Source organism: Uloborus diversus, chromosome 9, assembly GCF_026930045.1.
Source record: "Uloborus diversus isolate 005 chromosome 9, Udiv.v.3.1, whole genome shotgun sequence".
Taxonomy (NCBI): Eukaryota; Metazoa; Arthropoda; class Arachnida; order Araneae; family Uloboridae; genus Uloborus; species Uloborus diversus.
In genome coordinates, this window is record NC_072739.1 from 114080491 (window position 1) to 114224484 (window position 143994).

General features: G+C 33.3%; 1 protein-coding gene across 1 annotated transcript; it reads left to right on the forward strand.

Annotated features, from left to right (window-relative positions):
• Positions 1-22266: 22266 nt before the first annotated feature.
• Positions 22267-110846, forward strand: LOC129230447 (transient receptor potential cation channel subfamily M member-like 2). The gene is given in 30 exon segments (XM_054864846.1): positions 22267-22461; positions 23943-23951; positions 23953-24123; positions 25172-25387; positions 28753-28945; positions 30121-30316; positions 41492-41648; positions 41905-41998; positions 61135-61262; positions 62406-62597; positions 65570-65898; positions 68965-69217; positions 69746-69839; positions 70225-70285; positions 72435-72648; positions 72721-72864; positions 74215-74445; positions 84629-84803; positions 85088-85150; positions 85282-85390; positions 86080-86269; positions 96411-96556; positions 96704-96846; positions 102285-102489; positions 103951-104112; positions 104811-104897; positions 106521-106599; positions 107651-107752; positions 107913-108092; positions 110720-110846. Coding segments are annotated over 30 exon segments (4629 nt in total). The 3' UTR covers positions 110831-110846.
• Positions 110847-143994: the final 33148 nt, after the last annotated feature.

The following is a 143994-nucleotide window of genomic DNA, read 5'->3' on the forward strand; positions in this document are numbered from 1 at the left end:
TATTTTTCCTTTTTTCGAATATTTTTTGTTTCTGTTTATCTTATTTCATGGTTTTCCATTCTGCTTTTCCTTTCTTGCGGTTCACGGTTACTGACAATTTCTTTTCTTTTTGTTTAAGCTTCGGCTTAATCCTTGTCCAATCGAATTCTTTCTTTCTGGGTTCGTACCTAAGCGAAAGCTCCTGACCTTTGCTTGCATTCCTATTGGTTCCTGATCGGTTTATAACTTTGTCATTGGTGTTTGGCTAATCCGCTGTTTTTATCTTTTAAGCTGCTTGCTTATCTGCTCTTGGCTTTTGTCGGATGTCTTTTCATCCATAAGCTCATTATTTTTGCATTGAAAAAGGCGTTCCCTGTAACGCCGAAACACGTGTCTGCTGTAATTTACAAATTTGTGCTTCTACTTACGTTGTTTGGTCTGACTTTACGAAATTACTAAGTCTGTTTATTTTTTTTTTTTTTTTAACACAGAAATCTAAATATAAATCGTGATGAAACATTTCCATTCCAAATCAACAATTCATTCTACTACAGGTTCTCGCACATAATGCATGAGCAGTTTTATGGAGCTTTTTCCCCCTCGAATGGATGTTAAATATTCCCTGCGTAAACAAATTCGTCCACTTTGGCAGTAGTTGTTTCAGGTTGTTGTATAGACATGGAAAAATCAAAAGGATCGAATTATTTAGAGGGGCAGTGATGAGAAACAGAGATATACATGTTGGTTTATTTATTTATTTTTTAAGGCGTAAAAATCCTCCCTGATATTTTTTCAAAGTACAAAAATAAATAATAGGGAAATTCATTGTGGAGGAGTGAGATATACGATAACACTCTCACTAAATATTATGACAGAGAGTAATCCCCATAGAATAAACTAATATAACGTTGTATGGATGAAATAGGTAGGTCTGTCATTTTGAATTTTTCTGGGGGGGGGGGGGGGGATGCAAAAGGAATGTACTCAATTTTAATTAACCAAAAAACAGCATAAACCACGCCCACTTAAAGGTGAATATTTAGATTTCCCAAAGTCCCCCCCCCCCCCCCCCGTTTCACTGACCTTCCAAAATGACTGTCCTGCAAATGGGTAGGGAAAGAGGAAATGTATACTATTTTGACTTTTTAAGTTTAGAATGTTTGGCATTTTGTATTTAAAAAAATAATAAATCATTCAAGTTTGTACTTAGATTATCTCGTTTTACTCGGGGGTTAAGTTCTACTAAAATGCCGCATAAATCAAAACGGGGTAAATTTAAACTTAATATGGGGGTTAGGTTCAATTGATAAAAAAATACTTCATTCTAATGATAAATAAATACACAATAAGTTTAGCGTTTAATTATTTCGACACATATGGACATCGTGTATTAAGAAAACATGAATAAGCTTTGTGTTGATAAAAAGAGCTGTTTATGATAGTCTTTTAGCAGTCATTAATTATTTTCCTTCTAGTTCTTTTTTAGGCATTAACTCATTTGTGATCACTCGGGTCATTTCAATGGAGGGATCTTCATTCACGAACAACTCAGAAAAATAATTTTACATTGTCAAGGAATGGCTCAAAACTTTCAATATAAAATTTGTTGATTGCGTCTCATCGATGTCGGTATCCTCGTTGGTTTGGTTCTCCTTTGTCACTTCTGAAATCTCTTCCAGCAGTGAGCTTTGAAATGTGAGAATTTAATAACTTTGCTTGTGAGAAAAAGCTCTGGAGTCAATCTTTAAAAAATGTCTCCAGTGGCTCAAGCTCGCTTATTAGCACGCCAAAATGCAGTTCATTGCATGTTGTCTCGTCTGCACTCTCAGGAGCTTGACTTTTAAAGAGGAGAAAAATTTAACTGTCTGCGATGGTTCAAAATTGCAATGTGAGGAAAAATAAATTAGCTCTTAAATCTTTATGGGGAAAGAAATAAAATATATTTCAAGTAATTATTTTCGTCCATTTAAATTCCTATGCACTCAAAACAAAGTAATTAAATCCTCAGTTTCAGTTTATATTATCTATTTTCCTACCTTTTCCACTATTTTTGTGCAAAATATTCCGGAAAGGGAATATAAGAGAAGAAAACACAAATAATCAAAACCAAACATTGCTTTTATTCTTTTATTTGTAGCTAGACCAGTGGTTCTCAACCTTTTCACTACTGAGGACCACTTGGTACTTTTCCGAATCCTAAGGAGGCCACATACGATAGAAATAATACTTTCGCAGCAGTTATAAAAAGTGAAATGAGATGAATCCAAAAGTTTTCTTTAGTAAATTTAGTTACAACTATAAAAATGGTACAGATGAATTTTCACCAGCTCTTCGCGGAACATATGAAAATTTATTCAGATTTTCATTGAGAATTACTGGACTAGTATACTGCTGTAATATTTCTACTTCCGATAAACAATATCATTTGCTTTTTAATGTTTTTATTGTAAATAGAAATTTAGGTATTGAAGCTATTTTTTTCTTTATTTTTTTTTCCTTTTTCCTTTGCTTCTTTTTCTTCTTTTGATTACCTCCCTTTTTTTCTTTCTTTCCTTTTTTTTTTTTTGAAAAAAGAAGTACGTAACTGAAACATTCTGTATATAAAAGAATTGGTATTTCTTTTCCTCACATAATTCAGACGAGGTTTTACACTTTATTTTACAAAAAAAAAAAAAAAGTGAAGAATACAGACGAAAGGAGGGAGCAAGAATAGGAAAAAATGTTTTCCTTCAACTAAACCAAAAGTTGTCCTCTATCATGAACAAAGCTATATCATTATAAAATTTTCATTCATGTTTCGTGAGCTCAACATAACGGATCCGCTAATTTACCTGTGTGATTTTGCAACAGGGAGAAAAAAAAAAGCGACATTACTACTCCTTGACACCATTATCTTTCCCTTCATTTCTAACACCTTGTGTCTCTTGCACCCTCCCACTTTTTTTCTTTGCTCGTTCACAGAAAAAAATATCATTATTTTTACCATTATCAATCCACTGTTGGTGGAAGGTCTTTTATGACTTCTTCCAGGTATTGCAATTTGATGCTTTAATTTCAAGTTTTACTTCTGTTTATTTCAGGCTATCTTGCCTGCGGACATAGGAAATTTCCAAGACTTTCAATTACGAAATCAAAACCATTCCATGATCGCAGAGATTTACTCTTTATTTCATTCTTCAAGCCAAATGACGCCACGAAATGAGGGGGCGCCGCAAAGCGTCCATCATTTCATGTAACATAGTATTTTCCTGCGTGTAATCCACGGATTATCTGTTTAAAAAGTGAAAAGTTAATGAGGTGCGGATTATACGCTGCCGCGGATTATCCGTGTTTTATTTTTCTCAACACCAACGCATTGAACCTCAATATTTACAGTAGGATTCACCGATAGAGACCTGACTGAATGTTGTTTATTTTACATAGCTTGAATGTTATTTCACTGCCTGTATGTTGCTTATTTTTCATTGCTTGAATGTTCTTCTTACCCGATTCAGGCCATGTAAAATAAACAACAATACAGTTAAGGAGGAAGCCTCCTTCATTTGCACAAGAGTAGATCGTATGCTCCTTTGTCTTGACTATTTGTTGTTCAAGTAATTAGCGTACTATAATCATGATTTCAAGAAGAAATCATTATTTTTTAAGATTATATTTCAGATTAATTTTGATCATACCTTCAAAGTAATTATTTTTTTTCACGTTTAAGTTTAGTTTAGTTGCTGAATTAGTATGTTAAATCCAAACTTTTTTTTACATCGTATTATCAGCGGATTATACGCCGATTCGGATTATACGCAGGAAAAAATACGTAGATGCACTGTCATAGACACACAAAATAGAGGATCATTGCAAAGATTCTCAACTTTTTCCAAGTGCACGAAAATGCTTCTATCTCCCAATCTCCAAAACATTCGTTTCTTTTGTATCATTGAAGCAGATACAAATTCTGAGAATATAACTTTAGAATCCTCCTTTGCTTAGTTCCCACCAAATATCTTGGAATTCTTCTCTGACGTAACCAGAAAAAAGTTTTACGGGGGGCACATTGAAAAAAAAAAAAAAAAAATTTGATCTGAAGAAAAGGGAGGTCCAGTCAAAATTTTAAAACTTTTAGTTTTAAAAACGCAATTTCAGACTTTCTTTGCAGATGCTACGGCAGAAAAAGGTATAGGGATTTCAGTAGAAAATTCTAGAAATTGAAGCCCTAAAAACGCAATTATAGGCCATGTTTATAGAAGCTAGGTAAAGGATGGAGCTCCAGGGACTGCCACTGATCGATTTTTTTTTTTAAATAGATTGAATAGATTGAAATCAATTCCTCCTCCCCCATGCAAGTTTTTGAAATTGGAGTTTCAAAAACGCAATTTTAGACAAACTTAAAAGATTTGAGGAAAGGAGGATCAGAAGCCCTTCCCTGGAAAATTTTCCAAAACTATGGTCCAAAAAACTTAAGCAATGTTTCATGCTATTCCACTTAAATGTTAAGTGTCATTTAAAAAACCCATTGCTTGTGATATTAAAGAAAGGTGTATGGGGACCCTTGCCCGAACATTTTCAGAAACGAAAGTCTTAAAAATACAACTGTAAAGCCATATTTTGTAATATTAGAGCCAGTAATTTTTCGAAATTAAAGCTCCAAAATTTCAATTCTAAGCAATTTTCGATGTTGTTGAGTATTTGGGTGGTTTTTCCTTGAAACTTACAAAAATTTGATACAAAAAAATGACATCTTTGTTTTTAACCTATATGAAAGTTGGTATTAAGATGTTACAAGTAAAACCAAAATCCTCTTGAAAAGAATTATTGAATGAGCCCAGATCGAAATGTAATTTTGATGTAATTTACTTCGATAAAAACATTTTCTATTTATAATCAACAAATTATTTAATCGTGCTCTTAGTGTGATCAATATGAGTAACTAATTCAGTTTTAATCATTTGTTTTTATGTTGTGGGGTAACATTTTACAAGATAAATATTTTGATATTTAACATTTTCATTTTTCAAAAAGTTTTTGGAGTATTAATGTATAATAAATATTAAAAACAGTGTTTTCATTTGTATTATCCGTAGCCTTCTGATTGTTTTGTTCATTAAGATTTAACTGATGTTATATCTAACTTGATTTTTCTGTGTGTAGGCGGGAGGGGGGGGGGTTAGTGCCAGGAAACTTTCGCCGTCAGCTCTTCGGAAGGCCCTGCATCACATATGTTTTCATAAAATATGCTTATAAAAACAGCAGACAAATGACAAGAGGAGGGAAGGGGGTAAGGTGAAGTGTGACACTTTGGGACAAAGATGGGGAAGGAGGTCAAATTTGTTGGGAAAAAAATGTTACATCATAAATTGTGTAAGTCTTTTCTGCATTAAAAAAATAAAAAAATAAAATAAAATAAAAAATAAAACGTGTTTAGTTGAAATTTCAACAACGATGAGAAATTCACCACTTTTTTGCCTACTTTGAACTTTCTTTCAAAAGTTTTTAAAAAAAAACACATGAAAAATTAAGATATAAAAAAGCTTAAAGTATTGTAAAAATTGCTAAAAATAAATAAATAAATAAAATAATAAATAAATGTACAGGTTTTTTATTTAAAAAAAAAAGTAGGATATTGAGATGGTTTAAAATGTGTTTGTCGGTTTATCTGCGTTTGAACCAATAACTTTTGACGGAGTTCGAGAAAACCTTTTTTTGATCGAAATATCCGAAACACCCTAATAATGAAAAATATGGCTCTCCTTTCTTGGGGTTAAAATTTAAAATTCTGGCTGCGCTAGTGGCAGAGCATAGAGACTCTCTTGTAGCTCATATTCGAGTAGAAGTCACTCTCTCGGTTTTCCCCCTTCTATTTATTTATTTATTTTCGTCAAATTCCTTTTAACTCGAAAGTGGCTTCCAAAAGAACCTTTTAAAACTAACTAAGATCTCCACTGCATCAAGACCTCATTTTTGCTTTTATTCTCTTTTATGGAGAGCGAATTTTATCTTTTTATTACTCATAAAAGCGGAAAACGTTCCTAGAAATTTCGTGGACAAATGCCAGACGTTCTTACTTCGCCCATCGCCCTCGTATCTAAATAAAGCCCCATGACCATCGTCTTTTTTCTGCTGTTTTCTCCGGATATCAGTTCGCGTTGCCCGGAAGTTTCGCAATTCGATTGTTCTTTTTTTTTCTACTACACCCTCTTTTTCTGAGGTCACAGATGCTCCTGGTGGCCTTCGAATGTTTTTCACATTATTTCAAGATCATGGTACGAAAAAAGCAGCTAACAAAGGATGTGTTTGTTACAGAGGTTGCTAAATTCATGTGAAAATCATCCTACAGAGGCGGGTCCGATAATTTTCCATGTTTTTATTGGTGTTTCTATTCGACAGAAGTCGATGAATAACTTTTACCTTTGAAAGAATTTTTGGAAGGGCAAAAATTCTCAATTTGCCGAATGGAACTTTAAATTTTGTCGCTCGATAAAATTCGAGTATGCGCACATAACAGCATATGAAATGTATTCAATAAATTACCGCCCTATAGCCAGGGCTAAGGCAGAAATACATGAAATACAAGCAGTTGAGTGCTAATAAGCACGAAACTGCAGTCCTCGGCTGGAGGGACTGAGCTGGTGGTGTATTTCAAGCATATGGAATGGACATTCGAGTATTGCTATTATGTCCCCAAATTTGCCGAATCGTCTGAAAAATTTTGACGAGTAAAGAAAATTTCTGGGAGGTCACAGTGAGCTCCTGTGACAGCCCGTCGGAGCGCTCTTGATTATTTCTCTCATTTAGCGTATGATCTGGAAGTTTAATTGATCTCTAGTATAATTTGCAACTTAACAGCCCCCCCCCCTCCCCAGGTTTTTGTGCACCTGTCGTCTATTAATACATAACTAAAATTACTAATATAATTTTATGAGAAACTCCTTCCTTTTTAAAGCATTCCAGAAATGTGCAACATATGTAAATTATTTAACCTGTGGGAGTGAGATAAGATTCAAGATAAGAATCTGACTTCTATAAATTGAAGTTTTATCTAAGAGAGAGACCATTTTCTTATCTCCATAATTACTTTACGTGTGATTGATCGCGTGAAGTGTCTGAATATAATAGGTTTTCCATCAAGAAGATCCGTTCCATTATTTCTTCAATTGATAAATTCTTGTTAAAAAGAATTCTTTATTGACATTTCATTCTTTCTTACTAGTATTGTGCATTAACATTTCACTAAGAGATTGATTTAATTCATTGCTTTGAAAAGGGATTCCTCCCAAGTTTGAGTTTTTGAAATGTCAACGGAAAAATAAAATAATTTATTGCACTTAAAAATTTACCTGAATGTAGCATCATAAACTTTGTAATGGATCATCTGTTTAATAAGTTAGAAAGAGAGAGGGGGAGGGGGGGCGTCATGCAGAACTTGATCACTGCAAGAGCAACAGGCGAAAATGTCCCCAACTGTGTAAAATGTTCAGTTAGTTTGTATTTTTTTTGTGTAAAATTTGTTCGATAACACTGATTAGTAATAAAATAAAAAAGAAAGAAATCTGAAAAATATTATGATTTGTTAATCACAGTAAGATTACTTGTTTTAGCCAACATTTGAACCGAAAGTAAGTGTTAGACCAGAAAAATAAGGAGAAACTCGTTTTCTAGTTATTAGGAAAAGACTTGCTTGTTTTATTCTACTTCACAGTATTCAGAATTATCAAATACAAATACAAATGTGACGACCAGCAACATGCTCTTGGCCCAACTAGGCCGGTCCTAGTCAATTTATTAGTCCCCAATGAAGATCAATGGCCCTCTTAAAGCTATCCACCCCCTTGCTCTTTTACCACCTCTTCCGATAAGCTGTTCCAAGTGCCCACAACCCTACTAAAGTAGTAGTTTTTCTTTATTTCCAGGTTAGCCTGAGATTTGAATAGCTTAAAACAGTGACCCCTCGTCCTGCTTTCGGTGCAAAAAATTAATCCATTAACATCATTCATTTTGACAAATTTAAACAACTGAATCATGTCCCCTCTGATCCTCCTTTGCTCCAGGCTATACATATTATAAGCCTATTAAGTCTGGTATCATAATCTAAATCTGAAAGTCCCTTTACTAGTCTAGTTACTCTTCTTTGAACCCTTTCCAATACACAAATATCTTTCCTCAGATAAGGTGACCAAAACTGCACAGCATACTCCAAATGGGGTCTTACTAAACTTATATATAAAGCCAGAAGAACCTTCTTAGATTTGTTTGAAATAGATCTATTGATAAACCCAAGCATTCTGTTGGCTTTGTTACTTGCAATGCTGCACTGTTGACTAAACTTGAAGTCCTGATTTATTAATGTACCTAGATCAATAGCATTTTCTACCTGACTAATGATTGAACACTGTAAACGATAACTCGTACGCTTATTACCATTACCTAAGTGTAGCACTTGACATTTCCTTACATTAACTGCCATACGCCACCTATCCGCCCACTTAGTAATATAATCTAAATCCTTTTGAAGCTGTTTTATCTGTTCTTCATTTTCTACAATCCCTAATTTTTTACATCATCAGCAAAACAATTCATGCTTCCAGAAATATTCTCATTGATGTCATTCATAAAAATAATAAACAAGAGAGGCCCTAAAACTGAATTCTGAGGAACCCCGCTTAAAACATCACTCGATGTATAATTATTTCCTCTCACAACTACTCTTTGTTTCCTTCCAGTCAGCCAATTTCTAGCCCAAAGTAAAGTTCTTCCTCCTATATTCCTATATCAGCTAATTTGCTGAGAAGAGCAACATACGGTACCTTATCAAAAGCTTTTTGAAAATCAATATACACACATACTTTTTGTTATCTAAAACAAAGGTAACCTTTTGCTGTAGAATTGCAATAAATTAGTAGCACACGATTTACCTTTCCTGAAACCATACTGCAAACTAGTCAACAGACTATTAGTCCCTAAGAAATTCATTATATTAATTTTTATCAAAGTTTCGAAAATCTTACAAACCACTGAAGTCAGACTTACAGTTCTATAATTCCCAGCATTATCTTTAGACCCTTTCTTGAAGAGCGGCGTTTGTTAGCCAGTTTCCAGTCCTTTGGCACTGTCTTTGAGATATTTGCCAGGGCCGATCCTAGCAGGTGTGCAGAGTATGCGCCGCGCAAGGGCGGCCAAAGCAAGGGGCGGCCGCAGGCCGTATCATATAGTTCTTATAATCAAGCAAAATTCCTCAAGAATTCCTCACAAGATAACTTATAATAAGTAGAATAAATATGCTGATTTTTAAATGTTCAATTGTCAAAGTATTTGTCGATTTCTCGACAGCATAGCATAGTTTCAGGAAAATAGAATGTTAGGGAACATTGCGTTGGTACATTGTCCATTAATATATACTCTTATAACACACATTGCTTCATTTGGTTGCGAAGTTTGTGACAGAACCGGTAATCAGGCATGGACACAGGGGAGGAGAAAGGCCCCCTTCTGAAGCATGAAATGGTGCCGTCTAAAAGGAGCACCGAGGGCAGCCACTAATGTTTACCCCCCAAGCTTTTATAGATCTAAACAACAAAGACATATTTTATTTATTAAAAGAAAGCTATACTGTATAGATACTCTCGCAAGCATTTCAAACAACTAACTATAACAAACTCTGTGTTGAACAAGAACAATCGTGGATGCGTGGATAGAAAGTGGAAAATTGCGACTCCCTTGAGAGTAACATATATGAATGACGAAATAAAATGTTGTACTTTTCCCCCTTTACGACAATTTTTCTGAGTAAAATCCTGAATGAACTGCCCGGTTTCAGATTAGGTAGGAGGACAGGACTACCCCGGGAAGCAAATTTAAATGTCGCTCCAAAACGAAGATCCAAAAGGATGCCATGACCTCCTTGACGAAACTAAAGAAGGCTCAAAATTGCGTTTCTAGGACTTGACTTTCGGAAAATTTCGCTGTTTGAACCATCGATCTTGGACCCAATTAAGTCTCTGATTCAACTCCTCCACCTTAAGTAACTTAATCAAACATAGTCTAAAAATGTTGGCTCCAAAATCCAAAACTTGTTTTCAGACGACAGCCCTTCTTATCAAACGTCATATAAAATTGCTTTGGCATTTTTCAAAATTTTTTGCAGTGGAGGACCCCGAAATCCATTCGCAAACATTACTACCAAAGACAGTCTCAATTAGCGTCTTTAAAGAAGCCCCTAATTCCACCCCCTCTCACTTAACGTATTGAAAAACAAACTAAAATTGCGTTTTTCAAACATCAGTTTCAAGAGCTTTTGGGGAAAGACCCCGAATCCCTCTTTTCTCAAACGCAATCACTATAAATGAAAATTTCGTTTTCAGACGGTTCCGTGGAGCCACAGCTTCCTGCCTAAACTAGCCTGAAATTGACTTCAGTTTCAAAAACACAGTTCGTGAGGGCACACTGAACCCCCGCCCGCTCTTGGTCCCATCGTTATCAAACAATGCTTAAAATACGATTTTGGGACTTATATTTCTTAATGTTGAAAAATATCCGAAAGATCCGTAAAAACATCCTAGTTTTGTTAACGTCACCAAAGATAAAATAAAATTGCGATTTTAGAAATATCCGCTTAAAAGAGCCCCAAAATCCATCCTTCCCAAAAATAGCAATGGATTTCAATTCCGAAAAATATTTTGGTTCGGAATATTTTCACGTTTCCCCTATTGTTTTCAAATCTTGCCAAAAACGGGTTTTTGAAAAAATAGTGCCGAGAAATTACCGGAGGATAGCGCCAGATCCCCTACCGTCACCAAAGACGGCCTAAATATGCGTTTTAAACTAATATTTCGAAATCTTTCGATGGGAGACGATTGAATCTCCCTCCCTCTTGCAACGTCAACAAAGCTAACCCAAAATTGCGGGTTTAAAATTTCAGTTTCGGAGATTCTTCGGGAAGAACGTCGATCCTTCCTAAGCTACGGTCTTAAAAAATAGCTTCAAATGGATTTCAATTTTGAAAGAATTTTAGTAAAAAATTGCAACATTACTTTAACCTAAAGTCTCGAAAAAGTTCTTAAAATTGCGATATTTGATGTCAATTTCGAAAATTTCTCCATGCACCTTGAATATACTTGACTCATTTGTGCTTGCAACCAAACACAACTAAAGATTAACTAAAAATATTTTTCATACGCCAATTTCGATAATTTTCTTGGAGCAATGCTCCTCCCCTGAACCCCTGACACCTCCCCCCACGCTTCCCCTTCCTCTGTCCCTTCTCTCACCGAAGAAAGACTAAAAAATGCGTTTTTACGACTAGTAAATTTTGGTATCTATTACTTTCTTCAAAGATATAAATTGTACCTAAAGAGTTTCTTATTATAGAAAATTTCTTCCTTTTTTATAAGATCATTCTTCTGTCCCCCCCCCCCCCACTTTTTTAAAATTCGAACTTGGCATATAAATTTAAAGAAAGATTTATATGGACGTTAAAAATAGTCAAAATATGCAAATTACTCTTGAGGGGCGGCACATTAGGTCTTTGCACACGGGCGGCCGACACCCCAAGATCGGCCCTGATATTTGCACAATCAGGGACATGCCTGATTGTGCAAATATCTCAGGGACCACAATCAGGGATCTGCCAAGATATTTGCGCAGCACTTTCATAATTGAATTTTGTGTTACTTTCATCAGAGGTTCCCCCAACAGCAATAGCCATTCAAACTCCACAATAACCCTCCAAGAAATAGAGCCCCCCCCCCCAAATAAAAAGAGAAAATACCTCTAAAAACACCCCATAAGTATTTCAGTGGTCCAGTCTGCGCCATGGCCCTCCGGGGTGGAGCCCTGCTTTCATTTAGTGCATAAGGGTATCCAGGACCCATGCTATGATAATCGGGACCTGGTCACATGAACTTTTCCTGTGGTAGGGCACTTAAAAGAAAACACATCATAGGAACTGTGCATTCATTCATGTCATTTTCTTAAAAATTACTCTCAATATATTTTTGTTGCATTCAGGGCCGTCGCTAGGTCTGAAAAAGGAGCGGGGGGGGGGGGGGTACGCTTGGTACTCATTTGATCACCCATCACCCCTTAATTCTTTCAAACGCAAGTCCCAATATGCAGAGAGAGAAAGAAGATTTTTAGCTTCCGGTTTCGCAGGGATCCAGGGCCGCCGAGAGACAAGGCGTGCATGTTTTGTCGCTGGTCCTCCCTCCTGCTATTTTACTCCGTGCTAATTTTACTCTATGCACAATACTTTACTTTGAACTGGGCCCGTAGTTTCCGACTAGACAGACATACCCACTATGCGGCCTAATGAACAGTTTACTAAATACTTTTTTTTTTTTTGCTTTAAAAAAATATTTGAAGCGCACATTTTTTGCCGCGGCCCTAATCTTAATAAAAGAGAATCATGAATGTTCCTATATTGTCGATTACATTTTCCTTTCAAATTTTACAGAAGAAATACTTTTTATCATTTATTTCAATTGTTCACTTATATTTACTAATAGTGGTACCCGCACGGCTTTGCCCGTAATAGAAAATTAAAAGGTCTTTTGGTTCGACTTTATATTTACAAATAATGGTGAATTTTCTCGCCAATTGGCTTGTGCCCATGTTACGGTTCCACGTTATGATAATTTCGTAATTTACTCGTCCATCTCATGAAAATTTTTGTTCTTAAAATTGGAATAGAAAAAGAACCACATAGAATTTTCGAAAAATCGCTTTGAGGTGCACACCCCATGCTACAAACTAACTTTCTGCCAAATTTCATGAAAATCGGCCGAACGGTCTAGGCCAGCGATTCCCAACCCATTGGCCGCGGCCCAGAAGTGGGCCGCGAACAGCATGTTACTGGGCCGTGGACACTGGTCAAGAATCTAAACCAAGATAAAACTTGGGGTATTAATTTCAAAATTTTTTCGAAAATTCTCTAATTAGATATACCGTCACTCAGAAACTCTCCCTTGCTCATCACAATAAGGAACTTCGGGATTAAGGATTTTCATATTTTCTAGAAACTTTCCCCTATAATTGAAGGTGAGATCTAATGAATCAGAAACTTCTTTTATGAAAATTGCCAAATAAACTAGTATTAGCTTCAAGTTAAAAATGCCTCTCCTTTGCTGAACTGCATAACTAACTATTGAATCGAGGCACTTCAGGGGCTTTTCGACAACCTACCTACTTGAATGAGACTTGTCATTGCAGTTAAAACGAACTGATGTGTGCATCACATGACTTCCTTTTACTCCAAATTAATGTCTTTTTCCCATTATTGGCAGTTTTAATATGATTCAATAGTTTACTCTCTAAATATCACCAACGGTGGCCAAATCGAAACCAGATTTAAAAATAAATAAATAAATAAATAAAATCGCCAAATTGTCGTCAAGTTGGCGACAAAACTTGGCGACCAAAAACTGGCGATATATCGCCAAGTGTCGACAAATTATAACACCACTTGAGTTTAAATCGAAATTAACAATGATTCCCCCCCCCCCAAAGGGACAAAAGATCCCCCTTTTGAGCATCCGAATGCAACCAAAAAGGAAGGTGCACAACTAGACCCCACTAGAAGTCTATGTACCAAATTTCAACTTTCTAGGACATTCCGTTCTTTAGTTATGCGACATACATACACACGTACACACATACACACATACGCACACATGCACATACATACGTACATACAGACGTCACGAGAAAACTGGTTGTAATTAACTCGGGGATCGTCAAAATGGAGATTTCGGGTGTCTGTACGTTCCTGGGCACATACCCACGTGTGGTCGGGCTATAAAAAAATTCAATATTCATCTGGGGGTGAGCAAAATGGAAATTAAGGCCGATTTTTTGGGTGAATTTCTTTTCGCGAATACAATACTTCCTTTTTACTTTCTTCTATATCTAATATATAGAAGAAAGTATTGGATTCGTGCAAATTTTCGAATTTCGAATTTTGACAAATTCGAACGTTTTGAGGTGTGCTGAGTCCATTTCGACTATTTTTGAAAAATGTCTGTCTGTCTGTGTGTGTGTATGTATGTATGTGTGTGTGTATGTATGTATGTGTGTGTGTGTGTCACGTCTGTGTGTGACCAGTTTTTTGTGGCCGCTCTACAGCAAAAACTATCGCATGAAATTGAACGAAATTTGGTACACATATGTGACCCTATGTGAACTTGTGCCCATTGGTTTTTAGCGCGAATTCCTCCAAGGGGGGTGGAGCAATGGGACGTTTTTTGAGTTATGCGTGATTGCTATTCCTCAGGAAGTAACTGGCGGAATCGAACAAAATTTGGTCCATATGTTGCCCCTAACTGGAGCAGGTGCTGATTCAATTTTGGTGTCAATAGCTCAAACGGGGGTTGAGTTATAGAACGTTTTTTGTCGTGAATTGTGACTGCTGTATCTCAAGAAATAACGAACGGAATCAAACAAAAATTTTTTGACAAGTAGCCCTTAGTGGGTATAAGAGCTGATTTTATTTTGGTGTCAACAGCTAAAAAGGGGGTAGCGCAATCGCCCGTTCTTTTTTTCCATTGTGAGTGCCCTATCTCAAGAAGTAATGCTACGTTCTGTTTGAAATTTGGAATATATGTGAATCCATACGTAAACAGGCTTTGGTTCAATTTTGACTCCAATCGCTCCAAGAGGTGTTGATTTTTTTTTTTTTTTTGCGAATAAAAATAGTTTTATTAATGCAACAATAAGAAAGATAAATCGTAATAGATTGTCGTCTGCGTATTTCTCGTGATTTTAATTGTATGGAAATGATCGGAAATATTATTTCAATGAATTAAAATTTTTAACTGTTGCCATCCTATGTTTTTTAATAAATAAAATATTTGTAATTAATTCAAGTAAGGCTTTCAAAGTAACTTTCAATTTTCGCTCCTTGCTTTGCTTTTACAATAATTCAGACATTGGGATGGTCGTCAAGTTTTTGCATGTGTCATTTTGTTTTTGTTAGGAATATTGCTTCCTCGTCAAGCATGGGGAGGGATCAGAAAAAGGAAAAATATAGAAGAAAGTTTCGTGATGGCCACAACATACTAGTTTGTAAAATGAAGTAAAAATAATAATAATGTAGAAATGCATTGAATGTTGCGAATTATTTGTGACTAAAACTATCTAGTTTCAATCCAGATATCAAAGTCATTCTGAAAATTGTTCTTGTACAATATAGTTATATCTGTGGTGTGACATAAGGGGAGAAGCGGATTAACGTGTCCAGAACTCTTTTTTCAACTCACTTTCAGTCCTAATACGGTATATTATTTACATTTAAGGACAGTTATGAACAGCCCCCCCCCCCCACGCACCACAGAAAGTTTTGGCTGTGCAAGTAATGTACAGTAGTTAGTGGGCCTCAATGGCGTTTTCTACGAAACTGGTGGGTCGCACAATCAAAAAGGTTGGGAACCGCTGGTCTAGGCGCTATGCGCGTCACAGAGATCCTGACAGACAGAGAGACTTTCAGTTTTATTATTAGTAAAGAAAGATTTTATTTTTTAAAACAAAGAAGAGTTTCCCTTTCTCTTCGTTTGTTGCATTGCTAGAAGGAAATTAACGGCTCCACTTGTGAAAAACAGGGGGAGGGTAGCAGACTCTCCCCCCCCCCTAATTTTATGCGTCGGCCCTGATTTCATTCTTTGAAAAATGTTTCCCTTTATTTGCGGGCCCGTCATTCCGAATATTTCTAGAACACGCGGGGGGGGGGGGGGTGAGGGGGCGAAGGGTATAATAATTACAGTAAATTATGCCAAAAGATAGCAAAAACGAAACAAAAAAAAACTCGCCAACTTACTTAAAAATACATTCATTTCTCAAACCCGGGGGAGGGGCTTTCCTCCCCTGCACCCCTCCTCCTGAATAATGATGAGACTGCGAGTTTTTTTTTTTTTTTGTAATTTTTGGTTTATGAAAACATTTTGCAACACGTTTCCATATTGGCAACTGCCAAGAGTGATGGCGCATCCTCATCTTTAAATGTTTATCCGAGCAGTATTCCAGGGGGTCCTCCCAAAAGAGAGAATATATATCTGACCCTTAAAATTCCCTCTCTAAAAAAATTTCCATATGTTGGCGTAGCTTATGTTGTGTGCCACATGCCATGATCCAGTTTTCTTGTGGATCCCTCTCCCCGCTCCCAAATTAAAATTTTCAATATTTTTACAGGATAATGAAACAAAAGTCAAAAAAAAAAAAAAAAAAAAAAAAAAAAAAAAAAAAAAAAAAAAACGCACCAATAAAATTTAATGTAAAATTTTAATTTTTATATTTGAACCAGCAAAAAATTGAAATATTTTCTACGAAATTTTTTCAAAAGAGAACATTACGAAGTAATACTTATTCAGAAGGAATCAAAAGAAGAAAACTTCGTTCTGTTTTCAACAACACTTATTCTCTTTTATCATTTTATTCCTGTTCTGACATCTTTTCTTTTGCAACTTGTGAAAAGTTTAATTTTGAGATCGTCCCTGAATAACTGCGACATTGTGATTGGCTATCAGCTTTCGCGTAAGAAATTGAAAATGTTCTTCCGGTTCTTCCGGTGCATTCATTATTCATTGTTCAGAAGAATCGAAGAGTGATGGAGCGATGGAAGAATTAACTTGTTGATTCGTTCAGCTATCTGTTTACATTTTTAGCTTTGTTTACAACTCGACATTCCGCGTGAATTTTTTTCATTTGTAGAATGACAATGTTTTGAAGATGAATGATATTTTCGCACAAAAGATGTTTCAGTTGCTTAATATTTGTTTTTTGTGAAAGTAAATAGTTGAACTGCGAATTGTACGCGTGACAGTGAATTTCCATTGTTATGGTTGCAAATTTTTCTAATATCCTATTAATTTAAAAATGGGACGACATCGTAGAAACTATGACGAACATAGAGGATTCGGATATAATTTGTTTCGAAGATTCCGACGTTTTCAAGCAGTTGATGAAATTGACGATGACGTAACTATACCTTATTTCTTTTGTATATTTTTAATTGCTTAACACTTTTTATGTAAAATCGAACAAGCTAAGACCTTTGAGTATAAATGTGATGGTTTGTTTTATCAACATGATAGTTTTTCAAAAGACTCTTATATTTTCAATTACACTTTCAGCTTTACTTTTTCCCTGAGGTTATACAGTTAATAGTATATTAGTTTACACAGTTTGTGTAATGCAGGTCTTTTTATGTCGATTTTTTGCATCTGTATCAATTTATTTTGCACGAAATTCTTGATGTTATCTGGCATCTAACTGTTTTTGAAATAAATATTTGCTTTTGTACATTTTAGCATTAAATGAAAGCATCTAAATTGCAGGAGAATTTTATGTGGTACTGCATACAGTCGACTCCCTCTACAATGCGATCCAACTTACGCAAAATGGCTATAACGTGAGTTTTTCAGGAGCGAGGAATTTTAGAGCTAAAGCGAATTTATCGCTGTCGATACAAAAATATTTGGAAAGGAATCGTGATGCTAAGTTTCGACTTTGTTATTGACTACTAAACATTGAATGTACTTTCATCCTTTTAGCATCACTGACTGCGCAAATTCTCACACACCGCACTATAAGCATAGCATTGTTAGTGTGTAATCACCCCTTCTCATTTTTCATTTATTTATTCTAAATATGTAACGTGATGAAATATTTTGGCACCTAGGAATGTTGTTTCATCTAAAGTTTGAAGATGGAAACAAAAAGCAAAAGTTTACGTCAATTTTTAAAAAGGTAAAGATTCTTGATACGCTTAAACAACTAGAAAGTATGTTGAAGGTAGCAGGCCATTAGGTATGAGTAAGTCTTTAATACACACAATTAAAAGTCAAGAGAAGGCAATCCATCCAGACCTTAGTTTTTATATGAAGCTTGCAGAGTAGTGTTTAAGCAAAATGCAAACAGTATGAAAATGGAATCTGCTCTTGTATTGTAGATTATAGAGATCATGAAAGAGGGGTGTTACCATAGATGTAAATGTTAAAAAAGTAAATGCAAAGCTACTGTATTTAAAAATATATTAGAATAACGATCAGAGATAGTGGAGCATAAACCATCTTCAATTTTTAAGTAATAATGTAACTTATTGTATGCACTCTATAATACTCTTAAAGTGCATTGCTTTAGTATTCAGGTGTCTGTCCAGGATTTTTCACAGGGTCTGTTTTTTGTGAAAAATCAATTATTTTTGTGAAAAATCAAATAATTTTGCAAAAAAAAATTTTTTTTTTGTAAAAACGTAAGTTTAGACGTTTGAGATGATGGAAACTGAATCATTGACACTAAAAAGTTGAGTGTTTTCTCTCTTTTCTTTTATAGGGATTTTGTGAAAGGTCCGTTTTGGTTGATCGGATTTTTGTGAAAGGTCCGTTAACGGACCCAAATTTGCTCTGGCCAGACCCCTGGTATTACAACATACTGTACTGTTTTTTGTTTTTATGTCTCTCTCTCCCCTTGATCTTTGATTTTGTGCATCATAGCAGTATTTTATTATGTTGAATAATGCAGCTTTTTTAAAAAATAAGATAAAAAGTCAGTTCTTTATGTAAGAAATGATGATATACAGTCGTCCCTCGCTACTTCGCTCTTCGACTTTCGCGGCTTCACCACATCGCGTTTTTTTTTTTTTAATATAGTAATTAGACTTTTTTATGCACTCGTATAAACTTTTTCCTATAAAAGAGTAACAAAGTATTTCTTTCAAGTAAGGTAAGCTCTTCTGAGGGGCTGTAGTTGTACTGGTTGAGGGAGCGGAGGTATAAAATCGCCAAAGAAAGTGTAGCGAATCACTATTTCATTTTAACTGTTAAACACTATAACTGGAAAGTTATAAATCGCTAGAGGGATAAATAAATCTGTAAATGGTGTTCAACAGTGTACTAGCTTTTTAAGTTGTATGCGCAATACCTTTTATGAGGATAAATGTAGAAGAACGAGTTCACATACGGTCCACTAACTGGCAATTAAAATCTTCATTGAACAAGTTGAGCTATTTTCATAGATTAATAGTAGTGTGTAAGAAATGCATGTGTGTATGTACTTTTATTTCCCAATAATAACTACGTGATATCTATTACGTCTAAATATATCTCATTTTCTCATATTTTGTGTAATATATTAAGTAATGCAAATGCAAATGGTGGGCTAAGGGTGCTGTTTCATATCTAGAGGGATCAAACTATGTTAAAAAGCCTATTTAAATTGTCCTAAGTAAGTTTTATGCGCTTTAGTTAGGAAACTATTCGGTTTATAAATACAGAATTCTACAGTTATCTCGGTAAAGGCCTGGAACGAATTAACCGCGATAAACGAGGGTTGACTGTATGTGGTTAAAACATGGTCTAAAAACAGTTTAAAAAGGCGTTTAAAAATGTTTTAAAAATGATTGGGTATGTGAATAAAAGAAAACATATAGACAACCACTTTTCCACAACGCGAAATTTCGACTTACACGAGTGGTCTCGGAACGCATCCCTCACTTAAGTTGGGGATTCGGACTGTAACTATAATGCAACCCATAGAGGCCATTATAATATCTCTAGATCAAAAAACTATGTAATATGTGTAATAAATGTTAAATTCTCTATGTTAAGCAAGTAATATATTTTACTAATGATTCATAATTTAGGAAATCCATGAGATTTAGTATTTTTTACTGATAAAAAAAACTCTTAATCCTTTATTTTGATGTTGTTTTCATAACGGCAATAGAGTTCAATGATTTTGGGTGAGAGGTTGTAAAATATGAAACTGCTGAAAGGGGTCCCACACCTGGTTTCTGGGGACTCGTAAATACTTAGTTTCCTAGCTATTTTAACTTGGCAAAATAGAATTTAGGGATAAAATGATGTAAGATTCCTTTTGTGTTTTTGTGTCAACTGTAACTTTATCATCAGTTTCATTTCAATTTCTTTTGTTTTTCTAAATTGTAAGTTTGAAAATTTTTGAAGTGAAATTTTGAAAAAATGATGGAAGTACACCCAATTTTTGGTACTACCAATAAATCAGATATTATGACAAATTTGTGAAAAATAAGAACTTGCACTTAACTTTTTTATCCGACTCTGATTTTTAAAAAGAATTTGGTAATCCCTCCTGGAATACTCACGTTTTTAAATCGAACAAAATGTCAGTCATGTAGAAAACTTTCTTCATTTTTGGTTTATTTGTTTTACTGAACTCAGTGGGCGGATCAACAGGGGGTTGGGGCGATGCCCCCCCCCCAAAAGTTTTGTAAATTTGAAAATTTTCCGGGTGAAAGGCTTCCAAACTCTCCCCCCCCCCCCAAACACATCACAAAAAAAATCACCTGCAGCTGTTTTTTTTTACGACTTTAAATCCAAAATATTTCCACGGAAGAGTCCCCTGAATCCCCCTCTCCAATGTCCAGAGAAAATCGTCAAAAATTTTCGAATTTTTAGAGCTTCAATTTCGAAAAAAATTCTAGGGGAGAGCCCCTGACCTCGAGCCCTTCCCCTTACATCAATGAAGATCCCACTAACATTGCGTTTTTGAAGCTTTAAGATCGAAAAGTTAAGGAATAGCTCCTGGACCCAACCCAACGCTACCAAAGATAGTCCAACCATCGTATTTCAAACGCTCCAATTTCGAACAATTTCTGATATAGAAAGTTCCGATCTCTGCTCCTTCCCTACGTCCATAAAAGGTGGCTTATAACGTATAAAAGGTGGCTTTCAAGACTTCAATTTCGAAAAATTCAGAATCATTCCAAAGATCATCCAAAACTGCAGTTTTGGAACTTCTACATCAAAACATTTCTGGGGAAAAAAATTCTGAACCCCATGTCTTTTGCTACGTCATCGAAGGTGGCCTACAATTATGTTTTTTAGGGACTTCAATTCCGGGGGAAAGCCCCCCGAACCCCGTTTTTTTAGCATCACTAAAGGTATCTAAAAATTGTGTTTTTGAAGCTCTAATATCAAAAAAATGGACTGGGGAAAATTCCATGAATCTCATCCTTTCCCTTCAAGCCACCAAAGATAGCAAAATAATTGTGCTTTTGAAAAATATACCCTTAAATTTTAAAAAATTTCCAGAGAGAAACCTTGAAGCCCCCCTTTCTCCTATTAATCACCCAAAGAGTCTAAAAATGCGTTCCCTAACAAAAATTTTCAGGGGAGACACCATAAACACTCTTACTTAATCGCGAATTTTGAACTGCTCAATCAACAAAACAAATCCATAACTATCTTCACATTTAATTTAGAAATGCAATTTTTGTATTTCATTATGCTCGGTAACAAAAAACTGGTAAAAAAGGATGTCATCTCTTGATGCTGCAACCTTTCTTTTAGGAAAAAAGTACAATTGAGGACCTAAAATGGCTACTAAGGTGGGATAGCCCTCCATACTTCCACTTTAGAAAACATAATGGGGACTCTGTTGTCATGTTTTAACAGGACATAAACGTTTGATTAATCTAATTTCATCAATTAGAGATTAGAGAGGTGTTAGAGCTTGATTAACTTTAATATTGAAAATTATTTTTTCTTCCAAAATGCATGAACAAATCAGAGGAGCTACTGAACTCAAAATAACTTCAAGATATGAAGTAAAAAATATACGTTGTATTAATTTAAAAAATTAAATATAACATTTTTTACGCATTGTTTTTTTTTTTTATAAATTAAAATTCAAAGCGTACTGTTTTTCTACGTTATTTGTCTACAAAAACCTCATTTTCAAGTATTAACTATATTTTCGTCGAAAAACCCCCAGCATAAAGATGCTCAAAAAAAACATATGCCACGATGGCGCGGATCAAACTTGGCGCAGGCCTGCGCAAGAGTGCCCTTTTTTTTTGCAAAATTAGAAGATTTTTTTATATGCTGATCCCTCTAATGAACTTTAAAAAAAAGTTCCAAAAAATTATCGTTTTTCTACACGGAAAATATGCGTTATTTTGATTTGAGATTTGCTCTTTCATAAACAATTTGAAAGATTCATTTTGTTTGTCAGAATTTTGTGAAGGGTCCGTTTTGGGTTGATCGAGATTTTTGTGAAACGGTCCGTTTTGGTTGATTGGATTTTTTGTGAAGGGTCCCATTAACAGGACTCAAATTTCCTCTGGCCTGTAAATATTTTAAGTGTTTGAAAAAATGCAATAATTTAATATTTGTTGTGAAGCATGATTTAAATAAGAAATTAATTGTTGATAGTTTTCTGTTACATCAGCTATTACACATTACATGCCATTGATAATTATATAATTATGTTGCAATGTGTGTGCGCATTAAAAAGTTTGTAATAATTTTTTTGAAAAAAAATTTCAGAAAGCTGATGATGAGGGTTACTCCTTTAGATGATATAGCAACAGAAGGTAAAGGTGATGCATTTCAAGAGAATGAAAAAGGCTGTTCGGCGACAACAAAGTTTTTGCTGTGTCAGAAAACCTTTGGGGAAGATGTTTTCAAGACGTTTTCTATACTTCCGAAGGAGTTTTATGCTTTTGGAAAAAATTTCGCCTATGAAGAACAGGTAATTAAGGTTGCATTAATCATGCATGTTGAGAAAAGGAATTTTAAAAAAAAAATGAGCACTAGCTTTCCCCGAATTTTTTAATCAATAGCAAGTATTTTGCATAAGCACACTACATAATTTGCATAACTAATAAATAGTACATTTTTTTAGCAAGTTATAAGTACTTGTTGCCGAATATTTACCAATATTTAATGATATTAAGTAGTTAAAAATTATAAGAGCCAGAATGGCTTTTTATCAGTTACTGACAGCTTTTTCTAAGCTAAAGCACTTTTTGTTGCATTCTTATGTTGAGAGCAAATTTAACCCGTGAACCTTAAAAAACATCCATTGGACCAGCAAAATGTAAATTTTAGTGGTTCCTTGGGACCAGTGACGTTTTGTTCCTGTAAGTCCTGCTTTGCAAGAAAAGGTTTTGTTAGAAATTTCTACAGCAATTACATATAGATATTGTTATGGCCACCCTATTTTCTTTGTCCCAGAGCAACAACAAAGACAAAATTTGGTTCACTAAATTCCTTAACCAGAAGTTTTGTCTTACAGAAAAATGCCTTGCTGCCTCTTGCGCTTGCCCAGTCCACTCAGACCTCGTCCGTTAAGCATGTTTTTAAACTTGGTTTACAATGTCAATTATTTTATATACAGTAATAACTCTGATTTTAACGACTGTCAAGGGGACTGGAAATGTGTATCTTTAAATTAATCGTTTAAATTGAGGAACATGGGACCATTCAATGCAGTCAAATTATATCATTAAATCGAATGTGACCAGTGAAATGTATCATTAAATTGAGCAAATCATTAAATTGAAGTTATGCTGTATTTTTGACTTTCTCTTTGTTTCTTTTAAACCAGGCCAATGAGAATTTATTTATTTCTCAAATGCCGGCTCAATTGACCATTGAGTCCCAGAGAATAAACCACTGAAAGTGTGTAGGGGACCAGTGACCTTTTATAATTATTGGTACATTGGACCAGTGGCTTATTTTTCTCAATACCCTTCCAGTCATGTGATGTATGAAAGTTTTTATTTTCATCCATTTACACTTAAAGTGTAAAAATATTCTTAGCACCTACACATTTAGAAGAAACAATCACATGCTAAAATAGATTTGTTTATAAACAATTACATGCTCATTTCAGAGAAATGAGCATATTCTTTAGTGAAAAAAAAGAAAAAAAAAATGTTTGGGGACAGAAAAGTTGAGAAAATAACAAAGTAGGATAAAACCAATTAAAGTACTCCATTTCTTTGCGATGAACGTAAGTCAACATTTTCATTGAAATTTTTCCATTGTTGCATTGTTTTTTTCTTCATACTGTGCTTAGCACAAAACTAATCATTTCAATTTTCATGTTATATTATGCTTATTATAAAATGCTTAATGGCTACTTTTTTACATAGCAATTCATTTTGATTAAATTCCCATGATTTTTTGATTTCCATTAATCAATTTTGTATACTTTATTTCTTTTAGGGACATCCATTTTTTACGTACTTCTCATGATGCAAGCATGGAAAATATTGCTAATGTTATTCATAGGGAATGGAAAGTCAAGAGTCCGAAAATTGTCCTGGTTGTTGTGTCAAACATTGGGCCCTTGAGTACCTGGACCAATAAAAGACAGCTAGAACATTTCCAAGCTGGCCTTATAAAAGTAACATATTGCTCTGCATTACTTGAACATTTACTGGAAAGTTTTGATTGATTAAAAATGATAATAAAATAATTTTGCAAAAAATATTTTCAAAGTATTGATTTTAGAAGCAATATATATTTAATTATCTTATAATTGAAATTTTCATTCCTTTACACTGATTATCAGACAAAAAGTGAATGCATTTTAAAATGAAAAAGAAATCAATATCAAATTCATTTTATTTTGAGATTTGCCATTTGTTGAGAAAAGCAATCTATTCATAAGTCTTAAGCAATCTCATTTGAAAGAATCATTACTTTTTAAAAGTTATTCTTTTTTTTTAAATATTTTTTCTATCAGAGCTTGATTTAACAGCGGTATGCCTGGAGGAACCAGAAAAACTATCATGTTTAATTTTAAAAAATTAAAATGGCATTAACAATAATATAAAAAAAATCATTGCAATTTAACATTTAAATCTTGCTTATTTTTGGTTTGAAGTGTCTTCATTCCTTTTCTTCAGTAACTGACAGATTAGAATGTGTTAGTGTCAAGGACGAGCACAGAAATTTTGGGGCCCGTCACAGATGACTTTTACGCCCCCCCCCCTCCATGTTAACTCTACGTTCCTACATATGTTTAACCCTCATTAAAAAAAATTTGGGCCCCTTTCAGGTTCAGGGCCCAGGTTAACAGGTGTCCCTCCCCCCACCCCTACGTGCATGCCCATGGTTAGTCTACTCTTTGTAGCCTTTTTTTTTTTTTTTTTTGCAGTAGGCATGTTGGTAACAAACGAAGATGATATTTTTGCTTGCCATCAAATTTCTTTGCAAGTTTATGCTAAAAAAAATTCTGGAAAATTAGCTGTAATGTTTCATGTATCATACACTTTTGGAGCTTATTTAAAACATTATTATTGTTTAAATACTTGATATATATATATATATATATATATATATATATATATATATATATATATATATATATATATATATATATATATATATATATATATATATATATATATATATATATATTTAAATTACCACTTTAAATATTTTCGCAGGCTGCAAATACTACAGAAATGTGGATTTTTACTCATGGAACAAATATTGGTATTGCCAGAACCATCGGAGATGCGGTTCATGATGAACTGTTAAGACGCCAGGCGCTCTTGTGTCACAAACATCCAAACACCTCAGGACCTTCTTTACCTCCTTTAACATTAGTTGGTGTCACTAGAGAAGATATGATTGTTTATGGAGATATGCTTGATGGTCGAGTAAGTTTCACCAGCATACTATATAATAATAAAATACAGTAGAGTGTCTTGAAAATTCAAGGTTCTGTATACGAAATTCAAACCTTCTACTACTAATTGTTTTTGTGTTATGTAAGATCCTTGCAGGCACATGCACTTACATAGATACAAAACTCACTGAAATGGATTCGGGCGCAGTCACCAATGCATGTTTTGGTTACCTACAATTGTGCACAGATGCATATACGCACGGACATCGTAAAAAACTAAAGTCAAAATTAGTTCAGATGTAATTAAAAGAGAAATTTATGTTGAAACATAAGCGATAAATTTTGTGAAGACAATGTTTCCTTTTCATTGTGCAGGAAAATAAAAGGTGCTCCTGATAATGTGCTCCGAACAGTGTCAACTTTTAATCTGGAAAAATTTTCTGGATAATCCGAAATTTTAGTAACCCTAGGTGACATAAGCCCCAGTTAACTCTGATTTTCAAGACTACTCTATCGTTAGAGTGAAAAGTGAAGTGAAAAGGGGGCGCTTGAAACTAGCGCGAGCACTGAGACCTCAGGTCTATTGTACTGTTACTGTATCGTTAGATTTTCTTTTTCTTTTCCTCATAACTGGGCAGTTGTATTTTAGAATTATAATTTCTTTTTTCTCAAACTGCCCAAAACCACACCTGCCCACACTTCTAGGTATAACCCTTTAGTTCGGGTTTAAAATTAAATGCAATTTTCTTGAAAACTATATACAGGGTTAGCATAAAAGAATATCTCAGTTTTAAAAATTTATATTTCATAAACTATTACACTTAGCACTATAAATGATACATAAAAATAAAGATAAACTGTGAAAGTTTTTTTCACTCACAAATATTCAATGTGTGCGCATTTCGTAATGCAACACACATCAATAACCTACCTTTTAGAGTGTTTCACTGTCCATTTTTCGTAATGCTACACATACGCGATCTTTCAGTTTTTGCAATGTTGTAGGCAATGGTGGTGTATAAACACTGTCTTTGGCGAAACCTCATTAAAAAATCACATGGGGTTAGGTTTGGGGATCTGGCTGGCCAACGCTTAAAGGATAAATCATCATAACTTGCATGGCCAATCTAGCGATGCGGAATGTTAGTGGCGCAGCTAAGTGGAGGGTTTGGGAGTAACAGTAATCCCTCTTCCCTCCCACCCAGTGGTCTTGGTTTAAACATTGTTTCCAATCCTAATACAGTAGTTAATATTTGTTTTAGGACTTTTGTGACCAAAAAACCCCTTCCAAAAGGAATTTCTGACTGCGCTAGTGCGGAACGTGCACATTTAAGTAGTTACACACTTAAAAAAAACTTGCACTGTCTATCTTTCTTTTTATGTATTATTTATAGTGGTAAATGCAATAGTTTATAAAATATAAATTTTCAAAATCGGGATATTCTTTTATGCTAACTGTTGGGAAATGTGTCTTTACCTTAAGTTCATAGAACTAAATAAAAGGTTTACAGAACCCCAACATCAAAAAGCCGTGCAGTCTGCCAGTAAGAAATAAAACATACTCAAAGTAATTTTAAATAAATAACATTTATTAAAATATCACAGTATACAACAATAAACATTTGTTAAATACCAAAAATAATTTAGAGTGTACAAAACCCCCCAATAATCACAGAAATTTCAAAGTTAAATTATTAAATAAACACTTTTAGAAAAAACGCGAAACATTTTAGAAAAAATTGTAAAATGTCACCTTCCTGCGCTAATGCGCATGTTTACATTGCTGAAGACTTCTTGATCAAGTGTAATCGAAGAAAACTGTTCCATCATGCACCGGCCGATATGCTTGCTTAGTTCTAGAAGAACCTTTTCAAATACCGGAAAACAAACTTGTGCACCCACAGGAATCACACCGGAACCTTCTGGAACTCTGGTAGGAACGTCTAGGAAATCCAATCATGAAGGTCACTCTGAAGGACATCGATGATTTCAAACTGATGACAGTCCCACACCACCACAGGAGCACCGGTAAATCAATCCAGGTATTGGCCAAGTTTAAGTGTTAGGCCTAATTGCAATGAACTTCATCTCCTGCAAACCTCTTCAGCAATGTTGACATTTTTCCCTCCATAAACAGGAGTAATTTAGAACATTCTTAAACAACAATTAACACTGAATAAAACTTATGTCAAGCCCAGCTTGAATTCAAAAACGTTGCATCATCAACGGCTCGAGCGCGCTGCAACTTCCATCAACAACCTAGCATGGTTGCCGAACCTTCAAAGACCAATCCCTGATTGGTCAACAAAAAATGGCAAGATGCCAATGGGGAGTAAACACAAACAAAAAGTGAGCACTGAAAATATTTCGATCAATCTATTTATACGTTCTATGACCGCGATACGTCATCCCATGACACACCCTACTTTGCATTGGAGATATACATCTCAACTATTCCTGATTGAGTGATTTAACAATCTTTCTATTCGTTTTTTCGGCTCAAAGTAGCCAAAAACATCTCAACCATCGGGTGTTACGTCATAGGATGATTCCGATGTTGCACGATCATGCCCGAATCAATTTCAGTTATCCGCCGCTGGGACACAAGACGCGGAGTGGCAAAAACATATCGGAGGTAAGTTTCAAAAAAATACTTTAACATTTGTAATTAAATTAAAAGCGCTCCAAGATACTGAATAAAGGCTTTTAAGCCCAACACTAACCCTGTATATTATTACATGGTAAGATGATTTAGGAAAAGTCAAAGAAGGATTAAAGTTTATGAAAATACAAGGGACAAAGAAAGTTTGCTCGGGGTCAAAATGACACCCTCCTGTAATTCTAGTGTTAACTAATATTTTGCTCCTCAGTAACAGTCTTTTGAGATTGGTCTGTTGAAACAATGAAATAAGAATCTAATATATTTTGAGTCTTTATTGGATGTTTTGTGCTACAGTTGATGCTTCAGTTGCCATAGAATTGCCCAAATGTGTTGTATTGATAAAGAGATATCTATTGTCTTTTTGCTTTAGAATAAAAATGAGCTAGTATGTAGTTAAACAGTGGCTAAAATTACTAAGATTTTGCATAAAATATGATAGTAGGGGAATGTGGGGCATGAGTTATGAAGTGATTTTCTAAAACTATTATTTTTTTCAAAAGAAAATGTTTAATGTGTAAGGTGTGTTTTACAGTTAGACAAATCCATCTTGATCTCCTCTTTCTTTTTCTATTTAGAGGTATGACCAGCCAAATATCAAAAAGTGAAATAACTTTTTAAACTTTTGTTTCACTTTCTTCTTTACTAGAGGCTATACACAGTTATAGATTGTTATAAACCAGAATTCTGTTTTATTAAAATTGATGTATATATTTAATTGAGTTTTTGTTTATTAGGCACAAAGAGTGGAGATAGAAAATGAAGGGAACCTGCCAGAAGAGCGTAAATATGAGCTTAATGCTGATCACTCACATTTCATCATAGTAAGAGATAGTACAATAAATAAGACTGGTCTAAATCACTTTTTACTTAAATTTGAACAATATTTAGCATCAGCTGATTCCGTTCATTGTGATATAGATGCAACAAGTAAGTTGTGATTGTTCATTCCTTCTTACAGTTAGTTTAAAAAAAACTCATTTTACAAGTTGATTTTAAATTTGAAAAATATTTTTTTTAAGTTTTATTAAGATTTAGTGTCTTTTTTAAATATATTTGAATTATAAATTTATAACCTGATGATAATTTCATTTTCTTGAAATCAGGGGGACTGTATTGGTCTTATTCTCCTGATAAATATTTTGTCTTATTTTGTCCAGATTTTTAATTTTTTGTCCTCATATTCCCAATATTTTGAAAATTATTTATTGTATTGGGTAATTAAATAAGTTCTCACCGTTTTCCAACAGTTGGTGTTGCCAACAGAGCTGCTTGCTCTAGTTTATTATTTTGCGAAAGTGCAAACAACTTTATTTCAAATACTTAATACTAAGACTTGAAATAAGACTTGAATATGTCAAATTTCGTGCCAAAGGAAGAGTATTATTTTACTACATTATTTCATTCAAATAATCTTCAGTTGAAGCTTACAGAATTCTTGTGGAGACTACAGCGATCATGTTCTGCCTGAAACAACTTGTAGATTTTGGTTTAGAAGCTTTAAAAATATTGATTTTTATCTTGAAAATAAAGAAAGCTCTGGCTCACCGAAAAAATTTGAAGACAGATAATTAGAAGCATTACTTTATGATGACTCATGTCAAACATTGTTAAGGTAACACAACGTGGAATAAGTGTTTACTATTGTTATTGTTCTGTTCACAAAGGAGTTTACATACCTGCCAACTCTACTGGTTTTTCCAGGAGATTCCTGGATTTTGATCATTTCTCTTGATTGTGTATATGATGTAAGGAACATTTGGTTACCCTAAGAAGGATGATAAGAAATCTCTGTTCATCCCTAAATAACAATGAAAAATCTGTCATAATCATCCACTAGATTTTTTAAACATCTACTGGATTTTTTCCCAGTAGATGTTGGCAGGTATGAATTTATCCATTATCATCAATGGAGATCTAAGTCAAATGTAAACTTTTAGATGCATTACCAGAAAATAAATTCTCTTTGATTTTTTTCTCCTTTCGATATGAAATTTTCTGTCAACTTCAAATCATTTTGGAACCATTTATTTATTTTTGCAATTATTGTAATATCAGTTAATTTTTGTCACTGAAAGTCACTAATTTTGTCACTTTTCTTTCAGCTCCTAGGAGGCATCCAGATGTGTGTCCTTTATCAGCCAATGAAATTCCTGTTGTAGCTTTGTTAATTCAAGGAGGTTATGATTGTGCTCGTATGATTTTAGAGCACCTGAAAAAACATCTTCCTGTTGTTGTTGTGCGAGGTAGTGGTGGATTAGCTGATTTATTAGCTTATGCTTATTTTGAGGTATCTGAAAGGTAAAGTTGGAATTTTTTGATTTTTGAATTTTGTTGCTATGTTTAGTATGTCCCTCAGCATTTAAAAGAAATAATGTTTTCTCTGTGGTGGACATTTATTTTTCATAAATGTTTGCCACAAGGAAAGTCTTTTGCATTTGGTTGTGCAATCATACAACTATATGCATACATGTACAGTCATACAGTTTGCATGTACTTTTGTAAGGTTTTTTTCCCCTGTCAGGTAATTTTCATGACTAAATTGCTGATTTTGTGCAACTTAGTAGCAGTTTTAAAACCACTGTCAAAAGTTTTAGGTTTTTTTAATCATTTACTTAAGTTTTTTATTTCACTTTATGCTTGAACTTATAGTCCCCCGCCCCCACCAAATTTTTGGGTGCCACAGCCTGTCCCCCCTTCCCCCCACTTCCTTTTGAGGTTACCTCCATAAAATACAATGTTAAGCACATTGCAGTTTACTTTTATTATGATTAGGAGTCTTATTTCTGGAAGAAAAATTTGTAAATCAGGAAGAGCTTTTTCCTTTCTGTTTAGGCAATAAAACATTTGTACTTATGATTCTTTAAACTGTAATATTTTCTGTTAGACAAACGCTTTAACATTCAAATAACAAATTTATATATATCTCATCTGTTCCTGCAAATTGGCTAGCTTTGCCTTTTTACCTTATTTCTCCTTGACCTTTGGGCAATCAGCCTTTACAACATTTTTTTAAAGCAAGCATTTTGCATATGACACCTAAAGCGTTAAATTAATGCAGCTGGAAAGCTTCTCGTGTTTTTAAGTCAAGTGCACAACACCTAAAATTTCATTCGGCATTTAAGTAAACACTGGTAAGATTCACTGGTTTAATTTATAGTGGACTGTATTTTTAAAAAGGTAAATTGATAAAACGTAGGTAGAACATTTTTTATTAAGTAACTAAAACATACTGTTTAAACAAATCTCGGTGTACCTGCACCGAGAGTCTTCAGGTAACTACTGCCGAAGCAGAAGGTGCAAGCTTTTAACAACTGCGAAGGCGCCACATGCGCATTACTTCTAGAGTTGAGATGTAACATGCCGCCCGCGTTGAAAGGTTCAACTTTCAAAAACCAATCATACATAACATACATTTCAAAAACAATCAAAATTTATCACAGGATCTGAACATAGTGACATAACAAGCTACTTCAAAATTATATATAAGAGGTAAACATGTAAAGAAGTTTAAAAAATTGTAAATAGCAAATTTTAATACCCAAAAATAACTTTTACTGAGTTGGTAAAATACAAATTTTAGAAATAGATCGAGTGAAAATACCATTAGGAGTTCTAATTTTTACGACTCTTATTTTGTGATCTGAACCCTTTACAGTTTCCACAATACGACCAAGTGGCCACTGTAACGGGGGTAAGTTGGGTTCCTTTAAAAGTACCATAGTACCAACTTCAACATTATCCTTAGCAAATTGCCACTTGTTACGCTGCTGTAAGTGATTCAAATAATCAGTCTGCCATCGTTTCCAAATTACTTGCACATAATTTGTTAATTTTTGCCACTTAGACAATTTACTTTCTGGAATGTCCTTTAAATTTGGCTCTGGAAGTGCAAGTAGTGGGCGGCCAATTAAAAAATGACCAGGGGTCAAAACTTCATACTCGTTCACATCGGTTGATAAAGGAGTAAGTGGACGGGAATTCAGAATTGCTTCTATCTGAACCATTACAGTGGTAAATTCCTCGAAACTTAATTTATTGTTACCTACGGTCCGTTTCAAATGATGCTTAAAGGATTTCACACCTGATTCCCATAGCCCTCCAAAGTGAGGAGAACGAGGGGGAATGTTTTTCCAAACAATTTCTTCAGACAATAAATAGTTATTTAACGTTGAGGTAGGCGTGTCTGCTTGTGCCAGTAATTTCTTAATTTCAGAATTCGCGCCTTTAAAATTGGTTGCGTTATCACTGATAATGCTTGAAATTTTTCCCCGCCTAGAGATAAACCTCTTCAGAGAAGCAATAAATGCCTCCGAGGTTAAATCGGAAACAATCTCCAAGTGAATGGCCTTTGTAGAAAGACATATGAAAATTGAAACGTATACATTAACAATTTTTGCCTTTCGAAGGTTACTTACGCGAATTTGAAATGGTCCACAAAAATCGACACCACTATTGACAAAGGGGGCAACTGGGTTTACTCGTTCAGAAGGCAATTCTCCCATTAACTGCAATGGCGAACTTGGGTTATTTTTGAAACAAACATTACAGTTATGCACAACCTTTCTTGCAATGCTTTTGCCATTAATAGGCCAAAATTGCAGCCTCACAAAATAAAGCAATCCCTGGGCACCAATATGAAAGTATCTTTTATGAAAACTTTCAAAAATTAAATAAGTTAATTTGCTATGTTGAGGAAGGATTAACTGATGCTTGGCATCAAACTCTATTTGAGCTTTAGTAAGGCGTCCTCCTACTCTTAAATTATCATTTGAATCCACAAAGGGATTTAGGGACGAAATTTTACTTGAGCCTGAAATACCTTTTCCATTCTTTAAGGCCGCAAGTTCAGGCCCAAACTGCCTTGCTTGCACCTTATTAACAAGAATGGCTCTAGCTCTTTGCAAGTCATCCAAAGATTGACTTCTTTCTTCCTTTCTACACTTCCGAGAAAATACGAGAATAAACCTTAAAATTCTCAATAATTTAAAATAATCATTAGTTACATTTAACAAATATTCAAAAAATTCATCATTTTCTGAAATAAGAAATGTATTAATATTAAAGTTCTTGAGTTCTAGTTCATAAGCAGGATCACCAGAAAAATCACAATTCTCAGTTGATGGCAATTCACCTTGTAAAAACTCCGGACCATTCCACCAAAGTTCATTCGAAACGAGGTCCTTGACTGTGGTACCTCTCGAGATCAAATCAGCCGGGTTATTTTCCGAACTCACCCACCGCCAACTGCAATTACCGGTTAAGTTCACAATCTCCGCCACCCGATTGGCGACGTAAGTCTTGAGATTTGTCACGGGAGTGTTGATCCACCATAACACAACACTGGAATCCGTCCAGCAAAAAGTTTTAGATATTGGCAGCTCCAGAATAAGAGAAATCTTATTCACCAATCGCGCCAGCAGCAGAGCTCCACAAAGTTCAAGTCTGGGAATGGTTAACATCTTTAAAGGGCATATTCTAGATTTGCTGCACAAAAGTCTGGTTGTGAAATTTCCAGACGTATCAGCACAACGCAAATAAATTACTGCTCCATATGCACGTTGAGATGCATCCGAAAATGCATGAATTTCAAACTCATCGGTGTTATCGGCAATCACTGGTCGTTTTACACTAATTTGATCAACTTGCCGTAGCTGAGCGAGAAACGAAGTCCATTCTTGCATCACATCCTTCGGCAACGACTCATCCCAGTTCAACTTCAGTGTCCATAGACTTTGCATTATAAGCTTCGCCTTGGTGAGAACTGGACCTACTAGTCCAAGGGGATCAAAGAGTTTAGAGATAGTAGATAAGACTTCTCGTTTGGTGAACATGTCCTTAATTTCATACGTGATGTCAAAAGTGAAATTATCGGTATCACGTCTCCATAACATTCCCAAAGTTTTCACAGGTTGAAAAAAGTCAAACGATAATTTGGCATTTTCTTCATCAGCCATAATACTTGTGGAGTTTGATATAATTTTATGTAATTCGAACCCTCCTCTCTTTAAAAGATTACGCAATGATATTAATGACTGTTTTGCGGCATCTACAGACGCTGCACCTGTTAAGATGTCGTCAACATATGTGTCATTACGCAAAATATTTGAAGTGATAGGAAAATCCGATTTTTCATCATCCGCTAAAGCCTGCAACACACGGGTCGCGAGAAAAGGGGCCGAGCAAATACCGTAGGATACAGTAGTAAGCCTGTATATTTTTACAGGGGCCTGACAGCTATCCTTCCAGAGAATTCTTTGCAAATCTCTTTGCGACTCATGCACTAGTATCTGACGGTACATTTTACGAATATCCCCACAAATGGCAATTTTATGCTTACGAAATCTTAGCACAATCGAAAACAAATCTTGCTGAATAGTTCCCCCGAATAGAAGAATGGAATTCAAAGAATATCCTGATGAGGTTTTTTCGGAAGCATTAAAGACTACCCGCAGAGGTGTAGATTTATTTTCCGGTTTAAATATTGGGTGATGTGGGATATAATATACCCTACCCGGTTTTTCATCAGCTTCGACATCCTCCACTTCTTCCATATGACCCAACGATAAATATTCAGCCAAAAAATCACGGTACAAGTTTTTCATAGTATTGTTTTTATTCAATTTGGCCCAAATACTATTCAATCGTTTTTCTGCAGTAAGTTTTGAAAAGCCTAATAACGATTCCGCGTTCTCTCTCATTGGATATTTTACGATATATCTACCTGTACTATCTTTAGAGTGAGTTCTAACAAAATGTTCCTCACAAAATTTTTCGTCTTCCGTTTTAGTCGGTTCAATATTATCTCCGGGAAAAGACTCCATTTTAAAGAAATTCTCCAAAGTAGTATCTAACTTAGAATTTTCCGTAAGATAACAGTTAATTAAATCTGTTTCCTGTAATGTGCTGCTAGTACACAGGTACCCGAAAACACTGTCCTGAAATATTAATTTCTTATCCTCAGAATAGTTTTTCCGGTCGCAGAATTTCAAAAAACAAGCTACTATTTAACAACAATTTTATGTCCGTACTCTTAAAGAAATTTGGACAAGCCAACACAATGTGACTAGGAATTTGACATTCGTTTATAGTAAAAGACTTAGACGGAATTTTTGCCGCGATTTGCGGGACAAGAAAACACTCAATCTGTTTTTCAAAAGTTCTATCTGCATTGCTAATGCAGCAAATGACCTTGTACTTTATTGGTACAGCATGGTCACCAATTCCACTTAAAGACAAATTCTTGACTAGCAATTTCTTAAGTCCCAAGAAATCTGCTAATTTTTCCGTCATGAGATTTATATCAGAGCATGAATCACTTAACGAAGTCACTTCCACGCGATTGTTGCCCTTTCCTAAAACAAACACATTTAATTTTGTCATCAAATTACCTATTTGTTGTGTGCGAGATACTAAAGTCGCACTTGTTTTGCTGTTAAATTTACTTTGCTGACCTACAGAAACATTAGAACTTTCTTGCGAGGAGTCCGAAAGGTTACGTAAATTGCGACCTTCTGAGTCAGAAACAATTGCGGTATGATAAACTTCACCTAAACAATCATGCAACAAGGTATTATGTTTGCCTTTGCAAACAGAGCACACATATTTCGATTTGCAGATCCCCACATGAGCATTAAGGCAATTTTTACAAAGTCCTTTTTGCTCTACAAATTTCAATTTTTCAGATGCACTCATGTCATGAAATCCAACGCACCAAAATAATGTGTGGTTGTTTTTACACAAAACACATACCCTCGGTTTATTATTTTTATTTTGAACTACAAACACCTTGCTTTTTTGGGACGAAGGGCCAAGGTTTTTAAGAGGTTGTTTAGTTTGAGCATTTTTACTCACGGTTTCTAATATTGACACCCTAGTTTCAAAAAAGTCTAGCAATTGATCGAAGCGTTCAACATCTTTACCTTTAAGAGACATTTGATACTGTTTAGAAGATTCTTTATCAACCTTTTGTAAAAATAAATGAGACAAAAGTATTTCTGATAGGTTATTTTGATCAAATTCTAGCACCTTTAAAGCGCGTAGATTTTTTTTGAAATTATCTATTAAATTTCGTAATTCTTTTGGAGATTCATTGTTTATTTTTTCTAGGTTGAATAAATTTTGAATATGGGCATTAACAACAAGTCTTTTATTTTCAAAACGGGAAGTTAAGGCATTCATTTAAGAATCGTAAGTGTCTTCCGAGGTTTGCAAAGATTGAGCTTGACCTTTTAACGCAGATTTAAGGTAAAATAGCTTTTGCGTGTCATTTAATTGGTCGTTTTCATGGATTAAGGCTTTGAATTGCGTAGTGAAATTTTGAAATTCCTCATATTTGCCGGTAAAAATGGGTAAGGGAATTTCTGGCAGTTTATATTTAGCTTTAGCGATAGGTACATGCTGCGTAGCCGATACATTAGTACTAATCTGAGAATTGGCGTTTTTATGAATTTGAGAGAGGAGAGCTCGGATTCTTACCTCTGTATTCTCAATCGAAATTTCAATTTCTTCAAATGCCTGAAGGTTTTCCGTTATGTCAACGTTATCCTGTAACCCAAGTACCTCTGTTTGAAGGGTCTTCAAATCTCTTAGAATTTCTTTTAGGGCTTCTAATTTAATTGTCAGTTGAACTTCCGTTTCTTCTTCCAACTCAACGGTATTTAGGAAATTTTCAATTCTTGTAACTCTTCCTTTGAGAATTCCTCTTTGACGGTTTATCACAGTTGGAACTCTTTCTATGACAGTTACCATATTTTCGGTATTTCTATGCGGCTAGGCGGACCACTTTGGTAAGATTCACTGGTTTAATTTATAGTGGACTGTATTTTTAAAAAGGTAAATTGATAAAACGTAGGTATAACATTTTTTATTAAGTAACTAAAACATACTGTATAAACAAATCTCGGTGTACCTGCACCGAGAGTCTTCAGGTAACTACTGCCGAAGCAGAAGGTGCAAGCTTTTAACAACTGCGATGGCGCCACATGCGCATTACTTCTAGAGTTGAGATGTATTAAACACAGTTGTGAAAATATGCATCTTTATTACTTTGTAAGTTATTAAGTCCAATAATTTTTCACCTGTTAATTTTTACATGTGGTGTTTTAACATTTTATTTTGTGGGGCGATAAATGTAGAGCATGCTTAGTACGGGTCAGCTAGTATTTATTATTAATCCATCTTCAGGCACATATCTTTTTGCTTTAAATAAACAGATGGACATTATTTTTGTTAAAATAAGAGGGAAGGGACAGGGCTCCCACTACCGACTAAAAAAAGGACTATTGGGACTATTTTGAAGAGTTGCCGACTATGACGACTATTTTAGCCTAAATTAAGTCAAAAATGACTATTTTGTAAAAAAAAAACTGCTTCTATTTCAGCCTAAAAGCGAATAAAATGCAAAAAGTATGACGGATGTATAAAAAAAATTAAATAAAAAAAAAAAAAGCTTCATCCTCAAGTATCATCAGTTGAAATTTTCTTATTTTGAACTGCCAAATTATGCAAAAAGTCACCAAATGAGTTAGGCCTAATTTATCGCCAGATAAGTAAAACAGTCCATTTTTGTTTTGTTTTTCTCTCCTAACGTCATCAGGCACAAGATGCATATTTCTTGCTAACAATAATAACCTCCTGAAGGGAAATATTAGTTTCATTTCTTGCAGTTGGCAATAACGACCTCCTACCTTGACCTCCTACCTTTGCGGAAGGAAGTAGTTTGGATTTCTCAAACAATTTTATTTCACAGACTTTTTTATGTATAAATTTCACTTCAAAAAATGCTGATTCAATAACGAATCAAAGTTTAAAGGGGGCAAAGGTGACCTTTTTTTGGATCTTTTAGGTTACTCTGGATTATTAACTTCTTGCAACCCTGCCAATTTTTCTCAGCTCGATGATCTCTGCAAGTGTAATATTCAGACAATGTTTTTTAATGAACATAGAGCATTCAGCCTTTTTTTTATTATTTAAAATTTTCTGTAAATTTAAGTAAAACTTAAATGTGTTCTTGCAAATAAAAGCTTTTGATTGCTTTTTAAGTGATTGGCAAGTTAATAACTGTTGGTTGGTGATTTTTCTTAAATTTAAAAGTCTGTTGTACCTTATAAAATAACTAATGTGTGTTTATAATGCTTTGAAGCATAAAAGTGTTTACCTGCAGTTGACATATATACAAATACAAATACAAATACAAAAGTGACGACCAGCAACAGGCTCTGGGCCCAGCTAGACTGGTCCTAGTCAATTTACAATCCCCTGTGAAGATCAATGGCCCTCTTAAAACTGTCTACTCCTTTGCTCGTTACCACCTCTTCCGATAAGCTGTTCCAAGGTTCGACTACCCTGCTAAAATAATAATTTTTTCTAATATCCATGTTAGCCTGAGATTTAAATAGCTTAAAACAATGACCCCTTGTCCTGTTTTCAGTGCTAAACTTTAGCCCCGTAACATCTTTCGTTTTAATAAATTTAAACAGCTGAATCATGTCCCCTCGGTCTCTTCTTTGCTCAAGACTGTACATTTTTAGCCTTCTAAGCCTGGAATCATAGTCTAAGTGAGAAAGTCCACTTATTAGCCTTGTAGCCCGCCTTTGAACCCTTTCCAATACATTAATGTCTTTCTTAAGATAAGGAGACCAAAACTGAACAGCATACTCCAAATGGGGTCTTACCAAACTTCTATATAAGGGCAGAAGAACTTCTTTAGATTTATTTGAAATAGATCTATTGATAAACCCAAGCATCTTATTGGCTTTGTTGCTAGCAATGCTGCACTGTTGGCTAAACTTTAAATCCTGACTTATTAGGACCCCCAGATCAGTAACTTTGTCTGCCTGACTAATGACTGAACCTTGCAAATAATAACTTGTACACTTATTTCCATGCCCTAAATGTAGCACTTGACATTTCCCAACATTAACAGCCATACCCCATTTATCAGCCCACTCCGTAATATGATCTAGATCCTCTTGCAGCTGATTTGCTTGTTCTTCATTTTCTACAGTCCCCATAACTTTGACATCATCAGCAAAACAATTCATGTTCCCAGAAATATTTTTGTGAATATCGTTCATAAAGACAATGAACAAAACAGGCCCTAACACTGATCCTTGAGGAACCCCGCTTAAGACCTCACTCCAATTAGAATAATTTCCCCTTACAACTACTCTTTGTTTCCTTCCGGTCAGCCAATTTTTTACCCAAATGAAAGTTTTCCCTCCTATTCCTATATCAGCTAATTTGCTAAGTAGAGCAACATGCGGTACCTTATCGAAAGCTTTTTGAAAATCAATGTAAACAACATCTACAGGCTTCTTATTGTCCAAAGCCATGGTAACTTTGTCATAGAAATGTAATAAATTAGTTGCACAAGATTTACCTTTCCTAAAACCGTACTGAAAACTAGTCAATAGATTATTAGTCTCTAGAAAATTTACTATCTTAATTTTCATCAATGTTTCAAAAATTTTGCAAACCACCGAAGTTAGACTCACAGGTCTATAATTTCCCGCACTCCCTTTAGACCCTTTCTTGAAGAGCGGTGTAATGTTAGCCAGCTTCCAGTCCTCTGGCACTGTCCCCGAATTATAAGAAGCATTGAAAATATTTGCGATTACATCTGCTAATTCCTCTGCACATTCAACTAAAATTTTCGGATAAATATTATCTGGCCCCGGAGCCTTAGTCTCTTTAATTTTTTTCAAATGAAGTAAAACGTCATCCCTGGAAAATACAAAGTCCTCAAGCTGTACTATAGCTTGTGTCTTGTTGGTGTCAACTGTTGAGATACAGTTATCGTTAAAAACACTCAAAAAAAAGTTATTAAGAACATTAGCAATATCACTATCGTCCTGAATTAAAATTCCGTGGTCATCTACCAGTGGCCCAATATGACTATTTCGAACTTTCCCCGAATTAGCGTATGCAAAAAACCTCTTGGGATTCCTGTTTATGTTATCTGCCAGTCTTTGCTCCAACTCTCTTTTCTGAATCCGTACCAAATACTTAAATTTACGCCTTGCCTTACAATATTGTAGCCTATCTGCACTGTGACCTGTTTCTCTAAACCTATGAAAAGCAGCTTGCTTGTAATTTAGAGCGTCTTTAGTTTCCCTGGAGAACCACATTGGCCAAATTTTAGTGTTGACACCCTTTCTCCTAAAAGGAACATGATCCCTAACCGTATTCGCTAGATTTTCCTTAAACTCTGCCCACTGAAGATTCACATCGCTATTGTCCAAACCAGAAGAAAAAACTGCTTTCAAACTCTGCCAAAGTGCCACAAAGTCAGTGGTAGAGAGCAGATGTTTTTTAAACAGACTATTGGGTTATCCATAATACCATGTACTGAAAAATTTCAAAATTTTTTGCTTTGTTGGGTATGCAGAATAGTAGGGATGTTCCTGTTCCTATAATTCATTTAAGACAGAAAAGTGTCTAAATAGTACTTTTTCTTTAACTGTTATGTTTTTAGGAATTTCAAAAAAGTAATTGCTGGCTGTAATGTTTTCATTGTTTCATAAAGATCTCTAATATATGCACAGCTTTCACATTATTATCATTGAAATATGATTGATATGAAACGATGTCAGGAACACTGTTTGTGTGTAGTTGGAGAGAGTTTCGCTTGTCCCAGGTGATCCGGCTTATATACCATGCAGCTGAGGTATGCCTATTCATCAAGTATATGCAGTACGATTTATATTCAATAGTATTTAAAAAATAATGGAAGAATATTTTAGATATTAGTTTCTTTATTTGGCGACTATTTTGCATTTAAGAAGCTAATAAAATGACTATTTTTAGGATCATAACTCAGTGGCAGCCCTGAAGGGACAAGCATCTTTTATTTAACAGTCAAAATTTATTCATAGTCAAAATTATTTTCATCATTGCAAGCTAACTATTATACCAAGTTTTGTTAGTTTCAGTGCTTGTTTGCACAAGTAACGTTTTTGTTCGCTGAAAACAGGTTGTTTTCTCCTTATGAAACCAGCTTACATTGCAATGCATTTTTAACTGCCTAAGTTCTTAGTTACTACAAAATTAAAAGATAGATCACTATTTCTATCTCCCTTTGTATCAGTAAAAAATTAATAAAACATACAAAAGGGTAAATTTAATCTATATGTAAATCAGGGTTTCGCCCCCCCCCCCCCCCAAATATTGCAAATACCCCTCAAAAGCAAGAGCCCCACAATAAATGAGAAAAATACCCCTCAAAACTTAATATTTCAATGGCACAGTCTGTGCCATGACCCACCCCGCCAGGTGGGCACCCCTTGTGTAAATGAAGCAGATTTTTGGTCAATGAATAATTTATCTTTTTATTAAAACTTGTTTTAATACTTAACAGACTGTTTGTTTTTTAATTATCCGAATGCTTTTCTAACTACTGAAGCAATTTATTTATATGCTGCAAAATATCCTTTTTTGCTTAACTTGTTCATAATTTTAAGCTGTTCATTTCAGGCCTAGGGGTATTCAAGATGCCGAGTTTGTAGAAAATTTCTTGAAACCTGAACTTGCTAACAAGATTGCTCACAATTTTTCTCGATTTCGAGAAAATAGCTTGGCCCGAAATATCTTTCGAGACCGAATAATGGAATGTGTTCGACATGCTCATCAGGTACACAAATCTTATCATTTGAAAATTTTGTTGCACTGATTATTTCACAACAATTCTACTGATTCTTGTCCGTTAATAAAAATGTTTCCCTAATGTTTGTAAAAAGATTTTTACAAACTTTTTTTTCTTCATAAATGCTTTTTGTTAACACTAAATGTTGCGTGTTATATCCTAAGAAAACTTTAAATTCTTTGTAATTTAATTATTGTTTATATATATATTTATTTATTTATTTTATTATTTATTCTTATTTCAGAATGGTCTAGATTACTTAACAGTTCTGAATCTACACAGTCATGCATGCAATTTAGAAAATTTAGATGAACATCTTTTGCGGGCACTGTTTAAAGGTAAGTTGTACCCGGAGCAGTTAGATTTTTATTTTGTAACTCGCCGCCTGCGGCGACCAGCTGGTTCGCCTTTTTACGCAATTTGCCTTTCTATGCAAGCAGCCACCTATGGCGGCTGTTTGGCTAACTTGTCATTTACCTTTTCATTTCAAGTTTGCCGCCTTCGGCGGCTGTTAAAATAAATTTGGCAGCAGTATTAATCAATCTATCTCTATCTTTTTTTGTGCCATTCACATTTTTACGCCAAGATTGCCTCTTTTGGCGGCTATCTACCTTTACGATCTATCTCTAAATTTTCTTATCCATCTCTATTTATTTAACCTCTCCGGCCATTTCCTAATAAAAACAAAAAGATCACTCAAAAACCGCTTTTATTTAAGTAGAGCAAAAAAAAATAAAAGTTATCTCCAAAATTCCCTGTAGTGTGCAAGTAGCGTTTGACAAAGAAAAAAAAATCTCGCTGTTTTTTATTGAATTAAATGTGCACAACTATGAAATGTAACGTAATATAGATACAGCAAAGCGTCCAGCTGGGGGGGGGGAATGGAAAAAGAAATAAATGCAATCGACAAATAAAACAATAAAAAGGAACGAAAAAAAATCAAGCGCTGCCTGAAACACACGTGGTCAACACATCATAAAATGTAGAAGTAAGCTATATAGTAAAAAAAAAAGATTAACATTGTTTGCGATTAAGATTCCATCGTAAATATCGAATCAAAATCCAAGTAGTGACGTCAGAGGCATAAAAGATTGAAGAACGCTTTCTTTGACCGATGCGTGGAAAGACATAATGTGTTCAGCATTAAAAAAATTGTAAAAAAAAAAACTATTGCGTATTTTTAAGAACTTTTTTCTTCTAAAGAGGGCAAAATGCTTTTACTATTACCAACTTAAATTTCAGATATGAGGCTTTGATACTTCTCGCAGGATGATATTAGAAAAAAATAAAACCCAGGAAAAATTGCAAATTAAAGGTTTTTCAAAAATTCATAAAAAATACAAAAATTGCTCTATCTTCAAACTTTTTTCATTCATCATATTTAAAATTAAATTTCCTATACTATGGTAGGAAACTTATTCGTGTGGAGTGATTGGTTCAGGGTCTGTAAGGTAAAAAGTACTAAAAAGTGCAAAAAAACACATAAAATATTAAATAACTTTTTTTCTAATTAAAATATCAAAAATCGAAGCCCGAGGTGCACATCTTCGGCAAAAACTGCACCTGTATACCAAATTTCATCTTTCTAGGCCTTACCGTTTTCCCGGGAAGCGCGCCACACACACACACACACACAAACATCTTATTTTATTATATGTATAGATAAGGTAAATAACTAATATTTATTCAAATTCACTCAGAACAAGATAAATAAAATGTATACTCAATGTTGTAAGGAAAGGTTGGCTTACCTTTTCTTATCCCGATAGGCAGCGGTGTGATAGTTGAGTTTTCTGAACGCATGAAGAACAGTCAATAGATGAGTAGACGAACAACACATAAAGATTTAATTAGGAATGACTAAAAACTAAATGTACACATATTATAAAATATATTTCATACGGCACAAAAACAGATACAACACACAACATCTAGAGAACAAAAAAACAACAAACTATTGAAGGGGGAAGAAGGGAATTGTGGGAAGGATAAGTATGACGTCAGAGTGACCTTGGTCTTTCAAGATTGCATTATTTTGCTGAAATGATTTATCTATTTGAATATATGATTAGAGTACAACATTTCCCCCCTTAATCGTACATTCAAATTACAAAAACTAAATTTAACTTATTTCTAAAGTCAATAAACTTGGGCTTAGGCAAAGGTTTAGTAAAAATATCTGCAATCATACAGTTAGTGTTACAATAGGTTATCTTAATTATTTTATTGTCTTCCATTTCCCCTCAAAAAGAAATATTTCACGTTAAGATGCTTTAACCTAGTATTCATTTTCCCATGTTGAATTAAAGAAATTGTTGCTTTGTTATCCTCAAACACTTTAACAGGCAATTTTTGAATTAGGCCAAAATCTTTAAGTAGATCTAATATCCATTTCAGCTCTTGAGCAGCAGTGGCTGCAGAAATGAGCTCAGACTCGGTTGAAGATAATGAAACACAATTTTGTCTCTTAGTGGATCAAAATATAGGATTGTTCCCTGAGAAAAATACAGTATCCCCTGTTGATTTTCTAGTAGCAAGGTCAGATGCGAAATCAGCATCAGTGTAACAAGTAAGAGTTGGTGGGCTGCTAGAGTCAATTTGCAAATAAATGTCCTTCGTCGAGTCCAAATATTCAATGACTCTTAGAACTGCTTTCCAATCCTTTTCATTGGGAGATTCATTCTTCCTGCTTAATATGTTCACAGTGAAGGTAATGTCCGGTCTGGTTACTGTAGCTATATAAAGTAAAGCTCCAATTGCTTACCTGTATTGCGTGTTGTCAACTTGTGGGAGAGAGGAATCCTCTTCTTTTGGATAAGATGTGTCCATTGGTGTATAAGAAGGCTTTTTGATATCTGGACTAAATTTCTTTTTCGATTTTTGGTTTAGTAGAAATTTTTCTCCATCTCGTTCAGTGTTGATTCCCAAGTAATTTCTTACTTCTCCTAAATCTTTCAGTTCGAAGAATTTGTTCAGTTGTTTGATTAATTTCGCAATTTTATCTTCATTTTTACACAGTGGCGTAGCTAGACCCGACTTTCGGGGGGGGGGGGGGTTACTTCTTTTATATATATATATATATATATATATATATATATATATATATATATATATATATATATATATATATATATATATATATTTATTTATTTATTTATTTAGTATTAAAAAAATAAGAGGGAGGGGAATCTTACATACTTTGGAATGGGGTGCCCCAATTCAGATACTTGTGTCAAACAAAACAAAAGCAAAGATTTTTTTTTTAATGTTATGGAAAATTCAACTTTTTTTCCTTTTCCCTCCATTTAATTTAAAGTGAAATTTTCTAGCAACGTCTTGTCAAAAGCAGTCTATCCAAATCAGTGGGAAATCACATATCTGATGAGCGTGTTCCGTTCATTTCAGTGTGACTGCTTAATTTAGAGGCTAACACACATCTACAAAATCTGGCATCCTTGAAAGCTAATAGGTACTTCCATTTCCGCCTGTAAACTGGATGTTTGACTTTCAATATCATCGGTGGTCAGACTATAAAGACTATTTTTACCAACTTGGTTTGCACTAAAAGTATGAAATAAAATAAAAAAAGACTTCTTGGATTATAACCCGCAAAAAATGAAAATGCTTTTCATATCGTTATATTTATATGTTGCTTTTTATGTATTTACATTTATGCTAATTCTAAAGCAGTTAAGAAAATTTGAATAAAGAAAGTTAGGGAAGAAATATAGGCGGTAAAAAGTTATTTGCTCAAATGCATACCATCTGTTCTCCTCACAAGTCTTTATTTTTAATTTTATTGGCTGCTTTAGAATTTACAAAAATATCTATTTGAGAGAGCAACAGCAATTTTCGAGTATTATAAACAGAAGTCTTTTTTATTTTCTACTTTTTAATGCGAACCAAGCTAACAGAAATATTATAGATTCATTTTGTTTTTAAACATTTTATTCATGTAATGCTATGCAGTTTTTCTTTTGAATTAAAATAAAATTACCTTCAGAAGGGTCCGATGGGACTAATGCTGCTTTGCAGACTGTACTTCGTTTTCTTCAGACGACGTTAACTTTCTCTTTTTAGAGCAATCCTTTTCGTCATTTTATTTTTTTTTTCTTTGGGTTTAAAAAAGCTTGTTATCGGTTTTGCTCGCTTCATTATGCAACAACTTTCACTTAGAATGTACTATTTTAAACAGACTGCACGTTTACAAAAGAATATGCTGTAAATACTGGCTGAAAAATCAATGTGATTGCAATGGATACTCTGGTTAGCAAAGGTTGTTTTGACTATGACCTATGACACACACGAGACCAGACCAACAAAAACTCTATCGTCTTGAATTCCGGTTATGCTATCATTTTCGGATTCAAGGCCCAATGATCTTAAAGAAGCAAACAAAAACATTTTCTTCAACTCAGAAACAGAGCAATTGTCTTCCAAGAGCTGAGGAGGCAGTGGAAAAGAGGGAGAAATGCGTTCCACGAATAGGCTTTCCAGGAAGATTAACCGAAGGACAGTCGTTTTGCGCACTTTCTTGGAAGAAAAGTAAAGGGGTGAAATTCACAGGTTTGACATGCAAGATGAACATTTCAAGTTTATGGTTAAAGGTCATTCCAGTTAAAAGCCATTTCGCTCTTTTATCTGGATTAGTACTGTTCTTTGGTTGCTCTCTTTCTTAAAATTGTGACTCCTTAGAAACCCGAAATGATAGGAGTGAAAAGAAAGTATAAGTTTTTTTTTCAAGTGATGAAAAAAGGAAAACCTTAGAATACTGGCCAAGTTAGATTTGCAGCAATTGCTAACCTCAAGAGGATAAGTAATGAATCAAAAAAAAAAAAATAATCAGGGACTAAAAAGCAATAAAAGACTTTTTCTTGAAAAAGATATGCTTAAAGTTCCTTTTACTGTCAAAATGATTTCTTAAACTCGCAATAAAGCACTTAATAATGTAATAATAGAATGAATACCTAACAAAACTAATAAAGAGGAATTTTAATCAAGAGCTCAATATCGTCTTTAGTATCAATTTCAAATTTTCACCATCAAATTTCAAATTTCCACCATCAAATTTCAAATTTCCATAAAAAATTTCTTGCCCCCGTATCTCAAAACCTCTTTATCTCGATTTTTTTCTTTAATGTGAAATTCGAAATATACAGATTCGACTGCATGCAATATTCCCACTGCACGGCTCATAAAATCAAACATATTTAACAATTTGCAGAATGTATGACAAAGAAAGGCTGCATATACGTGGATTTAACAAATCAATCTCATTTCTAAAGCGAAGTGTCAAGTTTCACTCAATTATCAAAAAATTGTCGCAGCAGAGGGAGGCGTCTTTATGCTTGAGGGTCAACATGGAGCAGATTTTCAATGGCATTGGGGGGGGGGGGGGAAGCGAAGTGGATTTTTGACCTTTGTTAGTCAGAAAAAAAATCGCTTGGAATTTTTTCTTTTTCTTCTTTTTTTTTCTTTCTCTTCTCTCTTTTTCTCTTTTTTTTTGAGACTAACGTTTCGGGGGGGGGGGGGGTTGTCCCCAAACCCCCCCTTAGCTACACCCCTGTTTTTACATGCTATAAGTATATCGTCGACGTAGATTATGATCACAGGCATCGCAGCGTTCCTATATTCCTATATTTTCCTATATTTCTGAAAAAGTTCCTATAATTCCTATAATTCCTATATTTTCCTATATTTTCAGTTTCCGATTCCTTTTTTTTTTTTTTTTTTTTACTTTTCCCCTCGACTTTTGGCTACCGCCTTTTCCGCGATCCACGTGCAGCCGCCATTTTATCTTTCCTACTGTGCAGGGCTCCCAAATGGTTCGCTTTTTCCCGCCAAAGTCCGTGTTTTATGGTAAAGTCCGCTTTAGACTTTTGACATTATGGTCTGATTAGTTCGCTTTTATATTGTTTTTACTTAAATATCAGATTTTAAAAGTTTTTCATTTCGTTTAAAGTTACTGTTCTCCCAAGCACGCCGCCGCAGCGCGTGTTAAACAAAGTTCGTACGCCCATGAAAAACCTTGAAAAGTTCTTGGGGGGGGGGGAAAAAAGGTCACACACACACATTTTCTAGTGTTTGAAAACCTTGAAAAAGTATAAAAAGTTTCTTTATTGCTTGAATTTATTTATTGTTTGGATTGTGCTTGTAATTCTTTTAAAAATATTTCATTAGTGCAATTTTCTGAACATATATATTCGATATGATTTATCGCGAAAAATTGCTTTCGTGTTTGAGGTTTCAATCCTTTTGCATCTTGTTAATATTTTGATTCTTTTTACAATCCAAAGTGATTTTGACATGTGCTTACCTTAGCTTAGCTTATTTTTCGTTTAATTTCAATAATTAATGAAGGAATTATTTTGGAAACCATGGCAACATTGAACTTACTCGGCTCGGACGCGGAAAAATGCTTCTCGCTTTTGAAATTTCAATCCTTTTGCATCTTGTAAATATGTTGATGTTTTCCACAATTAGAAGTTATTTTAGTATATGCTACTTTAGTTTAGCTTATTTTTCGTTTGATTTTAATAACTAACGAAGGAAATATTTTGGAAACCATAACAATAACATTGAGCTTATTCGGACTTCGCTGAAAATTGCATCTCGCGTTTGAAATTTCAATCCTTTTGCATCTTGTGAACATTTTGATGTTTTTGGCAATTTGAAGTTATTTTGACGTATGTTTCTATAGATTGGCTTATTTTTCGTTTTATTTCAATAGTTAACCAATGAAATATTTTGGAAACCATAACAATAACATTGAGCTTATTCGGACTTCGCGGAAAATTGCATCTCGCGTTTGAAATTTCAATCCTTTTGCATCTTGTGAACATTTTGATGTTTTGACAATTGGAAGTTATTTTGACATATGTTTTTATAGATTAGCTTATTTTTCGTTTAATTTCAATAATTAATGAAGGAATTATTTTGGAAGCCAGGGCAACATTGAACTTACTCGGATTTCGCGGAAAAATGCTTCTCGCGTTGGAAATTTCAATCCTTTTGCATCTTGTAAATATTTTGATGTTTTCCACAATTGGAAGTTATTTTGACATATGCTACCTTAGTTTAGCTTATTTTTCGTTTAATTTCAATAATTAACGAAGGAAATATTTTGAAAACCATAACAACATTGAGCTTATTCGGAATTCGCGGAAAATAGTTTCAATCCTTTTGCACCTTGTAAACATTTTGATGTTTTTGACAATTAGGAGTTATTTTGACATATGCTACTATAGATTAGCTTATTTTTCGTTTAATTTCAATAATTAACGAAGGAATTATTTTGGAAGCCATGGCAACATTGAACTTAATCGGATTTCGCGGAAAAATGCTTCTCGCGTTGGAAATTTCAATCCTTTTGCATCTTGTAAATATTTTGATGTTTTCCACAATTGGAAGTTATTTTGACATATGCTACCTTAGTTTAGCTTATTTTTCGTTCAATTTCAATAATTAACGAAGGAAATATTTTGAAAATAATAACAACATTGAGCTTATTCGGACTTCGCGGAAAATAATTTCAATCCTTTTGCATCTTGTAAACATTTAGATGTTTTTGACAATTGGAAGTTATTTTGACATATACTACTTTAGATTAGCTTATTTTTCATTTAATTTCAATAATTAACGTAGGAATTATTTTGGAAACCATGGTAACATTGAACTTACTCGGACTTCGCGGAAAATTGCTTTTAATGTTTGAAATTTCAATCTTTTTGAATCATGTAAATATTAAAATATTTTGCCCAATCGAATGTTATTTTCCCATATTCCAACTTAGATTAGCATGTTTTAGGTTTAATTTAGTAGAAAATAAATAAATTTATTTTATAGGAAGCATGCCAACATTGAACTTGGTTCGTGAAAATTTGCTTCTCTGAGCTTTCAATCGTTTTGCATCTTATAAATATTTTTATATTTATGGCAATTAGAAGTTATTTTGACATGCTACGTCAGATTAACTCGATTAAATTTTTACTTAAATAACTAAAAAATTAATATTTTTTGTGTTGTTTAATTCAAGCTTATTTAGTTTTCCAAACATAATTTTGATTATCATTAGCTTATTTTTGGTTATTACTGTTTTTTTGTGTGGGAGGGGGAGGGGTATTAAATTTAAACAATTGAGCACATAACATTTTAAAGTAGCGTCTGTATATGAAACAAAGTTGAATTATGTAATTATATGAAGTTGAATTTGTACATCATTTCATTGTCATGATGCCTGCTGCTGTTGTTGTCGTGTGCCAAGTAGGCTGGCAATTTGAGGTGCACTGCTTCACTTTTCCAACTGTAGAGTAATTTGGTGTGAAGTCCGACTTCTACAGTACACACATGCCATAAGGACCCGTTTATGGGGGACAAGGACAGGAGAGAGAAAGTACGTCCATGCCCGAGCCGGGATTCGAACCCGGACCTTCCTATCGCAGTCACACTTCTCTGACCACTAGACAAGGCAGGCGGCATGATGCCTGCTAAAGGGGGGAATTTGTTCCCCCCCCCATAAAAGTTCAAAGCACTCATGGCCCTGCAATCATGGATTTTTTTTTTTAATGTAAGCTTTATGATTCTTGAAAATATACTTTGAATATGAAAATTGCAAAACTATGCCTCATGTGATCTGCTTCTCTTTGTGATTGAGAATTTCAGACATTTTTAGGGAAACTTTCAATACAGTAGATCTGTTTGGTGTGTGATGGATTCATATCGGTGGAGAAGGGATATAAATGCTATTAAAGAAGCATTACAATACAGAAAAACACAAAAATAATTTTAAACTATAGAAAGATGAAGCACAGCTTCATCTATCCTTCAGTGAGACTACCAGCATCCCTGATTCAATTCAAAATGTATCATTACGCCCATTTAGTTCTATGGAGGCTGCCTTAAGTGCTGCGCTAAGTGCCTCCCCCCCCCTCCCATCCAAATGTTTGTGTAAATAATATTATTCAATGGATAAAAAGATCAGTTGTGCAGAAGGTGATAAAGGAATTGTATCATTAAAAATCAGTAATATGGTTAATTAACAAATTATTTTCAGGGATTTAGCAGCAGGCAGCTAATTTGCCTTTTGATGCTTCCTTGTGTTTAAATGAATGGTCCTCTCAAGATCCTCTTTTTAATCCTAACTGGTCCTCTTTAGTCCTCTTTTTGATTGAAATTGGTCCTCTTTTACCCTTTTCTAAAACTAAAATGTGTTGGGAGCCCTGCATTAGTTTTTAGAAAAGTGAAATTTTATCTGCACAATTGCATTCGATCCTCATTGATTTGGAGGCTTTGGTATGAACTTAAAGAAACGGTTTTGATTACTAAAATGCAGTTTCCTAACGACTTCTCATTTATTTATTTTGAAGTAATTTAAAAACCTATTTTAACTTAAATTTTCCAAAATGCATGTTTTTGTAAACAAGTGCAAGGTTCTATTTATTAATTTTTTTTATGAAAGTAGTAAAAACTAACCCCCTCCCCCTCACTTTTTGTACTTTAAAACTTTGGGACAGTGGTGGCCACCAAGTTTTTTAGGTCTGGATTATTTTGCTTTAATGACCAAATATTTCTAAATCAAATATATATTTTACTGGGTGTCCTTCAAAGTCATGGGAAATCGTGGATTTCAACTATGATCGAATTTGGTACTGAAAAGTCAGGATTTTCAGGGGGGAAAAATGGTCAAAAAGTATCATATCAGAGATTTTTCTGAAAAAAAAAACACAGTATACATTTAAATTTTTAATTTCCATACATTTAAATTTTTACCTGAACACTTTTTTCTAGAAAAGAAAAGGAAATTCACAATAATTTCTTTTTCACAAAAATAAAGAAAATTCACAAAAAATATTTTGCTTTTTCGCATAACGGGGACTTAAAAAATGAAACCTGGATTGACCCCTGATATTACTGTGACATGTGACTTTGATTTCAGCATAGCACATGTTTCAACAACTTATAAAACTTTAAGTTTGGCTTTTACTGCATTGTCAAGTGATAACATAAATTAGAACAGAACTTCAAGAATTTCATTCTACTGTACAGCTTGCCCATCGCAGTATCGGATCATGCAAAATCTTTCATTAAAAATTAGATTAGTGACACAACTATTTTAAGAAAGATTTGTGTTCATCTACAAAAAGTTTGGTCTATTTTTTTTTATTTTTAAAGAAGTATGCCTTAATATGTTTAGTACAAATTACAGTTTTACGCTCTTTTACTGTTTGTAAAATTGATTTTGTGTGTATTTTTAGACTTATTTATGCGTATGTATTGCACTTATGTCAGGTAGTGTAATTACATGTTTTTAATCGAATAGTAGTATTGCATTTTGAAAAAAAATGTCGAACTGGCGAGCTTTGTTATCGAAATTCCTGTATATCCTTTTTTTTTTTCAAAATATTCCTATATTATTTCAAAAAATTCCTATATTGTTTGCAGAAAATTCCTATATTTTCCATCGAATTCCTATATTTTTTTCAGAAAATTCCTATATTTTCCTATATTTTTGTTGGCAAATGTCACTTCTATCCCTGTGATCATTATTCTGTCGTTTCCATCATTTTTTAGAAATAGACATGGATCTGCAATACTTTGAGAAAAATCTTCATTCTTTAGAATTTCTTCAATTCTTTTATTCCAAGCTCTAGCTGCTTGTTTCAATCCATATATTGCTTTCTTCAATTTGCAAACCTTATCCTTATGCTTTGGATCGACATAACCTTCCGGTTGTTTCATGTACAAGTCTTCTTCTAAATCGCCATGAAGGAATGCAGTGGTAAAGTCAGCGTGTCTCACTTGCATTTTTTCGTATGCTGCGACTGCTAGAAAGGTTCTGATTGTTGTATATTTCACTGTTGGGGCAAAAGTGTGTTCATAATCAATTCCAAATTTTTCACTATAACCTTTTACAACAAGGCGCGCTTTGCAATGTGTTACTATACCGTTTTCATTCTTCTTCAGCTTAAATACCCATCGATTTCCAGTGGCTTTCTTTCCAGGTGGAAGATCAACCAACTCCCAAGTTTTATTCCGGGACATGGATTCGATTTCTTCATTTATTGCTTGAAGCCAATTTTCTTTTTCTGCTGGATTCATTTTAACTACATCTTCGAAATTTTCAGGAACATTTTTAATTTCATCGGCAAGAAATCCTAAGCGATCTTGTGGTTTCCCTTTGGTTTTTCTTTTTGATCGCCTAGGCTTCTCTTTGGGTATTCGCTCTTTTTCAGATGTCATTTCAATTCATCCACAGATTTATCATCATATTCTTCATTTTCGAGTGAATCTTCGACTGGTGGAGGAGATGAAATTTCAACGCTATCAGTTATCGAGCAGTCTTCGATAAATTTTACGCTTCTACTGTCAATTATACGATTTCCACCGGTATATATTCTGTATCCTTTAGAACGTTGATCATAACCAACGAAAGTTCCTTCAACTGCTTTCTCATCCAACTTTCTTCTGTTTTCCTTGTGTACGTAAGCATAGGCTGTGCAACCGAATTGTTTCATATGAGCTAAATTAGGCCTTCTTTCCCTCCAAAATTCATATGGCGTCTTCTTGCAAGCTCTAGTTGAAAGTCTGTTCTGAATGTAATTTTTTAGTAATAATAGCTTCACCCCAAAATTGATTTGGTAGTTTTCACTGGGACAGCAGGCATCTAGTCATCTCTGTAAGACTTCTGTTCTTTCGCTCACTAACTCCGTTTTGAGCTGGTGAAAACGGAACGCCGAGTTGATGTTTGATACCGTTACTAGATAAAAAATCTTCATTTCACTATTTATGTATTCACCGCCGTTATCAGTTCGGAGAGTTTGTATAGTTCTTCCAAGCCTGCATAGTCCTTTAATTTACAAAGAACTTCACTCTTTTTAGCAAGTAAATATATGACGGTGTATCTAGTATATTCATCGATAAATGTGACAAAATAATGCTTTCCACCAATACTGGGAGTGGGCATAGAGCAAACGTCACTGTGTATAAGTTCCAGTGCTTTACTTGCGCGCGCATTAGAAACTTTTGGATATGGAAGTTGCTGCATTTTATTTTTAATACATTCTGGACAATTGTTACTATGACAACAATTATCCAATTTAATTCCATCAGCAAGATCTTCGCATACGAGTTGCTTGATTGCGTCATAACTCCTATGACCTAATCTTGAATGCCATACTCGGATACAGTTTTTATTTTTTCATTCAACTGCAATATTAGCGTTTTCTGAGTGTCTATTTAAAACAATTTTGTATAAACTGTCATTATCGGAATGCGCATGCATAATTATCTCATTATTCTTTTTCACGAAACAGTGTTGTTTTTCGAAAAGTACAGAGAATCCTTTGCTTGTTATCTTTTTCACGGATATTAAATTACTTTTTAATTCTGGAACAAAATAAACATTGGTCAAACTGATATTTTGCAGACCATATTCATCATTCAAATCGAGATTTACAGTTCCAATGGCCTTTGACTTCAAAATTCTTCCATCCGCTAGAACTATATCAGCCAAAGATTTGTTATAATTTAATTCCGAAAATAACACCTCATCAGAAAACATATGGGAGCTCGAACCAGAGTCCATATAAAGAACAATTTCATATGTTTTTTGTTCAGAATAATGAATCGGATTCGCAATAAAGTTTCTTTCGGTTAACCTTGAGAGATTTTGATCAGGGCTGTGGAGTCGGAGTCGAAGAGTCGGAGTCGGACTGATTTTGGGATAAAAGAGTTAGAGTCGGAGTCGTTAGAAAACATGCCGACTCCGACTCCGGGCTTCTTTTTTTCTTTCCTTTTCACTGACTCTCCTTGCATTTTTTAAAAACTGATTACCAATTGGTTCGATTACATGTATAAAAAGATACTAATGAGAAAATAACTGCCATTATGGCAATTAGCTAGCTTGAATACTTACCGAACTTTCTGTAGCCGTCCCCTAGTTTGCTTGCTTTTTAACTTAACTAATAGCAACTGTCAGCAAACGGTTTTGTTGCCTAACATTTTCAAGTAATCACTTTCAAATAAAAATGAAATATAGTGTTTTGTTCGATCTCACTTAAAAAATAGTAAAAGAAACGTAACAAATTAGTAAGTCGACACCCGTAGCTAAGGTTGAAACGTTTAAGTGTGATCGGCAAATTCAAAGAAGTTCTGGCGCGAAAGCACGAATCCAAAAGATTCGATGAAATAATCTAATGATTTTTTCTTTATTAAGACTATTTCTGTAAGCTTGGTTCTCACTAAAAAGTATGGAACAAAATAAGTAAATGATTTCTTGATTACAACACTCAAGAATTGCAGTTAATCTTAAAATCTTCATATTTAGGTTGATTCTAAAGCAGCCAATAAAATTTAAATTAAAAATTTAGCAAAGAAGAAATATAGGTATAGTAAAAGTTATTCGTACAAATTTGTATACCGCCGCGTTTTATGTAAAATTAGCTCCTGACGTATATGTGCCCTATTTTCGTTGAAATTTTTTTGATGAAATATAATTTAAAATATATTCGTGAAAATTTTCAGAATTAAAGTATTAATATTTTTTTATAAACTCTGAAATTAACTTTGGGTGTCATCGACCAGATGGGTGTCACCCGTGGCAAACCACCCCCTCTCAAGAACTTGGATTTAGAAAAAAAGGTTTTTTTTTTCTCTCAAGTTACAGCTTTCAAAAATTGAAAGCACACGATTTGATCAATATCTATTTGTTAAACATTAAAGGTGGGAAAATTACAGATAATCCTTTTTAAAAATTTTAAAAGGGATTTTTAAGTCATCTCACTTTTTAACTCGTAACTATTGGAAAGTTTGATTTTTAAATTGAATTTCTAACGTTGTATGGCGTCTTGGGTTTACAATAAAAAAAAAAAATGCGAAATTTTCATAAAAAGGAATTAATATTTCAATCTGTGTTAAGAGGTTTTCCCCCTTCCCTTGAATGGAGAGAGGGAGTTGAAAAAATACAATTAAAAAAATCAAAAAAAAATCGGAGTCGGAGTTGGAGTCGGAGTCGGGCGTTTCAAAATCCAGGAGTCGGGGTCGGAGTCGGCCATTTTCTTTCCGACTCCGCAGCCCTGATTTTGATCTACTGGCGCCGCAAGAGGGGGGGAAGATCTTCGTGTGATTTACGAGATTTTGTAGAGTCGGCGATCATGCAATGTTGAGCAGGTTTTCCGCCATTTTTGGTTCCATGAAATTCCGATTTCTTATTATTGGAATCGACTTTATTTTTGTTTTGCAATTTAAAACATCGATCGTGTGCGTGACTGTAACTCTTGCAAAAGCTACACAATGTATTCGAATTCTTATTATTATAATTTCTTGCATTAATTGCAGTTTTAAAAGCAAATGAAGCGTTAGGATTTCTATCCGCTTGTTACTCTATTCTTCGATTATATTCATCTGTTAGTTTCGTTTTTACTAAATCCGATGTTATAAGTGCTTCATCTCTTGCTTCTAAAGCGGTGATGAGATTGTTGTAAGATTCGGGAATCGAAACTAATAAAAGAGCTGCTACATGTTGATCTGGGATATTTTCACCGATAGCTTTTACAGGGTGGCGACAGATCAGGGAGATCATGGAAAAGTCAGGGAACTTTATTAATCAGGGAAAAGTCAGGGGAAAATCAGGGAATTTCGAAAAAATAACAAAAAATCGGGGAAAATTGATTTTATGAAAAAAAAATTTCTTGCTTTGCAAAATTAAATATCCTAGTTCTCTATACATTTTCTGCCAATTATCTGTTCAAAAAAAAAAAGTTAAAATTAATGTGGTGCGATTATACACTGCTGCATATTTGTGCATCTTTTTTCCTCAACGTCAAAGTATTGCATCTTACTTATTAAACACAGGATGACCTTCCTAAGATTGCTTCTGTGTCTGTAAAGTAGTTTATTTTACCTAGCTCTAAGTTTGCTTTCACGCTTTCAATACTACGTAAAATAAACAACCCTACAGGCAAAGAGGAAACCGTCATTAATGCCTTAGCTCCTTTGCCTTTATTCCATTGTCTCGAAGTAATAAGCGTATCGTAATCAAGATTTCAAGAAGAAATCTTTGTTTTGTGAATTAATACTGATAAAAGCTTAAAAGTTATTACTTCTTCCCGTTTTTTATGTAATTGCTGAAATTGAACTTTGAATCAAAAAAACTTTGTTTTTTGCCGTTATACTATTTGCTGTCACCGCAGATTAGAAAGGTTTTCTTTTTTTCAGGCTTAAATGATTCTTTTATTTTAAAACCAAGTTGTATTCTTTTATATATTTTGAAATTAACCAATTGTTTTTTCCCCCTTGCATTTTAAAGCTGTTTGTTACAAAAGCAACCTAAGATTTTTTGCGATACATACTGAAATCATTTGAAATAGAGTTAACTTGTGCACTTAAGTAAATATCTTTATTTTTTTTATTGTTAAAATGCTGTAATCATTCATAAAAACCTATGTTCTTGATTAGAGAAAAGCTCCCTATGAATGGATTGCATAAATATGTCAATTAGTTATATAAGAATAACTACATTGCTTCTATTATTTCGCTATTACTTGTTTTTTTTTTTTTTTTTTTTTTTTTTTTTTGCAACAATTATTATACTGTTTGAAAATTTAGTTCAAAATAATTTCAATTACTTTTTAGTTCTATCATAAATACACATATGTTTTTTAAGAGTGATTTTAATAGTTTCTTAAAATTCTTATGCTAAGTGGTTACTGGAAGTAAAGTATTTTTTAAAAATTTTATATAATTTTCTATATAGAAAAATTTAATATCTTGTTTTGTAGGGTGTTTTTCCAAAAAAATTGACTTGATATGTTTTTTTTAACACTTTATGAAAAAAAAACAGCATCTTTTTAAAATTATATCTTTAGTTCAACAACTTTACATAACTTAAAACGTTTAAAATACTGCATTTTATACAAACATAGAATGGATTTCAAGCAGAGCAGCAAAGAAAGGAAACCATTATCATTGGTAATGTAAATCAGGGAAATTTGATAAACCTAATCAGGGAAAAGTCAGGGAACTTTTTTCACAGTTTCTGTCGCCACCCTGTTTTAGTCTTTCGACTAAATCTGTCATGTGAGTTATGTGTTCGATCATATCAGCATGTTCAGGCATCTTTATAAAATATAATTTTCGCAACAGATATAGTTTACTGCTTAAATTGGATCGTTCGTGTATCGTTTTTAATTTTTGCCATGTGCCGGCAGTTGTTGTTTCATCTTTTACGTGAATAATTTGTGAGTCGTCTATACATAAATTAATTATAGCTCGCGCTTGTTTATCTTTCTTTAAAAATTCAGCATTAGGTTCAGCGGGCGGGGGCGTATCAAGAAGATCATCCAGCCTGTCATGCATTAAGAGCATTTGAATCTTGAATTTCCAAGTGGCATAGTTGTCGGAATTCAGTTTCGTTATTTGAGTGGAATCTTTAAAATTTGCTTGAGCCATATTTAGTATTTTCTTATTAAACATAGTTCAATAGAAAATTATATATACAGTCCTAACTTTGTTCAGAACTTCAACATATACACTGTTAAAGAATATCAGTCTCATAATCAATGTTGTAAGGAAAGGTTGGCTTACCTTTTCTTATCCCGATAGGCAGCGGTGTGATAGTTGAGTTTTCTGAATGCATTAAGAACAGTCAATAGACGAGTAGACGAAAACACGTAAAGATATAATTAGGAATGACTAAAAACTAAATGTACACATATTATAAAATATATTCCATACGGCACAAAAACAGATACACACACAACATCTAGAGAACAAAAAACAACAAACTATTGAAGGGGGAAGAATGGAATTGTGGGAAGGATAAGTATGACGTCAGAGTGACCTTGGTCTTTCGAGATTGCATTATGCTGAAATGATTTATCTATTTGAATATATGATTAGAGTACAACAGTTTTTTATCAGATATTTTTGATTTTACGCTGTTGTGAATGACGATTCCAAATGGATGAATCACGCAAATAAAAAAAAATATACCTAACAAACTGCTTGTTTTGCCCAATATGGTACACATGGAGCACAATGTTTAACCTTTTTCAGCAATTTTGTAAATCACCTCAAGGTAGCGATTGGAGCTCTGGAGTAGCGAATTCAATATAATCTCATTGTTCCCAGGGGTGCCAAAGCTTTAATTTTTCTCAAGGTCTTCGATTTTCAGTAGAGATCTTGAGCTCTTAGGATTTTGTTGGAAATTATTAGGTTTTGAGCTTTATTCATTAAGCTATTTAGTGAATATTTTAAAAAGCTATCGTAACATATTTGCCAATTTTACAGATTTAGCATAAAATTTAGGCATTTTAGCTGATTGTTACTCTTTTACACACTTTTCCTGATTCTTTTGTGCTCCCAATTTTGTCGCGCCTACTCGAAACTTTCTATCCAGTTGCATTGAAATCAGGGTTTGAAAAAGCCCTGCCCACCTGGGTTTTAGATATATACCCGGGTTTTTGATGAAAACCACAGACTTTTTTTGGGTTTTTCAAGAATTATTTTTAACATTGCAACAAACTACTGCTTTGCTACTTTTACTTTTCATGAAGCTGTATGTAATTTTAAACCATACACCTATTTTACTCAATATATTGTAACAAATGTCAAAAGTAAAGGAAAAAAAATATATGACTTAGAAAACAGTTTGATATTTATATGGAATATAATCAAAATTATTTTTTCTATGACATGACTATTTAGAAGGGAACATTTTCTCCTATTCAGAAACAAATTGAGACCCTAAACCTTGGGAGAACATTGGACTTGTGTTCAGTCAGTCCATGCCTTAATCAGAGCCTGCTATTAATAACACATAATATTTTTGCTGAAATACAATTTTTTTGCTAAGCAATCTAAAGTGGACGTTTTTTTCATGCACAGGCTATGAAAAGATTATGGTGAAAAGGGGGTTAAAAAAGAAGCTTTTCCATACTAGCCTTAGGCATAATTTTTCTTATTATGTCTTAAATCTTTCCTGTTTATCTGTATTGTAGTCCCACATCTATTCATAACATAGGCATATATAGCAAATTTATGGCAATAGTATAACTTTCAATTCCCCTTCATGTTTTATTGTATATTTTTTAACTTTTTATAACAAAATTATTGCTATCCCAAATTTTTTATGTGGTCCTTTCAACTTTGTAACACATGGGCAAAACTGCATCTGTATAATTGCATCCGGACATTATTTTTGGTTTATTTGTTTTATATCTTCACAAATAATAATTTCAACTGATGATTGCTGAATTATAGGCGCACCAAACATTTGCTTTTAACAGTCGAACCTTGATATCTCGAACCTCTTTATCTCAAAACCCTCGATGTCTCGAAAAACATTTTCCCCCTGCATTTTCTATAAAAACCCCTATGTATTTTCCATAGTTATCTCAAAATTTATTTTTAGAAACCCTTGATAAGTCGAAATTTTTGCACAGAAGCAATTTTCAGTTTTTGTTTTTCTTTGGCAATTTTTGTAGTAAAACCAGTTCCAGGGACCAGTTTTCATCTCTCTTCTTGAAAACTTTGTGATTAGGGGATTGAAGCAAGATAATAGTGGATGTTGGTATGAAAGTGGTGCTGTGTTTTCCCCAGAGTTTAGAATCTTTGCATTTCTCTCGAACATGTTGCTGTCCACTTTGAGGAAAGGGGTTGCCAGTCAGTTTTCAAGTGGAAACGGAAAATACGTTCCTCATTTTCATCGTTCTGATTTTTTAACTCCTACAAAATGGCTGTTGAAAGCTTTTTGAATATGGGCAGCTACTAGTTAAAGATAAGAATTTAAAATTTTTAGGTTAAAAACCATGTTGAAATTGTTGTCCATTTCAAAATCTCTTCCTGTGCACTTTCAACAATTATAAAATTTCAAATCTAGTAAAATATTGAAAACTACTTTATTGATCATAATTCAAAGCGGTCTGTCTCATAGTACATATATAAACGCATATAGCGTACGTGTGTAATTTTGAGAGTTTCTAGTGTAATTTTTTTAAAACCTTAATAACTCAAAAACTCGATATCTCGAATTTTTTTCCCGTCCCGAGAGATTGGAGATATTGAGGTTGTAATGTATTTGGATTAAAAAGAGTTCCAACTCCTGCATAGATTGCAATATATTATAGTAATCTAACAAACATATTTGCGTACTTTGCATGTTGATCTGACACCGTTGCAACTAAACTATAAATGATAAAGGGTTTGTTTAAAACAAAATCTTATAATTTTGATACTAAGTATTGTTTTTGACTGTAATAAAAGGTAAGTCTGCTTATTTAAGAATTTATTTTGCTTATTACTTGGATTATCCGGGTTTTGCTTTATCCAGATTGCCTTTGATTCCAGTTAGTCTGGATAAACAAGCTTGTGTTGTATTTTCCAAATAAATATCAAAATAAATAATGCACATTAAAAATAAATAAATAATTAAATTTTGCTTAATCTTTCAATTTAAAATTTTTTATTAAATTTCCAGCTCAGAGGGCAGACAACACCAATTGGCATGCTCAGATGCAAAAAGATCTTCATCTAACATTAGATTGGAACAGTCCACATGTCGCTATGTCTGAAGTTTTCCTAAAAGATACGTCTGATAAGTTTAAAGTAAGCGAGACCTTTTGTTTTCTGTTCAGAACTTAGTATTTTTGTCACTTATGTTTTCGTTAATGGCAGGTGTTCTAAGCTTGGGGGGGGGGGGGCTAGAGGACGTAGAAGAACGTCAAGAAAGTCATTAATGCATCACCAAAATAAAGTTGAAAAGTAAAGCTAACTATAAGTTACTTAAGAACCTTCATTCATAAAAACTTTTACCTGGAGAATGTGATCCAGCTAGAAAGTTAAAAAAAAGTGTTTATAATTATAAAAAGAATAGTATGTTCAAGTACCTCTTTTGAACATTTGACATTTGCCACCCTCAGACACCCCTGTACCTACCAATTGCTAGGTTTATCCGTTTTAACCCTTTTCAAACAGAAAATGTTGGGGGGGGGGAGGGGAGGAATGGAAGAGATTTATAATGTACAAAATATTAAATCTGGGTCTTTTTAAGTGTCCCCTTTATCTCTGATGCTCCAGGCAGTGACCCCACCTTGCCTGCCCTTATCGCTGGTCCTCCAATCAACATCCAATTTTGACACTGAATTTTCTTCTTAGTAGCTGAAGACGCAAAATTAATGAAAATCCATTGATATGATGAAGTTGTGACTGCTAAAAATTTACTATTGCTAATTACATATGTTATTAATAACTCCAATTGCGAAAAGTGGTTTCATTCTGTAATGTATTTATTTTGTCTGTGTCGCTCCAATCTATTATCTTCACTAATTTTGATGTGATTTCTATTATCTGAATTTTCCATCATCAATCTAGTTTAATTACATAAAATAATCAAGGTTTAACTTCACTTCATTACATTGCTTCTTTGCCGAGAGAGTTGGCAAAGGGTATAATTTATATTTTAAAAATATATATAATTGACTGTTTAGTATAACGTGCTGGCAGGAGATTGGCAGTGAAAGTATTGACTGTGGATGAAATTCTTAGAAGGGAAAATTTAAAAAAAAAAAAAAAACTTTTTTTACTTACAGATTTGTAATTTTTCTAAATTATTTTTTTATCATTTATATTTTCCTAATGTAACCAAATTAATTTTTACATTACTTTGCTAGTTATTTAATTTATGCTTTAGTTTTTTCATTAAATGTTATAAAGTTGTAAAACTTTTTTTTTTTTTTTTGTTTCTCATAGATTGACAAAAGTGTTTTTGAAGAAGCTCTAACCAGACGGGATCGAGAAGATTTTATTGATCTCTTCCTAAATCAAAAGTTTCAAATTCACAAGTATCTGACACCTAGGAGACTGAGAGTGTTATTTGCCAAATCTAGGAAACAGGAGTTTTTTAAAACTGTGTGCTGGGAAGGAGTTCTAGGACATGGGTTGGTGCGTATGCAGGGTGAGGGGATAATGTGTTATAAAATATCTTTAAATTCTGGTTGATTAAAGAGCATTTTTATGCATAATGTATTTTATTCTTTCCAAAGTTGTTTTTCTTTAGTGTGGAACATTGCTTCACAGTGATACATAACTTAAAGCAACATTTTCTTTTCTTTCTTTCTTTTTTTACAAATAATTTGTAGAGAAATTCACTGTTTTTGGATTATTAAAATTTTTTTCATAGAATAAGGTCAAGTTTTGATATCTGCACTGCTGGCCCTACAAAATACAACATGAAGGAGTAGTTGGAATGAAACAAAATTTTACACACCTGATGACAACATTGATATTCAAAAGTTATTACAATATCAAAGCAAAGTGCTCATTTATTACTGGAATAATTAATTAAACCCGAATTAATATAAGTTTAAGTACCCTGTTGAGCCACCTATAGCATGCCTATTCCTTCTTGGTGTTGTATTTTGTGTGACCAGCAGTTTATATATATTGCATAATCTAATAGTTTGATATTCGGTGTTTAGCATCGAAATATACTATTTGTGTTTAGGTATATCAAAACCAGGGTTGCGGAGTCAGAGAGAAAGAAACCGGCTCCTACCCTGGAAATTTTTGAGCCTTCAACACTGACTGCTTTACCCCAAAATCATTGACTCTGACTCCGCAAGCACAGGCAGATTTAAGGACTTAGAGGGAGAAATGGCCGACTCCTACTCTTAAAACTTGAAACCTTGTACCCCTTTACCCCAAACATCAGTATGACTCCGACTATGCAGTCATGAACAAAACAATCATTTTGCTATGTAACATCAATGTTTTTTCAAATTTATTAAAGTCCAACAAAGTTTTACAGAGCTAATTAAAATTTTCTATAGTGCTCTAATGAACAATTTAATCTTCTTTACTGCTCCTTTTTTTCCCCTAGCAATATTTTAAATAAAAAAGAAACTTTTTTTTTCATTTAAAGTGCTTACTGTGTAGAAATGTCCCCCCCCCCCCCACACCAGTTTTTTTTTTTTTTTTTTGGCATAAAATCAAGATTGGCATAAAATTAATTTTAAGATTGTTGCTTTTTTTATATCCTCTTTTTCTATTAGTCCTTGACAAAGAAAACACTAACATTTATAGATTGCTTCCATTTTTGCTAGTATTGAAGCATTCTACCATGGGAAAGTAAAAGGCAGTATCTGCAGAAGTGAGTTTTTGAGACATTTTAAGAAACATGTTTTGGATTCAATACCAACAGTAGAGAAATGTTGGAATTAAGACTTATTTTTTGCACTTTTTTCAGAGGAAACAAAATAAGTAAGCTTGTACTAGATTGAGTTGAAAGTTTTTTCATATTTTCACTTACAAAAATACTTGACGGCACCTGCTCACGAGCCCCAGTTAGTGGAGGTGTCAATTGATGGTACTTTGGGAAGTACCAAGTTCTGCGGATCATGCTCGGGTGCTAGAACTGGGCTAGTGTTAGATAGCTTCCAGCAAAACTTCATTATTGACAACAGATGGCCGTCCAGATCTTGGTTTCTCTTCAAGGGCCGTATTACCTTCCCTGAAACGCAAAAAACAATTTTGAGCAGTGCACTCATTTACAGAACCTGGGCCCTCAACATCATTATTTTCTTTTGCTGCTGCCCGTTACGTTAAGACCTTTTTTCCAGAGGAAACGCAAAATAACACGAATTGCTAGCTTATCATCCGCCATTTCAAGAGACTACAACGATGACACAGGTGCGAGAAATCACAGCAACTGATAAGGATTATCTAGGTCAAACTCCGCTCGACCATTTTAGATCAGCTGCGCATTAACTGTAATTTGTATATGTTACATTCAGACCTGCCAATCCAGGACAAGGAAAATAAAAAAAAACTTTTGACTCAACCTGGTACAATAAAGCTAAAGAACAATAAATGACAAAAATGCAAAAAAAAAAAAAAAAGAAATTTGCTGTTACTGCCCTTTTTTTTTTGTCTACAGAAGCATTAATATCTGTATAAAAAAATTAAAATTTAATAAATGAAATTAAGTATGATTAATTATTTTTTATGTTAAAGATTTTAATTTTATTAGATTTAGACATCTATTCTGAACCCAATTCATGTAAGCAAAGTAATATATCTTCTAACATTCAAAAAAAGTCACGAATTTTTGTCGTTTTGGAAAGGAGAATTGTAAATACTCAATACTAGTTAAACCTAAAAATGACAAAATTTGTTTCATTATATTTCATGGTATCAGAGCAAAAGTAAGACATCCAAACCTGAAAACAACAGTAAGATATGCTACTGTTGCTTTGAGGCAACAATTTATTCTTTATTTGTTTTTGACTCCAACATTTAATTTGAAATTGAAATCCTGCATAATTTTCTCATTATTAAGAAGTCAGTCTTAAAAAATAAATTATTTTATGCAGTTCATTTTCATATGTATTTTGCTTTTGTCTTCATGTTTTAAGCTGCAAATCTTATCTATAGATCAGACTGGATTGATACCAAAAGGGATGATAGTTAAAAAGTAATAAATAATCTGTAAATAAGTGAAGCCTGCAGAAAGTTCAGATAAATTAGCTTTTTATTTATTTTGTTTTATGTGATCATATTTAAGGGAAAACTACTCATTACCTCATGATTAAAAAATAAATTACTCTTAAATAACAAAAATAGAGGGAGATTGTTTATTTATTTCTTTAGCAATCATCTAATTTTTCAGTGTTTTTTTTTTAATAGTTTTCATAAAAAATAAGTTTTTTTTTAAAATCTTTTTATATGTTTCTTTCTTTATGCAATCCTTTTATTAACTTAAAAACTAACTTTAAAACTTTGGGATCCCCCCCCCCCCCTTTTTTTTAACGATTTCTGTCTTGAGAATTTTTGCAACTTTCACCGCTGTATGTATCACTACAAGAAAGTTTAATATTTTGTATGAAGCTTATGATCATATTTACTTTTTGTTGCAGGCAATGAAGTTTGGAAAAAGTTTCATTGAATCTGATTTAAACTTGTTGATTGAAATATGCACGGGTTTCCATAACTTCATTAATACGCAAGAAATGTCTGTCAATGCTATGGGAATGTATACAGGAGATCCTTCTTCAGCAGAGCGTAAATCGTTGAGCATATTAATTCTCTGGGCAGTCTTTACCAATAAGCCAAAACTTGTCAAACTGCTATGGAGGCATTCTGAGCAACCCATACATGTTGCATTGATTGTGTCAATGATCTATGAGAATCTAGAACGCTTTGTGAATGATCAAAACTTGCGCCAAGAGCTTTCTTCTCTTAGCAGGTTTGTTTGGAATTTTTCATACTGTTAATTTTATTTTTGGTTTTTTAATGATCATTTTTTTCTTCTTATTCAAATATTCCTTGGAAGTTTGAGGTTTCTGAATGAGTCATAAAAGTGGAACCCTATTTTTGCGTTGTCCGTTTTTTATGTTATCCCGCTTCCCATGTCATTTTCTGCTGGTCCCTAAAAAAGGATATTATGTTAAAATATTTCAGATTTTATGTTACTCTTTTTCAGAAAGTATGCTTAATAAATTTTTCTACAAACGAATCAAAATAATTTTTTATCTTCAAGACTTAAGACTTTCTTTCAAGATAAATTTGTTCATAGCTGTGAGAAGCTGCCCGGAAAATCTTTTTGTTCTGTCTTATTGTCCTGTGTCAGGACAATGAGATTGTGTCTTATTGTCTGTCTGTCAGTCTTCCTTTGCAATAATTGAGGACCAAAGCTGCTAATACTCTTCTTCTTGAAAATCTTCTAGAAGTCAATGACTCGTGTATTATTTCATCACATCACAATTTTCTTCAATACTAGCCGACCCAGCAAACATTGTTCTGCTGTATAAATATTTTCTAGTGAATATTTTGGTTGTTAATCAAAAATAACCAAGGTATTGTACGTTTGTGGGGATGAGATCATTGACAGAAAGACGAATGGAGCACTGCATACGATGATTACCGATTTAAAAAATATGTTCATTTTCTCAATACAGTAATACATACGCACACACACACACACACAGAGACAAAATGTTTGTATCGTTCAAAATTTGGCACGCACTGCTTTTTACACAAATGCAGAACAAAATGTTAACGAGGCTCCGGCAAAACATCTGAAAACTCTCAATGATTAAAAAAAGATTTGTTGCCATCTTCTATTTGTCTACAAATAAAATGTTTGTAATTAATTTATGCAAGGCTTTAACAATGATTTTTAACAATAGTTTTTAAAATGATTTTCGACAATTGTTTTTAGAATGAGTTTCAACAATGGTTTTTTCAATGATTTTCAAAAAAAAAGTTCTGGATAGGGCACCTTGATTACCTAGTGGTATGATATATACTTTACAACCTATTCTCGTACCTACCAAATACACATAAAAAGTTTCATAAAAATCTGTCTAGGCCATTTCAGAGGAGTTCAAACATTAACACCACGACAGGAGATTTTTATATATTAGATTTGAAAATTTTTGTTGCCATCTTTGGTTTGTCTACGAATGAAATGTTTAATTAATTGGCTTTTACAATGATTTTCAACAATAGCTTTTACAATGATTTTCAACAATGTTTTTTTCAATCATTTTCAACAATGGTTTTTACAATGATTTTCAACAATGGTTTTTACAATGATTTAAAAAAAACATTCTGGATAGGGAAACCCTGATTACCTAGCAATATCAAATATTATTTATGTCCTTTTCTCATACCTACCAAATACACATAAAAAATTATATGAAAATTGGTCGAGCCGTTTTGGAAGAGTTCAAACACTAACACAGAGTGACAGGTGATTTTTATATATTAGATTTAACACCTGCTTCTGATGATATGAAGACAAAGAAAAAATAATGGATGATGTCCCCACAGCTGATCAAGTCATTCAAAGTATAAAAAGTCTAGAATAATTTTTATTTGCAAATGTCATCCAAGAAGCAAATTTGCAACCAAACCAAGAAGTAAATTTACAAAAACTGTTAGTATAAAATTAACTGCAAATGAAATTGTCTAAAAATAAAAAGTAATTATTGCAAATTTTGTCCATTAATTCATTGACCCTGTGGCACGACAGCACGTGAGGCCCAAGGCCTACTGTGCTCAACTCAGTTACCCTGACCAGGGGCTCTGGGGTGCAAGGCAGATGTTCCGGTTAGGTGGTCAGCTTAACGCGGAGCCCTCAGTGTTTGTTTCCCAAGTACACTTGGTACTCATTTTATTGACCCACTGAAGGGATGAACGGCTGAGTCAACCATGCCCAACCCGGGAATAAAACCCGGGCCTATAGAGTGGGAGCGCTAAGCTCTACCACTGAGCCACTGGGCTTCATTAATTCATTGGCTTAGAGTAAATTTTGATGCAATATGCTTGGTTTTTAGTCCTACCCCCAATTTTACGTTTTACCGCTTGGTAAACTTTTTATCACTGGTCTGACAGAAATGTAAAATCAGGGTTCCACTGTAGCTCAATAACAATTAGATCTGTCTTTTTTACTTATTTTTTTCATTTTTGAGGGAGCTTGTGATGGATTTAAGTTTTTCTTTCTAAAGTAAACAAAGATGATATGAACATTTAAGTGACTTATATTATTTCAATCATTAGTTTTTTAACTTTTAAATGCCTCAAAGTTACTATAAGATATCCAAACCTGGGAATTACAGTAAGATATCCTACTGTTACTTTGTGGTGACAGTCTTCTCTATTTCGACAACGTTTTTGCAAAAAAGAGAGACATTTGATAATACAGTGAAGTTCTATTTATCTGGCCCTTGGTTGCGTGGGTTAAATTGTAAATTCTTTTTTAAAAATGTATATTCACATAAAATTCAACTTTTGATTATGATAAGTATGCCAAACATTCGCTTTTAATATTGATTTATTGTTCTGCTCCTCCACAGATTGAGCAATACAATATAGTAAAAACCTGAACTATTAATGGTTAAGGGTTTGCGTGGCCATATTTCATTTAAAAGCCAATGTGTTTGCAATAAAAGACTGGAGTGACGAAAAGAAGATAAAAATTCTTTGCCAAGAAATGATGCAAAAAATTATTTTTTAATTTTTTGATGCAATGTAAACAATTCTATGCAATGTTGTTTTTAGTCGCAGTAAATGGAAAGTATACCAACTTAAGAATTTGTTTTGCATACGCCTTACTAACTATATTATCCGGTTTTTCGATAATCCAGATTGCCTTTGTTCCCAGTTAGTCTGGATAAACGAGATTGTACTGTACATCTTTTCAAAAGGTTTTCCATAAATATGCTTGTCATTGAGTTTGTTATTAGTCTTTCTCATGTATAATGTCTTTTTGAAAAGGTTATACATGTATACCTTTTTTTTTCCCCAGGGAATTTTCAGAAATGGCTGCAGGGGTGTTAGATGCTAGTAATCAAGATTCATCCTGTAGAGCTTATGACGTGTTAAGTGAAGAAAGTTCGGATTGGTCATACAAAACTGCTGTCGACATAGCTGCAAATGCCAAAAATCGTACCTTTTTATCCCATCCTTGTTGTCAAAAATGGCTCTCCAATTTGTTCTTGGGTAATATAAGGATTCGTGATGTGACTTGGGGCGTAGTTACATTTCCCCAATGGCTAAAGGTATTATATTTCATCCTATATATAGAAACAAAACATTCAAGTAAATACCCAGTGTTAGAACTACCAGGAATTTTAATACCATTCAAGTTTTTGAAATGATGTGTTGCAAGTGTGTTTTACAGAAGTACCCAATATTTATGTTTTTTATATTACTGCTAGATATATTCGCACGGAGATGCCCATGTTAAGAATTTTTAAAGGAAGTCCTTTGAGTTCATAAAAATCTCCTCCCTAAATTAAAAGAAATCCTTTTGTTTGACAGAAATGCACACATCTTTTAAACTAACTTAAACTATGATATCATGTCTTGTAATTCAATCATGTTAATTTTTTTTTTTTATTGTGTGAGGGAAAAGTTAATATCATCACCTCAGAACAACAGTAGGATATCTTAGTGTTGATTCCAGGCTCTGATGTCTTACTGCTGCTCTGAGACAAGGATGTGCTGTATATGGTCACAAAGTGCAACTATGATATTTTACTCCATAATTTTCCTATATACCTGATTTTCTTTTTATTTATTTTTAGGTCATTCTATGTGCTTTTCTAATATTTCCTATGTATATCTGGATACGATTTAAAACAGAGCCTATGCAATCTTGGGATTTGAATATTGCTTCAGGTAATAGAATAATTCACTCTAAAGTTGTTTCAAGAATTCCTTCACTGCTATACTCAAATAGCCAAAAAAACTTAAGCTCTTTTAGCTAAGACTTTAGCATTGAAGAAGGTACTTTTGTGCTGGTGACAAAGGTGCTGGTTTCAACCTTTGAAAAAAAAAATTTTTTTTTTCTTGCATGCAAAATTTTATTTGTGCACTATTACCCTTGTTAATTTTGTTCTATATTTGATTCTTGCATATATTTCTAATTGATCAATAATCCAGGAGGTTGACTCTTGGGTATTTAATTGAGCAGTGTAAAATATTTTCTGGAAAAAGTTTAACTTTTAGTAACTTTTATTGAACTTTTGATGTGTGAAATGCATTAGTTGTTCATCAATTGCAGATGCAGAGTCTGATGATGAGAAAGATGTAACAGATGGGGATGAAGATGCATTGATTAATGAGCAAATGTATGAGAAGGATAGTGAAACTGTTCAGTGAGTATATAAATGTTCCCATTGATGCAAATATTACTCTAAATCAGGCCCCTCTATTCAACTTTAGCCGGGGAGGGGGGATGCAAAAACATACTCAATGCATATTTTATAATCATTTTTTTAATCCACTTTTTAGAAGGATTAATCTCTCGAAGCCTGGAGGCCATTGGCCCCTTTTTAGCCTTCTAAATAATTTGGCCTGCTCTAAACATAAGATTATGCTTTCAATAAATTATTTTTTTTTACTGTTTTTGAGTATTGTATTGTGTACATAGGCGTGTGCACGGGGATCACCAGGGGTACCGTGGCACATAGAAATGAAAGTAATACGAAAGTGGTTAAAATTTTATTTTTATGTTCATTAATTTCTTACCTCATACGCTTGAAAAACATGTTTTTACTCACAATATTTGAAAATTTTTCTCAAGCGAGCAAATATGGGAGCCTTTCCAAACGCAATTTCAACCTCCTGGTACAGTGGTACCATGGGCACCCATATGCAAAATTGTAAGGGAGGGCTCAGATATTTTAACCATGGTTTAGCATGATATTTTCCCCTATGAAAACCAATTTCAGGACAGATTGGAGTCGTTAAAATTGGACATTGTTAATTACTTATTTGTTAATGGCTGGAGAAGAAATTTTTACATTTTTGCAAAGAAAAAAAATACTAAAAACAAGAAAGTTCTAATTTCTAAGAGGGGGCTCGAGCCCCCCCCCCTTGCCCCCCTATATGAGCGCTCTTGATGGTACCTCCATTTCTGAAGCCCTGAGCACGCCTATGAGTGTGTAATATGTTAGTTTTAAAATTTTGTTGAAATATAAGTTATGAAAGAGGGGGTGGGGGAGCCTGTGTCATCAATTTCTAAACTTTTTTACAGTGACATAGCTATGAAGAAGTAAGAAAGCCATATGTCCAATCCCACCTTTTTTTTTTTTTTTGAGTCAAAGTTTTCTACCACTTTTATTATGAAAGATGTTTTTCATACATCAGGAAAGCTCAGGAATATATAAATATTATCTATTATAAAAGTTTATAGAAAAAAGTCTTGCTTAAAAGTGTAATATCCAGGTCTGAGACATGAACTGGTATATATTACCCCTTAAATTCTTAAACATGTTTTTAATGCAATACTATTTTGTATATAAGTCTAATTTTGGTTAATGTTCTTCAACCAGTGGTGAAATATGCTAGAAAAGTAGATATTTTATCATTCATGGAATATCTTAAACCAATTATGCTACATGGTCTAATTGTTATTTTATACTGCTAATGTAATGTTTTTTCGTAACCAATACTTTTGTTACTGTGTTCTTGTTTTGTTGTACTATTGCTTTCTTGTCTTCAAATAAAGTGAAAAACCAAAGAAGAAAGAATTAATGATATAATCATTAATTTTTTCTTCTTTGGTGTGCAAGAATAATGTTAGGAGCTATTTTAAGTGCTCTGATATTTAACTCATTGTATGAGAATAAGTGATATAATAATAAATATATAAGAATCAAACAAATTTTTAAAAAACATTTAAGCTTACATTTTTTATTCCTGGTTCAGTAGTTTATGTTGACTTTAAATTGAAATCTTCAGCATCATTTTTTATGTAATTGGTTTTTACCACCAGTGCTGTAATTGCACCTTTTCAACCATCATTTAAATACAAATGAGGCAGCGAGAAGCAAAGGGATGTAAGTGGACATGTTCAAGTTTTGAGTAAAACTCGTATAAAGATTATGTCCTAGGTAGACTTTCATTGATTTTTTTTTCTTAATCATGCTGTGCAGCATCACCTACCAGGGCTTCTAGTACCATCTCTTGCCCCAAGACAGAGGAGGGGTTCACCTACCATTTGTTCTGGTTATCTCCAAATTTTTAATTTTTCCACTTGCATCCCTTTGTTTCTCACTACCTCAAATGAACTAGAGCAACTGAAAAATTATTATTTAAAAGTTACATTAATTTTGTTAAATAATACTATCTTAAGGATCGAATTAAACATTTATTTTACTATTTTAGTTAATGCCTCGTTCTTTCAAAAATTAATTCATAATTCAGATAATTTTAATATCTAAATTGATATGCTTTGGTATTGAGATAATTTTTGTTGTTTCCCTTAATTTCAAAAAAAAAAAAAACTTTTTTTAGGCCTCGCAACAGTATAGTATATCTGAAAAATCAAAACAAGGCATTTGATTTTGGCCATGGTTATCATAGAGAACAAGTTGCTACATTATTACGTGAAAAAGAAGTTTTTGTTCATTCACCACCTCCAATCCATCGCATGATATATCTCATGTGGAGTGCTCCAATTACAAAATTTTGGACATTCCAAGTAAATACTTTTAATCTTTTAGTTTCATTTTGCTTTCATTGCTTATCTGTTACTAATATTTATATTTTTCAGATATTTTATATGATATACCTTGGTTTCTTCAGCATGGCAGTTTTATGGCCATCTTGTGGAAACAAAGAACTTGACATCATTGTTTGCTCATGGACTTCATTAATAGTAATTGAGTATGTTCGACGTACATATATTTTATACAAGGTATTAATCAACTTGATTTAATTTTTATTTTTCGTTCAGTTACTTACTTCTATCTTCACTCATTCCAATGCAGTTTTATTAAGTTTTTTTTTCTTTTTGGGGAGGTGGGGGGGCTACCAAATTTTATACAATTGTGCGGCAAGTTTTTCTCTCCCCCCCCCCCAAACCTTTTTGTTGACTTAGTTGAGATCGTCATAAGCAATAAAAGTCTAAATGTGAATTTTCCACTCAATGAGTTTTTTTTTTATTTTAATGTACATAAATTGCCAACTGCTCTGCAAACATCCTCTAAGGAGAATACAGTGCATTGAAACAAGTCTAGGGGTAGACATTTTGCTGCCAATCCATCGAAGACACGTTGGATACTGATGTACTCATACTCCTAGTATAGACTAAACATCTTAAGTGTCTACTTGTAAAGCACGAAAAGGTCATCTACCTCTGCCTGTCTCCAATAAATCTGGAATTTTTCTGAAGTACCAAGAGTTTGGAGAAGGTACTTTAAACCAAGCCCGTCATTTCAGAGTTTTTTTTTTTTCTTTTTTTTTGGGGGGGGGGGGAGGGGGGGCAAAGTGTGCTTCGTACATTTTATAGGAAAAAAACACCAAAATGCACATTTACATTATGTTTTTGAAATCGAGGGGGGGGGGGGGCTTTGATTGCCCAAATGACAGGCCTGCTTTGAAAATGGCATAAACACCTCTCTAGCAATCAATCACTCTGATGAGATATTATCAATAGGATTGGCAGTGTGGTTGGTCTGCCACCTCATTGTTTGCTACACCAACATGAGAAGGAATCCATTGCAAATGAGTCTTGTGGCAAAAAGGTAGCCTGCGGAGAAGATCAAAAATATTCAGGCTAGACCTTTAGTCAAATTTGAAGACGTTTATAGGTATTGGATTGACTTATGACTATCAGTAAGGATCCATATGTCTGAAAAAATTTCATTATTCATACAGTCTATAGAAGATAGTTCCTCTCAATGTCAGTAAGTGCAATCAAAATAGAGGTGAAATATCAGTATTTCTGAACTGCATCTTAATGCAATTATCTGGGAGCTTAGTTTCCTCTCCCGGTGGTGCTGGAATTACCTTGATTGCTATCTTAGTGAATTCGTCAGATCATTTCAATAACCATTTGTTTCAGAAACTTGCGATGATCTTCCTGTTTATTGACAGTACGAAATTGAGCCAAAATGATCTGGAATCGTATGTTAAAATTACAGCCAAACTGATTAGAAAATTTCTATTTCTTTATTGTTAATGTTTTTACTTTTAAATGCATTGGATGTTTTAAATACTTTGTACATGGTCTGTTACATATTATATATTATTTTTTAACTTTCAGAAATATACTAGTGTGCCTCTCTTTTTCAAATGTGTTGAAATACTTCTCATCATTGTGTTCATTGTGCTATACGTCTTAGGAAGAATTTTAAATGTTGGTGTGATATTTAGTCCTTATACTGGGAAAGTCATTCTTTGCATTGGATTGCTGTACTTTTTTTATCGATTGATTGCTGTGTATCTACCTATTTCGCCAACACTAGGACCACTGCTTTATAGAGTTCGTCTGATGGTAATGCATTTGCTTTCTACTCTTAATCTCGAGTATTAATTCACTGTCAACTTACTTTTCAGTACTTTTATGAATAGTTTCATACTCAGAAGAATGTCTACATTGTAGATTTAACATTAAGTACTCAATATTAAAATATTCTTCCACTAGGAAAATGCTTTGGGAATGTCACCAAAGTATAAATACTGTTTATGTCAATCCATAAGCATATTTAGTCTCTGACCTCAAAACTCCATAATGTAATGTTATGCAAAGTATTGGAGAAATTTTTCTTTATGTCCATATTTTATGCTTTTAGATTTTTAAATGCTTATTTCTGATTATATTTTTTTCTATTTAAAATACATGGAGATGCGTTCTTATAAAAATTCAATATTCAAAATAATTAGTAAACAAAAAAAAAGATTAAATTTTTGTTTTTAATTCATTTTTATACTACTGATTTCTCTAGAGCCCATGATTAAATTGCTCAATTGTAATGTGCCCTTTTAATTTCTTTATATAAGGTAAAGGAAGTGTATTCACAAAAAAAAAATCCCACTTAAATTTTAACTTTATTTCAATTTTAAGCACTCCAAATTAATTTTGACTAGTGTTTTTGTCACACCTGTGAATACGAACTTATGGACAGCTGAAATAATCATTTTAAATTTCCCTGAATCCATTTTAACAAGTTTTATCACATAACTCAAAAATGGTTAACTGGAAGGTCTAAACTTTGTGTTTGTAGCCTCTGTATAGTGCTTGAATATGCTCCTCCCTCTTTGGTTGCAATCAGATGTTTGGACATCCTTAGGCACTTATATATTTGCATTTATTTTGCACTACTTAAAAAGGGTTAGGTCGTAGAAGGTAGAAAATTTCAGATGAAGGACGTGTACAGTACTGTGAAACCTGTGTAAGTAGATTACGTAAAGGTTGTTTTTTATGATATAGGACTCATTCCCAGGGTTCGTACCGGTCATGAAAATCTTGGAAAGTCATAGAAAAAAATAAGCAAATTTCAAACCTGGAAAAATCATGGAAAATTGAAATTTTTATTCAAAGTCATGGAAATTTATTTGAAGTCGTGGAAAAATGTCCTGGGCAAAGATAAAGTAACAATAGCTAAAAAAGCATTAGAATTCTTGAGTGATTTAACAGTATTGCATATAAAAGCCAAAACTGGATAATTGAACGATTCCAAAAACAAATCTGAATTTTGAAATCTCATTGCATCCACTTCTGTAGCAGTCGCTCTTTTTTTTTTTTTTTTTTTTGCAGTGTGTTTTTATTGCTTAGTCATCACTCATTTTGAATATACCATTATTTTCAACACTTTTTATAATTTATATAGTAGTGAACTTTCATGTTCTTAATTTTACCACGCCCCCTCAAAAAATGCATTTTAATTGCATCCCAGTTGGTTTCCATCGCTCATAAAAGCTTTATGATCAAATTTATTAGAGTTTATCTTAAATTGTTGAAAGTTTTTCAAAATAACTGTCTTTAGTCAGTCAATAGAATACAGAAATATGGGAATGGGGAAGTCTAATATTCTAAAAGAGGAATGGCTGACATACAGCCCTCAAAACTAATCCATACAACCCACTGCTACTACAATCAATGTCAGGAATCAGACACTATGTTCTTGAATTTCTAAACCTTTTAATTTATATGTATTTGAAAATTTGCGAAAAAGTAAAAGAGTAGATTTGAATCAGAAGATCTATTCACTACTGAATGTTTTTTTTTTTTTTTCATTTATAAATACCTGGTTTAGAAACATGAATTTACTGAAATATGTGGGTTTACATTAAAGAGCTAAAATACTGTCAAATTATGTGGATGATTAAATACACTGTTGACACTAAAATGCAACTTTTGAAGTAAATTTACTGAAACTTAGTAATAACTCATTTAACCTTTCTCCCATTCATTCATTATCATTCTGCCCTTTTATAAAAAAAAATGTTAAACATTTAAGCCTCATTGTATTTTTACCTTAATTAAATTTATATGATGAAGACGTAAAATAGTTTAGTTTTTAGGTGCACACTGATATTTTTTCAATCATGAGTAAGAGCTTCGATGAGGTTGTAGCATTACAGAGAAGTTTTGTTGATGCTCATTTCCGAAAATTGGCAAATTTGAAATTAAATAGTACTATTCCTTCCATGTAAGAAGGTCATGAACATTTTTATAAAGTCATGAAAAAGTCTTGGAAAAGTCATGGAATTTTTTCATCCAAATAGAGTATGAACCCTGAATTCCATATCCAACAAAAGCTGTCAACTTAAATAGTTGGTCAACTTTACAGATTTTATCGTACCTAGTTCCTTTTTAGTTGCAGGTAAATGATCCAAAATGCCTGTTCACTCTTTTTCTTTTTTTTCCTTTCTTTTTTGTAATTAATCGATGTTGGTTTCAAATTGTTTTTTATGTTGAGATCTTTTTTTCAAGCCATTGCTCAATCCATCTCTTTAGTTAAGTCTATTTTCTGGCATTTGGCAGTTGTCTGGAAAGAATAAACATTTATGACTGTTTGCAAATTAAACTGCTTTCTTAAGGAGTATACTCAACATTTTAATATGTATGGAGCAACTGAAGTTTGTGGAAAACATAATTAATAAAAATAAAAGGTTTCATTATGTTGCATCAAATGACAAAGAAAAAAAATTGTTTAACACAATATTAACCCGTTCGCACGCAGCGTCACGCGGACGCTACGCAACAATTCCTCTCTTATCAGCCCAGCGGCACGTAACCGCTACGCGCTCTGATCGACGCTGACGTCCCAGCGTCACATATACGCTTTCTCAAAATGGAACGATTGAATTGAATATTTAAACGATAATAGATGGCGCTAAATGGCTATAACTTTGATCTTATTCGAGTCACATGGTATTTGTACTGGCTTTAGTTTTTCATTTGGGCCTCTCAATGGGATAGATTTTTTTATGTAAACATCAGTGAATCACTGCTCTGCGCATATGATTTATGAGGTCTCAATTGCTCTCGTTTATATCTTTGCTTCTCTTTTTACTTTCTTCTATATCTAATATATAGAAGAAAGTATTGGATTCGTGCAAATTTTCGAATTTCGAATTTTGACGGATTCGAACGTTTTGAGGTGTGCTGAGTCCATTTCGACCATTTTTGGAAAATGTCTGTCTGTCTGTATGTGTATGTGTGTGTGTATGTGTGTCACGTCTGTGTGTGACCAGTTTTTTGTGGCCGCTCTACAACAAAAACTACCGCATGAAATCGAACGAAATTTAGTACACGTATGTGCCACTATGTGAACTTGTGCCCATTAGTTTTTGGCGCGAATTCCTCCAAGGGGGGTGGAGCAATGGGACGTTTTTCGAGTTACGCGTGCTTGCTATTCCTCAGGAAGTAACTGGCGGAATCAAACAAAATTTGGTCCATATGTTGGTATTAACAGGAACAGGTGCTGATTCAATTTTGGTGTCAATAACTCAAACGGGGGTTGAGCTATAGAACGTTTTTTGTCGTCAATTGTGACTGCTGTATCTCAAGAAATAATGAACGGAATGAAAGAAAAATTTATCGGCAAGTAGCCCTTAGTGGGTATAAGAGCTGATTTTATTTTGGTGTCAACAGCTAAAAAGGGGGGTAGCGCAATCACCCGTTCTTTTTTTCCATTTTGAGTGCCCTATCTCAAGAAGTAATGCTACGCTCTGGTTGAAATTTGGAATATATGTGAATCCATATGTAAACAGGCTCTGGTTCAATTTTGACGCCGATCGCTCCAAGAGGTGTTGATTTTTTTTTTTTTTTTGCGAGTAAAAATATTTTTATTAATGCAACAATAAGAAAGATAAATCGTAATAGATTGTCGTCTGCGTATTTCTCGTGATTTTAATTGTATGGAAATGATAGGAAATATTATCTCAATGATTTAAAATTTTTAACTGTTGCCATCTTATGTTTGTTAACAAATAAAATATTTGTAATTAATTCAAGCAAGGCTTTTAAAATAACTTTCAATTTTCGCTCTTTGCTTTGCTTTTGCAATAATTCAGACATTGGGATGGTCGTCAAGTTTTTGCATGTGTAATTTTGTTTTTGTTAGGAATATTGCTTCCTCGTCAAGCATGGGGAGGGATCAGAAAAAGGAAAAATATAGAAGAAAGTTTCGTGATGGCCACAACATACTAGTAATTATATGGAAATGATCGGAAATATTATCTCAATGATTTAAAATTTTTAACTGTTGCCATCTTATGTTTGTTAACAAATAAAATATTCGTAATTAATTCAAGCAAGGCTTTTAAAATAACTTTCAATTTTCGCTCTTTGCTTTGCTTTTGCAATAATTCAGACATTGGGATGGTCGTCAAGTTTTTGCATGTGCAATTTTGTTTTTGTTGGGAATATTGTTTCCTCGTCAAGCATGGGGAGGGATCAGAAAAAAAAAAGAAAAATATAGAAGAAAGTTTCGTGATGGCCACAACATACTAGTTTGTAAAAGGAAGTAAAAAGAAGAGAATATTTTGTTAGCATGCTTTCTGGCTGATAACATTTCAGACACACACAAGTATAAATTTCATAGCTTATACATTTACCTCACCAAATTCAAAAGAAATTCTGTAATCTGCAGTCTTAGCGTTTGGTAGATAGCAGCTACATTATCGATTGCGGAGTGTCCAAAGAAAGTTATTCTCGGGAGTTATTTTTATCGTCTGCTTTTGCCACGTGTATAAATTAATAGTGTTTTTACTTTCTTCTATATCTAATATATAGAAGAAAGTATTGGATTCGTGCAAATTTTCGAATTTCGAATTTTGACGGATTCGAACGTTTTGAGGTGTGCTGAGTCCATTTCGACTATTTTTGGAAAATGTCTGTCTGTCTGTGTGTGTGTATGTATGTGTGTATGTGTGTGTGTCACGTCTGTGTGTGACCAGTTTTTTGTGGCCGCTCTACAGCAAAAACTACCGCATGAAATTGAGCGAAATTTGGTACACATATGTGCCCCTATGTGAACTTGTGCCCATTAGTTTTTGGCGCGAATTCCTCCAAGGGGGGTGGAGCAATGGGACGTTTTTCGAGTTACGCGTGCTTGCTATTCCTCAGGAAGTAACTGGCGGAATCAAACAAAATTTGGTCCATATGTTGCTCCTAACAGGAGCAGGTGCTGATTCAATTTTGGTGTCAATAGCTCAAACGGGGGTTGAGTTATAGAACGTTTTTTATCGTCAATTGTGACTGCTGTATCTCAAGAAATAACGAACGGAATCAAACAAAATTTTTTTGACAAGTAGCCCTTAGTGGATATAAGAGCTGATTTTATTTTGGTGTCAACAGCTAAAAGGGGGGTAGCGCAATCGCTCGTTCTTTTTTTCCATTGTGAGTGCCCTATCTCAAGAAGTAATGCTACGTTCTGGTTGAAATTTGGAATATATGTGAATCCATACGTAAACAGGCTTTGGTTCAATTTTGACTCCAATCGCTCCAAGAGGTGTTGATTTTTTTTTTTTTTTTTTGAATAAAAATAGTTTTATTAATGCAACAATAAGAAAGATAAATCGTAATAGATTGTCGTCTGCGTATTTCTCGTGATTTTAATTGTATGGAAATGATCGGAAATATTATCTCAATGATTTAAAATTTTTAACTGTTTCCATCTTATGTTTGTTAATAAATAAAATATTTGTAAATAATTGAAGTAAGGCTTTTAAAGTAACTTTCAATTTTTACTTTCTTCTATATCTAATATATAGAAGAAAGTATTGGATTCGTGCAAATTTTCGAATTTCGAATTTTGACGGATTCGAACGTTTTGAGGTGTGCTGAGTCCATTTCGACCATTTTTGGAAAATGTCTGTCTGTCTGTGTGTGTGTGTGTATGTATGTGTGTGTGTGTGTATGTATGTGTGTCACGTCTGTGTGTGACCAGTTTTTTGTGGCCGCTCTACAACAAAAACTACCGCTTGAAATCGAACGAAATTTAGTACACATATGTGCCCCTATGTGAACTTGTGCCCATTAGTTTTTGGCGCGAATTCCTCCAAGGGGGGTGGAGCAATGGGACGTTTTTCGAGTTACGCGTGCTTGCTATTCCTCAGGAAGTAACTGGCGGAATCAAACAAAATTTGGTCCATATGTTGGTATTAACAGGAACAGGTGCTGATTCAATTTTGGTGTCAATAACTCAAACGGGGGTTGAGCTATAGAACGTTTTTTGTCGTCAATGGTGACTGCTGTATCTCAAGAAATAATGAACGGAATGAAAGAAAAATTTATCGGCAAGTAGCCCTTAGTGGGTATAAGAACTGATTTTATTTTTGTGTCAACATTCAAAAAAGGGGGGTAGCGCAATCACCCGTTCTTTTTTTCCATTTTGAGTGCCCTATCTCAAGAAGTAATGCTACGTTCTGGTTGAAATTTGGAATATATGTGAATCCATATGTAAACAGGCTTTGGTTCTATTTTGACGCCGATCGCTCCAAGAGGTGTTGATTTTTTTTTTTTTTTTTTTTTTTGCGAATAAAAATATTTTTACTTTCTTCTATATCTAATATATAGAAGAAAGTATTGGATTCGTGCAAATTTTCGAATTTCGAATTTTGACGGATTCGAACGTTTTGAGGTGTGCTGAGTCCATTTCGACTATTTTTGGAAAATGTCTGTCTGTCTGTGTGTGTGTGTGTATGTGTGTGTGTATGTGTGTCACGTCTGTGTGTGACCAGTTTTTTGTGGCCGCTCTACAGCAAAAACTACCGCATGAAATTGAACGAAATTTGGTACACATATGTGCCCCTGTGTGAACTTGTGCCCATTGGTTTTTGGCGCGAATTCCTCGAAGGGGGGTGGAGCAATGGGACGTTTTTTGAGTTACGCGTGCTTGCTATTCCTCAGGAAGTAACTGGCGGAATCAAACAAAATTTGGTCCACATGTTGCCATCAACAGGAACAGGTGCTGATTCAATTTTGGTGTCAATAACTCAAACGGGGGTTGAGCTATAGAACGTTTTTTGTCGTCAATTGTGACTGCTGTATCTCAAGAAATAACGAACGGAATCAAACAAAAATTTTTTGACAAGTAGCCCTTAGTGGGTATAAGAGCTGATTTTATTTTGGTGTCAACAGCTAAAAAGGGGGGTAGCGCAATCACCCGTTCTTTTTTTCCATTGTGAGTGCCCTATCTCAAGAAGTAATACTACGTTCTGTTTGAAATTTGGAATATATGTTAATCCATATGTAAACAGGTTTTGGTTCAATTTTGACTCCAATCGCTCCAAGAGGTGTTGATTTTTTTTTTTTTTTTTGCGAATAAAAATAGCTTTATTAATGCAACAATAAGAAAGATACATCGTAATAGATTGTCGTCTGCGTATTTCTCGTGATTTTAATTGTATGGAAATGATCGGAAATATTATCTCAATGATTTAAAATTTTTAACTGTTGCCATCTTATGTTTGTTAACAAATAAAATATTTGTAATTAATTCAAACAAGGCTTTTAAAATAACTTTCAACTTTCGCTCTTTGCTTTGCTTTTGCAATCATTCAGACATTGGGATGGTCGTAAAGTTTTTGCATGTGTAATTTTGTTTTTGTTGGGAATATTGCTTCCTCGTCAAGCATGAGGAGGGATCAGAAAAAAAAAGAAAAATATAGAAGAAAGTTTCGTGATGGCCACAACATACTAGTTATTAATGCAACAATAAGAAAGATAAATCGTAATAGATTGTCGTCTGCGTATTTCTCGCGATTTTAATTGTATGGAAATGATAGGAAATATTATCCCAATGATTGATTTAAAATTTTTAACTGTTGCCATCTTATGTTTGTTAACAAATAAAATATTTGTAATTCTTTCAAGCAAGGCTTTTAAAATAACTTTCAATTTTCGCTCTTTGCTTTGCTTTTGCAATAATTCAGACATTGGGATAGTCGTCAAGTTTTTGCATGTGTCATTTTGTTTTTGTTGGGAATATTGCTTCCTCGTCAAGCATGGGGAGGGATCAGAAAAAGGAAAAAAGAAAAATATAGAAGAAAGTTTCGTGATGGCCACAACATACTAGTTGCTCTTTGTTTTGTTATTACAAAAATTCAGACATTGGGATGGTCGTCAAGTTTTTGCATGTGTAATTTTGTTTTTGTTAGGAATATTGCTTCCTCCTCAAGCATGAGGAGGGATCAGAAAAAGGAAAAATATAGAAGAAAGTTTCGTGATGGCCACAACATACTAGTTTACTTTCTTCTATATCTAATATATAGAAGAAAGTATTGGATTCGTGCAAATTTTGGAATTTCGAATTTTGACGGATTCGAACGTTTTGAGGTGTTCTGAGTCCATTTCGACTATTTTTGGAAAATGTCTGTCTGTCTGTGTGTGTGTATGTATGTATGTGTGTGTGTGTGTCACGTCTGTGTGTGACCAGTTTTTTGTGGCCGCTCTACAGCAAAAACTACCGCACGAAATCGAACGAAATTTGGTACACATATGTGCCCCTATGTGAACTTGTGCCCATTGGTTTTTGGCGCGAATTCCTCCAAGGGGGTGGAGCAATGGGACGTTTTTTGAGTTACGCGTGCTTGCTATTCCTCAGGAAGTAACTGGCGGAATCAAACAAAATTTGGACCATATGTTGCCATTAACAGGAACAGGTGCTGATTCAATTTTGGTGGCAATAACTCAAACGGGGGTTGAGCTATAGAACGTTTTTTGTCGTCAATTGTGACTGCTGTATCTCAAGAAATAATGAACGGAATGAAAGAAAAATTTATCAGCAAGTAGACCTTAGTGGGTATAAGAGCTGATTTTATTTTGGTGTCAAAAGCTGAAAAGGGGGGTGGCGCAATCGAATGTTCTTTTTTTTCATTGTTAGTGCCATTTCTCAAGAAGTAATGCTACGTTCTGGATGAAATTTGGAATAAATGTGAATCTATTTGTAAATAGGCGTTGTTTCAATTTTGGCGCCAATCGCTCCATGGGGGTCTGATTTTTTTTTTGTGTTAATAAAAATAGCTTTATAAATGCAACAATAAGAAAGATAAATTACAATACTCTCGTCTGCTTATTTCACGTGATTTTAATTTTCGGGAGATAATCGGAAATGTTATCGCAATGATTTAAAATTAATAACTGTTGCCATTTTATGTTTGTTAACAAATAAAACATCTAATTAATTCAAGCAAGGCTTTTAAAATAACTTTCAAGTCGTTCTTTGCTTTGCTTTTGCGGGAATTCAGGAATTCGGACGGTCGTCAAGTTTTTTTTTTTTTTTTTTTGCTGGGAATATTGCATTCTTTTCAAGCATAGGGATTGATCAGAATTCACAAGAAAGATATAGAAGAAAGTTTCGTGATGGCCACAACATACTAGTTTGTTACGAGTAATTGAAAGAGATATACATCTAGCTGAATAAATTATGGGGGAGGGGAGGAAGGTTAAAATATTTTTGCGCATGTGTTCCAGACTTTTGGGATTCCCCGTTCGATGAGAGTACAGGAATGATTTCAAGCGGCACTGAAGTTTATGATTATTTTTGAATCCTTTCTGATATTGTTCTTCTTTATTTATTCTTTTTTATTTGGAGACTGGAACATTGCAATAAAAATGGTTAGCGAAGTGAGTGAAAGGGAATGTTTTCGAGAGAATTATGAAGCAATTTTGAGACTTGGGAATTGAACTAGTTTAAATTCATTGACCTAAGTTGTTTTAATCAAATTTACATAAGGAACATATTTTTTTTTTTGCTACATTTCTTTTTCTTTGATTGCACACTAACGATGTCTAACTCTAACTTTGTTTTTGTGCACATATTATTTAACTTTGTGCACATAGCTAAAGTTTTAGTATTCTACTTATTTCACTCCCTTCTAATAATGTAATAGTCTTTATATTAATAATTAGTAATCAGTAGTACATTGTTACAGCAAATTTAAAATTTCAAGTCATTATTTTCAGATGCTGATTTTATATGAATATTTTTGTTCAGTTAGGCCTAACTGCTGTAAATGCTCGGGCCGATGGCGGCGTTCCTTTTCGGAACGTTCGGTCCCGTAGCTGCGCTTCGTTTTCCATGCGCTGGTCCTCAAGGGGTTAAGTTGCAGACTGATTGAAAATTCTGAAAAAATTAGTTATCTTACTAATTTAATAACTTTTTTTTCTTTTCTCTTCTCTCTTTCTCTTTTTGCATAATTTTAAGTTCAATTCTTTGTTGCAGGTTTTGGTAGACTTTGTAAATTTTATGCGAATGGTACTACTAGTCATCATTAGTGGTGGGATTGTTATCCAAGCTGTTTTATACCCTGACTATCCTCTTTCAGCTGAGCTTTTCAGACGTACTTTTCATCGAGCTTGGTTTTCACTTTTCTTGACTCCAATCCAAGATTTAGAAGGTATCTTTTTATAAATTTAAAAACTTGAAATTATAAATGCATTTTTTTGTTTGTTTTATGGTTGTAATTTTTGCATTTGTGTTTTTTTAATGCTTCTAATGTTTTTCTTTAAACAATATGATTCAGACTCAGATAAATGCTTTTTAATTTCAGCTATTCATTCTCTTAAACTAACGATATATTTACTTTACTTTTAAATGTATGAAGTATTATGTATATATATATATATATATATATATATTATTTTTTTATTTTTTATTTTATTTTATTTTTTTTTATTGTAGATAATGGCAAGTGCAATGCAACCAAATCTCACCTTGAAACTGACACCTGTATTGTTGGCAGATGTAAGTTTTTCCTCCTCCTCTTTGTGCCTCCTTTTGTGACTCTCCTTTTGTGACCCTCCTTTTGTGACCTCCTTTTGTGACTCATAATAGATTATTTCATCTATTTATCTTAGCATTTTAAATAATTTTAGATGCAGACTATACTTGTCCAAATACTGGTCTGTGGCCTTATCTGTTTTCCATCCAGTATTTTGTACTTCTTAAGCTGATACTTCTTACACTGCTATATGCCTTATTTAGGTAAGCTCTTTGTAGTAACTCATTTTGCATTAATTAAAAAAGTTTTAGTTATGCTAATAATCTTCCTAGTTGTGGAGGGGGGAGAGACTCTGAGATTTAACTTATTTAATTAGAGAAATAATTTTCCATCTATTTCTTATAGCTAATGGTTTTATTTAGAATGCATTCAGCAAAAAAAAAAAAAAAAAATCAGGGAGCTGTCTTATAAAAAGTTTGCTTAAAAACCCGTTTTTAATAATTTGTCAGATACAATAAAAATTGAAACCTTATAAAAATTTAAAAACTGATTTTACAGTATTCAAAGATATAGTTTGAACTTTTATGAACTAAAAGGGATATTACCAGTGATTACAAATTGTAATTACGTTTTAGCACCTTTTTGTTAAAAAACAAGGTTTTTGATGACTAAATTAAGAATATTGCATACTTTAAAGGAACCTAAAATTTTACCCAATTTAAAAGTTTATTCAAAAATTTCGAAATAGTGGTAAAAAGATGCCATTGACACTCATTAGTGTAGAACAAAAACAGTAGTTTTTGATAGTCCAAAATTACTAATCCATATTTTTTACTTATAAAAAAGATATTTTTCTCCCTTGTCAATGTTTTACAATCTTCTCATTGTAATTATGTTGCAGTTATGTCTTTCTATGTTCATAATAGTTATTGATGATGCTTTATTTTTTCAGTGCTACAGCTTCAAAATTGCAGTCTGAAACTGATGCTATTTGGAAGTTTCAGCGATATCAACTGGTTGTTGATTTTTCAAACCGTCTGCGCTTGCCGCCACCTTTAAGCATTTTCAGCTACATTTACATTTTTTTCAAGTGGATTTATCGCTGCATATTGTGCAAATGGTGTAAAACACATGACGAAGCTGTAAGTTCTCATTAATTATTGTAATCATTAAACTTAGGGACTATCCATTTTATAAGAGAACTTTTTACAATATTTCTCACATTTCTACATTATTATTTTTGAAATATTTTCAGCTTTATTACGATGTTTCATGGAAGGTGCTATAATGTTTGAAATCTTAATTAGCATTTTAGTACCATGTTTCTATATGTCATGTAAAATAAGATGGTAACCCATCTAATATTTTAAATCTCTACTGGATTCTAGTCTGTCCATAAATTAGAATGTGCTAAAAAATATAATGCGTGTCACAGAACAAACAGATTTGCTGCAAAAAATTTGCAGATAAATCACTGAACGACTTGAAATGGATTAGGAACAATCTGAAACATTTTCAAAAAGTATTAGTGTTTATACACCGACAGCCAAAAAGTTTCTGTTCATTAAAGGTAAACAAATGGGGAAAATAACTAGTATTAATGTTGCCACAAAAAGCATGCCAAAAATTTGAATTTAGAAAATAATATTTCACATTTGCTAACTTCTTGCTCCAGTTGGTGTTAAGGTAAGATATTTTACCATCACGTGCTGTATGAAAACTGTCCATGACATAATAGTTTAAAAAAAAAATAGTTCAAGGCAATAGATCAAATGACAAACTGTCTAACCATCATATAGCAAATATAACATGAATAATAACACAAATATTTTTGGATAAGTTTTTATTTTTTTATTAAATGAAATAGAGAAATCTTATGTTTGTGCTACATGAATCGTTAGATTTCAAAAATACAGTATAACCTTGATTTAACGATTGTTAACACTAGAATGGCCAGACCGGTCATTTTGACCATTAGCACGCTTAAAATGCGCTCATAATTTTTTGGTTTCAACCAATCCCTTTGGTTTTTTTTTTTACTTTAGCTAAATATCAATCTACGCGAAAAAAATCATCCATTTATCTTTGTTTCTTAGAAAATTTATTATGTACCTAGAATGGTCAAAATGACCTTGCGTTACTTTTTCTCTCATATTATTTTTTTCCTTGCATATTTCATATATGAGGGCGGGAAAAGTGGTGGTTGAAAAAAGGTGACCTTCAGCCACACCTGTTTCTGTAAGATATGAACATGCACAGAGATTTGGAATTTTTCCTTTCTTGTTTTCAACCTTGATTTTCCTGTTTTCTTCTCTTGTTTGCCTCTAAACGGCACAAGTAGTATTTCCCCTATCGGATTTGAACAAAGTGGATGTGAAAGATGTTTTCTATTTGTGTGTAAGCAAGTCAGTTAGAAAATTCAAATTTTATCTTTTTTATATTATATTGCAAAATGGCTCAGAGAGCTGTTGGGGGAAAAAATTGCTTACCCAAGATGAAATTTTGCAAATAATGCATAGTATTTCTTCAGATGATTCTGGCTCGGATGCTGTTAATTCTTGTTTTGAAAGTGACGATTGCATGCTTGATACAAAATAAAATTCTTTTCATGCAATTGAATCAGACAAATATAAGAGTCATCAATCAAGCTCTGAAAATAGTACAGAGCCAGATGAAGTTTGCTTACCTTTTAGACTTCGGAAAAAGGTTTGAGGCAGAGGAACAAGAATTGAACAGAATATTAATAATTTGAATGAGAATGCCTCGAAAGACAAAGTGACAAAAAATGGAACTGTTTGGAAATTGCTTGACCAAACTACACCTGGAAGATTACCCTCGCGAAATATATTGAAAGAAAAGTGTGGCCCCACATCACTTGCAAAAAGAAACGCTGACCATGATTCAGCAAACCAGTGTTTGGTGCCTTTTCATATATGAAAAAATGTTGAAGCGCATACAACAGTGTACCGAAGCAGAAAGTGCGAGATGCAAAACTGATAACTGGAAAGTGACATTGGGAAAACTAGATGCATTTATCTCTTTGCTTTATGTTAGAGGCTCTATGTTAGCTAAAGGGCTTTCTATTGATGCTTTGTGGACAGGTAAATGGGGACATAAATATTTTCCTGAAACAGTGCCTCAAAGGAAATTTAAAGAAATTCTTAGATACCTGCGATTTGATATGAAATTGGCAGGGTTGCTACATTTGTTGACGAATAAATTCGCTCTTATTTCCCAAATTTGGGAACAATTTGTTTAGAGCTGTTTGTTGTGTTACAAACCCAGAGAGAATGTCTGCATAAATGAGCAACTGTTTCCAACTAAAGTAAGATGCAAATTTATTCAGCATATGCCTAACAAGGAAGATAAATTTGGCATCAACTTTTGACTGGCTACAGATGTGAAATCCAGGTACATTTTGGACGCGTTTCCATACCTGGGAAGAGATGAAATGCGCCCTCAGAATGTAACTGTTGGAGAAAACGCAGTTTACAGGCTTATAGAACCCTTTTACAATAGTGGAAGGAATGTAACAACAGACAATTTCTTTAGTTTTCTCAATTTAGCTCAAAATTTGAAGAAGAAAAGCATACGCTTTGTTGGAACAATCAAAAGATCAAAAATGGAAATCCCAGTAAGCTTCAAAAAAAAAAAGTGCACTTTTTTCTAGCAAAGCAGTGCATAACAATGGTATAACTCTAACATCATACCAGTGAACAAAGCAAAAGAACGTCCTTCTTTTGAGATGCCTGCAACCAAATTTGAGTGCAACCAATACAGAGAAAAAACTCCAGAAGTTATCTCGTTTTATGACTCAACAAAATATGGGGTAGATGTGGTTGACCAAATGGCGAGAAAGTATTTAGTGAAATCATACTCAAAACGGTGACTAGTTAATGTTTTTTTTAAATATGGTGCTTGATTTAGAAGGAATAAATGTGTGGGTACTGTACAAAGAAATATTCAACTTAAATATAAGTCACAGGGAATTTATCTTAAAATTATCAGAGGGGAGTTGAGATCGAAATACCTTGAAGTAACCACAAAAGCTGTAAAAACAGATCTGAAAACTGTTTCCATGAGTTGTGGAACAAAGAGAAAGCAGTGTCAACTAGTCAAGAATTGTAAAGGCAATAAGACTGAAAATACATGTGAACACTGCCACAAATTCATGTGTGGGCCATGTACTGGCAAAATCAAAAAAAATAAGTATATGCATGGAATGTAAACAAGATTGAGCTATCTTTCTTTTCTGTAAGTGTATTTTTGCAATGTTTTTTTTATATATATATTTCCGATGGCAGATTACGAACAGTTACAACATGATAATAACATGAAACAAAAAAGAAAAGAGGAACAGAGAACAAAAATTGCTGCAACAAAGTTCATTAATCCTTATCGCATCTAGCCTCCCAATAGTGCTCAGCGATGGAAGTCTTGCGAAGCGAGGTACATTGCAGTAGGTGAGCACGGTCCATGTCCTCTCCAGAACCACACAGATTACAGGAAGGGGAAAGAACAACTCTGATTCTGAAAAGGTGTTTTCCCAGGTAGTCATGGCCGGTGACCAGGCCGAATTCCGCAACTGCTCTACGTCTTGAGCTGTTACGCAACATCAGAACAGCATCTCTCCAGTTTTTATGGAGCACACAGGTATTAAGTTCGTCTCGTGCACAGGCCCTAACTGCATCCATAACAAGTTTTTTAATACCACAGAAAGGCTTTGGTCGGGGAATACTCTGTGTGACCAAAGCACCCTTTTTGGCCAGGTAATCTGCAATCTCATTACCAGGTACCCCACAGTGGACAGAGACCCACTGGAGGACGATAGATTTCTTGAGAGTAGCTAGATTCTGAAGGTGATGACAATAATCCAGGATGTTATGTGTCAAAGGGTGGTTATCAGATACAATAGCCGTTAGGGCAGCTCTAGAATTGGAGAGTACTACTGCTCTTGTGAAAATGTCTAGGTGGCAATGAAGCTGAGCTAAGGCTGTAGAGATTGCAGCAACCTCTCCGTCAAACGCAGTACCTCCTCCGACAGGGACATAAAATGAGAACAGCTTGGAGTAAACGGCACCTGCGTTTTCGCTATCAGGCAGAAGGGACCCATTGGTGTAAATCCGTAACCACTCAGGTTCGAGGAAGCAAGTGCCCAACACTTCAAAGGCCAGGACTGTGGGTTCTGCAATGGAACAAGACACTCTGGTTCGAGGTTTAAATGTGATGCGTCTTTTAGCCGCAAAACTCCCTGAAGGAAGCCCATCTAGGTTTTTAGTTTTCTTGCTAAGTTTCTACTGGTCTCTTTCCATAGTGACAAGCAACCATGAACTCGAATAATGTTTTTCCGAAGAATTAAGGCTTTTTCTTGAATTAAAGCTCCCAGGGGCCCATCACCAGTCAACAGAAGCATGGCTTCTATGAAAGTGGTTTTCACTGCCCCCGAAACAATCCGCAAGGATTGGTTCTGGACCACTTCTAAAGAGTCGAGCACTCTCTGCTCAGCCACAGCAAGCGGTTCACAGCAGTAAGTCATTATAGGATGTATAAACATATGATAAGTCCGAACAAGGTTTTACGATTACAGCAGTGTTGCCAGATTGGGGGAAATTTCCCCATTTTGGGGAAATCTGGTGGTCTCTGGGGAAATTTTGGGGAAATGGGTTTTGAGGGGAATTCTTTGGGGAAAAAAAATTTTCTTGGGGAAAACCTGGGGAGGAAAACCTTGGGGGGGGGGGAGGGGGTTGTAATTAAATTTGCGTCTTGACATCTGGTAGTTACATTATTTGTTACAAACAGTGTTGGTTTAGCTTTGCTCAACTTGATGGAATTCGCATTTCGTATCATGTGGAATATTATGCTACGGAATTTGCATTAATAGTTCTGCGTGAGTAACTAGTTGATACGTGAAACAGGCAAAAATAAGTGAGGGTGATGAAGAATGTTCTTTGATAAATATGTACTAAGTTCATAGTTTAAATGTACATAGAGAAGCAGAGTACTAAATGTGAGTAGAAAAAAATATTTGGTTATTTCTTATCTCTCGGTCAGGCATTTGTATTTATGACTAGTGACACCCTCACAGCTTTGCCTGTAGTAGAAAACTAAAAGTTATTTTGGTTCCCCTGTATATTTACAAATAATACGTGACGAATTTCTCACCAATTGGCTTGCCCACGCTACAGTTTCCACATTATGATAACTTAATAATTTAGTCGTCCATCTTATGATAATTTTGCTGGGGAAAATGTTCTTAAAATTGGAATAAAAGAAAGAACAAAATCGAATTTTCAAAAAATCGCTTAAAGGTGCACACCCCCATGCTACAAACTGATTCTTTGCCAAATTTCATGAAAATCAGTCGAATGGTCTAGTTGCTATGCGCATCACAGAGAGAGAGAGACTTTCAGCTTTATTATTAGTAAAGATATAAAAAAATAAAAAGATAAAGACAATATAAAAAAAAGCGAAAATGGGAAGAAAAAAAAAAGTTGGGGAATTTTATAAGAAAATTTAGCTATTTGGGGGAAAAAAAATTTTTCAAGAGACAAAAATATCAGAGGAAGTCGATTTATTTTATGAAAATATTAGTGGAAAAAATAATTTTTGAATTTCGGGAATTTTGATAGAAAACATCGCTTTTGGGGGAAAAGTTGGAAAGGAATTGGGGAAATCTGGGTTTGGCCATCTGGCAACACTGGATTACAGCCCCATCTTGTCCCAGCAAGGCGCTTAAGGGCACTTATCTTTTTTGCAGCACGATTGATAATGTCCTTAACATGGGGTTTCTATGTCAGCTTACGATCAAACATCACTCCCAGATATTTGAAGTTGTCACAAGTGAGGATCAAGGTATTCTTATATAACAGTTGTAGGTCCGATGAATGATGCATAGAGTTAAAAATTCAGACAGAAGGATTTATTTAAATTTACTTCTGTATTATTAGTGTCACACCAGTCCTCCAAAGCAGTTAAAGCAGGAGAGAGAGTTTATTCACTAAGTTTTATCTCTGCTTTCACTTTCTTAGAGATTGTCCAAAAAAACCAGATCATCAGCGCATAATAGGCATTTTACGTCCGGAATATTTCTTAGTTTCAAAATCAGATCTTTAATATAGATGTTGAAAAGGGAACAGCTGCTGACAGCTCCCTGAAGGAAGCATGTCTTTAGTATCTTGGATCTTGACAATGCACTGTGGTATCTAACTCTACACGAGTGCTGGCAAAGGAAGGCTCGAATCCAGTTAAAAAGATTTGCCCTAATACCCAGAGTTGACAGTTTATATAAAAGGTTCTCTCGCCATATGTTGTCATAGGCAGATTTTAAGTCAACAAAAATAGCTGACAGGATCTGGCTGTTATCCAGCACGTCCTTGACACATTGACTCAAAAGAACCACATGTTGGTTAGTAGATCTATGACCTCTGAACCCCGCCTGTTCTTCGGCCAATACTTCATTCGATTCTAAATAGTAGTCAAATCTTCTCACAATTATTTTCTCCATAGCCTTTCCCACTATGCTAGTTAATGAGATCGGTCTATAGCTATTAAGATTATCAAAATCTTTATCCTTCTTACCTATAGGTATAATAATAGATCTCCAGTCAGCTGGTACAATGCCGGTTTTCCAAATTGAATTGAAAAAAATCAGGATGGTATCAAAAGCTCTAGGGCCAAGGTGGCAAGGAATTCAGAATGGATCTTCAGGGTGGCGACAGATCAGGGAGATCAGGGAAAAGTCAGCAAACTTTATTAATCAGGGAGAAATCAGGGAAATATCAGGGAATTTTGGAAAAATATCAAAAAATCAGGGAAAATCGATTTTATGAAGTTTTTTTTTTTTTTTTTTTTTTTGCATTACAAAATTAAGTATTCTAATTCCCTACACATTTTCCGCCAATTATCTGTTTAAAAAAAAAGTAAAATTAATGAGGTGCGATTATACACTGCTGCATATTGGTGCATCTTTTTTTTCTCAACGTCAAAGTATTGAATCTTACTTATTAACCACAGGATGAACTTCCTAAGATTGCATTAGTGTCTGTTAGGTTGTTTATTTTACCTAGCTTGAAGTTTCCTTTCACGTTTTCAAGGCTACGTAAAATAAACAACCATACAGGCAAAGAGGAAACCTTTGTTAATGCCTTAGCTCCTTTGCCTTTATTCCATTGTCTTAAAGTAATTATCCTACTGTAATTACGATTTCAAGAAGAAATCTTTGGTTTTTGAATGATTACTGATAAAAGCTTAAAAGTTATTACTTCTTCGCAATTTTAATTTAATTGCTAAAATTGAACTTTCAGTAAAAAAAACTTTTTTGCCATTATACTATTTGTTGCCGCCGCAGATTATAAAGGTTTTCTTTCCTTCAGACTTTAATGATTCTTTTAATTTATAACCAAGTTGTAGTCTTCTTTTATATGTTTTGAAATTAACAAATTGCTTTTTTTTTTCTGTTTTCTTTTTTTCCCTTGCATTTCAAAGTTGTTTGTTACAAAAGCAATCTAAGAGTTTTTTTCGTTACATACTAAAATCATTTGAAATAGAGTTAACTTGTGTACTTAAGTAAATATCTTTATTTTGTATTGTTAAAATGCTGTATTCATTCATTAAAACCTATGTTCTTGATTAGAGAAAAGCTCCCTTTGAATGGATGTCAAATGGTTTCATCTGTTTTGCATAAATATGTCAATTAGTTATATAAGAATAACTACATTACTTCTATGCTTTCACTATTACTTTTATTCTTGCAACAATTATTATACTGTTTGAAAATTTAGTTCAAAATAAATTCAATTACATTTTAATTCAATCAGAAATGCACACATGTTTTTAAGAGTGATTTTAATAGTTTCTTAAAATTCTTATGCTAAGTGGTTCCTGGAAGTAAAATATTTTTTTAAAAAAATTCTATAATCTTTCCATGTAGAAAAATTTAATATACTGTTTTGTAGGGTTTTTTTTTTCCAAAAACTTAACTTGATATGTTTTTTTTAACCATTTTATTAAAAAAGTAGCATCTTTTTAAAATATATCTTTAGTTCAACAACTTTACACAACTTCAAACGTTTAAAATACTGCATTTTATACAAACATACAATGGATTTCAAGTAAAACAAAGAAAGAAAACCATTATCATTGGTAACGTAAATCAGGGCAATTTGGTGAACTTAATCAGGGAAATCAGGGAAAAGTCAGGGAACTTTTTTTCACAATTCCTGTCGCCACTCTGATCTTATCTCCTCCAGGAGATTTATCACATGGAAGATTTCTTAGGGCATAAATCAATTTGTCTCTGGTAATGGGAATCTCAAAAACAGAATCAGTGTTAAATTCAAAATTCGCCTGCAGAAGTCTAGTTTTCCGTTTGACCTTGGACATATGCATTTTTGCATCGGGGTTTCTGCAGAGAGCTGCAGAAACCCCGATCATTTAACACCTTTTATTTTCAATCATAAAAGACTGTTTCAGAGAGTTAAGAGGTTGATTCATTAGGTTGCCAGTAAATTTATAGGTTTTCTTACCGTCGTTTTGATAATCAATATTCGAAATAAATTCATTATCTGTTGATCGTTTAGTCATTTACGGCTTTCCTAAATAGAGCAGCATGTTTTCTCCAAGTCTGAACATCACTGGGGCGAGTACTCAGCTCTGCCTTTCACCTCACTCTGTCTCTCTTAGCTTTCATTGCTGTTAAGCCATCAGTCCAAAAAGACCAATATTTCTTTTGCCTACCTCTAGGGATAGCTTTCTTAATGCATTTTCCAATAATATCTCTCATACTTTTGTCAATACCATTAGGGGATAAGGAAAAATCAAGGTTGCCATGGCTGAGATCATTTTCTAACATTGCAGTAAAGAGAGGCCAATTTGCCTTCTTAAAGTTCCAGGAGGTCTTTGATTGAGAGAATGACCTCTGTACAGCCTTGGGTATTTCGATTTTCAAGTACCTGCCTGTGCCCTTATCCAGAGTCACACAAAACTGTACATTTAGTGAAATTAAATAAATCAGCAATAACCATCAATATGTCTGGATTATAACCCTTGCCACTGTAGTGTTGATAAGTATTTGGATCCTTTTTGTCATATATTAATTCAAAATTAGTCAAATTGAGGAGGTCTTGGATTCTCTTTCCAGCATCAGTTGTGTGACAATAGGCCCATAAGGGAGAATGGGCATTAAAATCTCCTAGGAAGATAGAGTGTTTTGAAATGTTAACATAGGAAAAGTCAGGAAAATTACCAGGGGTACTGTATATGGCCAAGATTTTATAGTGATCTCCACATTTCCAAACATCTAAGTGGGTCACCTCGCTTTTATCATTACTAGTCCCAATGGATTTGATGGAATGGAAATCAACTGTTAATTCTCTTCTTACTCCTATCAATATGCCACTAGCCACCTGTCTAGATTTTGTAAGTACGTGTAAAGTATACCCAACAAACGGAATAAAAATTTTTATTTTCTGTTGTGAGATTCACCTCCATGATCGCAAAGACATCGACTTTTGCAATGTTACATTTTTTTTAAATAAATGTTTTAATGTAATTTAAACTAATTTATAAGTCATATTTAAACTAATATAAATGCTTTTCAGTAAGTTACCGACTTATAGCCAGGGCTAAGGCAGAAATACATGAAATGCTCTGCCAACTCAGTCAATAAGCACGAAACTGCAGTCCTCGGCTGGAATTGACTGAGCTGGTGGTGTATTTCATGTATTTCTGCCTTAGCCCTGGCTTTAGGGCAGTAACTTACTGCATATACCTGCCTTCCAGCCGAGGCCTGCAGTTTTGTGCAGTCCTTGGCAGGAATGAGTGAGTTGGCGGTGTATTTCAAGTAATATAAATGCTTTCCTTAGTTTTAGATATTTTTATGCGAGTTTTACAGCTTCTTTTAAAGAACGGTCACTTTGGCCGTTTCCAGCCGTTCAAGGTATATCAATATCGGCCTTCCTAGTGTTAAGAGACTGGTTTAAAGTTATTGTTAAATTGAGGAGCGTAGACACTTAATACAGTCAAATGCGGACCAGTTAACTGTATCATTAAATTGAGGAAATCGTTAAATGGAAGTTATATTGTAAGCATTGCATTTTCTTTTAGTAAGACTATTTAACTATTACTTTTTTCTCGTTATATGTGTAGGAGACCCTTTGCTATCTTGTCAGTCATTTTTTTTAATTGAGCAATAGGTGCATTTTGTGTTATCTTGCATTCATGTATATTCATGTAAATTCAAGTGCTTGAATCAAATTTAAATTAAAAACTAATTTTTTGTTATAGGATATCAATGTGTTTTTTGATGCAGCCAAAGGCCATCGATTATCTGAAAAAGATTATAATTACTGGCGTCAGTTAGCTTTAGAGTATAGTAAAAGGAAAGAAGAGGAAGAGAATGAAAAACATATATTTAAAAAGCAGATGGAAGTGTAAGACTCAAAAACATTTTTTTTTCTTTACAACTGAGTTTAAATTAATGCTTTAGTTGGAACTGAATTCTACTGATGACTAAAATGTCTCCATTTAGCACTTTCCTGTTCGCAACTTTCTCAAATGTGGCTTTTCTATTTTCACAGAATGATGACAATAACTGAAGACGTTGACTATCAAAAGAAAATTATGCATCAGTTGAAAAGTCGTATTAAGGAACTGGATCGCATGATGACACATTCTCATGTTTATCTAGAAAATATAAAACATCTCACTGAAAAAATGCATGGTAATATTGAGTGCCCTACTCCCAATTTTGTGTTGTAGGTAATTGTTGCTTTGGTTCCATAAGATGAGCAGATCAAGCTTGTTACAATTCCTTCTTGAATTGAACATTGAAAAGACATACTTATTGAATAAGTATGTCTATGAATAAATATGTGTTTTGAATAACATTCAAAATCTGCAACTTGTTAATAACTTTCAAATTTTGATGTGTATTCTTTTCATTCATTTTATTATTTGTTGTTATAAGTTTTTTTTTTTCATAGATTCTTTACACAATATTGTTTATCAAATAATGGAAAAGTTAAATTTTTGATAAGTATATACATTCCCCCCTACCCATACATACGATTAACACTATACTAGTATCATGCTTTACCTGAGGATTGAATTGAGAATTATTTTTACCCCATATGTTTTCTTTTTTTTTTCAGACTAAGTGTTTCTTTCTAGATCATAATTTCACAAAAGTGTACTTGATTAATTCAATATCTGATAATTAAAGTTATGATTCATTTCATTCCCTACCCCCTACCCCAGCACCAACCCTTAATTTCGGAAGGAGGAAAGAAATAATTTGCGCCTAGATCATAGTGAAATAGTGTTTCCCCCACGTTGTTTTAATGTTTTTCCATTCTTTTCACACAAAACTACAAATAAATCAAAGGATTAGACCGTATGTCTGTCCACACATAACTTTCTACAACATCTGGAGAACAGCTGTTTTTACTTTTCTTTATTGCTTGTTTTCTTTTTCATTTCTGTTGTGAAGGAGAGTAATGCGACAAGATCTATCTATACATATATTAAAAGCAGTTATAGATCGAACAAACTTTGCTCCTTTCAGCATAACCTTCCATGTTGTTAAGCTTCATTCCAGATTGCCTCGCCCCCCTCACTCTACCATCCCATTTTCGGGGGAAAAAAAAGCTGCAAATTAGTGGGGTTCTATTTAGTGATGTTCCCATCCAGAGGCGTAGCTAGACCCGACTTTTGGGGGGGGGGGGGGTTACTTCTTTTATATATATATATATATATATATATATATATAATATGTAAATGTTTTTAGTATTAAAAAAATAAGAGGGAGGTGAATCTTACATACTTTGGATTGGAATGGGGTGCCCCAATTCCGATACTTGTGTCAAACAAAACAAAAGCATTTTTTTTTTTCAATGTTATGGGAAAATTCAACTTTTTTTTTTCTTTTCCCTCCACTTAATTTAAAGTGAAATTTTCTACTAACGTCTTGTCAAAACCAGTCGATCCAAATCAGGGGGAAATCACATATCTGATGAGCGTGTTCCGTTCATTTCAGTGTGACTGCTTAATTTAGAGGCTGACACACACCTACAAAAGCTGGCATCCCTAAAAGCTAATAGATACTTCCATTTCTGCCTGTAAACTGGATGTTTAACTTTCAATCTCATCGGTGGTCAGACTATAAAGACTATTTTTACCAACTTGGTTTGCACTAAAATTATGAAATAAAATAAAATAAGACTTCTTGAATTATAAGACCAGACCAACAAAAACCTCTATCGTCTCGAATTCCGGTTATGCTATCATTTTTGGATTCGAAGCCCAATGATCTTTAAAGCAGCAAACAAAAACATTTTCTTCAACTCAAACAGAAGAATAGGGAAGTTGCAACCTATTAAATGTTCATATTTTGACTATTGGATATTGTTAATTAACCCTCAAAACTAAAAAATGCAATCATTGCCGAATTTTAAAACACCATGATTGATTTTTAATGAATTTTTGAAAATCCACGAGCAAAAGTGCGCTTTTCTGAAACGTCACGAGCTTACGTCACAGGGCACCACTAATGGGCAGCCTTCCGCCGAAGATCCCTTGTTTTCGTACGGACATTTTGAGCGCGCTGATATTTTTATTTTTTAGAAATTCAATAATCCTTTTAAACACACTATGGAGGCCGGATTCGTTAAAGCACAATCTAAATAATCTTCCTCAAGTAACATCAATGATGATATTCCAATATTTCCGAGAGGATGAGAGATTTAATGTTCCAGAAACGCAAGGAGATAAGCCTTTTACGTTTCGCCTTCGAAGCCAACTGCATGTCCTTCGGCTTCTTCCGTATCGGAAGAGCGCATAACATCACTTCCTATGCCATTTGACGTCACAAGCGCTTGAACTTTAAAAATTAATTTAAAAAATCTACTTATCGTATTGCAAAAAAATTTTCACCTATGATGTTCATACATGTTACTCTATCATATAAAAATAAAATTGAAAAATCGAAAACTTCCCTATTGTCTTCAAGAGCTGAGGAGGCAGGAAAAAAGGGAGAAATGCGTTCCACGAATAGGCTTTCCCAGGGAGATTAACAAAAGGACAGTCGTTTCGTGCACTTTCTTGGAAGAAGAGTAAAGGGTGAAATTCACAGGTTTGACATGTAAGATGAACATTTCAAGTTCATGGTTAAAGGTCATTCAAGTTAAAAGCCATTTCGCTCTGTTATCTGCATTAGTACTGTTCTTTGGTTGCACTCTTTCTTAAAATTGTGATTCCTTAGAAAACCAAAATGATAGGAGTGAAAAGAAAGTATAAATTTTTTTCAAGTGATGAAAAAAAGAAAACCGTAGAATACTGGCCAAGTTAGATTTGCAGCAATTGCTAACCTCAAGAGGATAAATAATGAATCAAAAAAAAAAAAAAAAATCGGGGACCAAAAAGCAATAAAAGACTTTTTCTTGAAAAAGATATGCTTAAAGTTTCTTTTACTGTCAAAATGATTCCTTAAAAAATCGCAATAAAGCACTTAATAATGTAATAAAGGAATAAATACCTAACAAAATTAATACAGAGGAATTTTAATCAAGAGTGCATATTGTCTTTATTATTGATTTCAAATTTTCACCATCATATTTCAAATTTCTATAAAAAGTTTCTTAAAGCCCCCGTATCTCAAAACCTCTTTATCTCGATTTTTTTCTTTAATGTGAAATTCGAAATATAGATTCGACTGTATGCAATATTCCCACTGCGCGGCTCATAAAATTAAACATATTTAACAATTTGCAGAATCTATGACAAAGAAAGGTTGCATATATGTGGATTTAACTAATCAATCTCATTTCTAAAGCGAAGTGTCAAATTTCACTCAATTATCAAAAAATTGTCGCAGCAGAGGGAAGCGTCTTTATGCTTGAGGGTCACACATGGAGCAGATTTTCAATGACATTGGGGGGGGGGGGCGGAAGCGAAGTGAATTTTTGACCTTTGTTACTCAGAAAAAAGTCGTTTTGATTTTTTTTTTCTTTTTCTTCTTTTCTTTTCTTTCTCCTCTTTCTTCTTTCTCTCTCCTTTTTTTTCCGGAGTAACCTTTCGGGGGGGGGGTTGTCCCCCCCCCCCCTTAGCTACGCCCCTGTTCCCATCAATTTTTCTGAGGGTATACTCCCAGCAATTCATTATACACAATATGTGTATTGATCTTATGCATAATATGTCTAAAAAATGTTTGAGAACATATGGCGTATTTAGAGTATACCACTGGTTTCTGGTTCTCTTTGTCTGTTAAAGTTTCCCCAACTTTTAGTGTTTGTGATCCCCCCCCCCCCCCCTGTTTATGAGCCTCAGTCGCTTCTGATGTTTGGAAACATTTGTTTTACTCTTACGTACCAGCCTCCTTTTTTTTTTTTTTTTTTTTTTTTGAAAACAGTTTTGAAAAAAAAAGATAAATTGTGATGGGGGAGGGGGGCTTACCAATCTACAAGTTGACAAGTTCATCCCAGCTCATATCAAGCATAGTCATCTTTACTTACTACTCACTAGACCATCACCAGTAAGAGAGCCCCATATTTAACTATCAATAGAATCTGGAAAATCATTATTTCTTAAGTCAAATTTTATTCAAAAGTTCATAAAAATATGATCCCATTGAGATCCTAATTTGAAATTTTGTACAAATAAAGATAAAATACACAACATTTTTTGGGGAATTTTTTTTTTTTAATTCATTATATGTTTTTTGAGGATTTCAAATTTAAATTTAAATTTTTAAAAATGAAAATGTTTACAAAATTAGTTATGTTGCATATAATATTAAACAGTAACTAATGTACTTGAAAATGCTTTTTGCCAAATCTTTCTATCTATATTTGATGCTGAGTTATTGTCCATTTTATGTTCAAGCATCCATGAAAAAAGGAGGGTTTTCCAAAAATCAAAGTCTTGTAAATAAAAAAATAAAAGAGGTAAAAATCTAAAAATTTGGACTTTTAATTATCTTGGAGGGTACAATCAATGAGCCAAATTTCAAAGAAATCAAAAAATTTGATGAAAAAACTTTGGATCACTTGACATGGAATGACCCATATACAAAAGATGTGCAAAAAATGTATTACTACATTTAATACGATATCTTAACTTTCATGGAAGATTAGTTAGATTTCCTCAAAACACTGAAGGTTAAAGAAGAGCAACATTATAATGAACAAACAAATTTGGGAAAGATCTTACAAAATAGTTGTCTAAAAATTTGAGTTAAGTAAATTTTGAGTTTTTTAAAATGAACTTACATTAAGTTACATCACATCAATTTGGCACTTAGTAAAAATATCAAAGGGGATGAAAACTCTAATTAAAAAAATATATATACTCGTATATTGAGAGCTTTGCAGTATTTGAATATGTTGTAATTTAAAGTAACTGATCAAATCATTGTTAATATTGAATTCTTATTACTGTTAAAAATAGCTATTAGTAATCATTAATATCTTATACAAATCATTTTAGTTTAGTTCTTATTTTAAAAGTATGTGAAATTTTGAATGTCTGTTTTCCGTCATTAAATTGGGAAGTTTACCTGTTACATTTATCTTTTACAATTTTTGTAATATGCACTTTTTTTTTTATATTAATTTTAATGAAACCTAGAACCTTTCTTTATTTTTTAGGCTTTTAATCGAGAAGATTATCGCTGCTTGGGGAGGCAGAGAAATATTTTATGTATTTTTTTTTTACAATAATTTATCCCTAAGTCAATGCAGTATAAGATAACCAGGAATTCACCTGTAGGTCCAGGGATTCAAATGATTTTCTTTTTCCTTTTTTTTTTCCTGTTCTTACAATTAAGGTATTGATGCATTTTCAGATTTTGTAATTTCTAATTCTCATTCATCTAAATTTTTGAAAAATGTTTTACTGCATTTAATATTTTCTTTAAAAATAAAAGAATGCCTTTTTGTCTTTGGTAAATTTAGTGAACATTACTCATGTTTTCAAAGACTAATAAATAAGTTTACTCAAAAGAAAAGTTATTTTTTTCAGTCATGTTCTATTAGTTTTTGAATACCGTAATATCTTAACTGTATTTGTCTCTGGTGCCATTTTGTATTTATTTTTTGCATTTCGTATTTTGTAGCATCAGTTCCTGTATTTACTCCTAATACTCAAATGTCATCTTAATTATAGAAAAAGGACTGCAAGCCTACACTTCTATTCATATTTTGTCACGCCACACTCCTTACCCTGGCACTCGTGTGCAACGTTATCCTGTACCTGATAAGTACGTCCCTTGGGAAGTTATGTGGACTGATTATGATCCTGTTGCTTACACAAGACCGAAAACAGATTTCCCTCTTGCATTGCAATGCTATGTTGATGAAGACATTTTATTGTAAGTATAACCTTGGACCCTCCTGAGATTTTTATACAGTATGTTTATTCTTTACAAGAAAAACATGTTTTTTATATTGGCAGTATAATCATTGCAATCACAAAAAAATAAATATTTGCTGATTTATAGCTGTAATTTTTTGTCTTAGTGTTAAGCAAAATGGATTAAATCTCATAAAGTTTTCCAGATGATTAAAAATAATAATAAATAAAAATAAAGTTTTTTCCCACATCCCATATAACTATACCTGTGACCATATGCTTAGCGCAATAATAGCTATTTTTAAAATGAAGAAAGTTGAAATTTGGTTAGTGTTGGAAATTATAAAGAAGAACCATTTGATATTTTTGAACTGAAAATTATCAGGGTAAACATACTGTTACAATTCTGTAGATACTAGTAATTATTTTTGTGATTAATTTGTCTAAATTTGGCGGTTATAAATTATCTTTCATCTAAAATTATTGTAGTAACGTAACCTGTAAATAGTTTCTGGTAATGAATATACAGTCCCCGTACGTTCGGCTGAAGTATACAGTCCCCTCATTTCTGAATGATAAAATTCATGAATGAAATAAAATAACAGTCTACGATTTTCGGGAATCTTTTGGAATATTGTGGAAACTTTTCGATGTGTATAAATAGCGACCCGCATGATAAAAAGTCAGTTTTCGAGTTAGTTTTTGCTGGTGAATCGTTGCAGCGGAAGGAGTTTTTGCTGGTGAATCGTTGCAGCGGAACGCTGGAGAGCATTTATTGCTCTGTTTTGTGAAGCCTTTTGAGCTGCATTTTTGCGTATTTGGAAGTTGAGTGATATTTGCTTAATTGCTGATGATTAATTTAGCAGTTGTTAACGATCTTTCCTGTACATAGTGTAAATAAATTTCCTGTGTTTTTCTCACTAGCTGTGTCGTCCTTTCAAGAAAGTTGGAAGTCACATCGGATTCGTTACAATACATTTTGGTAGAAGCTCTTGAATTCCATTGTTCTACAGAGTATTAGTTTATTTAGCTGGCCCTGCCAAGCATAGTTTCTTCTGCTCTATTAGTACAAGAAATAATGTTTGAATTAACTCTTAGTTTTATATCACTCTAAGGATGTTTTATAATATTTTCCTTGCTGTTGCCTAAGGAGAAAACAAAAAAGAGGCATTCTTATTTCTTAGTCAAAAATTCTGTGTTGCAAATATGCTGAAAATCTTTTAATAGAACAATGAAGATTTTGTAAAAAAATCATTGTTTGATAAACTGCTAATGATTAGCTTTAGATGTAATGCATGACAGAAAATATTTAAATTATCTTTGTTTTGTTTCCTCTCAACAAACAAATGACTTTTAAAAGGACAAAAATATAAATAAATCAAGTGTTATTAACATTTTACTGTACAAACCTATTTTTTTGTTTCATTTTGATGTTTATCCCTTTTTATATCCCCAAATTAAATTTCCTTATCTTAAACAGGTTGCGAGAAATTCAGGGAGTTGAAGAAAGTCGGCTTCCAGTCTTTCAATGGAATTGTATTTCTTCAAACCCTGCTGGAATTAGCATTGACAGAACATCTTGGGTTACTGGTGAAAATGGAACAGATGTTATCTATCAGTTAGATAGTGAAAGAGTGCCCAGGTAGGCATTCATATGTGAATATTTGATGTGACAGGCTTTAAAAATGATGTTAATTAGTTTCTTTGATCAGTTATATTTCTTCAATATTGATTTTTCAAAAAATGTTTTTCCCTTTATTTTATTAGAAGTAAGCATTGCTTAATATTCATGATTTGTAATTAAACAATTTCATGACCATTTTTTTAAAATAATTTCCAAGGATTTTTTTTATTTGTTATTATTATTATTTGAAACCTAAATCAAAAGCTTGGAATTGTATCAATTACATTTTTTTTTTATTTATTTATTTTTTTATTTTTTTATTTTATTTTTTTTTAAGCAGTGGTGTCAACCTTAACCAAACTTGGACAATATGTAACTTTTTTTTATAGTGCTATGCAATTATTCAAACTAAATAAAGAGTGCAGTTGAAATATATTCATAAAATTCACTTCAGTTCATTCTTTTTATCATATAAACTCAAGAAAAAGACACATTAAAATAATAATAATGTGGAATTTTATGTCATCAATAAAATGAAGGCAGTTGGGGGAAACTTGTATTCCTTCCCTACTTTTGAATTTTGTTTCCAGCTATATTTATGTTAGTTTACCTCCATAATAAATCTATTAATATATTTTAAATTTTTTCATTCACTTTCTTGATATCTTGCAATTGCTAAAACACAAATCTGTTATCTAATGTTTTCTTCATTTTAGAAATGTTTATGGAAGAACTGGTTTAAGAGGTCGTGGAGCATTACCTCGTTGGGGCCCTAATCATTATGTCTTGATAATAATTTCCAGGTATATATTTTTTTAATATTCTGATTGATCTTGCTAAGATTATAGATTTATATTTATCATCATTATTAAGAATTATTTTATGTAATACCAAGAAAACATTATTTAGTTGCAATTTTTAGCTACATCTACAAGATTTAGTTCCTGATTTCTTTTTTGAAGCCTAAACAAATGTGAGCTATGTTAGTTTAAGCTTTATTTTTACTCTCTCTCTCTTATGCATTAATTTCAAAAAGTGCTCTAAAATATTATCCAAACTATAAAAGTAGACAGTGACAAAAAAAGGGGGGGAGGGTTCTGGGAATGCTATTTTGAAAAATGAGAGAAAAAGAGCAAAGAGAGAGTAATGTTGCACAGGTTTTGTATTGTGCATTATATATTTTCATGTTTTCTGTGTTTTACTTTGAAAGAAGTTTGCAATTTGTGTTAGAGTGGAGGCCAAGTAGTCCACTTGTTAAGGTGGTGGGCTTTTGTTAACAATTTACTGGTTCGATATTAGGTATTCGAAGACTGTGTGACCTCTGCATTTGTAATGCTAACTGGAGGTTGTGGTCACCAAGTGCTCCAAATTCCCATTCCAAATCAATAGCTTCGGAGGATTAGTTGATGCTCAGCTCTTGGCTTGGATTTAAAAAAAGTTGTCATTAAGGCTCATCCAACTGGTTAAACCATGTGTATGGGTAGATATGGGGTGGTGTGGATTGAGGTGATTGGGGCACGTTAATATGTTTGTGGTCACTAAGTCCTTCAAGTGTGAGGGTGCTAGATCAGGGATTGCTCGTCTCCTGGTCCAGTTTAAAAAAAAAAAAAACGGAGCTGTCTGTATAGTGGTAGGTATGAAGGACCCTGGAATGTAATGTTGGTTGAGGTCAAAAAATTCGGGAAATATATGAGCATATTTTATTGAAGCTAAATTTATGAGTTTGTTGTAGCAGTGACTATTGCTAGATTAATGCAATGGTTGTTGCATTATCTGGAGAGCTAGAACACCAAGTTTAAGAAAATGTAAGTTACACTTCTATTTTCTTAAACTTGTTAAAAAGTGTTTTGAGATTCTTTGGTGTGACGTGAATCTTTGAATCCAAATGGAACAACTTGCAGTTTGCTGATGTGGCGACTGAATAAAAAAATTGTGTATATGTTGGATTTTAAAAAACATTGTTATTATTGAAAAAAAGATAGCCAGTTTCAAGTGACACATATTTTGTTCTTTCTTGGGTTTAATTCATTGTTCTTTATTTTTAGTAACAAAGATATTCATGATTATTATTTTATTCATTTATCTTTTTATATTTTTAAATGCATTTTTGCACATTCTTACTTGGTCCATATGCAGCAACTAAATAAAAAAAATTATATATATATATATATATATATATATATATATATATATATATATATATATATATATATATATATGTTTGACTTTTTTTTTTTTAGTTTTCATTTAATTTACTGAACTAATAAAAAAAAATTAATGAAAGAAGATTCCTGACAAAAATATTTGACAGACTTCTTTTTGTAATGTATATTTTAGCTGTTCATTTTATTTCGGATGTCCTTTATAGATTTACAATTTCTCATCTAAATGCTAAAATTTACAGTAACAGTGTTTCCTTTTTCCAGATGGCAGAAAAGTGGAAGACAGAATCTTGAAGTGGTGCTAATGCGAGGAGAAAGAAGAGATCACTTGTCTCTACCCGGTGTAAATATATATTTTACATTCTTGTACTTACTTAACATTATAATTATATTTAATGGTGTATTAAAGGTAAATTATTTATTACCCCGTGTATAGTTTAGAAATATTACTGTATTTGTAAAAATTCTTTGATATTCAATCATGTACCCAAAGGACAATCATGATTATGCGTTGTCTAATGAACCCTTTCTTGATCAGCATGACATCTCATATGTTCAGCATTTTTGTGCGTGTATAGCACGCATACAATACGAAGAAGAGAAAAATTTCCTCGTTGAAATTGAATTTGTTGCCACTTATTTCACTCTTTGGTACTTTTTAAATTAATTATTTTTTTTAATTATATTTTTTTTTCATTGATTGACTGCTTTTACCTCTATGATGTAAATATAAGCCACTATTGTAATATCACGCACTGCAATTCTCTAGTACTCCATTTGTACAAAATGTATTTGATAAAGATTTTTCCTTTAATTTGTCTTTTTTACTAATAATAAAGCTCAAAGTCTGTCTGTAGGATGTCTGTGACGCACATAGTGCCTAGACCGTTTCGCCGATTTTCATGAAATTTGGCACAAAGTTAGTTTGTAGCATGGGAGTGTGCACCTCGAAGCGATTTTTCGAAAATTCGATTTCGTTCTTTTTATATTCTAATTTTAAGAAACTTTTTCCAGACAAATGATCACAACCTGGAATAGTAAATTACGAAATCATCATAATGTGGAACTGTAACATGGGTGAGCCATTTAACATAGCCAATTGGTGAGAAATTCATCCTCCATTATTTGTTAATATACAGGCAAACCAAATGACCTTTTAATTTTCTACTACGGGCAAAGTCTTGCGGGTGCCACTAGTAAATAGTATTCCTTTATGACTACTTTGTCCCTGCAGCCTGTCCTGAGTTCAATTCTTTTTCTCTTCTTTTATTTATTTATTTATTTATCATTTTAATTTTTTGTTTTATTTATATTTTCATGGTCTCTATCCATCTTAAAAGTTTGTACTTACGTTTATAAGACATCCCCTGTGCTACAATGAATGTATTTTCTAGGGTTTTGTACCAGGAGAGCATAAATATGATGTGATAAGATCATTGTTTAAAACCAAGGAACTAAATCCTTCTCCTTGGGATACACAAGAAAATATGTTAAATGTAAGTAACACTTCTATTTTCTTAAACTTGTTAAAAAGTGTTTTGAGATTCTTTGGTGTGACGTGAATCTTTGAATTTATGTACTTGAACCTTATAATCTAAAATATTTTTTTAATTTATCTATTTTATTAAAGTTAAGGAAAATTTTTTGTTCATGTAGTTTTTCAAGAACTGCTGTGAAGTTCTGCAGGAAGATGAAGAAATACCTCTAGAAGTCAAATGTGAAATGGTGAAACGTGGGTATATGGATGATCCGTGGAACACAGACCAAGCTTGGCGAGAGGTGGAGTTGTGGCATATTCATTACAGTGGGAATGAAAATCTTTCCCAGTCATTTCAGGTATGATTAGTAATGAGCTAAAGTAAAATGATTTGAAGTGAATTTGAATGTGTTCCTGCTAACTTTTTTATAGTTTTCAATGTTTCATAATAGCTGCTTTTATACTTTGAGTACAATATACCGTATTTTCGAGAATAAGCGCTGCGGCTCATGCAAGAAAAAAAAGCAAAAAAATTGCTGATGTGGCGCATATAACGGGTGCGGCGGATAGTCTTTTTTTTTCAAGCAAAAAAAAGTTCAAGTAAAAACGTTGAAAATGCTGCCAATAGATGGCACCACATCGTCCTGCTGCTGGCAGTTAGCACAACATAACGATTAATGTAGAAAAAGTGAAAAAGTATGTTCGTCATGTAAAAAAAGTCAGTGTTTCAATATTTTTTTCTAACATAAAACAACATTTTTCTCGATGTTTGCAATTTTCTATTTTGCTTTTGATTTCTATATAAATATCAATGTTTCTATAAAAACGCTTTTGCTAATGATTAATTGATTTCAAACTAAGAAATAAGTAGTAAAAATGACTTTTTAAATCAAGTCGGCAAAAAAATATACTTCGACATAGTTCTATATGTTTCAAGAACCTTATCCGTTATTGTTCGATATTCGAATGTCGGCCTAGGTCGTTCCTACGTCGATCGTTACTTTTGTGCCACTTGGGCCAGAGAGTTTAACATTGGCCCTCAATTGTAACATTGAGGAAAAGTGTCTGGATCCCTCGCTGGGGATCACCAACGAATGCCTCCTCCCAAGGAAAGAAAATCATATTTACAGTGAAGTATACATAGTTTAGTTAATTCAAAATATTTCTTCCATTTGCATTTCATTCCAGCTTTCTTTACTACTCATTGTGCTTTTAAGTTGTTCAATGTTGGGTGCGGCGCATATATTAAAAAAAATTTCCTTGAAAATATATTTCAATGCGGCACTTACTCCCAAAAAAAAGGTAATTTATGTTTGACAAATCAAATGTTTATATTTTCCATTAACCGAGTGCATTGTAAGCTCAATGAGAGGTCCTTAGGAACATTCTTTTCTATTATATTTGATAAGCCAGTTGTATAATGATAGGTCCAGAATGGTCAGTTTACATTGTTTTACAGAGCGATGGTGAAATAAAGAAATTAAAGAATTTTAATGATTTCTAATCACAGAACTTTATAAAATTTAATAAACAAGGAGTAATTTTTCATTTTTAAGCGATTTGAAAACTCGACTGATCATGTCAGTAGTTATTATTTTTGAAAAGAATATTAAATTTTCTTTTCAAAAAAAATATTCGTTTAACTTTTTTTTAAAATTCCTGTTGAGCCTGTATTTAGTTTAATTTTCAAGTGTTATTAAATCATTTTGCTAGTAAAATCGATAAAATTTTTACTTTCTAATTAAAACTTTACTGTGATGAACAAATTCAATGTAAAAAAAATTTACCATTAAGTCGAACCCTTATGTAGAAAAAAATGTACCATACAGTGAAAAATGTATACCATTAAGAATACTATGGTAGTAAGAATACTGAGAAAAAAAAAATCTATGCCGAACAAATATCCTAATTCCATTTATTGGTGGGCTTTTAAATGTTGTTTGATGCATTGTTGGTTTTACTAATTTCATTTCATATTTGTTTCATTTGCATTAGGTTTTGTAATGTATGTGTGCATTAATGGGTTAATGAAATAAAAAGAGTTAAATATAAAGATGCACCATAAAAAAGTATAAAAATTTCAGAAAATGAAACTTTAAAGTAATAAATTTAAATATTCAATCTTTTTTTTTTTTTTTTTTTTTTTAACTTTGTTCTGCAGTTTTACCATTTGGGAATGCATTTTAAAATATTTTCAGAAAATAGGACTAACCTTCCTTACCGTACTCTCATCTCTCATAAGCATATAGATGTTGGAATGCATAATTTTCGTTTGAAGAATTTTAAGTACTGCTGGGGGAGAACAAATCAATACTCTTATATTACAAGTTAATGTCATCAGACAAACATTTGTAAGCGTTTTAAAGATACTGCTGTTGTTTTGTAGCATATTCCAAGCAGAAAGCGTTTGAGGTAGTGACAGAAGCAAAGGGATTTAAATGGACATTTTTAAGTTTTGGGTGAAACGTGTCTAAAGTTCTGGTACTACGTAGGCTCTCATTGAAAAGTTTTTCTAGATCATGCTTTACAGCAGCATTTATTTGAGCTAAAAGTACTACCTCTTGCCCCAAAACAGAGGAGAGTTTCACCTTCCATTTATACTGGTTTTCTCCAAATTTTTAAGTTTGGCACTTACATCTCTTTGCTTCTCACTGCCTCGTATCATAAAAATGAGAGAACATCATAAGAATTTACTGTGTCAATAAAAATTTCAAATGGAATTGGTTTATAAATTTAAAACAAACCTTTCAAAAAAATACGATATACATGAAAAATTTTATGCATATTTCTAGTTTCATAGGCATTAGCATTAGTAGTAACTCCTAAGTTATGGAGTTAATCTACCTATTGATTCAAAAATGTCACTTTCTTCTCATACCTGTCACTTTTTCCTTCAAAAATGAGCTATACATTTGAAATCTATAAGCCTTAATCCTTTTTTTTTCTTTTAATTGCATTCACTTTATTGAATTAAATTCTATTTTAGTCGATGCTGTCTTGGCGTGTCATCACTGAAGATGTATATGTTAAACTGCCTTCAGGTCAATCATTATTACTTCAAGAAGCTATTCAAAAGCTACAGCCAGTAATTTCATAGAGGATTTGTACTTCTGTGTGGTCTTTATTAAATCATTGTTGACTTTCTATTAATATAAAAAAATAATTTTATAAATTGATAATTACAATTAAGACATTAAATATTTTTAAGCTCTGAATGCCTGGTTGATAAAAGTGCTTGTAAATCTGCGCAATGTTTATTGCAGCTTTGAATCAAAACTTTCCATCCCCCACCTAACAAATAAATAACTTTTCTTTCATGGCAACTTTCTTAACTGCATTTAGCACTTCAAGATATTGTTATTTTGCAATTTGATCATTTTTTAACATGCAGAGTCTAAATTAAATGTTCAGATTCCTTTTAATTTTTCTTTCTTTTTCATATTTTGCCTTTCAATGATAAATCTTCAGTTTAAAAAACAAACTTCATTTTACTTTGAAATTATTACCTTTTCAGTATAAATTTTGTCTTTCATGTATATATGCATTATTATCATTACATTCTCAATTCCATTTTTTAAGCTTGTTTTTCATATATCTTCTTTCATAAATATTTTGTTGTCATTTTAGAGAATCTATAATCACCATATTTCTTACTTTTTTTTGCTCTTCTGTATGAAATTATATCTGTTACAAAACTTTTTTTTCTCTCTAAATTATTCAAATCTTAACGAAATTCTAAGTGATAATGAAACTGTGATGAATTTTTCTGTAATGTACTTTGTCTTGAAACATTTTTCTTCCATTGAAATTTTGAAAACAGTGTTTGCAATAAGCTTATATACGGTTATCAAAAAGTCAATATTTTTGCTATTTTTACTAGCTTATTAAGAGCTTCTATTGTTTGAATAGAGTGATTATACTTCAAGGGCCTGATTAGTAAATAGGCCATATCTTAGGGCCCCTACTTTGTAGAGAGATCTAAATGGCTGAAATTCGTTTAGCTAATGGCTAAAATAATGGTTTAGTTCAATGGTTGGGAGCCCATAAAAGTATTTGCGTCTCTTTTGCTCTATTTGCCCCAAAACAAAGACTGCTATTATCTAAAGATCAAGATTAGCAGTTGCCACTCGTCATGTGGCAACTAAATATGAAAAAGTAACAACTAAAAATTTTTGTATTACTTGCCACCCAGTCCCTTTTTTCTGCAACCCCGCCTGTGCTATTGGTTGATGTCATTAATTAGTTTTATTATTCTAAATTCAAACTGATTGTTTTTATGTTTTGATTCAATTTAAGACCTAATTTGTTTTTTAATGAACTTTTTTTCTGGTTTATAAAAAAATAGAGACTAGGAAAAATAAATGATGACTAATGAATTTGCTTTTACTTGCCTCTGATAACCAGAAAAATTTCCCAATCTTGATTTTAATTATTAGCCCAATAAGGACCTATGAATGTGGAAAATGACCCTCAAGGTCATTGCGACATACCAGTATTATATTAATGCAACCAAAGATTAAATAAAAAGTAAATAACTCAAATCTCTTACAAAATTGAAAGTGTAGCACAATTTCTAAGATATTAAATTATAAACTTTTAAAGTAGCTACTATAATGGGGAATAGTACCTACCCTGTTGATGATTTTCAAATGGAAAAAGTATGAAACTATTTGCAAAAGAATGCATTTAATGTATAAATAGTAATATGTTTACTAATTTTTAAAAACTAATTCCTGTTTAATGAAAAAAAAATAATAATAATTTACTTGGTCTAAATATTTTTTTCTCTAATTGCACTCCTTTGACAAAAAGCCTGCAAACTATCTTGATTTCTCTTTGTCATTATGTTGTGCATATAATCAGTTTCTGTCTTGTTTTATTTTGTATGAATACTTGTACTAATTGTATTTTAAGAAATTACACCACAGATAATGGAGACATTGCCTATAAAACTTTGCATGAATTAAAACAAGAAATACCTGTTTATATAAAGTGCATAAGTTTTATTAATTATTAATTAAAACGTTTTCTGAATAAAGGAAAAAAGTGCAATTGAGAGAAAAAATTCTACTTCTTTGCACTTGTTTAACAGCTGTTCCAAATGCATCTAAATTATGCAGTTGATAGATAAAAAACAATTTTCTTCTGTGATATTGCATCTATAGAGACCAGAAAAAGCAGTTTAAACAATTGTAAAACAAAAACATTAAAAAAAATGGAATCAGAAGAAGAAGAATCACTCACAATATCATATTAATACAGAACCCATGCAGTCGTTTCTATTTTGAATTTTTCTTCAAAATGTTAAACCTCATTGTATGAAGGTACATTATTGTTGTGTACCTAGATACCACCATCCATGCATTTTTGTCAGTGATTGTTGGTATCACATTGATGTTGATACCAACTCTGTTACCAAGATTTTCAATGAACCACTGTTAATAACTATTCCAACCGTTTCGATTGTGCCAGGCACTCAACAGTTTCAGATAACCAGTGAGGTCTAATGTTAGTAAACAAAAATATTTAAAATTTATGCAGAGTATGTAGCTCTCAATATATTTTGTTACTAACTTACATGAAAGTTTTTCAACCATGCAATTTGCTTTTCTTACCCTGCTAAATTAACTGCTGTATCACAAAACATTTTTTCATAATTGTGAAAAACTGCATCTAGTAATCCAATTTCGAATCTTTTTGTATCTAAAATGAACCCTGAAACATTATTTGTTAGCTCATTTCTTTGCAAATTGGCACCAAGTGTCTCACAAATACGCTTAAAAAGTTTTAGCACTTGATTATGATTAAAAGAAGGGGAAAAATCTATATTTATCAATAAAATTATTCTAAACTTTGAGAGCCATATGCATCTCGCAAAGCTAGCTATAAATCAAAAACCAATAAATTCCAACTTCATGAATTTGGAACCAAATAGCCAGAAATTGTTTTTGAGAAAACATATAGAATTAATAAAAAAAGCATCAAGTAACGTAACAACAATTCTTAGTTTGTAATTATTTATCCTTTTCATATTTTCACGATTTTTTTTAAAGACAAATTTTGAGTATTTTGAAATTTTATATGTGTACTGGCTTGCAAGAATAATTTTAATATGGGGTGTGGCCCTTGGGTTGGCTAAAAGGTTGGGCACCACTTTACTAGAGTTTCAAATCTGTCTTTCCTCTTTTTGTTGCTAAAATTATCTTTGAAAATATTATTTGCTGTCTTACTCCACAATCAATTGGTGCTATAAATTTTAAAAATATATTTTTAGTATTTGCCCAATGTTTTGCTTGTAAAATAATGTTAACTATAGTGGTTTATGTTGAAAAATGTTGTTATTGGTAAAGAATATATATGTTGTGTTAAAAGAATATACTTAGCTGATGAAACATAGATACTGAAATCATCTGTAAACTTGAAGAAATTGCTTGTGATTTTGATGATGGGTGCAAGTCTTCCGTTCAGATTATGGGTACCCATCTTTTTAAAATGGAAAAAGATAGAAGTAGGTTGAAAAGGAAAAAACACCCATCCCATTTTTAGATTGTTGAATTTTTATGTAATTGCTCTGGAATGCCACTGTTATGCATCCATTGAAGTTTATTTTATCTAATAATTTAAAGTTTACACACCTGAAGTTTAATGTTTTGATTCTTCCCAAGTGTACATTAAAAATAAAAAATATTTTTCATCTTGCTCACTTCTCATAACTTGCACCCATGAATCTGATACTATAGTTTTGCATTGAAGGTAGGAAGTGCCTTGTGCTTTTTTATTCAGAAGTAATGAATTTATAGCAGAACAAGTTATTTTTCTCATTTTACTGAAATATAAAAGCCATTTTAATTTAGTAGTTCAAGGCTATTTTTAAAAATGTGTACTTATATGTAGTTTATGTTTCAATTTCTGTGTCACTTGTAAATAGTTTTACTATTTAAATTTTGCTTCATTTTTATGTACCTCAATTGCTATGTGATAATGTTTGTTATAATTTACTATAAAAATGGTTAATAAATGTTTCATTGTTAATTTGAGTTGTGGTCTTTCTTTATTAAAAAAAAAAAAAACATCCTGATGGCAGAACTAAATATAATCTTATCTGTGTGGGTTTGGGGGTTATCCTGTTGAATATTGAGCTTATTGCCTAGGAGTTTAAATATTAATATGTTAACTCTTACATTGTTCTGCCAACTGAATCAGATAAACATTTACACTTGATTTGATTCCAAGAAAATAAATATTGCAACCAGTCAAAAATGACTCAATTGAAGAAATGATATTTTCACATTTTTGTTAAAACTGAGAAATTTCCTAACATTAAACTTGGTGCAACAAATAAGAGACTGCATCCTCCTGCAAAACTGCTTCCCCACTAGCTTTTGTGGAGCCCTGTATAAAGTGAAATGTGAGGTCAAAAGAAATTTTTTTAAAAAAATAATAGATCATCCACATAGATTTTTAAAATATGATCATTTTCTTACTAATACAGATAATTTATTTTTTTATTGTAAAATTTAAAATAAATGATTTTTTATTGGAGTTAAAAATTTGAAGCAGAAATCTTAATTTTTTTTAAATTTTTTATTTATTTATTCATTTTTTTTTACAAATTTTGTATTTGTACTTGTTTTGATTTGAGCAAACATATTTGATCAAGTCATTGCTGTATGACTTTCACATAAAAAAAAAACTCTGTTGACACATGCATTAAATTTTTAATCAGTCTCGGAGGTAAAGGTTGGTTTTGATTTTTGGATTTTGCTATATGAAGCTGGTGCTTTAACTGTCATGCTAAGGTGCGGGAGTCAGAGGTACAAAAATGTGAGTCTTGCTAAATGCTATCTTACTGAGAAATTTTAAAAGGGAGATTTTTTGCTTTAATATTCTATTATTTTATAGTATGACATATATTTTGAAATGATAGCAATCAACAATGTTCTGAACAATATCTCATTCAAGGGCAGATCCAGCTTTTGGTTTGAATGAGGGGAAAGAATTATTTAAATATGATCACACAAATCCAAAGAGGGCATACATGTTCATTGTTGCATCCGGACCCAAATAGAGACATTATAGCTCTCTCCTTGGTAGAGAGTGAGCATATTTCCTCTCAAAGACTACACCCGTAAGCAGTGGCGGTTCTTCGGTCATTCAAATAGAGGTTCACAAAACAAATTTCGAAAAGTTAATCTGTAGATATTGTATAATTTTACTAGTTATTTTTTAAATATTTCCTTTATAATTTATTTGTTGATTTTTTTTTCTTTTGAGGTAAACAAACATTAATAACATTTTAATTGAGTTATTAAATGTTTCATTTTCAGCACCGGATCTTCGATTTGTCTGAACCGGGCCAAAAACTGAAAGAAAGACGGGTAAGCGCGATAGTTTTAAGTTTTTATATCGAGTTCGTATGGGAAAAAAAACCCACATAAATAGGAGGACAGGGCCACAGCTTGCTCCTCCCTAGATCCAGCACTGATCATTTATGTTTTTTTTTCTTCTGGGTGCTGCAAGAGCAACTTCATGGAGGTGGCAAAGTGGCTCTATTTCTATGTTTTTGTTGAAGCTCAAGATAAATACTTGAATAAAGATAGATAAAGAGCAGCAGTTTCAAATTTTCGCCCCAGCTTGGGAAAATCGAAAATCCGGCAATGATTGAGAGCATGGTCACGGTAGTGTCCCTGTTATTGCATTTTCATTTAGGTGTGCTGGATTAGTCAACAGTCACAGGTCTATCCCGTCCCTCACTCATACATGAAAAATAAAACAATGAGCAAAGACATAGAGGCAATAAATGCCTTCTGAAACGCTTTGTGAATCCCAAAATTCATTTACCATTCCTCTAGTTTTGTTAAGAGCTAAATATGAAAAGAATTTGACAAGTTGACAATAGCATCTTTTCTTTCCTCTGGAACTGGAACACACCGAAATTGTGCAAACAGAATAATATACAGCGGTGCTTTCCTTCTGCTTCTAATTCACTTCAGTATTTTTATCAACCGACAATTTTTAAGGGGGGGGGCTGTTTTTGAAAATTAACAAAGATAAATTTGGAAGTGAATTGAATCCTGTTTTATTTCAATTTCTTATAAATTTCTCTTTTTTTTGGGGGGGGGGGAGATCATGTGTACAGCGACTCAGATAAACTCCCCCCCCCCCCTGACATTTCAAAAAAGAGGTTGGAAATTGGACACATATAGAGGAGTAGCTAATATCCTCTAAAGAGACAAATTGAAATTGACTCTCCTAGACATTCGCCGTACAAATAAACTATAACAGTCATTTCAATCTCTGGGGCTAATGGCAGCTGAAAGAGGTAAAACCATGTCACTGCCTTGGTTTTACCTCTTATCGTACATTAGGTAATAACTTTTGGTCATTATCCACTTATCTAGGATATTATGACCTGTCCAGTTATATGCCTTGTTTGTGCACAAGTGAAATGTTCTACCTCTTTTGCTAATTTCGTAAGTCATCGCAAGCATAAGCGGCTGGAGCACCAAAATAGCAAGCGAGCAGGAGGTTTGGTGGGTTCCCATAACTGACTTTAAAAAAATACAGTTGAATATTGTCATTATTGATTAGAAGACTAAAAAATTTGGGACATGGCATAAAAAGCCGAGTGAGATGCGAACAGTAGACTCCCCCCCCCCCCCCAAGTTAAAGATCCATTTTAATATTTATGAAATAAATAATGAGAATGAATACAAATACAAAAGTGACGACCAGCAACAGGCTCTGGGCCCAGCTAGACTGGTCCTAGTCAATTTACAATCCCCAGTGAAGATCAATGGCCCTCTTAAAACTGTCTACTCCTTTGCTCATTACCACCTCTTCCGGTAAGCTGTTCCAAGGTTCCACTACCCTGCTAAAATAATAATTTTTCCTAATATAAATGTTAGCCTGAGATTTAAATAGCTTAAAACAATGACCCCTTGTCCTGTTTTCAGTGCTAAACTTTAGCCCCGTAACATCTCTCGTTTTAATAAATTTAAACAGCTGAATCATGTCCCCTCGGTCTCTTCTTTGCTCAAGACTGTACATTTTTAGCCTTCAAGCCTGGAATCATAATCTAAGTGGGAAAGTCCACTTATTTTAGCCTTGTAGCCCGCCTTTGAACCCTTTCCAATACATTAATGTCTTTCTTAAGATAAGGAGACCAAAAGTGAACTTATACACACAAGTGTGTACAAAAGTGAACTTTGTACACACTTATTAATTCATTTCTTTCTTCTTTGAATACGTAAATCAATCAATTTTATGATATTTCGATCGATTGTTAATTTTGCACTGAGAAAAGTGGAGGGACAACGCTCCTTTATGTTTGAAAGTGTGAGGGGACAGTTTCCCGAATGACGCCCCTTCCCCCGCCTCCCGTACGATCGCCAATGATCTTTTTTTTGCGCAATCACGATTGCTTATTGTTCTCACTTGACAGTCCTTGATGTTCCGGTTCCTTTTTCAGCTTGGACCAGGCCTGCAGCTCCACCGGCGGCGGCGCGGCTGGTCCTGAGCACTGTCCCCCGGAATCCACTTTTGCTAGGCGGTGGCGTCCATGTCCTACACACGCATGCTCATACACAGTCGCCTACGTGCACACACGTAAGCCTACACACACACGCACACAACTATATACACATTAGCACCCAGGTTGCTTGGGCGGGGGAGCTATTTCTAGAAACAATAACTCTAACCAGTACAGTCTTGTCGCAACTCGTGATTGCGAAAAACATAATTTGAATTCAAAGTTTCGGAATTCAAATTAGAGTTAATTTTTTTTTTGTTTGTTTCTTAATATATTTGTATTATTGGTATATTTTGCTTCTTAAAAATCGTTGAACGCAGGAAAACGAGTTAAAAATCTTTCAAGGGAGACATTTCACATGATTTCAAGCTTGGGAGCTACATTCTGTTTGGCTTCAAAAATTTGCCTCATTCTTTGAAGAATTTCCATTTTTATTCATTTATTTTTGCATTGGTTGCGTTCGACGAGCTCGACCGAGAGCGACCGGTTAGTTAATCACGTGACAGCTAATGACCACGTGCTCCAATCAACCAATCAACTGCTTAGAATGGTAACCGCCGTGGTAACCGGTTGATCATAGAACGATTTGGTTAGTAACCAGTTACTTACCGGTCGATAATAGGAACAGGAAAGAGTCGCCAAAACGAACTCGTCGCCGCATTTATGCCAACCTCTGGGAATCGTTATTTGGAGTACTGATCACGAATTTATTTACACCACACCTGATTTGATTTACACGAGGCGTGGTGATTATGATCCGCAAAAATTGTTTATTTCTTGCATTTGTGTGTTTTATATTTTACTTTTTTGTTATAATTTATTCATTTTGATTTGTACTTTACATTCCTAACTGGTATGCGACTACTAATTATTGGTGATTCGATGATGAAATACGAATTTAAGAAGTTGATGTTCCCAGAAGAAACTTAAAATTGATGATATTCCGGCGTGTTCTAAAAGTCAATGGAATTAAAATCTTGATATAGCAAGTATTTTTTAAGTTAAAACGCAATATCTTTCGAAACGGTTGGTTATTTGACAGCATCGTAGATGGCTTCCAAATCATATAACACAAATTTCAATAAGTAATAATTCACTTGCTGCAAAATCATATCATAGTCAGCTCTTATAAATGAAAAATGTTGTGCCAGAGAAGAAATTTCTCGGTCAGATTATGTTTTTTCTACCAGCAAATATCAATTGCCATTGGTTCCTACTGTTATTTACAGTAAAAGATATAGAATGATCAACTTTTAGGATCCTAAAGGTTTGCAAAAATTTAGATGTTTATTCTGATTTTATAATGTAATGGAGAAACTTCTTTTATAAACTTTTAAATATCTTTGATAGTGATGTAACTCCTCATAACACATTGATAACGTGAATTGTGGAGTATTGTTTTGACTATTGAGAATTTTGCTCAACAAATTCTCAATAGTCAAAATTTTAATTTCTTCATTTGATATACTTGCCAGGGTTCAAAATTAACAGTGGTCCACTAGTCCAGGACCGACCACAAAAGTATCTACCGGACCAGTAAAATAAATTGTAGTAGTTCACTTGGCCAGGGAAGTTTTATTTTTCTGCTTTCCTTTCAGAAATTGTAAGCATCAAAATTTCGATACCGTAAGAAAGTTTGCACATTTATTTACAATGTTTAGATTTTCATTCCGCAAAAAAGAATATGTTAAAAGATTTCTATAGCATTATAACATAGTACAGTGAAACCCCTCTATTACGGACACTAACGGGACAAACTTTTTTGTCCGTAAGAGAGGGGTGTCCGCTTTACAGAGGTTTTTTTAATTTAATTAACTTTAGTTATTTGTTTATGTTTTTTTAAATCTTAAATGAAATATGTGTGAATTCTACTCTTTCATATGCATAGATTTTTTTTAATTTACTAGTTTTTACCAACATATACATAATAAACAATTATTTTATCAGGTTAAATTCAAATATTACAGTTTTGCACACTCAAAGAGATTTAAATAACAGGTTCGCATAAAAATTACATACCTAATTTGTACTTTTAAAAAATTGTTCGATTGATGTCTGTTGATATGTTTTGATCGATGAAAGTCTTTCATTTTCGAAATGTATCTTAAGTTCTTGTACCAAGTCTAGTCCTTTAGGATCGTTGTGTTTAATTGAAAATTCCCTGAGTCCATCTAATACGCTTAAAGCTTCGTTAACATTTTTAATTGGTTTAACGTCTTCTTTTACGGACAGTTCATCTTCATCGTCATCCTCAACTGTATGATCTTCGTTAATTTCGCGCACTATGCTTGCAATTTCTGTTTCGCTTTCTTCAGTGAAAACTTGGTCGTCGATGGGAGCATAGTCTTCAGCGGTCACATTTGTGAACCCTGCTTGTTGCATTAACGACTGCAAATCGGATCCATCATTGTCACAATCAACTTCGTTGTCAATTTCCTCTGTGGCAGATCCTTTTTTGAATCCAACGCGATTAAAGCAACTTACTATTGTTTCTTTTTTAACTTCCTTCCATGCGTGCTTAACCCAGCTGATTGCATCTAACACATCAATTGTTTTGGACAATTCGCTACTTGTTTTAGTTTCTTCCATTTTATTGATTAAATGCTTCATAACTAGTTGTCTGTATTGAATTTTAAATGCTTGAATTATCCCAGCATCCATAGGTTGGCATTTCGATGTTGTGTTTGCTGGCAAGAAGACTATTTCTATATTTTTCAAGTGAAAGTCTTTGGGATGGGAGGGCGCGTTGTCCATTAAAATAACAATATGCCTTTTTTCTCTCCCCAACTTCTTATCAAAAGTTACAAGCCAATCAGATATGACACTGGTTGTCATCCACGCTCTTCTATTTGAATACCAGTCTACAGGTAATTTTTTTATATCCAGTCCTTTAAAACACCGAGGTCTGGCTGCTTTTCCGATGACAACTGGTTTTAATTTTGTACCATCCATGCTGGCACCCAACAAAACTGTTACGCGTTCTTTGGAGATTTTGCCACCAGAGCAGTTTTCTTTCCGTAAAGTTAAGGTTTTATCTGGCAGAGCTCTATAAAACAAACCGGTCTCATCAATGTTATAAATGTCACATGGCTCGTAATTTTCAATCAAACTAGGCACTTTCTCAAACCATTTCTCGCAAACGTCAGCATCCACATCCATGGATTCACCACATATTTTTTTAAAAACGATATCATGTCTCGTTCGAAAACGATCTAACCATCCATTGGAAACTTTGAAATTTTCTATACCCATTTCAGTAGCTGCTTCTTTCGCCTTTTCTTGTAAAATAGGGCCAGAAATCGGAATATTTTTGCTTCTTGCGGACACAAACCATTTAAACACAATTTCATCCACTGCAAGGGCATTACTTTTAGGAAAATCTTTTTTCTTCTCTTGGTTTCCATTTATGAACCATTCTTTCTTAAACTTCTCTTTTCCTTTTAATATACAGCAAATTTGTGTGCGTCCCACACCAAACTTTTCAGCAATGTTCCGTATTCCAATTTTATTTTTTTCTGCGAAATCTATAACTTCAATTTTTTCTTTAAGAGAAAGAGTACGACGCTGACGATGAGTATTCAGAGCCATTTCAATGAGAACGATGAAACAACTGAACTGAATGCTTTTACCCTTAAGTTTACTTTATGATATTGCATTGGCTTTACTTTTACTCTCTATAAAATATTTTTGTTAGATGGCGCGTCAACTCGGCTCCACTTAGACACAACACGCCTGCTTGTTAGTCATCTGAAAAGGAACAAGGCAACGGGGGAGGGTGGGGGTATACAAACAGAAACTTGCAGAATAATCATTTTCTCTTTTCTTTTCTTTTATTTTTGACGATTTGATGATGTTTTTTGGAATGAAAAATGCATTTCGGTGTCAAGCTGAAAATTTTTTGCTACGCAGTAGATGCAAAGTAAAATTGCAAAGAAATATTTTTTTTATCTCCGTATAAGCTGGTCGACTTTGCATTAAATGAAGCCTTTCAATGGAGTAGCTATTTAATTCTCAAGTTTTAAATACTGTCCGCAAAAAAGGATATATCAATGTAAATGACTTCGAAAAGGGTGTCCGTGTCCGTATTTGAGGGTGTCCGTACGAGAGAGGTTCCTTATACATTAGGTTTAATGTCTCTCTGCCGGGGAATTAAAAACTGTCCGCATAAGAGGGGTGTCCGCATTAAAGGGGTGTCCGTTAGGAGGGGTTTCACTGTAATTTTACCTCTTGTGTCATGTCGATTCAAAATTGTCATTGTAAATTCACTCTATATTATCATGTTACTTTATTTTGTTTTTTCACCTTTTTTTGTGTTGTTTAAGATCAGGATGTGATAATGGACCACTAAACGTGTGCTGTTCTGGGAAATTTAGATTTTACTAGTCCATTGGGCCAGTGACGTATTTTTCTAAACTTCAACCCCTGCTTGCTTTTAGGAAGCAAATATAAAACACTCTTGTGGGTTGCAACTAAATAATTACACGTGAAACTGATTTTTGAAAGGTAAGAGAAATAAGTTATTGCTCTACCTTTCTCTGCATACTTATCTCACAAAATACTTTTTTATGTTAATATACTTTATTTTACAGTTGCTGTGCAGAACTGATGAGGGCAGTTTTAAATTCCAATGCTTGAATTTTTGCAAGTCTCTTGGTGGCAATTTTTTTCATCAGAGACAGAAGACCCACAAAACTAAGACTGATCCATACCTTATCCAAATGCGGAGTGGAAATTAATCCTAGTGTATGCTCATGCAGTAGTTCATTTCATGCTACAGTTTAAAAGTTAAAATGCATTTTTTGTTCTTTCTTTTCTTTTTTTTTAAATCTTTTTAACACAATTTTTAAACACGCCAGCATTAACAGCTGCCAGTCTTAAGCCTGGATAAAGTGTGAAGGAAAATTGTACAACATTTTAATTAAATTTGTTTGTAGGTATATTATAGCAGGAAGAATTGGTTTTAATTAGTGCCAACCTTTCTGTTGATGCTTTTCAGTTTGCATTGGAAGAAATTGAATTTCAAGGAAATATACATAAATAGTTTTAATTTGCTGTCAAGTATTACTATGAAATTTGAAGAAATCCTAAGATTTAAATCTCATTTCCAAAGTGTCTTGTTTAATATTAAATCATTTCTTGCTTTTACAGCTATCCTACGACCTTTTGTTTTGAGCCCTAAGATCCAGAACTGGAACCAGGAGTTTCAATACAAGGATTGGTCCAATCTCACAATTTCCTTTTCAAGTAAATGTTTGTACTGAGTAGCATACAGCAGGAAGATTTGGTTTTAATTAATGCCATCCTTTCTGTTTGTGCTTTTCGGTTTGCATTATCTCTTCAAAGTTTCTTCAGGGAGCAGTGGATGAATTTTGCAGAAGCAGCTTTGAATCTACACTGAACCCTTTAAATTGCTATCAATAAATCACAAGTATAAAAAACTATATATATTTGATGCACTTCTATGATTGTAACATTTTTTGTGTATTCAATATTGTAATAAAGTATGATACCCAACATTTAAAAACATGGACTCAAATTTGATGCAAAAATAAATTGAATGGAACTGTCATTTGTCATGTTTGAACTTAATGCATAACATTGAATTTATTTGTTCAGTTATGTAATATGTGTGCAATAATGATGAATTCTTATAAGTTACAATTTAGTAAATTTGAAAAAGTAAATTTTATTTCAGATTGATTTGAATAATCATGAACAAGAGCAGGGATTGTTAATATTCATATTGTATTCAGTAACATTTAGTTAACAGTGACTAAAAAATGTCTTTAATTTTAGCTAAGAGCAACATTTTCTTGTTAAACTAATTAAATGCGGTAGAAACTTGTTACACCTCAAGGTTTGAGGGATATATTTTGCACTTGCCTCATAACTTAACCATGGTATAACATTATTCATTATTGCCTTCCCATTGGGCAACAAATTATAAAAATTAAAATGAAGAAAATGTGCATTTAACTTGGGTGTTAATGTTTTGACAGCTGTACTTTACATGTTATATTTTTTTTCCCGTTATAGAACTTGGGCAAGAGAGGAGAAGAATTATAGTTACATTACATGAAAATTCCAACTTTGTTTTGTACATGCATATTAAATGCTGTCATAATTTCTTTTGTTGGCTAAGGTTGCAGAGGGCTCAGGGCGATGAGACCCCTGGACCTGGAGAAAGGCACCCTTTTCAATCTTCAAAGTAATTGTGTGTTTAGTATTATAATTTGCATCTTCAATAGTTAATCAAGAATTCTTTCATAATTTAACACATATACATTACATGATATCAGGCCTGGCTCCTGGGGTAGGCAATCGCCTAGGGCAGCAGATTTTAGGGGTAGAAAATTTCAAAGTTGAAACATTTTTTTCTTTTAAATATGAATAACTGTTTCAGAATCATAAGATTCACTGCTTCAATGCAAATATACATATATATATATATATATATATGTATATTTAAGACTGTGTACCAGTGCTTGAATATGCTAAACATAGTTTGGAATTGAACTAGAAATTCAATTTAATTTTAGAGGTGGCAAATTGCATGATTTGAAAGTCTTTTGAAAATATTAATATCTGTTTCTATGGCATAAGATGCACTACTTTAATGTTAAAATTGAAGTGTGTACCAGTGCTTGGATATGCAAAAATCAGTTTGGAATAAAACTAGAAACTCGCTTTGATTTTAAGCACTTTACTATTATTTTTATTTTATTAATATATTATTATTTTTATTATTCAATGGGGGGGAGGGGGCACTTGTCAATAATCGCCTAGGAATGCAGAACTACTAGAGCCGCGCTACATGATATAAAAATAGTTTTGCACAATTCTTTAATCTTTTTGCTATCTACATAAGATTTAATTCAAAGGAAGCTGTAAAATGAATGAACATTATGGTCAATAGCCAGAAAGTATAAAATTCCATGCTGAGAATGATAATATGACTAAAAACCAAATGTTCTAGAAGAGAACTTTAATGCCCCCTAGTTGTAATCATTAAAAGTCCCCTTTTTTTTTTTTTTTTTGAGCAATCACGATTGCTTATTGTTCTCATTTGACCGTTTTTGGTGTCCGTGCCTTTTTCAACTTGGACCAGAAGCCTCTGCTGGCGGTGCGGCTGCTCCGGTTTTGAGCTATCCGCTTCTCATGGTTGGAGGCGTCCATGTCCTACACACACACCTACGTGCATACACACAGGTCTACGCACACACACAACTATGCACAAGTAACCGCCCAGGAGGAGAGGCAGACTTGGGGGGACAGGAGCCTTTTCTAGAAACAATAACTCCAATGAGTAGGGTCCTGTCTCAGTTCGTGATTGCGAAAAACATAATTTGAATTCAAAATTTCAGAATTCAAATTGATTTTTTTTCTTCTTTTTTTGTGAACAATTTAAAAAAAATTATTTTTTGTGTAGTCTTATAACTTTTTTTCTTGTCTATCCAATAAACAGACATGCTGCAAAATTTTGAAATTTGATAGTGAGCAGAGTTATTATAGGGGCTCATGTGAACAATTGAAGACTTTTTTTTTTTTAATATCATAAAGTAAAGAAACTTAAACAAAAAATCTCAAGAAATTCCATGACATAAAGAAAATATTTAATACGGACGTTTATGGGGAAGTTCGTCATTAGTTCATAGACTAGTGTGCATCTAACCTTAGTAAATGGGATGATTTACGAAAATTCTTAATTCTAATTTCCATTATTTTGACCTAAATTACCCTTCATCTTCATTTCAAATTTTAGCGTTTACACACTTTTTTTTTTTAATTTTCTACAAACTACCTTCAGTTTCCACTAGTACAGCGCTGTACATATATAAACAAACCATGTCATGATTCACACCATGTGGTATATAAACCAATCTAATAAAATAATGTGGTGTATAAACCAAAATATAGTCCAAGTGGTGTATACCAGCTAAGAAAATGTATATCTGAAAAACATAGAGCAGATCAAATTCATCTAAAGTCAAACCCAGTGGCGAATTTACCATATGTCGCAACTGTAAAGGGGATCCGAATGACGCACAAAAGTGCACATGATAAGTGCACTATGTTTTACATAGTTTTGTTTTAGAGAGGGCCTCCAACTTTGTATTCTGACGGGCCCTAAATCTAAAACCGCAGCTGGTTAAACCATTTATTTTTTTCCAAAATTAGGGCCTGGTTAAGACATCAGGGAGCCGTGTGTAGTCAACTCTTACAATTTTAGCCATTGACGAAATCAGTTTGAAAAAAAAAAAAGCTGTTTGGGGCCACAGCCTAGTTGACCTATTCAGTAATCAGGCCCTGCCTGAAATTAAGTGAAAAATTAGGTATACCAATAATTACCAAAAATTGCAATCATGAAATCGAAACCTTTTGAAAAACCGCGATAAAAAAAAAACGAAAGCTTTTCATACACGAGTATAAACTTAAAACATTTCAATTTTCTTCATTTTAGTCCTTTTATTTCCCCAAAAATGCAGTGAAGTTTTACTGATTTTCTTCAGACCATCTTACTGACCATATTCCTTGAATAGAGAGAGAAAAATTACCTTTTTTGCGACCTATATAAACGGAATTTAAAAAACTTTTATTTTCTAAATGTATTCATTTTCTGTTTTTATATTCTGTTTTGTTCTCAATTCCAGCGCACGGCAGTCCAGTTCCTGCACTTGTTTGCAATTTTTATTTATTATTATTTTTTTTTTTTCAAAGATGTCCATTAAGAATGATGACGTACCCCTTCAGATTTTACAGAGCATCCACAAATTGTCCAAAACTTCTAAAAATCTCAATGGCGCAGTCTGCATCGTGTTTTTTCTCATTATCGACGGGATCCTGACTATTTACGCATTAATACAATTTCTAAAGACTTAGTGCAATTTTTTCTAGCCAAGCCACTATCTCTTATATCACTTTTTAAATTAGAATTGAGGCCTTACCCCGAACCTAGACTAGTATATTCCATATCACAGTAAAAAACAAAATAGCATAAAATGTATTTTTTGCATTCAGTTTTAGGAGCCCTGCGTTTTCAAAATATCCTGGGGCCTTACAATGATTGTCTCTAGAACGGAGTCGTTAACGAGAAATCGGTCAGAAAACCAGTTTTTCGCCGTGCGTGACGTCACTTTCCGTGACGCACCATTTCTCTCTACCATGAAGCTATCCTAAACGTCTTGCTGCCGACTTTAGCTGCCGAGAAGGACCATTCTCGTTTTCACCCGGATGGCAGGTGGTGAGATGGCTTTCTCGGGAGGTGAGAAGTGCTTCCTAGTCAAGATGGCGGTGGCCAGAGAAGCGGTGGCTGTTTACACTTACGTAGTGATGGAAATTTTGCAATTGTGAGATTTCAAATGCTTGTAATCTTGCAAGAGGAGGAGTCTAGGAAATAATGCAGTCAAGTTACTTTTAATAATAGTAATCTTATTATAGGAACATGGTTTTCATTAAACACTGAAGCATTGTTTAAATCGGTTAGTAATTTAAATGAAATATCTTCGGTTTCAAAATATTATGAACATGTTTTTCGTTATAAAGTGGTACGAACATATTTTGCTTAGGCTCATTCCCTGAATTTAGATGTTTTTAAATGAACATTAATTATAATGAGGGCAAATAGATACACTTTTTAACAATTTCGATCGCAAGAAATGAATCGTTTCTTGGTTTACATATTGGTGTTTCTGCCTTAAAATTACATGTTTTGATAGTTTTGACATGCATGTTGCTGGATTCAATTTTGCGACGTTAAGCAATGTTGCTCTACAGATAGACGTACAAAATCAACGCGAAACACTCGTTCCATGTAATTAATTAAAAGAAATAAAGTTTAAAACCCACAGCACTTTTCATGTTAAGTTATAACTTATACACTATTCTAGAAAAATTGATTTGCTGGACCACTGTTTTTTCATTAGAAGTAATGAGAAAGGGCATTGTAGTCAATAGAAAACGATCGTTTTCGAATTCCCCAGCTTTATTATTTATCCATTATTCTTCAACTTTGCATTAAATAAAAAAAAAGTTTTTTTTTTTTTTTTTTTTTATTTAATGTATTTCACTCTGTCTATTTGAAAATCCCTGATTGAGTAGATGGGAGTAAAGGCTATAACAGTAGCCTGAATAGCTCCCACCGCTCAGAAAAGAACTTATTTTAGAGCCACTTTATAACATAAGATAGAATTAAAAGAAAATAAATGCATAATCATACAAAGAACACATAAACACAAGCAATGCAATAAAGTACGTCTAATTTTATAACGGAACCCAGGTATACTATTACAAATATGCTACTTTATCCTAAATTGACTGTAGTAGAATTGAGTGTAAAATTTTTTAGCCTTTTCTTAAACAAATTTAGATTATTAATAGTTTTTAAAAAAATGAGTAAGGTGTCCACAATCTTGGTCCGTAAAAGTTAATGCCATTGAACAATAGATTTGTTTTTGTGTTAATAGGTATAATATTTTCACGGTTTCTAGTGGGGTAATTATGAACCAAAAAAATCTGTCAAATGGTTCTTAAAAGCCCTTTGTTTTGCTTTTCAAAGGGAATCAAGAGCGAGTCCATCGTTTATTTTTTCAAAAATTTAACAATTGCTTAGGTTTTTTTTTATTTTTTTTTTTTTTAAATTATTAAACAGATTTCACCTAAACATGTGACGCATGAAAGTTCATGTCAAAAGAGAATTCTTTGGTGTAAACGAAGATTAACAGTCACTAATTTCAAACTAAAGCAACTGTGCTTCGTAAATCTTCATTTCTAATTTTACGAAACATAACAAAAAGGCACTTTGCATTTTAAAGTATTCTTTCGAAAGAATATTTTTAAAAGAAAAAAATAAGCCAAAAATAAAATTAATAAAATGCGTAAACACAAAAGAAAAAAAAAGTTGGTTGTGACATATTCAAGAAATGTATCTGCCAATTTGTTTGGCCATGAGATAACTCCTCGGATCCCGAAACGCCGTGGAATTAGAAGTTGCGGATCCCCGTTGCAGTGGACGAAAAAACTCAATAAGTACGGGAAACCGCAAATGCCGTGGGAAACGGAGTTCCAAGCCTCTTTTGCCGTAGGAAAAAAGAACTCCAGTCCGACTGAAGAGATGCCTTTCCCGCGTCACGAGTAGTTCTCGGAACGCTGGAAAAAGAGACAAAATACTCACTCGATACAATGGTGGTAAGAGCAAATGGGAGGAAACGACTATTTTCTCGGTTGTTCTCGCTTTTCGTGAGGGAGAAAACGTCGTCACCAGAATGGAACGTTACTTACGTTGTAGGGCCCCTGCTTCTTGTTTTTTAGAGACGGGACGTCAGTGTATATGTGTGTGTATGTTTGTGTGTGTGTGTTTTTTTTTTTTTTTGAGCAATCACGATGGCTTATTGTTCTCACTTGACTGTTTTTGACGTTCCTTTGATTTTTCCCACCACCACCCTCCGCGCCATCACCGTCGACGGGCTCCTCACGATGCTGCACCTCCAGCGAAAGCCGTCTCCAGGTTGCATCCATGTCCTACACACACGCACATACATACACAACTACGCACACACAAACGCATACACCTACACACACCTACACAAACACATACACACACGCATACATACAGATACCCACACATACACACACAAAAACATCAACTACCCACACATTCATGTCTGCACACAGACACAAACACATATGCCTACACACACATACACCCCCCCCCCCACAGACACAAACACACATGCCTACACACACATACACATAACCCGTACACACAAACAACATACCCCTACACACAAACAACATACCCCTACACACAAACACACACGCCTACATACACACACTCGTGATTGCGAAAAACATAATTTGAATTCAAGATGTCAAAATTCAAATTAATTTTTCTTCTTTTTCTTTTGGGGGGTGGGAGCAATTAAAGGTATTTTTCAACACTCATTTGTGCGCAAGTGATTTTTTTTTAAATAAAAATTTAAAATTAGGATAATTTTATATTCTCAAGTAGTTTAGATTATTCTGGAGGCCAAATAATTAGGCATTCAACCTTCATTTCTCGCGACATATCATCATCGTGAGCACATGAGCCCTAAAAATTGGGGGCACAGGGCCGCAGTCCCATCTATAGACTCCCTATATGAAGTGAATTTGGAGCATTCGATTCTCTCCCTACTCTTCTGACGATGCTCATGGAAGCATTAATTAAAATTTTACCAATTTTTCTCCGTTTCTTGTTCATTATTATTATTTTAATTGTCATTATCTGATTTTTAAGAAAAAAAGACTCTGCGAATGACCTGCTTGATCTGTGCAATCAAATCACAGAAAACACCAAAAATAAATTGACATAAAACGTTAAAAAAAATTAATTTAATTAAATTATGCGATGTTTACTCTTGTTTACGATTTTTTCAAGACCTTTTTTACGTTTGTGAAAAATACTAATTTAAAAAATATTATTAATGTGAAGAATTTCTACTTATACCATTTTTAACTGTGACCAAGTTAAGTGCTTGTTCTGTCTTTATCCACATCTTTGAAGTGAATAATTAGAATCTTTCAACTGAGCGATAAGTTGCCAAATATGGTAACCCTGCAGTGTTTCCAGTTCCTATTATTAGTCAGACTAGATTTTCTTATCGTTCATGCTGCCATCTAGTGAACAAATGTATGAATATCAATCAATATTAATTATAAAATAAGGTTGCAAAGCCATTAAAGTTGTCTTCTTTTTTGTTCCGTATTCATTTATTCTTTGTAATTAGAGAAAATATAAATATTTGAAGAATTAAAAAGGTTACATTTAGCGTTTATGATTTAAAAAAATGAAAAATAGACTTTTTCATTTACATACATAATTATTTACTTTAGTTCAATCTCATAAAGAAAAGAGAAGAAGAATGTATTATTTTTGGTTACATTTGGTGTAAATGGGGGAATAAATAAATTTTAAAATTTATTAATATATAAACATTATAAAATTCAAATTGCCTATAATTGTTAATAATAATAAAATATACAAACGGACAGGAATAAAGTAGTATTATTAAACGTTTTTTCATTTGGGTTATTCTGAATAAATACATTGTGCATTTGCATGAAATAGACTTAAGATATGTAAGAGCTACGATTCATAAAAAGAGTAATTTAAAATTGGACGACAAACATTGGACGTTCTTGGGAATTGGTATTTGTTACATTCAAATGAGGATGTAAAATTAATCCTCTGAACAAAAAAATTCATGTAACCTCAACTGATGAAAGTACTCAATAAACTTCGGTAAAAAAATATTTTAGAAATGAATGAAAAAAAGTATTGATGGAATTATTTTCTTCCTATTCATTTACTTTTTACACTTAGTATTCATTAATAATTAATGCCAGTTGAAAAATAACTATGTACAATAGAATAAAAGTTATTAAACTAGTTTGTTGTTAATCATATCTTTAAAAAGTGAAAAGGGTGCTGAAGAAATTTCAGTTAATTAAAAGTGAGCAACAAAAATTTTTAATTGAAAAAAAAATTCAAATTCGTTTACAACAAGTTTAATGATGAACATATCAGTTTAAAATATGAATTTCAGTCTAACATCAAAAAAAAAAAAAAAAAGCGCTCAAACATTTTAGACGGCAAGACGCTCATATGTGAAACATTTTCTATGTTGAAATTCTATATGAAAATAGTTTTATTGTAATAATGATATGGGGTATTAGAAATGACTACTTAACATCAGGGTTTGTGATTTTTTAATTTTCTTTTTTAATCAAAAAACTCGGACTTTTTAATTCAGATTTTTTTTAATCGTGAAACATTTGTAGATTAGGGTTGGTTCGGGGACGTGGATCACTGCGGTAAGTGGGTCACCCCCCTAAAACTGAAATAGGGATAAACAACCCTTAAAACTCTCTTCAACTCTTTCAAACTCTTTTGCACAGATCATGTTAAATTCCATCACAGTAATTGGTTTAGCACATATTTGGGATTCGTGAAAATTTTCTAAGTCATAGCAATTAGTCAAAAAAAAAAAAAAGAAAAATTAATTTGAATTTTGACATCTTGAATTCAAATTATGTTTTTCGCAATCACGAGGGTGTGTTTGTGTGTGGGGGTATGTGTGTTTGTGTGTGGAGGGTATGTGTGTTTGTGTGTGGGGGGTATGTGTGTTTGTGTGTAGGGGTATGTGTATGTGTGTAGGCATGTGTGTTTGTGTCTGTATGCTGGCATAAGTGTGTGGGTAGTTGTGTGTATGAATGTGTGTATGTTTTTTAGTGTGTATCTGTAGGTGTTTGTGTGTGTATGTGTGTGCAGGTGTATGTGTGTAGGTTTTTATGTGTATGTGTGCGTGTGTGTGTGTAGTTGTGTATGTATGCGCGTGTGTGTAGGACATGGATGCAACCTGGAGACGGCTTTCGCTATAGGAGCAGCATCGTGAGGAGCCGGTCGACGGTGATGGTGCGGATTGTGGCGGTGGGAAAATAAAATGATAGGACGTCAAAAGCAGTCAAATGAAAGCAATAAGCAATCGTGATTGCTTAAAAAAATCTGAAAAAATTCTTTTTGAGAGTTCAAGCAACATTTTTCAAAGAAGTGTTTCCAAGTTAGTTTTTATTATTTTTATGATAATTGATTTTTTACCTATAGTATAACTTAAAGTTCATACAGCAACAAGAATTTTTGAATAAAATATTATTAATAAGTGTTTAAGAGGAGGGGTCCCACTTACCCCGTACATTTTTAATATACGTGGTAAGTGGGTATTATACACATCTACTAAATAAGTGTGTATTATACCTACCTCCTCACTATGGGGTAGGGTCCCCCTATAATAATGGGAATTTCAAAATAAAGAGCAACTCTGATTAAGTATTTGTATTGGCGAAATACGAGACAACTATGACGACTTAGTATAGGAATTAATGGCTGAGCTAAAAACTGTTAAAGCTAGTGATTATGTATTTGTGAAACGTTCGATTTAAGTAGGTCTAATGTTGGAAGTTGATGTTACAAATTAAAAATAGTGTTGAATTTTCAAGAACGAATAGAAATAGTGACACCTTTTATTGGCATTGTGCAGAAGATATTGGGAAAATTACTGAGGATGAAACGATAATTTTGGCAAATTTACTCAAATTTATCTTAATCAACTGTATTACGTTCATTAAACACACCTTTATACGTAAAAGTAAAATATATGTCCCTATAGACTTTCAATAAATTTCACAAATAAAATTGCTTTGTTTTTCGTTTTAATATTTTTCGTGATACAGATTTAAAAGACAGTAAATATCTTATATAAATGTTTAAAAAAAAAAAATCACACTAAAAATATACCGCACCGCATTTTTAGATATGCTTTATTTAAATTTAAAATAAAGGGGGTAACCCACTTACTTCTTACTCACGCCCGGCTCCTGGGGTAGGCGGCCACCTAGGGTGGCAGATTTTAGGGGCGGCAAATTTCGAAGTATGAAACTCTGTATGATTATTATTATTCGATGGGGGTGATTGGGGTGCGGCAATAGTCAATGTCGCCTAGGGCGACAGAACTACTAGAGCCGGCCCTGCCTTACTATGGGGTAAGTGGAAGGCCCATCCGATTTTTTTAAAAATATAATCGTTAAGAATATTTAAAGCATTATTTTAGAAAATAATGAAGAACTTTTGTTTATTAATAATATATAAGATAAAATAAGACAATAAGTTTAAAATTTTTTGCTTCAGAACTTATGCATAAGGTTTCAAAAACGAACTATTCTCAAAAGGGGTCCCACTTACCCCATCCAACCCTACTTTACATTTAAAAACATAATATATTTCCCACACAATAGATGAAACAGCAACTTTTTAGCTATTTTCATTTCATGGCAGTAGCTATGTTTGAATAATAGGTATATAAGTAGACCAGTTTTAACACAAATAATGTATGATTCAAAATAAATTTAGCGTGTAAAATTTAAAAAAGGTTCATAGAATTTTTATTTTGATCTTTTGGTGCAAGTCTATAGGCATAGTCCATAGTAAATTTTCATCATAAAATGTCTGTACATGTAAAATGTGAAAGGTAACCTGCAATTTTTCCCCCAGTCTCTTCTCCCCCTTTTTTCAAGCAGTTTTCAAGTATGATTTTCTCCTTTTTTAAGCTGAAAACTGTCATACATGATGATAGAAATTTTACAATGACAATTAGAAATCCTTCAGAACAAATTTTGACTATCAACCACTAGTTTTCAAATCTAGCTGCTCTGCTCCCCCCCCCCTTCCCCCAGCTACTACCACCAATCCTTCAACTATATACTTCTAGGAAACAGTGGTATCCCTATTTCTATTATTATATGTTTCACATTTTATAGAAGAAAAAATCTTAAAATTTGGCAGTTTTCTATGTTTATCAGCTTAGAGTCGACAAAAGTTCTGAAATAGATTTAATTGGTGTGAATAAGGCAATTGTTAAAACTTGATTATAAACCAGTCTGAACTGATGAACCTTTTAGCTTACTCTTAAAATTAGCATTAGTTCTCTGAATATTCAATAAATTCTTAAGATTCATAAATAAATTATAACGTACAGATAAGATGCGATTTTGTTTAACACTTTGCTTAATCAGGGGTGCCCCTCTTCCTAAAGGGAAAGAGCACACACCCTCTAAATGTCACGAAGTCCCCCCCCCCCTATCAAGAGCTTCCCAACGGTTTTTTTCAAATCAACGGGTTTTTTTTTTTTTCTAAATTACTTTATTTAGATCATGATTTTAATCATAACTTAAATCAAGCTGATTTAAATCGAACACTGCTTAACATTAAGTAAGATATTCAAGCAGTTAATAATCAGTATTAACAAAATCGAAAGCGTTGTACGGTTCCAAATTATGAACACATTGAGCATTAAAAAATGATAACAATTAGGATTTTAAAAAATGGTGCTCATATTTTAATATTTTGTTGTCAGTCAAGAATTTTTTTTGAGCAATCACGATTGCTTATTGCTTTCATTTTGACTGTTTTTGGCGTGCTATCATTTCCCACCGCCACCCTCCGCACCATCACCGTCGACCGGCTCCTCACGATGCTGCTCCTATAGCGAAAGCCGTCTCCAGGTTGCATCCATGTCCTACACACACGCGCATACATACACAACTACACACACATACACATACACACACATACACCTACACACATACACACGCATACATACAGACACCTACACATACATACACACACATACGCCTACATACACACTCACACACAAAAACATACATACACACATACACACCACTACTCACACATTCATGCCTGCACACAGACCTAAACACGTATGCCTACACACACATACACATACCCCCTACACACAAACACACATACCCCGCACGCACAAACACACGCCTACATACACACACTCGTGATTGCGAAAAACATAATTTGAATTTAAGATGTCAAAATTCAAATTATTTTTTTTTTTTTTTAACGTTTCTTAAATTAGTCAAGTGCATGCTGGGCAAAGTGACATAGTTCAATTCGTTTACTTATTCAATCATTAACTAACTAACAATTGCCTTATTCACCCCAATTGAATTTATTTAATAACTTTAGTCGACTCTGAGTTGATAAGCATAGAAAATTGTTAAAGTTTAAGAATTTATCTTGAAAAAAGTATAAAAATTATAATTTTAGGAAATATAGTAGCACCAATGTTTCCTAGAAGTATAAATGAATGATTGGTGGTAGTAGCTGGGGAAGGGGGGGGGGCAGACGAAATTTGTACGCAAAGATTTCTAATTATCATTGTAAAACTTCTATTATCATGTGTGACAGTTTTCTTTTATAAAAAGAGAAAATTCTGTTTGAAAACTGCGTGAAAAAGGGGAGAGAAGGGACTTAGAAAGAATTCTAGATTGCTTTGCACAATGTACAAACATTTTATGATAAAAATTTACTATGAACTATGCCTCTGGACTTGCACTAAAAGATCAATAATGATAATTGATATCTACAAATGTTTCAAGACTAAAAAAAATCTAAATAAAAAATCCGAATTTTTTGATTTAAAAAAAATTAAAAAATCCAATCCCTGATGTTAAGTAGTCATTTCTAACCTTTATTATTATCATCACAAACTATTTACATATAGAATTTTAACATAGAAAATGTGTTTCACATATGAGAGTCTTGCACAGTAAAATATTTGAGTGCTTTTGTCTGTAGTTGATGTAAAACTGAAACTCATATTTTAACTGATATGTTCATCATTAAATTTGCTGTACACGAATTTGAAGTGTTTTTTTTTTTTCATTCAAAAATTTTCGTTGTTCATTTTTAATTAACATTTTTCAGCACCATTTTCATTTTTTTATAATATTATTATCAACAAACTAATTTAATAACTTTTATTCTATTGTAAGAAGTTATTTTCACCTGGCATTAATTCATATGAATGCTAATTGTAAAAAGTAAATGAATAGAAAGAAAATAATTCTATTAATGCTTTTTTTTTTCATTTCTAAAGTACTTTTTAGCGAAGTTGACTGAATACTTTCATCAGTTGAGGTTACATGAACTTTTTTGTTCAGAGGATTAATTTTACATCCTCCAAATGTAACAAATACCAATTCCCAAGAACGTTCAATGTTTGCAATTTTTTCGTCCAATTTTAAATTACTGTTTTCATGAATCGTAGCTATTACATACATTAAGTCTATTTCATGTGAATGCGCAATATACTTATTCAGAATAACGCAAATGAAAAAAAAAAACCCTTTAATAATGCTCTACCTTATTCTTGTCTATTTGAATAATTTTGCTATTACTAACAATTGCAGGCGATTTGAATTTTATCATGTTAAAATATTACTGAATTCGAAAATTTATTTATTCACCCATTTATACCAAGAGTAGCTAAAAATAATGCATTCTTCTTCTCTTTCCTTAATAAGATTGCACTATCTAATGTAAATAATCATGCATGTAAATGAAAAAGTATTTTTTCATTTTTTCCACCGTAAACAAAATTATTAGCCTTTTTAATTATTCGAATATTTATATTTTTGCTAGCTTTGCAACCTTATTTTTATAATAATTATTGATCGATACTCATACATTTATCCACTAGATGGCAGCATGAACGATAAGAAAATCGTGTAGAAAAGCGAAAATATTACACTATTTCACCCTGACGCTTTCAGAATCTTTCGGTCTCTAACCGAACGTTTAGCTGCATGTTATTGCGAGTGCGATGTTATTCTTTTATGCTTTTTCTTTGTATAAAATGCATTCTGAATATTGTCAAAGCCATAATAACGAAGAAAAACGATGAAAAACTGAAAAAAATCAAGATAATCAACAATAAGGACTAATATTTATTGAGTAAAAATGAGCTTTCAACAAAGCCATCTCACTTGACGGACTTGAATCCTGAATTATTCGATTTATAACTTCAGTGCCAATGCATTAGAAGAATTTAAAGCGTACTGAAGTTTAAAAGCTTATTACCTTTTCTCTTGTGGATGTATTTCGGATTTTTTATATGTAAAATTTCGGCGATATATGTACGGTGACTGACACGATAAGTAAAAATCATGTTTAGCATACCGGCGTCTGTCCAAATATTTTTGCAATGACCTTGTTTTGTGCGCGTTTAATTATATAAATATAAAATTCGATTCATTTTCTAAAGGATTGATTTTTGTTTCGAATATCATATTTTCTATGAAATTGATCCCAGAATTTATGCTAAACTTGGTCTCCTAAGAAATACAAAATTTTTAGTGCAGTTTTTCAAGAGCAGATTACATGTTGAATTGTTAGAACTTCATGAGCAAAAAAAGACAACACACCAGAGACAGATTCAGTTTTTACACTTGCTAATAAAACTGAATTATTGGTGAACATTTTAAATAAATGGAAGAAATTTTTGGCTCTCCAAAACTAAACATGCCTTGACATAAAAGTAGTAGAAAGCATAAATAATAAAATAATTAGTGTTTTTACTGTTTAGAATACATGCTGGATATTGAGTATGTATATTATCTGCAAAGATAAATGATTATTCTGATTTTGAAATATTGAGAAAAACTTCCTTTGCCAACTTTTCAATCCTCTGAATATTGATAAAAGTTATCCTTCTCGTACAACTCAGATTTATAACATGAATTGTGGAGTATATCTGCTAATTTGCATAGTAAGTTTTCAGTCATGGAAGTTTTTAGACAGACCTGTCATTTAAGGGTCAACTGCCCCCCCCCCCCTTCAGGCTTGTCATTTCGAGTTTTCCAGGGAGGAGCAAGCAATGCAAAACCCTTTTACATGTAAAAACATTAATTTTTCAATGGCCAGCTTTGAAAAATTAATGTTTTTTTCATAAAAGAGTGCAGGTTTTGTTGTTTTTCAATAAAAACTTGCATTAAATATAGCCCTTTGCCCCCTCCCCGAAAAATTCAAAACGACAGGCTTGTTTTTTGAATCTTTACAACAGTCCTAAATAAACTGTTATTTATTGTGGTAAATTAATTACAATTCGTAAAGCAATATGTGATTCCATTTTGAGCGAGATTATTTTTTGTAGTTATTGTAGAAAATTCGTTTTTGATCTCTTAAGTACTTGGTTTTAACAAGGCAGGTAGGTTCGTGCCAAGCCTGATCGGTGCCCTTGTGCAAATGTCTTTTAGGCACCTTTATGCTGTGACGTTCAGGAAAATTTAGTTAACACCTGTAGTGAGATTTTGTCGACAAATATAGCAAGGAAAAAATACAGTTAAATTTAGGTGTATGTTTTGGTTCATAGCTCGAAGTTCTCTCGAGTTCAGTAGCTCACCTCAAGTGCTAATGCGTTTCCGGAAAATAAAATACAGTGCACCATTTATACTTATCTTTTTTATATGTTCTTATCAATTATACGTTTTTTAAATTGGTCCCTGCAGAGTCTTATACACATTAACCTATACTTATAATACATTTTTTTCATTTGTTTGCTTTTTTCATTCAGTCCCTTCAAAAAGGTATAAACCGTGCTTTACTGTATTCTAATACTGAAGTTAACGCCACTCTAAATTTCTCTCTAATCTTTAACTGATGAATAATTAATCAAACTTTTATGACTGTCAAAACATAACAGGTGCTTTACTGTATTCTAATACTGAAGTTAACGCCACTCTAAATTTCTCTCTAATCTTTAACTGACGAATAATTAATCAAATTTTTATGAATATCAAAACATAACAGGGTACTGACTATATTTCAAAATTGAAGCATAATAATATAGAGTATATTTCACCTCAAAAACTGAAATTTATTTTTTTTCCTGCAAAATAATTCTTAGGTACGGAATCGTTAAAAAGGCGTTGAATTTAATATCTAAAACAAATGCATTGTGCAAAGCTCTATTTTTTTAAATGCGATATCCAAATAGTTGAAGAAAACGGTGGGGGAGAGGGAGAATCAAGGTTTTTAATTTTTGGTCAAGTGGTCACTTTATGGAACTAAAAGGTTAACCAAATTATTGTCTACAGTATTACAATATATAAATATTACACAAAAGTAAATAATATGGGCAATTCCATGATAAAGTCAACCAGATGATCAAATTTTCAAAATTAAAATAAGTAAACAAATGAGGTGTCATTTTAAAGGTAAAGAGTTGTATATTTTGAAATGCCTGTCTAAAATTATGGAATTAAAACTGAGAAATTTTTCTTCATTTTTTATGTCCGACACCATGGAATTGCCCATATGTAATGTGCTTACCATATTTTTATGTATGATAACATGAAGCAGCCAAATTACCACAAATGATAGTTAAAAATCTGAAAAATACGTATTGCACAGATAATAATGCAACATATTCACCACAAGCAATGGCACAGCCAAAGGTGGGGGGGGGGGGGCAGGGAGTGAGAACCCTCTCCGAAATGAGAAAGAAACTTCAAAAATGGAAAATGTCCATTTTTTACACGTAGTTTTCTTACATAGCACAAAAAAAAACTAATTGGAGTGCGTAGAATTCCATATATAGTGAAATCCCTTTACAATGAAATTTTCGAACAAAAAATACAACGAACAAAATGTGCGGTCCCATTTTAAAACGTATTAAGATGATGTATAAAACATCTCATTTTAACGAAGAAATTTTTTCAAAAATTTGTTCCACGAAATATTTTTTTCAACGTCAGTTCGAATATTTTGTACTTAATGCTGTTTTCAGAAACTAAAAAACAACTTTCACAAGTCGCTATGTGAAAACCCCATTTGTACTTTCAAAACAGAGCCATTCAAGGTGGAAATGCACTCATACTGAAACATGGGTTTATATGTGACAACAAAAGCTAGTGTCTATCCAAGCGCTGTCGATTTCTGCACACCAAAACGCAAGGCACCTTGCGAATTCGGAAAGGGTTCTTGTGGTCAGTATAATAACGATTAACAATTAGAATCTTTTAGAATGTCTACTGAGACTAAATGTCTCGCATAAAAGAAAATAGCAACACTTTTTGTGATGACGACTAGTGAATAAAAGTTCAGTGTTCAATATTTTAATTTTTTTTCAGAATAATTAATGTGTTAATTATGTTTTAGTTTTTGTAACTGTAAAAGTTGCATATTTACGTATATTAGGGTGTAGGTTTGTAAAATTGACACTTTTATAAAAATAAAGTAAGTTTTTAGACGATTCCGTTACAATGAAATATTTTATCAGTCCCTTGGAGTTCGTTGTAATGGGATTTCACTGTATTTCTTTTACTTATGTAATGCAAGGATTGATCGAATTTAAAAACAAACTTTTTCCTCCTTTTTTCATTAAAAAAAACCTAAGGATTTCACAAAACAATGATGTTACGACTAAAGACAATTATTCGACAGTGATTATGGGAGGGAAGGAATTATAGATCCGGGCCTAGGCCGGACATATAAAGGTGGGGTAGATTATTGCAAGGCCGTAGCTAGGATTTTATTTCGGGGGGGGGGGGGGGGGGGTTATAACGAAGAAAGTTTATAGATAAAAATGCAAAGGGCAGAGGCCCGGTAGCAGATGTTAATTTATTCTGTTAAGTCCTCTCTCTCAATTGCCGGACTGTCATCAAACCCATTAGAGTTATAAAGGTAGGGTACTCTGTTCTAAGGAGAAGAGGTGTTTTCTGTGCCAACTCATTCTTTTTACCTACCCCAACAACTGTTTGATAATTTTTAGGTTATCATAGCTATGGGCTTACAAACCATAAAATTCGACATAATCATAAATTTTTCATATGAGGGGTGATTTTCACTTATAACATATACACGTCAGCAGTGCTGCAATTAAGAAAAAATGTTTGAGGGGACTCATTAAAAGAAAAGGTGGTTTCAAACCAATTGACATCACATTTGCATTTATTACAGTAAAAAAAAAAAAAAAACAATTATACTACAACTACAGCATTGTGTGTAAGTATAAATATGTATGTATGTAAAAAGGAGCAATAGAAATTTTGTTGGAAATAAAAGTTTTTATTTGAATGTGTTCTTTTTGTGCCTTCCATTCAAAATTATTTAATTGATTTCGATGATTTTTGAATGATAAAGCATCAAAAAAATTTTCTCCCACAATGGGCAGTTAAATTGCAGATACAGTGGAACTCCATTTTGCTGGTCTCTGAAAAAGACTGTACTGATACGTTAAAATATTCCAGATTTACTTTACCCTTTTTCAGAAAGTCCACATGATTGTTTTTCTACAAACAGATCAAAATAATTTTTCAGCTACAAGACTCACAGAATTTTTTTTAAAGATAAATGTTTTATAGCTGTTTGAAGCCGCTCTGGCATCCTTTTTGCACTGTCTAATTTTTCTTTGTCTGTGAGAAGGATTTCCTCTGACCGTCCAATATTCCTTCATGGCAGTTGAGGACTAGAGCTGCTGGTACCCTTCTTGAAATTTTTCCAGCAGTTGGTGACACGTGTCGTCTCATTAAATAACGAAGTCCTTCAAGATCAGATTAACTGAAGGCCTTTGATGATAATAACGAAAACAAAGAAGATATAATCGAGAATGTCCCCACAGATGATTAAGCAATTCTAAGTACAAAAACTCTAAAACTATTTACAATTATAAATGCCAACCAAGAAGTGAATTTGTAAAAAAAATGCTAACGAATCGTGCTATAAATGAAATTGTATCAAAAAACAAGTTAAAAGGCTACACATTTCCCCCTTACTTCATTGAATAAGAGTTGATTTTTAAACAATGTGCTCAGATTTTGAACAAGGCCCTGATTTCAAGTTTTCCCGCTTGGAACGTTTTTCATCACTGGTTCTACAAAAAGTGTAAAATCAAGTTTTCACTAAACCATAATTTTCTATTCATTCTGAAAACTTAATACAGTTATCTCCGACTTATATGTCAGCACATGGGATCAAAATAAAAATAAGTGGCACATTCATTAACGGAATTCACATTTTAGATCAAATTAAATTTCAAACCAGTTAAAAGAGTTGACACAGATAAAGCAAAATGAACTTAAAATTTTAACACGAACCATGAACTATTAAGTTCGACTTTATTTCTGTCCATGTGGTAAAAATACATTATGTGGTAATCGTATGGTCTAATTTAGCGAGAAACTTTATATTTAGAATATACTACTATGTTGTTCCGTACTTGGTAGCAGAAACGAGTCCATATTTCTGTTGTCAAATTCAATGCATCCTTATCAAGTGTAAATAGTTCTTCCAAATTTTCATACCAACAAGATCATTTGCAGGGCAGAATTTTAAAGACTAACTCTGTCTCTGAACAAATGATCCAGCTAGTGAAAATTTTCCTTGTGTTTCTGATACAACTTTTTTGGCACTTCTCATCCGTAGAGCTACAGGGGCGAAACATTTGCAAGACTGTCCCAGGATTACATTCTTTTTCGATAGAACATGTATTAAGCACATATCCTTTGCCTCTTTTGGGAATTGTCATAGCTATACAAACGTTCAAGAATAATAAATTTTTAATAAAGAACATTTAAGCATAAATCCAAGGGGAAATTTTTGACAACATGGTCTGTAGAGTTGGAGGGGAAATAAAAGAGTCCGGCAATTTAGAGCCTTCGACTCCGACTCCTTTACCCCAAAATCAGTCCCACTCCGGCTCCGTAGTCCTGATCAAAATTTATTGCTTAAGAAACACTATGAAAAACTTGATAGCAGCAGAAAATAACACCTACACTGCACAGCAAAAGAAATAGTATAGAAGGCAACAAATGTCAAACAAACAATTCCCAAAAACAAAGGGAGGAGGGGGAGAGAGTTCATAAAATTTGTGGAAAACTGTTTATTTTGTGACTTTGACTTATCTAATCTCAATGTGATGAGTTTTACTGAGAGGAAAAAGTGCAACGAAGTTCGTTTAGCATAAAATTGAATAGCAACACAACGCGGAGCAAGTCGGTTCAGTGATTATAAAAAAAATTTTAGAATCTAAACATTGCGTATTGTGGTTAAACGTAACACGAAATGTAATGACAAAATTTATGACAAGGCAAAAAAGTTATATGATGAAGGGATGGAAAAAAAAAAAAAAAAGCAGAAATAACACCCACACTACAGGCAAACGAAGTTGTGACTTTGACTCATCGAGAATGCAAATAATTGTTGATGCAACGCAAACGTAACGTAAACATCGTGGCTGGGTGAGTGAAGTAAACAAAAATTTAATCTCACTCTAAAAAAGAATCTGTACATAAAATTAACAAAATACTGGTTGTATTAGTCACTTCAA